Below are 139,250 nucleotides of genomic sequence, written 5' to 3' on the forward strand. Positions count from 1 at the left end.
ACAGTGTGTGCGCGCGCACCATGTTCATGGATCTATGAGAACGTGTATGTGCAAATAAAGACCAGAGGACACCCTCAGGAACTCACTACTTGGCTAGGCTGGCTGGCCGGCCATCAAGGTGGTTGAAGTTTTGAGTATGCGTCCTTGCTCTGATCAGACCTTATGAGGGAGGTGCTGGGGGAGGGTGAGCTTCAGAGAAATTAAAACTTGTCTGGGAGAGGCGCTGATGATGGCCTCTCAGAGGCAGGCACAGGCCATCGTAGCCCATCAAGTTGAGGAAAGCGAAGTGAAAAGGCTCATATGTTAGTCGTAATGAGATGGCTGTATTGAGTGTGTGTGTTGAAGTCAAATGTCCCTCCTTAGCCTGAACTGTGTCTCCTCCACAGTGTAGGACAGCCCTCCTTCAGCGGACATTGCTGTCACGGAACAGCCTGATGGTGGGCTTTGGGGTCAGGAGGTCTTTCAGCTCCAGTATTCATCGCTGTCCACCTGAAATGCTTTCCCAAGCCTGGTCTCATGCAGAACACCTGATGTGAGGACCTGAATGCTGTGATGCCGTGCTCCCAAACCTGGACAAGCCCAGCTGGTCTTCCAGGACGCGAGGGTCCAGGGAAGGCAGCTACAGACCTGGAATGCCTAACACACTTCTCAGAGCCTCTCGCCGGCCTGTTGACCATACCTAGCAAACTTTTGGTAGTGCTGGCTGTGTCCAGCAGGGGGCCCACTAGCCTCTCCCCGCCTCTGTTCCTGCCTCAGGCCGCTAGATGTCAGTAGGAATCCAGTTAAGTTGGTGATGGTGGGCGGGACCTACAAGGCCCGCTAGGCCTGTCGGTCTCCGCTCCGTTCTCACCTTTCCTATTAGGTCACCCGCAGGAGCAGGCTTATATGGCTGCTTTCGTGGAAATACCAAGGCTGCTTGCGGCTGGCTGGGGCCCAGCGGGCCGCTTGGTTGGGAGGTTTTTGCTGCTTGGTACAAATGTCTTGAGATCTGAGTGTGGGAAAGGAAGTGCCTATGGTTCACGACCTTGGTCTCTTGGAGGCGGGCCTGGGCAAGAGCGATCTTTACAGGACTTCCAGTGCTGCTGGTCAGTCGCCCGGGGGAGTTTGTTTTGGGCTGGACATCTGGTGCCTGCAACTACGTCCTCCTGGAGGTGTGGGCATTTGGTGTTTTGACACTTAGGTAGGTAGATAGGGGCCTCTGACCATGTGGGTCTAGTCACGGCTTCCTCGGGCTGCCATGGCAGGTAGAGGCGCTGGAAGACGAGAGAGAGAAGGCACTACTTGGCCCTAGCAGGGGAAGCCGTCCCAAAGGGCGTGGGGATGGCGGGGCTCTGGGTAGAGTGGGGGCGGGGCTCCGCCTGAAGGGCGTGGCTTCAGACGGCGGCCTGAGCCCGCCCACGCTTACGCATGCTGCTCTTATGGCTCAGGGTCTTGCATCGGCTTTTCCAGCATGGGTCCCTCCGCGTTCCCTGTCGACAGGCGTCCCTGGACGCAAAGGCTCGCAGAGCCGGGTAAGGCGGGTGGGACGGAGCTCAGGCGAGACAGGAAGCAGCATTTGTCACCGACTTGCTGAATCCTGCCCCCATGCGGGGTAGGTCACACCAGACACGTTGGGAAATTCGGCCAGCCATGTGGTTGGGCCTGAACCTCCAAGCTGCCGCGTTTGGTTTGGAGGAGGTCGCCCTGGAGTTTGGTTCCCAGATTCCCTGGAAGGTCTCAGGCCCACGGTTCCTACACTCTTTGTCACGTGGCCTTAGCTTTCAGTCCCTACCCCAGATCACCAGCATGCCCCGCTGGACTTCCTAGGGGTTGAGATGGCTGTCCAAGATGGTAATCTGTGAGATTCGGACCTTTCAAACTTGCCCTTCTGTACTGAGGTTCCCGAAACCACATAGCCTGGGCTCTCTCTGTTGAGGGATTATTTTTAACTTAAGTGTTTGGGAAGGGGGTGTCCTGGTGTGATCTCAGGAGTCGTGGGGGCGGCGAAGACAGCCCTGACAGGGTCAGCCTTTACAGCAGGCCTGCTGGGCTCCAGGGATTGCAGGGAAAGACAGGCTTGTCCTGCCTGTCCGATGGGGCTGAGTTGGGGCCTCTTGGAGAACTGGCTGGGTTCCAGTGCACGGTAGGACATCCATCCGGGTAACTTGCTTTTGATGGCCTTGCTTGGTACTTTGGCTCCAACTGGGACAAAGGAATGTCACTCGTGCCACAATGTTTATTGCCCCAAACTCAGTGTCCTTGTCAGTGAAATGTCCTTGTCAGTGAGAATCTGCCAGCTCTTTAACACTCAAGGTGTAGGTTCTAAGGTGCTTGTCCACATTTTATGACATGGAACCGGGGTGAATGCTGGAGGAAAGAGGTCTGAGTCCGTGTAATGCACTTCCACATCCTGCCATCTTCAGTTCTCAAGATGCTAGAGCAGGCCGACAGCAGACTAGAGCAGGCCCAGTTCCTCATCTGTACCCATGTGATAGGTGGAATGGGATTTGGCCCCTGGGAACTTTTGGCCACCAGTTTTCTCTCCCCCTCCTGCATTGTTCAAGGGATGCCCCTTGCCCCTCAGGCATCCAAATTTTGGCTCTTTTGCCGGAGCTCCTAGTGTTTATGAAGCCCGGTCCAGTTCCTTCCTTTCTCAGAGCATACCTGGAATTGCTTGTGGTTCAGGACCTGGTCCCTTGTGCCCTGACCTCTTTACCTACACTCACTTTCAGTCACTATAGCTCCACCCCACCTGATCCCTTTTTTTGCAGGAACAGCAAGAACACAGCCCTTTAAAAAAATATTTGTCAAGCCAGACATGGTAGTATGTATTTATAATCCCAGCACTTGGGAGGCTGAGGCAGGAGCATTACAAGTTTGAGGTTAGCTTAGGCTACATGATCTCAACAAACAAAAACAAAATGCCTTTCCTCATCCTTTCCAGCAGGCCTCTTGACCCTCATAGGATACACATTTGAGCCAACCAGGATGGCTGCCTGGACAATGGGCACCCCGCTTTCGGCCCAGGCATGTGCTTAGGGAAGACCCAGCCAAGGTTTTAGGAATGCTCCTCTCAGTCTGCCTTCTTCCGCCCCAGCCAGGATTGCTCCTCTGTCCATGCCGGTACCTGGGTCCTTCCTGGTAAGGAGCCTCCCAGGCCCTGTTCCGCCTTCTCCCTGCATCTCGGTATCCAGCTTCCCTTGATGTCTGTATCCGAGGATGTGGAACAGTGCTGGCCTGGGGCAGGTTCTGATGAACAGGAGAGTTCATGCAGTTAGGATGTGGCCCCGTGCTGGGCTCTGTCCTACTGGTTCCATAGTGGGGCTAGCTTGGGAGAGGATGCTCTGTATTGGGAGGATCGGGACACAGACTACAAGGACTTTGTAGAGAGTCAGCCAGGGCGTGCTGTGTTCCTACCATCGGAGTTATGGCACACACCCAACATCAGTACCTTCTTCAGAAGCTCCTGGCGTGCCCTGCCTCTGTCCCTGTCGTTGCGTCCCTCACCTCACTGCTCCCCTGTGTATTTCAGTCATAACCTCCATCTTCCTGCTCTGTCATCTCCCTGTTCCTCACACGCAGGGCTCCCCGTAGCGGCCACACTCTTCTAATTGCCACCTGTGATAACTACACCAAGGGGCTCTCTGTGGGACCTCGTGAAGAGGTTCCAGAGGGTCCTGGGGATCCCTTGAGCCTTAGAAAGGGGAATTGCCCCATTTTCAACTTAGCTGGGCCCCCTGAGTTTGCACCCTGGCAGGTGCACCCTGGAGTATGGCAGCCTGTCAGCTTTTGCCCTCTTTTCTTCGGGTATTGACTTACTCCTAGGTGAAGCGTAGGCCAACGGAGAAATCCACAAGGCAGAAGACTTGAAGGCCTGCGGCCCGGGTGGAGAAAACAGGGCTCCACTTACGTGCTCTCCTGTCTTTTTCAGGTGGGAAGAAAAGAGCAAGAGCAGTGTGAAGTGGAGGCAGCTGGAACACAAGGGCCCATACTTCAGCCCGGCCTATGAACCCCTTCCTGATGGAGTTCACTTCTTCTATGATGGTGAGGGCAAGGGTGTGTCTACTCCCAGGTTTGGGCTGCCTGAGTGCTTTGGGCTCACTTTCTCTGTGTACATGTATGCTGAGAAGATTCGCTGACCTTCCTCAAATCGGGTGCCAAGTCCTCTTCCCTGCCTGGGGTTCCGAAATTCCTGATGGATGGGCAGAAGGCAGAGATGGTAGGGGCCAAGGCTGGAGTCCCCTAGAAGAGTGTGTGTGTGTGTGTGTGTGTGTGTGCACAGATACAGATGACCATTGACAGGCTGCTCTGAAGAAGGAGAGACATAGTTTATGCTTCAGGGACACAAGTTGTGTCCAGACTTGCCCAAGGTTGGGGTGAGCTGCTTTGGTCTTCTAACCTCTCCTGAGTGTAGTCCTGATGTGAGGTGCTGTGTTTGTGTCATGTATGTTCTTGTATGCTGTGGAGCACTGGACTGGACCTGCTCTAGTTCATTTGTTTGGTTTGGTAGTTTGAGACAGGGTCTCACTGGGTAGCCCTGGCTGGCCTGAAACTCTATGTAGACCACACTGACCTTGAACAAATAGAGGTGTACCTTCCTATGCCTCCTGAGTGCTGGGATTAAAGGTGTGTGGCTACACCTTCTGTCTGTCTGTCTGTCTCTCCAGGGTCTGTCTACATAGCTCTAGCTGTTCTGGAACTCACTACGTAGACCAGGCTGGTCTCAGACTCACAGAGATTTACATGCAGGGCCCACACACACCTATGATGTGGTCTCTGCTGCATGTGCCATGGTACACTGTGGGGGTCAAGAATGACTCTGTGGAGCCAATTGTCTTCTTCCATCTTATTTTCACATGGGCTCCAGGGTCAAACCTAGGTTGTCAGGCTTGCTCGGCAAGCGTCTTCAGCCGCTCAAGTCTTTTTGGTTGAGAGACTTCCATGCTGTGTAGGCTCCTGTGTGCTCTTCTGTCACACTGCTTTACATGAAGTGCAGGAAGTCGCTGGGCGCGGAAGGGTTAACCTACAATGGCCCACAAGGTCGCACTGTGACACACTAACTTTTATTTTGTTCCTGTAATCTCCTCCGTGGACATTTGTGTTTTAGAATTGAACACATTAGGCTCAGGGGTATAGCTTTGGTGGAATGCTTTCCTGTTGTGCGTGAGGCCCTGGGTTCATCCCCAGAACTGCAGTCAGATAAAAATGTTTTTTTTTTTTTTTAATGTGGGGTTTTTGTTTGTTTGTTTTTTGGGGTGTTTTTTTTTTTTCCATCAAGATGGGCTTCCTGAGTAAAGGCATTTACCACCTAAGCCCGGTGAACTGAGCTTGATCCCTGGGACCCACATAAAGATGGAAGGAGAGAACCAATTCACAAATCTGACTTCCACAGGCACTTCATGGCATGCGTAGTGTCCCTGCTCCCTTTGTCTGGTGTGTGAATAATGAAATCCATGTGTTAGCCTTTTTACATAATACAGACTTAGCGGAAGGTGCGCCGTAATGGAGAAAGGAGTGGGTGGCTTTGCAGACCCCGCAGTGATTCTCTGGGATCCTGTGACCGTGACCTTACCCGGGTGCTGGTCACTTTTTACTCAGGGTGTGCACAGAGTACACTGTACTGAAGTGGGAGGTTGTGCCACCTGGACGGGGCCTGTGGCAGTCCCTCAGTCAGTCAGCACGTGTGCTCTCTGCAGGAAAGCCGGTGAGGCTGAGCTTGGCAGCGGAGGAGGTCGCTACTCTCTATGGGAAAATCCAGCATCTTGAGTGTACGACCAAGGAAGTCTTCCAGAGGAACTTCTTCAGTGACTGGCGGAAGGTACGTCTCAGAGGCCTCGGCAGCAGCCCTGGACCTGGTTGGTGGGGACACGAAGGGTGGGTGCCCCAGCCAGCTGCCATCTCTGAGGCCTTCCAGCTTTCACTGGCCCAAGTGTTTGCTCAGCATGGCTGCATCCAAGACGGTTTTGTGTTTAGCGCGTGTGTGTTTAGGTATAGTATCGGAGATAGCTTACAGCTTGTGGTTTAAGCTGAGTTGATGTTCTCCTACGTGGATCCCTGGCTGTCCAGCACCAGTGGTGGGGACAGTGTGGTCTGTCCCCATGCAGGGCTCTGTCCCCAGTCCTCTCTCCCCCTGTGACTCTCACCAACTTCTGGATGTGCAGCTTTGGAAAAACATCCAGGCATGAATGGAGCTAGCCACCCAGTGTGTGTTTCCAGTCCGTTTGTTCCTTCCCCGGTAATTCATACAGAGGGGGAAGGTGGGCAGTTCTGCCCTCTGTACCTCTAGGCAGGCAGGGGAAGGGCCCCCGATCCAGGTGGCCAGAGGGTGGCTGATAGACTGGCAGTGTGGTTTCTGTGGTGAGGAAGTGAGGTGTGGGAGAGGGGAGAAAACCAACTTCCCCTTTCCACGTCTGCATCCGTGTCTCTTCACACTTAGATTTTGCACAGTCGTAATCAGCATACCAATGATGTTTCTCCCACCTGGCATTTTAGTGTCTTATTTTCCCAAATTGCCTTGGAATCATCAAATTAGGTTCTGCTGTGATTTCCACATTCTCTCCAAAACTCTCCCCTGGGATGTACTGTCCACTGCATTAATATTTAGAAGTGGTACGGGGGAGAGGGGTTGGAGAGATGGCTTAGTGTATAGCTTTACTGAATTCAGTTCCTGGCACTCACATCAGGTAGCTTACAACTGCCTGTAACTCCAGCTCCGGAGGGTCTGAAGTTTCTGGATTCTGCAGGTACATGCATTTTCATGCACATAACTACAACCCCCCACAGTTAAAAATAAAAACAATCTTGCCAGGTGTGGTGGCGCACACTTTTAATCCCAGCAATTGGGAGGCAGGAGCAGGTGGATCTATGTAAGGTTGAAGCCAGCCTGCTCTGCAAAGTGAATTCCAGGACATCCAGGACACACACTGAGAAACCTGTCTCAAAACAAAAACAAAACTAGAAAAGTGTTAAGCTGATCACAGTGGTGCACACCTGTAATCCCAGCACTCAGGAAGGCAGAGGCAGGCAGATCTCTGTGAGGGTGAGGCCAGCTTGATCTACAAAGCAAGTCTAGGACAGCCAAAGCTATTATACAGAGAAACCCTGTCTTGAAAAACAAACAAAAACAACAACAAAAGATTGGAAAATTTTAAAAAATATTTTTAATAAAACACATGGGTCCTCCTGGAGGTACTCAGGCCCTGGGGGCTCTGCCTGTCAGGTGGGCTCCTGCCTTGTGAGGGGTGGGAGGGGGTTAACCAGGCCCTCCTATCTGTCTGCCTCTTCCTCCATGGAAGCAGAGATCGGGCCCTCTGCAAATATCAAATGAGATGCAGCCCCCAGCTTCAAGGACTGTGGAAAACGACTCAGCTTTAGGCATTTTGTTGGAGAAGCATGTATAGACTTTTAAATTAATTTTTAATATTCTACTGAGCGAGCTTGCTGTAGTGAAGAGGGAGCTTTATAGCTTTCTTCTTTAATTGTCCCTAAGGTGCAGTTGTCATCATACCAACATGGATGATTTACATGGGATGGGATCTCCAACTTGGAGCTAGTGGGTCAGGGATTTTACCACTTTCATTAACTGAAATGTTAAATTACATTTGGAAAGGGGTGTCTTTGGCTAGCCCATGCCACCACACCCTGAGTTCATATTGGTAGACTCCGTTACTCAGGCTTAGGGTTAGCGTCTGCTGGAGTTGTATTCAAGCTCCATTACTGTTGGCTGGAGTCGGGGTTGTGCGGTTCTGTCTTCGGGAGCATGTCTGGGGTGGGCTGCTCCGTCAGCAGAATCTTTGGCCCCTGATGGCGTGGGGCATGGGAGGCCTTGCCTTGGGGAAGGATGTGGATTGAGAGGCTTACTTGGGGATTTCATTCGGCTGTTTTCTGAAGGAGCAAGGCTCGGGATATGAGTCAGGGAAATAAGTCTGAAACTGAGACTACACGTGTTGTCCTCTAAGTGTCCCTGTTTGTCCTGGGTTTACCTTGTCACACATTCATGCTCTGTCATGAAGCCCTGAGGGAGCTGCTTCCAGCTGAGGCCACGTGACTTATTCCCAGGGCTCCATGCACACCTGGGCCTCTCGTACAGCAGCTGGTGGAGGCTGAGGGTCTAGTGGAATGGCCTTAGCACTCCGTCACGGTGACCCTGCGCTGTGGCCACAAGCATGGACTCCCTGTGCCACAGAGAGGCCTGTATTAGAGCACTGAGCACATGTTGCCGATTTTGGTACAGGAAATGACAGCCGAGGAGAGGAAGCTTATCACACACCTTGACAAATGTGACTTCACGGAGATCCATAGGCACTTCATGGAGAAAGCTGAGGCCCGCAAGACTCTGCCCAGGGAGCAGAAGCAGGTTGGCAGTGGGTTCTGGGAAGTAGCTGGGGGTGCAAGCCACAGGGAGCCCCTCACAGAGCCTTCCTCCCCAGAGGCCTTAGGAGGTGGACCAGGTTCTGGGTGCTATCATAGCAGATATCAAGTAATTTCAAGTAGCGCCCCCCTTTTTAAGTGTGGCTGGGCTATAATTCCATTCTCCTGGGGCACATTTGGAAGGGCACTACCATTTGAAATGTCAGGAGTGGCACAGGGCCAAGGGCAGGAATGTGGGGGTGAGCTTGGCTCCACTCTGCTTCTTTCTACATCTCCCTCTATTTAATGGGAGCCTGTCACGCAGTTCCTTTTCAGTTGTCTGCTTCTTGGCTAGCTGTTGCAGGGAATCTGGGGGTGATTCCAGAACCTGCCTCATTTCCTCCTACCTTGAAGGCTACCCTGCCCCGTCTGCCGAGCTGAAGCTCGAGGAGCCTTGTTCCTTGTGCTCCTCACACCTGCTGGAAAGCCTCGGGTTTCAGGCCTACAGCAGAGCAGCAGCAGCAGGAGGGACCTCGGTCAGCACAGGAAGTGGGTCCGTTTTAGCTGCTTCTCTCCTAATGCCCACGTATTGTTTCAACTTAGAAGCTAAAAGAAGAGGCAGAGAAGCTTCAACAGGAGTTCGGCTACTGTATTTTAGATGGCCACAGAGAAAAAATTGGCAATTTCAAGACGGAGCCACCTGGCTTGTTCCGTGGCCGAGGTGACCATCCCAAGATGGGAATGTTGAAGAGGAGGGTCGTGCCAGAGGATGTGGTCATCAACTGCAGCAGGTAGGTGGGACCCCTCAGTGGAGATGTAACAGGAGACACCAGGCACTGTTCCCGTGTCTCCTGGGTCTTGCCAAGGCCCTGGGTCAGCTGGGCTAGCGTAGCTCTGCACCCAGTAGAACCTCTTGTCTTGCTCAGCCGGGCTGAGATTCCTTTTCTGGGAGGTGTCCTGTACATTCTCAGCGTTTGGCCTTCCAAATGCCTCCCCGAGCGCTGGGTATGGGCTTGCTGCGTTCTGCTGGCGCTGTGCTCTTGTTACCTGTGTGGGTCCCGTATAACCTCTCATCTCCAGGGACCCTGGGTGACAGCTGGTGTGCGGCGTCCACCTGGCACGTGGTCTGGGGCTTCAGAGCTCTCTGCCCAGAGTGTGCCAAGTGACCACTCTGTTCTGGTCTGACACTGGTCTGTGTGCATGTGCGTGTGTGTATTGCCTGTGTACAAGCCACTGTGTATGCCTCAGCGTTGAGAGTATGCGTGCTGGCAGCTCTTTTTGGTCTAGGGAGCTCGGAGCATGCCTGCAGGACACGTATAGGGAAGTAACCCAGAGTCACCCCCGTTTCACTGCAGAGATTCCAAGGTCCCCGAGCCCCCAGCTGGTCACCAGTGGAAAGAGGTGCGCTCCGATGACACGGTCACGTGGCTGGCGTCATGGACGGAGAACATCCAGAACTCCTTCAAGTACATTGTACTGAACCCCAGCTCCAAGCTGAAGGTGAGAGCATGGCCTCTCAGGGAAGCTCTGTGTCCCAGAGCACATGTGTCAGGCCCTCCCCTCTGGGCTATTCCAGGGTGGCAGGCTTGGGAGACTCTTCACCCCTTTATTTCAACCTTTGGAGATTACCCAGGATCAGGCAGCCAATGGGCCTGGTGGCTGCAGCCTAACAGGAACCCACGTGGGGCTCGTAGTTACTTCACATTTTTCTGAGCCCAGGCTCTGCTGCCCTAGCCCTCACCTCACCTAGTCTCATCTCTCTGAGGATGCCTGAGGTAGGAAGGTGTCCCGTCACCTGCTCCACCACTTTGTAGGGCCGTGGAGTGACATTTGTGGTCTTCACTTAGGGGGAGATGGATTGGCGGAAGTATGAGGTAGCTCGACGCTTGAAGGGGGTTGTTGACAAGATCCGTGCTCAGTATCAGGCTGACTGGGAGTCACCAGAAGTGAAGAAAAGGCAGCTGGCTGTGGCCCTTTATTTTATTGATAAGGTATAGCATGGTGTGGGGACCTTGAGAGCTGGGCAGCAAGGACAATGGTGGCTTCTCTGTGGAGCTGGAGCCTCCAGCAAATAGGTATGTGTGTGCTTGTGTGATTGTAGGTATATGTTTGTGTGTGTGTGAGAGAGGTCATTCCTCTGTGTGCATGAGTGCTCTGCGTGTGCTCCTGCACCACAGACCACAGCCCTGACCAGTGTCTACCCCTGGTCTAGCTGGCGCTGCGGACAGGAAATGAGAAGGAAGAGGGCGAGACGGCCGACACCGTGGGCTGCTGCTCACTTCGTGTGGAGCATGTCCGACTGCACGCACAGGCTGATGGCCAAGAGCATGTTGTGGAGCTGGACTTCCTGGGGAAGGATTCCATCCGCTACCATAACCACGTGACGGTGGAGAAGTTGGTGAGCGCCCTCTGACCATGCTCACCGTGGGGCCGCTGTCAGAGCATGTCAGAGCCTCGGGGCTGTGCAGTGGCCTTGCTGTACCTCCCGAGCATCTCCTGTGGCTGTGTGATGAGGCATCACAGCCAGGGCTTACACCACACACACACACACACACACACACACACACCTCTATTATAAATGTTTTGGTCTAGGAGGCTCGAGTCCAGGGTTTGGGTGCTGGTTCCTTAGGAGGATGGGAAAAATCTGTTCCTTGCCTCTCTCTGCTGCCCTTGGTGCCATGCATCCTTTGGCTTTTTCTCGTCCTTCTGACACCTCTCTCCTGCTGGCCTGGCTTTTGCCCCATGAGACCCGATGCGGCTGCTGGCTGTGCTCCACCTCTGTTAAACACAGCTGCTTTCTCTCCGTAGTCTCCTCCCATATAGTGACATCCTCATGGGCCACTGTGCTCTACGTGACCTCATCGTGACAGCTACACCCGTGGTCGCCCTGTTTGCACAGAAGGCCACGTTACGAGGTTCCAAAGAGGATTTGGTGCCATCTCAGTACACTTGGCAGGATGGGAAAGCTAAATCCAAGGGGAGTCCAGTGCAGCATGGGCAGTCTTCTCTGGGCAAGTTGGGCTGGCCAGGAGGAACTTGATGCCAATTCCTGAAAGTGGGCAGAGGAGAGAGACTGGCCTCCTGAGGCTCTATGATGTTAGGTGTGTCTGATTTGGTCACGAGTACAGGGCCCTGGGTCACCTGTGTGGAAGTCAGTGTTGCCGGTTGAAGAGGGAACCAGGCAGGGTCAGCTGTCTGCTAAAGTCACTGAGTGGGTCTGTAGAGGCACAGAAGACCAGCCCCAGCTTTAACCACAGCTGTGGATGAGTCAGCAGTGAGTGACCGTGTGCAGGCTTGGGTTGGGAGGCACAAAGACGCAGGTTCCAGTGGGTAGGCCGGGACTGTGCTGCTATCACCTCTTTCCGGGACCTGGTGTATGCACCCCTCTGTTTGTGTGCATGATGTGATCTTTGCTGTCCTCATGAGACCTCCTTCCTGCTCAGCTGGCTTCTGCTCCAGAAGTCTCAGTGTGGCTAGGTTGTGCTCATCTCCGTTTCAGGTGTTCCAGAACCTTCAACACTTCATGCAGAACAAGGATCCTAGGGATAACCTTTTTGATGCACTGACTGTAAGTGTGTGTGGTTTTTGTTTGTTTGTTTGTTTTTGTTTTTGTTTGTTTTTTCAAGACAGTGTAAGCCCTGGTTGTCCTAGATTAATTTTGTAGACCAGGCTGGCCTCGAACTCACAGAGAGCCACCTGTCTCTGCCTCCTCCTAAGTGCTAGGATTACAGGTGTGTGCTACCACGCCCAACTATGGATGTATTTTCAAAGCAGGGATGATTTCTTAGTCATTGTTCTATTGCTGTGAAGAGACACCATGACCATGGCGCCTCTTGTAAAGGAAAACATTTCATTGGGGCTGGCTTATAGTTCAGAGGTTTAGTCTATTATCATCATGATGGAAAGCATGGCAACACGAAGCCAGACAGACATGTGCCTAGAGATGTAGCTGAGAGTTCTACATTTGGATCTGCAGGCAGCAGGAAGTTAACAGTGACACACTGGCCAGGCTGAGCTGCTGAGAGCTCAAAGTCCAGCCCTTGGTGATACACCTCCTCCAACAAAGCCACACCTACTCCAACAAGGCTATACCTCCTAATAGTGCCACACCCTAGGGGCCTGTGGGGTGGGGGCATTTTTATTCAAACCACCACTGATGGGCACAAGGAGTCCAGGAAAGGAGTGGGGGTTCAAATCTAGCTTGTCTTTGCCCCCAGTGTGTTCTGTGTTCTCACCCAGCAGCTAAAGCAGCCTTCCTTACCCTCTCCTGGAGGCTGAGAAAAGCCCTTGAAACTCTTGTCTCCTGACCCCTTTCTCTTCTCTGTACCCAGACTTCCAGCCTGAACAAGCACTTGCAGGACTTGATGGAGGGGCTGACAGCCAAGGTGTTCCGGACCTACAATGCCTCTATCACTCTGCAGGAGCAGCTGCGGGTGCTGACCTGTGGTGAGTTGGTCTTTGACCCTGAGGGCTACCCAGACTGTCCCCTATGGGAGCCACCTAAGGCGTGGCCTGCTCTAGGCATGTGCAGAGGTAGGGCTGGGCACAGCTGTCTATTGGAGGAAGAATGCATGAGGTCAATCCCAGAGTGGGGTGGCCTCGCCGGCCCCCAGCAGGGAGGTGTCAGGCTTCCTGCTCCGCCTCTTCTAGCTGTTGTTCATTGTCTGCAGTCATCCTCACCCTCTCTCCTCTAGGTAGGACCTTGCCTCTTTTCCTCACTTTGGAGGTTCCTCACAAGCCTCTGCACCCCACCATTCCTGACCTCTTCTGTATCCCCAAACCCCCCCAGCTTCGGGTCTCATTTCTCTGCTGTCATCCTGGGACCTTTGTCCCTCCACTGTCTTCAGACACTTAGCAGGGACAAAACCTGCCCAACATCTCCCTTCCTTCTCTTAGCACAGAAAGCCATGAAGGGCGATGCCCACCTCCCATGCACACACCACTCTCTAGTCAAGAGTTTTCTCAAGGAGACACTGAGCCCCTTAGGCTCAGGAACTCTCTGGTCATGGCAAGGTGAAAATACAGTACCATTAAATGTTGAATCCAGGCTATTCCCCCTCTAAACTCAGGTCGCCAGTATGGCTGACCTGGGGCCAGTGAGCTGTGTGGCTCTGAAGGCATTTCTCATACATCAGGGTGGGCATGTTGGTAGAGAGCCCTTTCTAGAGGAACTTGCTGTATAAAGCCAGAAGCCTGGGAGGTGGAGCATCCTTCAGGCCCAGCCTTGAAGAAAAAGTTCAGGGTCCTGTTTCCAGGTATGGTTTTGTAAATCTTGTAAGAGTGGCCAACCTGGTCTTAGAATTCTTCAGGTGGGAGGTGGTGTGAGAGCAAATGGCCATGCAGATGGGTGACTCTGAAGTGACATAATATCCTGAACCTCAGTTTCTTGATGATGTAGCTGCTGAGACCGTTTCTCAGTAAAGCTGGGGTGTACTGTGCCCAATACACCCAGTGTTGTTAACTATGGGTTCTTGTGGTGAGGACCCTGACCTACACAAGATCAGACAACACTGCCTCACCTATCCTCGGGCCTCAGGGCCTCCAGGTTACCTTTCTAGAAGGAAATGGCTGGGCCTGGGATGACTTTGGGGCTCCTGCCTCTGCCCCAATAAGACATAGCCCAGCCCCTACATGAAGAGGAGGACTCTCAGGGCCACCATTACTATGGCTAAACCCACTTGGCCATGGCTTGTAGGGCATCTTAGGTCATTGACTTCTTCCTTGGGACTGTGTCATAGAGGAGAGTTTTACAACAGAAAGAGAGCTTTTAGGGCCAAGGGCCAAGGATGAAGCTCACCATACAACACTTGCCTAGCATGCCAAGGCCCTGGCCTCCGCTGCCAGTACCGCCAAAGGACAGGAGGGAGGACAGGAGGCTCAGAGCAGCTTTCAGTTCAGTGACAGTTGTCATTGTCTTTGCTCAGCTGAAGACAGCCTAACCTGCAAAGTTTTAGCTTACAACCGGGCGAACCGGGCTGTGGCTGTCCTCTGTAACCATCAGAGAGCAATTCCCAAGACCTTCGAGAAATCGATGCAGATGCTCCAAAAAAAGGTGGGAAGGTGCCTGCCGTGTCGATGTTCCCACAGTGTCTGCTCCACCCACCTGTCTTTTCTGGGTCCGGGAGGCATTTCATGGAGGGCAGGAGGACAGGGTGGGGATACCTGCCCCAGGGGGCTGGGACCGGGGACTTGGAGGGCCATATCCTGGGCAGCCGTGGGAGGAGCCAGCTCGGAGGCCTCCCATTTCCCTGCTAGGACGGCCAGTGTTCTGGTGGAGGAAGGGTTAGGGCAGACTTCTGGTTTAGAGCAGCGGGGGTATTGAGGCAATTTGTGTTTGGTGCAGGTGGCATGGTTGGACCCTAGAAGCCTGGTGTCCCCACTCAGCACCTGGCTACAGAACAGGATAGTGTCAGCCCCATGGGGCTTCATGGGGTCTTTCCCTGGGCTGCTGTGTCATCTGAGGTGTTTCAGAATGTGAGGCCAGGGCAGGGGTGGCAGCTGGAGTAGCTCACTAGCATCTGTGAGGCTCTGGGTTCTATCTGCTGTAACCCCCAAAAGGATGTTGGGCCGTGGACAGAAGTCCCCAGGACAAGTCTGGGTGGGGACAGAAGCAGCGTGCAAGTGTCTATTTCTTCACAGATTGAGACAAAGAAGGCACAGGTGGCCGAGGCACAGGTAGAGCTGGAGAAGGTGGAAGCTGACCTGAGGATGAGAGGGGACAGCAAGTCCAAAAGGTATGTGTAGGGGGTGCTGTCTTGAAAGCCTTGACGCCAGGGCCCAGCCCAGCTCAGTCTGGGTGTGGTCAGCCTTAGCGTTAAGCTTTTCCTTAGTTGGTTTTGTGATTTTTGAAAGCTTTATTGCTCATAGACAGAAGTAATTGATTACAGGACCTTGTAAGGAGTAGCCGTGGCCTCTGATGCAGGCTGCAAGCGGAAGGCTCTTCGAGTGCAGGGCTCCCAAGCTGCTGATGGCTCCTTCTGGTTTTTGTTTTGAGCAATTGGTTCAGCTAATTTTCATGGCACATATTTTGCCCTTTCAAAGCGTACAGTTCTGCTTGGCATAGGGGCACACGTCCCTTAAGCATTCGAGGAGGCAGAGACAGGCAGAACTCTGAGTTCAAGTCTAGTCTAGTCCACAGAGTAGGTGCCAGGTCATCCAGGGCTATAGAAAGAGACCCTGTGTCGAGAAAGACCAAAACCAAACAAACCAAAACACAGCACACAGTTCTGACAGATGTGTGGCCAGTTTCAGAAAAAGGTCCTGTGTCCATCAGCAGCCCCTCTTGCCCTCCCAGCCTCAAGCCACCCCAACCTGCTCCATGTCCTTTCAGGCTTCTCTGAGGTTGAGCTGGGCTTGTAGGTGTGGCTGCCTTGCCCAATGCACACACTGGGTCTTGTTTTTCTTCTCTTGCACTGTTGGTGTTGGGCCTAACACTTGGGCTCCGTGATGCAGTTGGATTCCCAAGTTTTCTACTGTGCAGTTTATCGCCTTAGCTGTCACAATAGTCCTGGGCCTGTCTCAAATTTGCTTTGATCTGGGGCCTGAAGGTCCAGCCTCACTCCCGTGAACATGACTCCCTGGCATTATGTGCTTAGAAAATGTCTCTGACATTACCAAATGCCCCTAGCACCTGTGTTGAAAATGGTGGGGTTCATTTCTGGACTTTGGTTTTGTTCTGTTCGTCTATATCCTGTGTCAGCCCCAGTCCTGGTGGGTGAGTGTGAGGATCAGTAAGAATGAGACCTCCACCTTTTTTCTTTTCTTTTCTCAAGTTGTTTTTTGTTTGTTTGTTCTGTTTTCTTTTATTTAAAGCAAAGTCTCGTCGTGTAGCCCAGGCTGCTCTCGAATTCACAGTCCTGGCATACCCTCCCCAGAGCTGGGCTTATAGGCACCTAACTCTGTCTTTCTCCTTAAAGATTGCTTCGGCTACATGGGGACACTTGAAATCCCCCTGCCCCTTGGTTTGGGGCTTGGTGGTTGATTTGAGGGTGCCACCTCGTGTGGTGCTGAGCCTCAACACACTTGTAAACACCTGTAATCCCAGCGCTCTGGGTGGAGGACCAGGAGTGTCGGAAGTCAGGATTATTCTCAACTACACAGCAAGCTCAGGGCCGTCTGGCCTACATGGGAGCCTATGTTTAAAAAAAAAAAAATCAATCTCTCTCAGCAAACATTTCTGGTTTTTCAAGGGAAAGCTAAGTATTGTGTTTTTATGCAGTTGTAAATGGGCTTTTTAGCTCGTGTTTGGATTGTTCATGGCTAGTTTGGTTAGGGGTTTCCCAGGCTACCTCGGGTCCAGTGATAACAGGTCACACTGTGCTCGTGGCTGAGATTGGCTTCAGGGGAGCGTACAGAGCGTCTGGCTGAGCCCAGGCTTCTGTGTGAACTTTTCTCTGCAGCTGTGTTGTCACTTTGTGGCTTCAGAACCTCCGTGCTGCCCCTTCCTCACTTAAATTTCACAGCTGTTGTCCACCACAACACCCCCTCCATTGCACACACACCTTGATCCACGATCCACATTCCCATTCAGTAAGTAAGGCCCTGCAGGTACTTATTTTCCCATCCAGAGGCCACATCTGGACAAGAGTGTTCTCACAGATGTGACTCGAACGCAGGATGTGTCATGGGTGAAGCCAAGCGTGCTCCCAAATTTCCCAGGTGTAAGGGGGCCCATGTGCCCTGCCCAGGCATCGCTCCTGATCGCTTATGCAGTGAGCAGTCCCATTTGGAGCAAACTGTGTCTGGCAGCCACTCTGCCTCCCCAGGGAAAGGCGGGATGTCATCGGGCTCTTTGCCAGGGGCTGCAAACTGCTCATGCAGGGAGCTGACCTCAGCATCAAGTCCTCCCCGGCCGAGTCCCATCTGGTATGCCTTGTGCTACAACAGCACTTATCGGAACCATGTGCTAGGAGTGGTCACAGGCCGCCACTCCAGATTTCCCATGGTGGCCAGTGCTAGGTTCCCAGCCAGCAGGCAGCAGAGGTGCTTGGCTTAGGACCCCAGAGAAGTGCCCAAAGTTGGTAGAGCAGGCAGTGTCGGGTTTAGGTCAGGACCAGGACCAACAGGAAGATCTGTGAATTGAGGACCCCAGAGGGGTAGCCTGGAGCTAAGGCCAGTCCTGACCCTTTGCACCTCAACATGTTAGAGTCAGAACTGACCTGCTCAGAGAAGGCGTATCAGCCCGGAGTCCCCAGCCTTTGGCTGCTAGGTGGCCCAGGCCCAGAGCTCACTAGCAACCCACCTCTACTTCAGAGCTCAGGGTGGATCCTCCCCTGGTCTCTCTCCCCCAAAGCTTCCAGGAGGCAAAATAGTCAGGCCTCTTAGGGAGGCCTTTCAGACCTTAACACTCAGGGTTTCAGATCTAACCTTCCCACCGGCCACAGAAGCGGCTGTGGCCTTTAACACGCCCATTCCTGCACTGTTCATGCTGCCAACCGGTCTGTATTATGGCTGAAGCCTTTGCTTGTTCAGCAATACACCAGTCTCTGTGCATTTAGGTACAGAAGCCATTTACCCCTCTTCCATTTGTTTGTTTGGGTTCGAGACAAACTCTCACTACCTACTGGCTGGCCTGAAACTTCCTATGTTGTAGTCCAGGCCAGCTTTAAACTCAGAGAGATCTGACTGCCACTGTCTCCTGAGTGCTGGGATCAGAGGCATGGGCCACCACCCCTGGTCCCCCTCAGGTGATCTTGACATCTTAGCTCACCATTGTGTTTGTTTGTTTGTTTTTGAGACAGGGTTTCTCTGTGTAGCCTTGGCTGTCCTGGGGCTTTGTAGACCAGGCTGGCCTTGAACTCACAGAGATTCGTCTGCCTCAGCCTCCCTAAGTGCTGGGATCACAGTGTGTGCCACTGTGCCCAGCTGCCTACCATTGCTTTTTTTTTTAATTATATATTTTTATGTGTATGGAAGTTTTACTTGCATGTATGTCTGTGCACAGGATGCCCAAGGAGACCAGAAAGGGCATCAAATCCTCTGGTACTGGAGTTACAGATGGTTGTGAGCTGCCTTGTAGGTCTGGGCATCAAGTCTGCGTATCTAGAAGAACAGCCAGTGTTCGTAGTCTCTCTCTCCAGCCTCCCTACCCTTGCTTTAATGCATTGAGTCCAGGCCCTGGGTGCGCAGAAGTGTGTTGCCCACTGTGCTATGCCCTTTATCTTGCTGCATCACTTCCACCATGTCTCAGTGACTCTAGGGCCAAGTGAATCTACCTTTGATGCCCACTGTTGTCCTGGCCTCAGGGGCACATCTGGGTTGATGCCAGCAAATATGACAGGAGCTGAGCATGCAAAGGGAAAATTTCATGAGGGAAGGAAATATCAGAGGACCCAGGCTCCTTGCTTACTTATTCCCTTTATTCCTGGCACCTCAAAGGGATGACATGTGAGGGGCCGTATATTGAGACACCATTCATCTGAGGAGTTTCTGAGACTTGCCCCAGCCCTCTGCCACAAGCCGAGACCCAGACTTTAAGGAGGAAAGCCAGGCTCAGCACAAACTACACTGTCCGTCTGTGAAACAGGTTGAGCCTCGTGAGCTTACTGATGAGCGAGAATAGAACGAACCCTTGTGGAATATTGATTTCAGGCACCACCCAGAGGCCAGCCTGCCCTGTGGTCCATCCTGTGGGTGGCTAGCCAAGCTGTGGTGCCTTTTGTCCCGCCCTGACTTACAGAAGTGTAGCTGCTGGTGGTCTTTATACCTCCGTTCCCTGCTCTTGTAAATGGTTGCTTACATCTGAGTGTGGACAGGGTAGCCACCACCCATGCCTGAGGAGTTGCTCGAGCATTCCCTTCTGGCACGGAGGCCTTATGCTTCCTCCTCTTGACTTGGCTAGACCTTCCAGAACAGCGTTAATAGTCGGTGGAGGTCACTGTGTCTCGTGTCCAACCCGAGAGGCAAAGCTTTAAGCCGTCAGTATGATGTTCACCGTGTGCTTTCATGGATGCTTCTCACGGAATTTGCAGGGTTGTATGTGCGTGCGTGTGATCGTGATGGGGGCTGGTAACTGTCAGGTGTTCTTTCTGCTGAAATGATGATGGGGGTCTGTCCTTTTAGAACCATGCAGTACATGACACTGATTTGTCTTCAGAAATGAAGCTCTCCCAAATTCCCCTGGCTGTGATCTGAGCCCCATACGCATGCGGAATCTGGCTTCTAGTCCCTTGGAGCTTTTGTTCTGTATCTGGAGGGATGCCTTTGTCTAGCCTGATCACAGTAATGCTGGCTTCAGAAAATGAGTTGGGAAGCGTTTCCTTCCTCTGAGACCTGGTGGTGGCTCCTTAGGCATCTGGTGGGGTGCTCTGGCAGTGATGTGCTTATGGGGCCTTTGCTTTGGGAGAAGCTTTCAGTGATCAGTCTGGTCTCTGCTTGCCATCTATCTGTCCAGGTTTCTTATTCCCTCAGGAGCCAGTGGGTTCTGTTGTTCCGGGGTTATAGTTGGTGATGAGACTTTTTGTGTCCAGCTATTCATGGCATCCCCACTGTCCTTTGTGCTTCCGTGATGTCCTGAGCATTCCTGGCCGCGTGACTGTGGCTCTTAAGAGCTGAAGTCTCATCCTTGTGACAAGCTTCCTGAGGTCTTTTACACTGGCATGCTGCAGATGTCAGTTAGACCAGAGGGCATTCAGTGAGGCATGCAGCTGTCACAGAACAGCTGCTAAGAAATGTCCCACATGTCCCCAGAAGTGCTCTGCAGGGCATGAGGCTTCCCGCATACGGCGGCCCACAGGTCACACTTGGCCTCCTGGCCTTTCCACTTGTGCTCTTGACAGCGGTTTTATCACTGCTGGAATGTGGCTGTCAGGGAGCAGGTGGCTGCTACGCCAGGGCTCCAGCCGCAAGCGCAGAGTGTTCCAGCCTTTTGCAGCATTTCCACAAGTGCCCATTTTGCCACATTTGTGTCTGGAGCACCGATTCCTAGGGTTGGGATCAGAGTATCACATGGTGTCATGATTATTATTAGCAGGTTGCCATGGGCAGGTAAGAAGAGTAAAAGGGGGGAGGGATTGGGGATTTAGCTCAGTGGTAGAGTGCTTGCTAGAGGCCCTGGTTCTGTCCTCAGCTCTGGGGGGGGGAATGAAGGGTAAAAGGAGCATCTCTTTTTAAAAGTTCTTTTCTTTAATCAATCTTTTTATCTATCTATCTTATCTATCTATCTATCTATATCTATCTATCTATTGTTTTATGTCTATGAGTGTTTTACCTGCTTGTATGTCCATGCACCATGTGTGTGCCCGGTGCCAGTGGACTTCAAAGAGGGCATCAGATCCCCTGGGACTGGGGAGTTACAGGCAGTTCTGAATTTTCATGTGGGTGCTGGGAATTGAGCCTAGTTCTCCAGAAGAGCAGCCAGTGGTCTTAACTGCTGAGCCTGTTCTCCCGTCCCATTTATTTTTGGCAGGAAAGAGAGCCTTCTCTAGTCACAAAGGCATCTTTTGGTGTTGCCTGCTTTAGCCTTGCCTGCTCCGCTTTTTGGCCTGACATAGCTCCCTTTCTCAGTGGAGCCAGTAGCTTCCCTGGGTGTAGTGAGGGCTTGCCTTGGCCTTCCGACCACCTCTGGACTCCTCCCTTTGTGCTTGCAGAAGGCTAAGAAGGCCATTTGCAGGAGGAAAGTCAGGATGGGGCAGAGGAGGCAGCATGTGCTCAGCTCTCAGCAGCAGGCTCAGGCACCCCTCCTCTTCCAACAGTTACCTTCAAAAGCAGCGGCGGTTGCTGAAGCTGGAACAGCAGCTGGCCCAGTTGCGCACGAAGGCCGCAGACAAGGAGGAGAACAAGCAGGTGGCCCTGGGCACTGCCAAGCTCAACTACCTGGACCCCAGGATCAGCATCACCTGGTGTGTAGGCCTGAGGCTCCTGTGCCTGTGTGTGACCTAGGGTTCTAGGAGGCCCTGGCACTGTGCCCCATCCTGTACCTGGCACTGTGCCAGGCACAATGTCCTGTGACAGGGACTGCCTAACTGGATGTCCCTGACACTGAGTCTTCTTGTCTTTAAACCTTCTTCCTCTGAGCTTCGGGATGGCTGGGGCTGGCAGTGCCCTGTGGGCACTAAATCACGTGGGTGCTTGGCCTGCCCACTGGGAATGGAGGGCAGGTCAGGCCTAGGGGAGGGGATGCAGTTGGCTGTGGTGCCAGGACAGCAGGTCTGGATGGCACAGGATATCTTGGTCACCCTGATGTACAGAGGCCACCACCTCTTTCCACACCTTGACCTCCAGGGCGAGACCTTCTCTCTAGTCCTACCACAGCTCTCAGCCTCTGCTGGCTTTTTATAGCCTCTCCTGTTCCCAGAAGTCCAAGAGGCAACTGACACTGAAGGGCATAGGGCCATTTAAAGGGCCAGACACACAAAATAAACCATACTTCGGGACTCAGAACTGATGTCATTATCTACAGGTGTAGGAGATTCGGAGTGCCTGTGGAGAAGATCTACAACAAGACCCAGAGAGAGAGGTTCGCCTGGGCCTTCGACCAGGCAGGTGAAAACTTTGAATTCTAAGTATCCCCTTTGCCACTGAAACTTTCGTTCTATGAAGCAGTTTTGTAGTTTTCTGTAATAAAATGTTGGAGGAAGGTGTCTGTCGTTATAATGTAGAACAAAGGCCCCAACAACACAAACCTTGGAGCACATGAAGTATGTCCTGACTCCCCCACCAGCTGCTCCCACCCCCCAGGGTGAGGCTTCTGCTGGAGGAGAGAGCAGAAGAGAGAGGGGGTGCCTGGAGGCTGGGGCCCTTGGGAACAGTCACCATAAATCTTAGCTCTTCACAAGGCTGCAGATGTACCTTATTATAGATCCCAGTGCCCGTCTTCAGTTCCTGCCTCAGTGGGCTTGAGACGGACTCCAGGGCTCAAACATGGTTAGAGCATGTTACCACTGAGCATACCTCTATCCATCTAACACGCCCAATTCATGTCTTTGTACCTCAGTTTCCCAACCTGTATTCTTCCAGGTCTTGGCCTGCTCCCTGAGTTTCTGTGTCCTCTGGGGCCATTGTCCTTTTGGCGCTCCATTGCCTGGGTGTCCCTGCAGCTGTCTGCTCCTTTGCTCCGATGCTGTCGCTGGAGTTCTGTACCGTGAACTAAAGTGAAGTTCCAGCTTCCCAGGCAAGTCCTCTGGCAAGCCCAGAGGACTCCAGAAAAGTGTGGTGGTTGTCGGTGACCCTCCAGGCCCAGGATGCTCACAGTGGCTGGTAATGTGCCAGCAGCAGCCACAGTTTACAGTCCTCAGCCAGCAGGGTCCTGCTCTTCCACAGTTGCTCTATGCTCTGCCTGCGCCCCTCCCATGCCATCCCCATGCCAGGGCCTTCCTGTGCTTGGACAGTAAGAAAAGGTAAATCCTAGGACGAAGGCATCAGGTGAAGGGCTCAGGGCCCCAGGAGGGAGCCAAAGCAAAGTAGGCTTGGCTTCACAGAAGGCAGGCAGGATGACCGTCAGTGAGAAACAGACTAATGCAAGCTTGAGAACAAGCCTGGGAAGGCTCTGCTCTGGTGTGGTCCCTGCTCTTCAGGTCCAGTGGTTTACTTACCCTAGGTCAGGACAGTGAATGGGATGTGGCAAAGGTGGAGACTGCTTAGGACAGAGGGTGGGCCTCATCCGGGGTTCTCTGAGTGACTGAGGGAGACTGAGGCTGTGTGCTCATAGTGTGCGATGTACTGAGCACACTGCTAGAGTTTGTGCCTCTTCAGATGTAACACCATTTTGTCTTGTCTCTGGTCAGAAGTCTTTGAGTGGACTCAGGGTCCAGATAACATCAGGGCTGCCAAGTGTGGTGGTGTACACCTTTAGTCCTGGCACTCGGGACAGAGGCACATGGATTTCTGAGTTTGGGGTCAGCCTAGTCTTCATAGCAAGCTCCATGACAGCCAGGGTTCCACCTATCTCAAAAAGTAAATTAAATAAATAACTGAATCAGGGCCGTGGCCATAACACCCAGAAATGTTTTAGATGGTCCCTAATACCCTCTAACAGACAATGCTGTGCCCAGTATCCTAATACCATACAAAGCAGAGGAAGGGTTAACCCACAGAATTTTAAGAATTTTTTTTGTCTAACAGCATCGAGTGCAATCTACATAGGAAACACAAGAGTTTAAAGAAGTCTGAAGTTCAAGACAATTCAAGACGGAGTTCTTTGTGAGCAGTTTGAGAAGAGTTACAGAGATGGCCTGTTCTTTCAGTACCTACTCTCCATGTCTTGGTTGTTTGTGGTTTTATGGTGGTGGCAGCAAACCCAGGGCCTGGCACATGCTGAGCATGTGCCGCACTGAGCTGCACCGCCCCCTTCTGTCTGGTACCAGAATTTCCCGGCTTTGTCTTCAGTTTGGGCTATCCTTCCAAGCTCAAGACCTCTCAGTTGTTTAGGTGTCCTTTAATGGGTGTGGGACTCTGGAGGCTGAGGCAGAGAACCGCCTGAGTCTACAAGCAGAGAGGCCAGTGCCAACATAGTGAGACCTTGTCTTCAAAAAGAAAAAAAAATAGAGAGAGAGAGAGCTAGAATGGGCAAAGTAACGTGAATAAATGCTTTATTTAATGGCAAGGTTCCTTTCAGTCCCTCTGCACTCCCATTTTTTTTGAGAAGGGTCTCTCTGCCACTCAGGCTGGTTTCAAACTCCGAGGCTTAAGTGATCCTCTTGCCTCATCTTCCTGGGTAGCTGGAGTGCATGCTTGAACCATCCAAACTGGCTCCCTTTAGTTTAAGAATTCTACTTTTGTTTGCTTCAAGTTCATGAACATTTCTCTTGCTTTGATGGACTTGTAAGTTGTCTGTGAAAATGATCGTTAGACACCTAGTCACTGGCCTTGTTTTGCTCAAGTGAGTGAAGGGACTCATTGGCCAGAGCAGCCCTGGGGATTAGACACGGGTCTCCTCAGGTCTCCTTTTGTTGGAAAACTGGCAGTTTTTGTCTGGTGCTCTCTGGTCCTAATGAGGAAATAAAGAGATCCCTGTCAGATAGGGAGAGGGGCCGCAGATAAATGATAAAGATGGCAAACTTTTTCCTCACGCTCCTCACCCAAGCAAAAGGTTTCTTTCCTGCCAGCAGGACTCCTGGCTGACCAGTCCAGGCTGGTCCGACATTTTAAAGACTGGTTCAGAACACATTTACTTGAAGCTGTGGGCCTATCAATTCCCCTTTCTTTAAATTGACCAGTCCGAAATGAGGGGGAAGGGGACCCATTGTAGGCCTCCAAAAACATCTAAAACTCCTGCCCTCCAGGGGGAAGTGATTTTGGTTTCCAGATCCCCCAAGACACATACACCTTGTGGGGTGTCTTTCTGTGTGTCTAGTGTGTTGCTGCTTCTGCGTATCTTGAGATTTTTCCTGCCTTTTAACTCTTTAGCTTGCAGAGGAAACAGACTAAGACCCTAATAACAAAGTCACAGGCCCTTACTATGTTCCTGTCCAGTTTCTGCTCTCCTCCGACAGAGTCTGGGGCAGGGACAGACACACTAAGGATTTCAGAGGCAGACCCTTTTTTCCTCACTGTTAGCCCTTCTCCATATCACCTGAGACCACACAACTGTGATGTGGGAGTAGTCCTGGGTGTGCTGGGTGCTGCCTTACAACCTGCTCCCGTTGGGTCAAAGCAGTTGAGTCAGCAGTGTGCACTCACTGATGGTGGAGGGGATGAACGCTCAGGCAAAAGGCCCAGCCATACCGAGAGCAGCAGAACGGCGTCTTGCCTGTGTGCACTGCTGATGCCGAAAGAAACTGGACTGCTGTCACCACCCAAGCATAGCCCTGAGTAAGACTGTGATCCAAAGTCAGGGCTGTAGAAAGGCACCCTGCCTGTCATCTTGTTCTACCCTGTGGACCCTGTGTGCCTCTAAAATAGGTATTCTGTGGTGACACCGATGCGATCTCAAATCAAAGGAACGCTTTAGAAGGTATCTCCTCTTCAAGACTTTACAACTTTCGATGTTGCTTCCATGACTGCTGTGTCAGCAGCTTGTGTTTGTTGGTTAAATCTCACAGAAATGGCTCCTTTGCCTTCACATTCTAGTTGCCTCCTGGAAAATTGGCCAACAGCCCTCGGCACTGGGGCCTTCCAAGGTGTTTCTTTCCTTTGATTAGCAGCATGTGCACCATGTCCTGCTCCTTTAAAGTCTACCGAAAGCCATATGTCATACCCTGTGGTAGAGGCCAGGGTCCCACCTAAGCTCAGAGGAGAAAGCTCTGGGAAGTGCTTCCTCAGGCCACCTTGACTAGAATCGCAATGTTGGAATTATGTGTTCATGTTTTTATTTGCAGAATCAGTTTTTCATCTATTTACACATTAGCCTTCAACAAGGCTCTTACCGTAGGATCTAAGAATTCCGCACTTGTAGAAAGCTACAATAAATTAAGCCACTTGGCCTAATGCAGACTGCAGCTGCTTGGAGGAGGACTGCTTACTGCTGGTTCGTCCTGCTGATGCAGTTCCTGTTTGCTGATTTGCTGGTTACCTGCACTTCTGGATTTCTGGACAGTGATATTGGTATTGCCCCCAAAAGAACCCAACGACCCTAACCAGCAGGAAGCAGCTAAGAAAGAAAAAAACATGTCCCCTCTCTGACTAACCCTTTCTCTCTCCTACCTGTTGTTGGGGTGTTGGAAGGGACTGGGGTGGAGTAGGGAGAAAAAGATAAAAGAAACATACATAAAAGAGTTTTTTAAAAGTACGCCAACACTGGACGGTGCAGAAGGCTGGGCCAGATTGGCTGCACTTGGAAGGCCTCTCTCCGCTGTTGCTGGTGTGGCTGCCTCAGTGTGATACGTGCTGAGGAAGAAGCTGCAGCTGAAGGCACAGCCAAGGTCCTCACAGGTGTAGGGCTGCTCCCTGGGTGCACCTGCTGGTGCTGGATGAGACAGGAGTGCTGCCCGAAGGCCCAGCCACAGTCCTGACACTGGTTCAGGTTCTGGCTGTGGTGGCTGCACTGGTGGTGGACCATGGTAGAGCTGTGAATGACCAGCCTGCAGCTAGCCACGTGGGGCTTCTGGTGTTTATCGGCATCTGGCTGGTGGCTGAAGGCCTTACCGCACCCATGTGGCTTCTAGCCTGTGTGCATGTGCTGGTGTGGCTGCCCTTTCCAGAGGCTTTGCTGTTGGCCCAGAGACTGTCCAGAGGCTCTGCCAATTGGCCCAGGGACTGTCCAGAGGCTTTGCTGATTGGCCCAGGGACTGTCCAGAGGCTTTGCTGATTGGCCCAGGGACCGTTGACTTTAGAACCACATCCAACGTGGACCCATCCTTGTTGGCTACTCTGTCCTGCAGCCACCTCACAGATGATCAATCTCTAGGAGTCTTGTTAGGCCCTCTCTTGGGCTTCCTCAAGTTCACAGATGTCAAGAGGCTCAGATTTCAAACTGGCCCCTGTGGTGGTCTTAGTCAGCTGCTCCCTGGGACTGCCCTGCTTCAGAAGTCTGCTGTGTTCATGCGGAGCTCCAAGCCATTGCCCAGGAGCTCAGGCTGTACAGGGAGCAGTCTGGCTGCTTAGAGATTGCACTAAAAAGGCAGTGTTTGCAGCTGTAAGAGAATGGATACAGTCCACCTTTGACACAAGAAGTCATCCCAGGATGCCAGGCTGTGTGCAAATATGTATGTGACTGTGACCACCTGGCAGTGAAAATAACCAGGAACCTGCTTTCTGTCCCGATCCTGCTCAGCCTTCCTCCAAGCTCCCTCACGCTTGAGTCACCTAAGGGGACCATGAGCAGAGCTGGCATTCAGGTGCACACGTGTGGTTCCAACACTCAAGAGGCTGAGATGAGAGGACCTCAAGTTCAAAGTCAGCCTGGCTGACAAATGGGACTGTCACAAGACACCAAAGGGTGGAACTGGAGAGATAGCTCAGTACTCAGGAGCACTTGTTCTTGCAGAGGATCTGAGCTCAGTTCCCAGCACTCACAACCATCTATAAATCTAGTTTCTTGGGATCTGATGCCTTCTTATGTACCAGGCACAATATGGTACTCATAGAAACATGTAGGCAAAGCACTCATATACATAAAACAAAAATAACAAAATTTTTTAAACCTCCAAAGGGAAAGAAGGAGCCTGTTATCAAAAGGCATGTGGGAGCTGGGCATGGTAGCTTACGCCTTTCATCCTCAGGAGGCAGAGGCAGGCTGATCTCTGTGAGTTTGAGGCCAGCCTGGTCTAAAAAGGGAGTCCAGGACAGCCAGGGCGACACAGAGAAACCCTCTCTCAAAAAAAAAAAAAAAAAAAAAAAAAAAGAAAAAGAGGCATGTCTGTTGGTTTGAATGAGCATGGCCCCCACAGACTCATATATTTGAATGTTTGGTCCCCGGTTGGTGGAGCTATTTGGGAAGGATTAGGAGGTGTGGCCTTGTTTGGAAGAGGTGTGTTACTGGGGCTTTGAGGTTTCAGAGGCCCATACTATCCTGGTTGTGTGTGTGTCTCTCTGTCTCACGCTTGTGGAGCAGATAGATACAAGCTCTCAGCTACATCTTCAGACTGTTAGTCTCTAAACATCTAGAGAAATTTCCACGGGTTTATTTATTTTTTTTCTTGATAGTAAAACCATCTAAATATTAAAATATTTTTAAAAAGCATCAGAAAATAACAAAAACATGAAGTGGCCAAATACATGCATAATCCTAGGATCATGATAGTTAAAAACCAGTCTTGGCTACACAGTGAGTTCCAGGCCAGCCTAGGATACAGGAGACCCTGTGTTAGTGTGCAGGCGATTCTGCTGGCCTGCCCTCCGGGACTTAGCAATGTCTTATATCATCACCTGCCGCCACCAGGTATGCCAGGTGTCATCTCTGATAAAAGGACCCCGCCAACCCAGCTCTCTCCCTGTGCCCGCTGTTTCTCTCTCTGCTCTCTCTGTTTCTGGCACTCTCTCACCCCTTTCTGTCCTTCTCTGAATCCACCCTTCACTGCTCTCTTCCTATCTGTCTGCCTTCCCATCTCATCTGCCTCTACTTCTCCAGGCCATCACTCCTCTCCCTCCCCCTAATAAACCTCCTTATTCCAGATCTGTTGCATGGTGTAATTCCTCAGGGCATACCTTGGCATGGTCCTGCCAAGGTACCCCCTCTCTGCACCGTTATATTTCATAATATCCAGCCGCAACAACAAGACAAACTAGTAGTAATCAGGAAGGGGTAGAAGGTTGGGAATGCCTCTCACCAGGCACGAGGGTGTGGGTTGGTACCTACCCTAGTACCTGCATAAACACTGGGCATGGGGTAAGCTTGGGTAACTGTGGCAGTTGGGGCAGGGGCAGGACACAGGAATCTGGGAGCTGCCTAGAGTAGCCAGTGGGTGACTGAGTATCTCAAGGAGAGTGGAGAACCGCTGGGCATATTCTTTAATCCCAGCAAACAGGAGGCAGAGGCAGGCAGATCTCTGTGAGTTTAAGGACAGCAAGAGCTACGTACGGAGACAGATTAAAAAAAAAAAGGAAAGACAGACAGACAGTAGAGAGCAACACCTCTGGCCTCGATAAACACTCACCACACAAATACATAACTTGAGTGGCACCAGCTAGGACTTCAAACAGGCTGTCCCTAGACTACCATGAAAAGCCAAGTCCAAGGGTAGGCTAGGCAGAGAGGCCTAGCTCCTACCTGGCAGCTGAAGCACCCCACCCTGCATAACTCCCCAGGCAGCTCATTGCTTGCTGGAAGCACTGCAGCCCTGCCCTGCCCTCCCTGGCTGTTCCTCAGTGGCCATGCCTGCTGTCAACACATATGTATACTAGTAAGCCCACCATGGCACATAGGTGCTGCCAGGGCCCCTCTGCTCCAGCCAGAAGGTTTCATGATGAGCAGTGCTGGCCGGGGCCAGTCTAATCAACTAGGGAAAAAGACATACCTATGTGGAAATCATACGTGGATGCTTGACTGGTTAGAACTTTGAAGTTTGGTTGGAGTGTTGTAAATCCATATACATACTGCAATATAAATATTGCATATTGCAATATTTATTGCAAAATATACACATTGCAATATAAAACCTCTTCATTGGTGGTACTAGCGGATGGAAAAACAAACACATGAGGGCTGGGCAGGGGATAACATGCTAGGTTAGAAAGCACCAGAACCAGTTATGTGAGGGAGCACCACGGCAGGCTCCCACACCAGGACGGAGGACAGCCCACCTGGCCTTCAAGCATAGCTTGGAGAGGGTGGGCACCTCTGGACAAGTTGACCCTGTCCTCATTGGCTCCAGGCACTCACCCATCCCCAGGGTCTCCATTCCATGGTATTCTGGCCCCTCCCTAGTTTCAGGGCCCAGCCCCACCCCAAGGACTCTTAGGCAGGGAGCTTGTGTTTTCAAAGGCAAAACCCACAAGAAGACCTTGAATTTGTCTGCAAAAATAAGCCAGGAGCTGTGCTGCTCTGACAAGGTTAGGTAGTCATGACAACCTCAAAATAGTCCTTGAATGTCTGCATAAGCAGGTTACAGAAGCCAAAAAGGGAAAAAAGAAAAAGAAAAAGCAGCCATATTTTAACAAGTAGATGGTGGTCTTGGCTGTACATTTTTGGGTGGAGGTCATTGAGTCACGGTTATTGGGAATTTATCTTCCAGGGACTGGAGTTAGAGACAAATGGCTAGTAGGTACCAAGATAGATTTCTGGCATAAAATGGAGTTTCTTTAGCCATCACATTCCCAAATGGCTCTATTAGAATGAGTTCAGGAATTTAAATTGAGGGCCCTTGGTATCTATCGTGTTCTACAGCATATTTACAAATGAGAGTTAGGATGTGTAAAGCAACGGAGACAGAAACAGAAAATAAGCATCAGGATAAAATTTGGTAACCATGAAGTAAGCCATTCAATCACATTCCAGCCCCCATCTTGAGTAACCAACCCTTTTTTGTTGTTGATATTTTGGTTTGGGTTTAGTTTTCTGAGACAAGGTTTCTCTGTGTAGCGTTGGCTGTCCTGGACTCACTTTGAAGACTAGGCAGGCCTTGAACTCACAGAGATCTGCCTGCCTCTGCCTCCCCAAGTGCTGGAATTAAAGGGTAGGACTGGGATTAAAGACATGTGCCACCACTGCCCAGCTGAGTAACCCTTTTTGTAACTCTCTGATTTTAACAAGTATTTGTAAATCTGAAGGGTCCTGGAGGCCATGAGCTGTGGTATGCTAACAGGTATCATATGGCTATTATCCCTTCTGCCCCAGAGAAAGGCAGCCGCTCCTTTTGTAGAGGGAACTAGTTTCCTTTGGACCTAACGTTCCAGCATTTTGTTGATGATAAGGGACGATGGACTCTGTTCTATTACCACATCTCAGCTAACATTGAGACTTTGTTGTCAGGACCCAGGAAGGGTAGAAAGATGGTCAAACGCTGGGAGGGGGCAGGGCACATCTGGTTTGCTGCCCAGGTTTTACTGGACTGTGTGGAGCCAGTGAAGTGCAAGCAGGTCTGAAATGCTGGCCCAAAGAGGGGCTCAAACTGGTAGGAAATTTTGTTAGAAACATCAGGTTTACATCAGCTTTCAGCAGGTACGGTGACTGCAGTGATTTTGGAGCAGTCTGTAGCTGATAGGAAATCTGCTGGGACAGATACAGACTTTAGGTGGGGAACCGTAAGCTGTTGATTGACAGGAGTACTCCTCTGGAGTCTGTTTGACAGGTGGATCAAAGTTGAGACTCTCTGAGGCTCACGTGAGTATTTTAAGTCTACAAATAAAGAGAGGAAAGTTTTAGATACATCAGCGTTATCCATTGTCTGTACTTGAAATCCTCATTTCAGAAAAAGCAGTTAACCAGTGTCTGCAAACAACTGGAGTAAACTTACTGCCTTTGAGCCATTGCAAAAACTTGGGGACCCAAAAGGACAATCCTGGGTTAAAAGCATGAACACTCTTTTCTCTGTCCAGAGATCTGGATATATAGACTGGTCAGCGATGTTTTCAGCACAATGAGAAACACGAAATCTATACTCAGAAAACAACCAAAGGACATTTTAAAAATTGAGCTTATGACGATAATAGTAGTTAGTGGTTTTCCAGAGCTAGATTAATAGCTTATCAGAACTTCACTGATTAATATTAAAACTTCCAATTCTGACATTAAAGCTTCTTAGTATAACAATAGCATAATAAGAAGGAAAGATTTCTGATATTTTTTACAATTTTTATATACTTTAATTTTTATACCTTTATAACTTGCATTTACATACCTTAAATCATTTTCTCAGACCCTCACAACTTACTCAAGCTTTCCAATTCTCAGACCTTTTCAATTTGCATTTATATACCCTATATCATTTCCCTCCTCATAACTTTTTTGTTTTTGTTTTGTTTGCTTTGGTTTCTTGAGACATGGTTTCTCTGTGTAGTCCTGGCTATTCTGGAACCCGCTCTGTACACTAGGCTCTCCTCAAACTCAGAGGTCCGCCTGCCTCTGCCTCCAGAGTGTGGGATAAAAGGCATGTACCATGTGGGATAAATATGCTGTAGAACACAATAGATACCAAGGGCCCTCAATTTAAATTCCTGGCTAACCCTTACAACTTTTATAAACTCAAAATATCTTTTAATACAGTTATTTACCATGAAACATGCATAGCTTTGCTGGGTGGTATTGGCACACACCTACAGAGAAGCAGGCAGATCTCTGAGTTCTGAGTTCAGAGCCATCCTGGTCTACAGAGAGAGTTCCAGGACAGTCAGGGCTACACAGAGAAACCTAGTCTTGAAAAAAACAAAACAAACAAAAGAAAATTTTAAAAATAAAGGAATAGTAAGTTATGTTGAAGCCTGTTTTGTGAGTTTATTTCTTTTAATGTGAAGTTTGCCCTTTTTAGCAGGAGATTTAGTAGCTCTAGAAAAAAGCAAGGCCTGATTTTTACATATCAAATGGACTAACTAGGCAATTGTAGCTGTGTGTGGGGGCAGGGATGGGGGTCTGAGTGCTTGCTGTTGTCAATTGATAAAGCTACAGTTGGCCATTGATGTCATCAGAGATCTGATAAGGCTATGTTTGAGCAGGGAGTATAATCCAAATGGCCTCTCTGCCAGTTAAAATGACAGACTTACCCACAACCTAGATGGCTACCCTAGGCTCCTCCATGGTGATCTCCCTGGTTTCATTAGGGGCAAAGGTTAGGGTGGTGTCAGTCTTCAGCCATCACACAGGACAACATTATCTCTGGCTGCCACAAGGGGCAGCATTAGCTGCCAGGCCCAGAAGGTTGAGAGACATTCCTGTAGATGAGGAACTTGAGAGATTGGCCTGTCATTGGAAAGCAAAGAGGGGCATCAATTCTCCAGTGTCCTGCTTGTTCACAGTTCAGGCAGGGTCCTGGAGGTGGGCAAAGTTCGGAGCAATTCTTTGCCCGGTGGTTAGTGTCACCATAATCCTAGTGGAGTCTGTCTTCTGTGCCCCGTCATAGTTTTTGGAGGAGTCCTAGGAGCTGGCATTTTTATTATGGGAAGTTTTGGTTTTTAAAAAAACATTTAAAATGCCATACTTAGCAGATCTAAGGAGTTTGAGGTCCATTATCTAGTCTATTTTGTAAACCCGATTTTAAACAAACTGTACTTAATTTTTTTTAGCTACTTACTTTAGGCTTAACCTTGAAAACACATACAGAAGGTTAAATGAAACTTGTCCCTGTAAATGAATTACATTTGCACTTGGCATGACTACAAATATAGTTTTGAGCACATTAAAGAATTTAATCATTTATAAGGTGATTATTAACTTGCATGTCTTAATAGTATATAACAATTTAACAGCTTTTATAAAATTAGGATTTTATAGTTTTATCCATGTTAAGGTTTAGCCTTAAATTTTTGAATTGAAGATTTAATTGCAAATTATTTAGAAATCAAAATAAAACTTTAAACCAGGAGCCGTATTTTTTTTCTTTTTATATCACAGCTTTTATTTTTTATTTTTTATTTTTTTTATGATTCGGTTTATCCAAATGGCTAATGCTTAACAAGGTCAGCAAAGACGAGAAGGCTAGACATATATCTCTTAAGTTTTTGTTAACCTGAGTAGACATCTATAAAAATTTGAAAATCTTAATCATTAAGTCCTTTTTTGCTTGGAATTTTACATGTGTGTCATTACCTGGTACCCGGAAAAGGTCTTACACATCCCTAAAGAAAGTAAGTTTATATTTTATTAAGAGGTCTGAATATCCATGACCTTGCGTTTAGAAACATTTGTTTGCTAACAAAAAACAAAAAAAGGAGGAAGAAGGTCAGAGCTAGACATCTAATTACATTTAGCCACCCTAATTTTTATATAAATCTTTTTATTAAAACATTTAAATAACATGGGACATATAAATAACATAAGACAAATAAATATACCATTTTTTTGTAAGAATTTTTTCCTAAAGGGGTTTTAGACAATATCTGTAGCCTGTAACATCTACAGCTTTCCCATTGCTGCATAGATGGACTCCCTCTTTATTCTTAGTTTTTAGCCTGTATACCTTAGTTTTTCCCAGCAAGCCTTGAGGCCTCATGCAGTTTAGGGCCTCACTGCATACAGTTATCTAGGAGTGACTGGATACTCCGGTGAAGGTCCAATGACCTTGTCTATCTCTTCATTTTTGAAGGAATAGTAACTTTTAACAAGCCCAGCTCTGATTATTTTAAGCACCCATATCTGGATTTATTAGTGAGAGATTTCAAACAGAGGATCTTATTTACTTTATAACCAGTTTGTGTGTATCTGCAGATGGAGGCAGATGACCTGAAAAGCTTCGTAAGTATTTTCTTTCCTTATAAAGTCATCAAGTTGCAGAATCATACCAGTATCTGGAACCTAGAGGCCATTAAACAGAAAACTATAAAAACAAGACATCTGTGGGAACTCAGAAAATGCTAGCATCAGGTTGCTTTTGTTTCCTTTACAGATTTTTAACTGTATCCATAAGCTCACAAATCTTAAGGCACAGCAAGTTTCTATAACAGTCTTACAAGTCTTGAGATGAGTTCGTTTTTCAGCAAATGTTTAAGTAAAACCAAGAAAAGGAGTATGAGATGAACAGCAGTAATTCCTGTTGGAACAGTCTACTTTTTAGCTGTCTTGAAGCTCCTGGTGTCTTTTTTTTTTTTTTACTGTTTTATTTTTCATTTCCCTGCCACAGGCAGGAGACCTGACCCAAGACAGAGATTTCGGGGGAAACTTTTAAACAAGCATGCTTAGGTCTTGAGAGGAGGGTCATACTTCCAACTCCAGTGCCAGGTTATAACAAAGTAGAACAGCATAAAGCAATACTTCAATATTATCCAAATCCAAAGACACCGGGAATCCCCAGAAGACTGAATCCAGTGACCATAGGGAGGGGCCAGAGCAAGCAGAGAACAAAAAGGGCTTAAAGGTAAGACATTCTGGGTGTGGGCCACTGGCACAGAGAACAGCAGGTAGTGGACTAGGGGGCTTACAGTGCTTGGGCTGCCTGTGCATGGGGTTGGGGTGGGGTCGGGGAGGATGTGGCAGGGCCAGGAGATGCAGTAGGCAGAGCTCCATGGTCAAACGGGAGCCGGCTAAGAGATGAGACAAGCAGGGAAAGAGACCCTTCGGGAGCTGAGCTAGGGAAAAAGGACTGCACACGGGAGGGCATGGAGAACCGCCCGATGCACCTGTGGAGCTCAACAGCAGGCTCCAGCGAGCCAACCAGAGGGACAGAGGCAGGGTAGGCAGCTCCTAGGGCAAGAGGAGGAGAGACAAATGGTTAGCCACGGTAATAGGCAGAGTAAGCTTCAGGATGGAGCTGAGCAAGTGAGACAGAGCAAGCTCCTGAAGAGAGCTGGGAAGCTGTGGGGAGGAAAAGTGTCTGTGGTTTGGTTTCCCACGTCCATGACAAAACTCATGAGCACACCAGAAAACACAGATCCACTGGACAAAACATCTGCAAGGTTAGTGGAGACCGGACAAACACAGGCATGTGGTGGCCACCTTCGCTCAGATGCCAGAATCGGGGACAGGAGGGGCGTCACCTGCACTGTGTCTGGAACTGGGTCTGTGATCATGTCTGATCTCCCCTATGTCGACCCAGATGTCCAGACTTCCAGAAGAGAACAAACCCATCACTCTGGGTTTCAAATGTTTTTATTTTGTTTACAGATTTACAGTGGTCAGTCTGGGATCCCCTGGGCCTCCGAGTCCACAGGGTACTTGCCCACATCTAGGGCCTATACTCCTAGGGCCTCTGAATGGTAGTACTTGTCCCATCTACAGTCTGTCCCAGACTAGTGACTCTTTCATTTGTGGCAGCCTTGCCCCTCTTAGCTGAAACCCCACCCCTGAGCCTGGGGTCTCCCAGGGATCCTGGACAATCCCCCAAGTGTTTTGAAGTTCAAGACCCCAAGGAAAAGACCACAGACTCAATCGGGATTATGCTTAGTTAAATTTATTGAACCTGCCGGCAGGACAACCATGTCTGAGCCAAACCAGAGACTACCGTGTGAAGTGGGTGGCAAAAGGACTTTTAATGACAAAACCCACAAGGAGACCTTGAGCATCCGTAAAAATGAGCCAGGAGCTGTGCTGTTCTGCCAAGGTGGTCCAGGTGACCGCAAAATAGTCCTTGAATGTCTGCATAAGCAGGTTACAGAAGCCAAAAAGCAGTTACTCATATCATAGTAAGCAGATGGTCATAGCTGTACATCTCGGGGGTAGGGGAGGCCGGGGAGGTCACTGAGTCAGGGTTGCTGAGAACTTACCTTCCGGGGACTGGAGTTAGAGACAAATGGCTAGTGGGTACCAAGATGGATAGCTAGCATAAAATGGAGTTTCTTCAGCCATCGCACTTGGACCCTGGACACGTCCTGCCGTGTACCTGTAAAGCCTCCCCACGTCGCTCAAACGAGGAGCAAGCTTACCCACAGACTTTACTGGGGGGTGCGCTATTCGTGGTAGTGCACCCTCTGGTGCTGGATGAGCTGAGAGCTCTGGCCAAAAGCTTTGCCACACGTGCCGCAGGCGAAGGGCTTCTCGCCGGTGTGAGTCCGCAGGTGCCGGAAGAAGTGCGAGCGGCCGCGGAAGGCCTTGCCGCAGTCCTCGCACTCGTAGGGCTTCTCGCCCGTGTGGATGCGCTGGTGTTCGATGAGCACGGAGCTCCAGATGAAGGCCTTGCCGCACTCACTGCACACGTACGGCCGCTCCCCCGTGTGCAGCCGCTGGTGGCGCACCAGGTTGGAGCTCTGGCTGAAGGCGTGCCCGCATTCGCCACACTTGTAGGGCTTCTCGCCGTTGTGGATGCGCAGGTGCTGTGTGAAGTGGGAGCTGTGGCTGAAGGCCTGGCCGCACTGGCCGCACTGGTAGGGCTTCTCGCCCGTGTGGATGCGGTGGTGCTGCATGAAGCCCCACCAGCTCCCGAAGCGCTTGCCACACTCATGACAGGCGTAGGGCTTCTCCCCGGTGTGGATGCGCTGGTGCTTCAGCAGCAGAGAGTTGTACTTGAAGCATTTCCCGCAGGCCTCACAGCGGTGCGGCTTGGTGCCCCGAGGGCCCGTTGGCCGGCAGTCTCGGCCCAAGCTACTGCCCAGTTCCGCAGTCTTCTTGGTGCTGCCCTCGGTCCCTGGGGCCCCCTGTGGCAAGAGTACCATGTGCCAAGTGTCCTTTTTCTGAGAGCAGGGCGTGGTTCCTGGAGGCTGGCCTGCTGGCTGCTCCAAGCTACATTCCTGGCTGACGCCATCCTCACACACAGACATGCTGGGAAGAGTCTTCAAGGGGCTCTCCGGTGCCCTCCCATCTGAGGCCAGACCATCTCCAGGACTGCCGGCATTGGGAGAGGCTGGGGTCTTCTCGGGCTCCCGCTCAGGGTCTGAAAGGAGAAATGGCAGCAGATAGCTCCCAGCCTCACCCCTACTGTGGCTTTCCAGGAGCTGAGCCCTGGGAAAGTCTGAATGGGGACTATTCGGAGGAGGAGGGCGAGGCTGGGTGGGAGAGTGTGCATGTATGCTTAAGGTGGGGAGTGGGGGTATACTAGAGACTTATAAAGATGGCGTCAGGACCCTGTCTGTTGGCCCTGGGCCTGCATGGGCCCCTCTCTGGTGGTTAACTAGAACTGTGACACCTCACTTGGCTGGGAGAAGTACAGGTTACTATTAAGGGCTAGCAAGGACCTAGAACTCTGAGCGCTCTCTACAGTAGTCCTTCAGGCTGAGATGGCTAGGAAGATACTTATCTTAGCCCACAGCGTCAGGTAACAAGAGTGCCCAAGACCTGCTCTGCCAAAGGAATGGGATCTGGATGGTCCTAGGACTGATCCAGTTTCATAGAGGCTGGCTATAGCCCCGGTTACAGGCACAGGCACACCCCAGCCCAGCCACCCTCTATGGGTGGACAAAACTGGAAACTAGGCTCAAGGAGAGTCCCAGGCAGCATGGCCCTGACCCTTAGCAGATCCAGGTAAATGCTGAGTGTTGAATCCAGTTGGGTGTTCCCAACGCTGCCTAGAGCGGAACAGGAACAGGGCTGCTTGCTCACCAAGCCCCATGTCTCTGCTGGTCCACTTCTTGGAGGTCTGGGTCTGCTGTCTGGGAAGGCACCTCAGGGCTAGAACAAGGAGAGCCTGGAGGCAGGGAACTAAGGCTATCCAGAGGGCAGCATCTCTGCCCCTTCCCTCCTTCCTGAACTTAGAGGAGGACTCCAAGACACTGAAGCCAAGACCCTGACACACAGTATATCCCTCACCTACCCAGCATCTCCTTATGGCCCCGAAGAGAAGTTCAGCTGGATGTGGTGACTGTGCCCCCATCAAGGAAACCCTCCTGAGGCCCTGTGGCTCTGGGAATGCATTCTCCCTCAGTTCTGTAGGCAGGCACAAGCCCAGCTGCCCTGACATCTCCTGTCTGGGTGATGCTGGCTGATGTCCTGGCTGACTCTGGTCTGGCCTCCTTCCCACCCATCCCTGCTCACTACACTCAGCCCTGCAGCTGCCCCAAGATCCCATCTTCTCTGTTCTTATGGTCACAAGCCAGCCATGACTCCTGATCTGCATCTGCAAGGCCAGACAGGTCCTAGAAGGACTGCTTTATCCCCTACAGCCTAGCCAGGCCTCTTGCTCGGATATGGTTAGCCAGGGTGGACTAGGCTGTCGATTAAAGCCCTTCCTGTAGGACCTTGGTGGGGGCGGGGCTTGTGTATTCTTTGCTTATGCTTTTCCTTGCACTACTCCCAAAGGAAAGGACCCCGAAATGACTTGTGTGCAAAGGTCACACTGAAGATTGCTGGGACCTGGATGTCCTGGATGTCCTCTTTTGGAGCCCAAGGTTTCAACAAGTCCTGGTAGATATGCAGGCAGGCTTCAGAACACTGGGGTCTTCTCTGGCAAGGAATCTGTGGAATGAGCCCAAGTGCTGTGACACGTGGTAACCCCAGAGATTCAGGAGGCTGAGGCAGGGAGTTAAAGGTTAGCCTGGCCAACACTGTGAGACCCTAGCTCAACAAGAACAAAGGAACACAAACAAAAATGGAATCCACGGGCATTCAAAAGTAGCAGGAGAATGACTTGGGCTCTGAGAGGTAGCCCTGCCCTTGCTGGTAGTTAGGAGGCAGGCATAAAGACCACGTATCTCTTGTATATCTGTGCAATGGGTGATGGCCATTCTCTCACCTACCTCCAGATGCTCAGGGCCCTCCCAAGCTCCACTGTGACTTGGTAAACACTCTTCCACCAACAACCATACCTTGGTCCAGAACCCACTCTGCCCCATCGTGTACCCGTTCACGGGCTCACCAGGAATAGCATAATGCTGTAAGTCTGTCTAAGAATTGTTCTAGGGGCAGTCAGAAGGGTCTTGGAGCCAGGCAGCAAACAAGACAGGGCTTGGGGTTCCTGCCTGGTCCTGGGTTGACCCCTTAGTTCCCTGGGGAAGTCTAATCTCTCTGTCCTCATCTATGAGTGTCCCTCTGTAAGCTGTGGCTGGGCTCTCTCACCTAAGAGAGCCTGGCACAGAATGCAGCTGCACTGTATCAGCCACTAGAATTCTAGGACCCGGTGGAGATCTGGTCTCCGTGTGGGGTCTTTTCCTCACTGGCCTCTCATGACAGCAGTGAGGCTTCCTATGTGTCTCAGGAATGAAGCCTCTGGATTACATGGCCTCTGAGACCTGAGGTGTGCTCAGTGGTATGACAAGGTCAGAACCCCTAATACCAGCCGACTGATGAGGCTACCCCACCTGAGTGAAACAAGGCTGCCAGCTCTGTCCCTGCAAGTCAGGAGGCAAGCACACCCAAATTAGCCCGGCAAAAATGCTGCCTCTCTTTCTAGCTTAGGACATGGTGTAGGAGGGGGGCTTTCTCTTCTGAACCCAGGGCCCATTCTGAGGTCATTTGTCCTTTTATAGTGAGGAAGAAACATACCCCGGGGGTGGGGGTGGGGCTGTTCCCTGGAGATTCAGAGCATGGCCTCAACCATTGCTGCCTTCCATCATTCCCCTCAGGGCTTTTCCCAGGGGCCCCACAACTGAATGAGCTACCTAAGTGGCCCATCCCTTCCTCAGGAGGACAAGGCACAGATCAGACCAGTCTCATGGGGTAGAGGTGGGGCAGAGGGGTACAGCAGTCTGGGGTAAATACCGTGAGGATGCCCGTGGAGTGCCACATGGCGCTGGTCTCCAGGTGTCCCTGGTGGTGACAGACTGCTGGGTGACAGGACGGGAGTGGCCTCCTCAGTGTCCTCTAATGCTGCCATCTTTCTAAGACCTGCTCAAGGAGTGTGCACCTGGGACCTGAGGAAAATGAAAACCAAGGTAGGTGATGGGAATAGAGTACGTTGTTGAAGAACACCATGCCAGCTTCTGAGCAGTCCTAGGTGATACTGAGCTTCTCTACTTAGCAAGAGAAGGTTGCCAAAGAAAGGCAGGTGAACTCGTGGGGGGCTGCAGGGCCTGAATGCTTATTCAGTGTGGAACCCTCATCAGTTCTGGCAGCCCCGCCAGCAAGGCAGAGTGACCCCAAAGCTCTTCTCAGTGAGGTGTTCTACATGGTCTTCCCCACAGAGCCTGCAGAGAAAAGAATACTTACTCTTCCAGCGAATACTCCTGCACCACAGTTGGCGCTTTGGCTCATGGGAGTGTGAGGCGTGAGGATCCTAAATCTAATTTTTAAAGGGGTTACTTCATGAAAATCAGAAGGGATACATTTCCAGAGGGAAATTATTTTCCTCGGATCCTCAAGAGTCTGAGGCTGCAACCCCAACCCCAGATTTCTCACAGCACCACCCCACAGGCGTGCGTGTGCGTGAAAGGCACATTTCCAGGGCAGAGGTGAAATGAGGCTCAGTTGACTGAATGCTTGCTTAGCATGCCTCACGCCTTGGCCCAGTCCTCAGCACCACAAAAACTGGGTGCGGTGGAGCATGCCACTAATCCCAGCACTTCAGAGGTGAGGGCAGCAGAATAGTAAATTCAAGGGCATCCTTGGTTACATAGCAAGTTCGATGCCAGTCTGAACTACACAAGACTGGAGAAAAATTTAAAAAGGGAGGGAATTTGTCCTTAACTTGGCTTGCCATAAACTGATGGAGCCCAAAGAGAGAGACTGGTTTTCTTCCACAAAGTGACACGGGGAGAAAGGATGATAAGGAATACACATGGGGTGAGATGCAGAAGCACCAGCTGGGTGCAGTTGCGGGGTGGACACTGGCGTCGCCCTGCTGGGTTCCCTAGGTTGAAACTACTCAGACGCCCCGATGGGGCTAACCGAAGCCGCTGCAAGGAAAGCTACGGAAGAACCGAAGGGTCCGCTTTGGACCTACTGGGAGGGGCGACCACTCACCTTGCGAGAGGGAGGAGGCCGACCGCGCGCCGGCCGGAAGTGCTCCGCCTCTGGGAAGTCCCGCCCCTTCGATTCCGGGACGCTCTGGACCCCGGAGGACCACGCGTCGGTGGTCTCTTGGCCATTAAAGCCTTTCTTCTGTGTGGCTTCTCCGCAGAGGGTTTCTTCCCCACGGCTCAACGCAGTCCGAGAAGCCCGGCAGAAGCCCTCGAGGCAGAGACGTCAGAACCTGGGTGTTGGGCCGCGGAGGATATCGTAGCCGCGTCATTGGAATTGGCACCAGCCAGTACCAAACATGATGCCACAGGCTGCAACTGACCTTACCTCTTAATGTGGCTGTAAGAATTCTCGCTGCAAACAGATTTTCATAACCAGCGACAGCATCAAGACGCTGGAAGCTGCTGTCCGTTGTGACTAAGCCACTGCCAATTGTAGTGGAGTTCGAGATCCCTAGACTTGATTCAGAGTATAACTAAGCAAAAATTTAAGACTGCTAGCAGGGCCACAGTCTCTAACCCAAATCAGAGATGGACTGCCTAGAAGCCGGTGCAGGAAGAACAGCTTTTAAGGGTGAAAACCACTAGATCTGTTTTGTTTTGCCAAGATGAGATGATGAAGGTGACCTCAAAATAGTCCTTGAATGTCTGCATAAACAAGTTATAGAAGCAAGCCAACCGTTAGTCTTATTATAACGAGCAGATGGTCACAGCTGTGCATTTCATGGGGGAGGGGTTTGGCAAGGAGTCAAGGTTGGGAAGCTCTGACCTTCCAGGAACTTGAGTCAGAGACAAAGAACTATCAGCTTCCAAATCAGATTTCTATATGGAGTTTCTTTACCCATCATAGCAGGCACTTGTGATCCCTATATTAGAGTCTCTCTCTCTACCCAGCCTGATTGATAACAGCTGGCCCTCCAGGCTGTGTTTAGGAGTGCCGAGCGGGTTCCACCTCCCCCAGCCATCACATGAACCTCCTAAGCTTTTCTAGGTAGGAGGGCTAGTCAACCCCAGAATCACTTACATGAGGCTCTAAGAGCCCTTCCCACACACATGGCTGGTCAGTGTGTAACAGGCTCCCAGACCTTAGTAGACCCCAGACCTTAGAACAACTGATTTCATGGTGGAAGTACCAGTTAGGCCATAAAACTCAACACAGAGACACCTGCCAAAAACAAAAACAAAGACCTAATTCATCAAAGTCTATACTTCTGTGAAATCTCTAAATGTATCGTCCTTGCTTTTTGGCTTCTGTAGTTGTGCTTCTGGTTAATGGTTCCTATTAATTGAAATATGGCAAACCAGGATATGGTTTTTGTGCTTAAAAGCTCACCCGGGAAAAGGCTTGGTGGTACAGTGGGATCCTGAACACCCAGTGTAGTCCCTGGCTGGCTAATAAAGACTTTTTGTTGGCTTAAACCCATGTCCAAGCAGTCGTATGGACACCCCACATTATTTCTGGAGGCCCCACAGAGATCCCCAGAGGCTAGACCCTGAGACAGGAGGGAAGGGGCGTGTGGGGAGGGGGGGTTGTCTCAGATGTTCTCAGAGCAGTGAAATGCAACAGTCGGGGAGCTCCTGGGGGGTGCACAACCTGAGATGTTCTGGGTCCCCAGGACTTCCTTTGATCAGTCATTCCCTAATGCTTTGGAGGGGCCTGACACCTTCATCCCAAAAGGAAACAGAAAGTCTCCTGGTCTGTCACTTCCAGAGGTAAGCCTGGTTAAGGTGCCTTCTGTTTGGACGTATGGGAAAGGTCGGGACGTGGCTGTGTTGTGTCCAGGCTCTGTGCAATGTGTCACTAGAGTCCTTCTGTCCATTCAAGCGAATTGAATGCGTGGCAGCCACCCGACTGTCTTTATTGTAGGTCTTTGTGTATGTGTTTCTGTCAGCTGTTTCCCTGTATTAACCAATGGCTGTAAGACACTCCCCGCCCCCCATCTCAGCTAAGATCAATGCCTTTTGTTGGGGACCCAAATTCTTTTGGCTCTGCCAGGTTGCCCTGAGAAACCAAAAAAAAGCCTCCTCCCCCCCCTGCCTCCCCCATCCTTGACTCCTGGTCCCTGTGTGGAGGGGGGGAGGGGCCAGGGCTCTCATTCTGGACCCCTGGCCCTCTGAGCAGAATGCACACAGGGAGGGGGAAATAGTTCCCTGAGGTGCATTCCCTCTGTTCCCAGCCTGCTCTAAGCAGAACAAAGGAAGGAGAAAAGAAGAAGCCCTACTCCCTCCTCTTTCATGATTTATGGCTCCTTTTCAACCAAAGCTCACCATTCTCTGCGATGAAAAAAAAAAAAAAAGAATTGAAAAACGGCTCCCAGGCTTGAGGGTGGGGTGGGGGTGGGGGAAATCTCTGCTGGACAATGCAGCCTGGCTAGAATGGATTTTTTTTCCCTTCTGTCCAACACCGATCGAGACGTGGTGGTTTAAATAAAAATGGCCCCCATAGGCAGGCCCATGGGAAGCGGCACTATTAGTAAGTAAGGCCTTGTTGGGCTAAGTGTGTCACTAGAGAGTGGGCTTTGAGGACTCGCTGCTCAAGTAGATCACTTCCTGCTGCCTGTGGATCAAGATGTAGAGCCGTCAGGTCCTTCTCCAGCACCATGTCTGCCTGCATGCCGCCATGTTTCCCACCATGACGATAATGGACTAAACCTCTGAAACTGTAAGCCAGCCCCAATTAAATGTTTTCCTCTGTAAGAGTTGCTGTGGTCACCGTATCTCTTCACAGCAATAGGAACCCTAAGAGATTTTAAACAGTCTCTTTCGGGAGGAGTAAAGACAGCTGCTACAAAGATTTCCTTTGTATGCAGCTGGCCCCAGGTATTAGTTAATAAATTATTATATATTAGTATAAAAGTTAAACAATTTAAAGGTATGAATAGATCACACAGAGAACCAATTGAGGAAACAAGATGTGTTTTTTTGAAAACTGAAAGCCACTGTCACCGTCTCTGATCATGAGACACAGTTAGACTTACACATATCCTGGAAAATTTTGGTGTCCTGTCTTCTGCCGGAAGAAAATTTTCTAGCTGAAGGTCCTGCCCCTATTCAAAGATGCAGCTGGACTATCAGATTGACAACATAGATTCCCAGCATATGGGGGAAACTAACCTGCCAGGACTGGTCCAACACCAAGTTCAGCCACCCCCATCCAGATTAAGCAATACCCAATGACCCTAGAAACACAAAGGAAAATTGCAGGCCGTATCGCCTGGCTTAGAAACACAGGCATCCTGGTGCCTTGCCAGTCACCCTGGCACATGCCTCTCTTGCCTGGGAAGAAACCTGATTCTCATGAGTCTGATTCTTCCAGAGAAAGAGGTGTACACTGTTTTGGATCTGAAAGATGCAGTCATCAGCCTCCCATGGGCAGAGGTGAGCCAACCCATCTTTGCTTTTACATAGGCAGACCCAGAAAGAGGTTACAATGGGAAACTCACCTGGACCAGGTTGCCCCAAGGATTGAAAAATTCTCCAATTCTGTTTGATGCGACACTAAATGCTGACCTCCTGCTCGTCCAGCAGATGTTTCCTTGGGGCCATACCCTTCCAATATATACTCTTATATACCCCTACCATACCTCCTCCTGGCTTCTCAAATTAAAATAAAGCATAAAAAGGGCCACTGAGAGACCGCTGAGAGAGTTACAAACTTTGGGCTACAGAATGTCAGCTCAGAAAGGCCAGCTTTGTACATCAGAGGTTATCTGTCTTGACCGCCAGCTGAGAGGAGGCAGGAGAAGCCTGTTTCAGAGTAGGATTGCTGCCATCCTTCAGATCCCAACTCCAAGGATTGAGAGGCACGTCTGAGAGTTCCTCAGTGTGGCTAGGTACTGTTGCCGCTGGATACCAGAGTTTGTGGAAATGGCAAGGCCTGTGTATGTCAGCACAAGGGTCGGGAGGCACTGAGCCCCTAATCTCGGCTGAGACTAAACAAAAGCATTTGAGGCTTTAAAAGCAACTCTGGCTTCGGCTCCAGCCCTGGCACTTCCAGATGTCTGAAAACCTTTTCATCTGTGTCTGAGAGTTTTATTGCTGTGAAGAGACACCATGTCCAAGACAAGTCTTATAAAAGAAAGTATTTAATTGGCTCTGCACTGCTCACAGTTTCAGAGGTTCGGTGCATTATCATCATGGTGGGAAACATGGCAGCGTGCAGACAGACATGGTGCCGGAGGAGCTAAGAGTTCTATGTCTTGATCCACAGACAGCAGAAGACTGTGCGCCCCACTGAATGTAGCTTGAGCATATGTGACCTCAAAGCCCACTGCCCCAGTGACACACTTCCTCCAAAAAGGCCACACCTACTCTAACAAGGTCATACCTCCTAAGAGTGCCACTGCCTCTGGCCAAGCATTCAAACACACTAGTTAATGGGGGCCGAATCTGTTCAAATCACTACGATCTGTTTGTCCATGAAATAAAGACATTACAAAAGGATTTTTAAACCTAAAATTTGGGGTCAGGGAAGCTCCCTGTGACATACCTGCTCAAAGGACTGGATGGTGCAACCTTGCAGGATGTCTCACCTGTCTAACCTGTGGCAACTACTGCTAGTCTAATGAAACAACAAACAAACAAATTAACTCTAGGTCAGGGTCTTAAGACTCATAACACTCCACACCAGAGGCCCTTTGAAGAACACCAGAACACGGGCTGTCTAATGTCCATGTGACCCAGTACTAGGCCCTACTCTTGGACCATCAAGTCTGGTTTGAGAAGCCCACTGCCAGCAATGCTGCTACCCTCTTGCCTGATAATGACCCATAGGTGCTCATCAATGATTGTCACAGAAAGATGAAAGATTAAAACCAGGTATATGGGAGGTATATGGTAGTTAGGTACCTCAACCCATACAGCAGAACTGACCAATCAGACCCAGGCTCTCAGATGGGGAAAAGAAAAGTCTACTGCCTTGCCTACAGACAGTTGCTATGCTTTTACTACCACGCGTATCCATGGTATGATCTATAGAGAAAGAGGGCATCTCACCACTTGGGGAAATCACACTTAAATCAAAGAGGAAATCTTGGCCCACCTAGAGGGTATTTGGCTTCCCCTATAAACTGCTGTCCACCACTACTCAGGACATCAAAAAGTTGTCCCAACTGGCAGGATGCTGGTAACTAACCTTCTTCACCAGGCTACTCATCTGGGGTCTACAAAATTTTCTGAGCAAGACCAAGGTATGTTACGGCTAGACTGGACAGCCTGGCACAGGATGTCTCAGCCAGATGCCAAGGCTGTACTCAAGTAAATCCAAGACAGAGAGTCCGTATCTAGGAAGGAGTCCGTATCTAGGAAGGAGTCCAAAGGAGAGGCCAAATACCTCATCGAACTCTAAGGAACTGACTTCACTGAGATCAGGCCTGCCAGGGGAGGCTGATTACTCCCGATGCCTCTCTGCCTCAGCTTCTATGCTAGTGTTTATAGATAGCTTTTCCAGGCATGTAGATTCGTTCCCCATCCAGACCGCAACTGCTCAAATAGTGGCTTACAAGCAGATCCAGAAAATGATTCCCTGATTTTATCTCCACCTAGCAATGGCATCCTAGAATAATTCAGCTTTCATAGCCAAAACTTCTCAATTAATAGCTAAAGCTCTAGACATAGATTAAAAATTCCATTGTGTTGTACAGACTTCAGAGTCCTGGGCAAGTAAAAAAACAAACCAAACCCCGGCACGTTAAACAACAACAAAATTGTCAAGAGTGCAGCAAAGGGTGTATAAACTTTCTTCTTTGCTTCACTTTGGGCCTTCTGCACCCCATATTGGGAGGGAATTACCCCCCACCATGTGATGATATTTAGAAGACCCCCCCAATTGCTGTCTCAGCTCAGAGACCATCAGTTGGTACAACTCTCTAACCATTACTTGCTATGGATTTAACCTTGATGGCATAAACAGAAAGCTAAAACTTGTCACTCTGCAAATGGATGTACTTAGCCTGACTATAAGCATAGTTCTGAGCACATTAAAGAATCTGATCATTTATAAGGTGGCTGATCATTAACTTGTCTTAATTATCTTTAACAGTTTACAACAATTTAGCAGCTTTTACAAGATTAGAATTTTACAGTTTTATCTCATTTAAGTTTTAGCCTTAAAAATTTGAAATAAAGATTTAATTAAAAATCCTGTAGCAATAAAATAAAACTTTAAACCATAAATACAGTCCATTGAGGGACAAGGGATCTTGCTTTTTTTTTTTTTTTTTAAATCTTTTTATACCAAAGTTTTTTGTAAGACTCAATTTATCCAACTAGCAATGCTTAATAAAGTTAGCAAAAACAAAGAGGTTAGACCTATATATCTTTAAGTCAGTTTCTGCTAGCCTGAATAGGTGTAAGGATTTGATAAACCTTATTTATCTAATATCTCCTTCATTTTATGGAGTATTAACAAGTTCAGCTCTGATTATTTTAGGCAGACATCTCTGGAGTTATTGATTGTAACAGCGTGGTCCGGCAGCTGGGTAGAGCAGGCGTGAGAGGCGGAGCAAAAATCTGCAGGCTTTGAGAACAAAGGGATCACGGGAAGGAGATGGACAGGTCTGAGAGGGAAGAAGGAAGCAGCACTGCTTTGGGTTAGCATGGAGGGAAGCCCTTGGCCGGGAGGAATACTCTGGATCAGCATGGAGAGGAGCAACCCGATGGAAGGCACAAATGTCCATGAGGATGTTAGATGGGAAGGAGCCCACATAGAAGTGATTGAAGCAAATGCCGTGGGAAGTGGGGCTGAGAGGTAACAAGATAAAAAGGGGGTAATATCTGCCCAATCCCAGGTGAAATAAGGCTTATTTCAAATTCTATCAGGTGTCTGTTTCTTTTATTGATATGGTAGAGGGTTAGTAATAACCATTGTAATAAACATAAACAATTAATAGTGAACATTATTAGCCATTTATATTTTCTACAACAATTAGTGAGAGATTTTGTTTTTATTTCTTTTTATTTTTTTTACATAGGGTTTCTCTCTGTGTAGCCCTGGCTGTTCTGGAACTCACTCTGTAGACCAGACTGGCCTTGAACTCAGAGATCCATCTGATTCTCTTTCTGGAGTTCCAGAATTAACCGTGTCTTCCACCACCACCATCCAGATTTCAAACAAAGGGTTTTTTAACCACTTTGTGTGTGCCTGCAGTGGTTACTTTTTAACCACTTTGTGTGTGTCTGCAGATGAAGGCAGACAACCTGAAAAACTTCGTAAGTATTTTCTTTTCCTTATAGAGTCATTAAGTTGCAGAATCATATCAGTATCTGGAACCTAGAGGCCATTAAACAGAAAACTATAAAAACAAGACATCTGTGGGAACTCAGAAAATGTTGGCATCAGGTTGCTTTTGTTTCCTTTACAGATTTTTAACTGTATCCAATAAGCTCACAAATCTTTTTTTTTTTTTTAAGCTTACAAATCTTAAGGCACAGCAAGTTTCTATAACAGTCTTATAAGTCTTGAAATGAGTTTGTATTTCAGCAAAAGTTTAAGTAAAACCAAGAAAAGGAGTATGAGATGAACAGCAGTAATTCCTGTTGGAACAGTCTACTTTTTAGCTGTTTTTAAAGCTGCTGGTGTCTTTTTTTTTTTTTTTTTTTTTTTTTGAGCTGTTTTGTTTTTCCTTTCTCTACCAGAGGCAGAAGACCTGTCTGACCCAAGACAGAGGGAAACCTTTTAAACAGCATGCTTAGGTCATAAGAGGAGGGTCACACATGCAACTCCGGTGCCAGGTTATAATAAAGTAGAACAGCATAAAGTAATACTTCAACATTATCCAAATGCAAAAGACACCGGGAATCCCCACAAGACTGAATCCAGTGACCAGAGCAAGCAGAGAACAAAGAAAGCTCAGAGGTAACGGTCTGAGAAACCCACAGGATTTAAACAGCAGGCTCCTTGAGTCAATGAGAGGGACAGGGAGCGAGCTGGTGGTGGAGGTGGTGGTGGTGGTGCTGGTGGTCTGGGTCCCATGTCTGAAATAAAACTTATAAGCACATTAGAAAACACAAATTCCTCAGACAAAAAGCAAACAACTTAAAAAGACAGAATTCCACACAGTCAGCAGAGTCCAGACATGTGGTGGCCACCTTCATTCACCCCTACACCAGAGCCAGGGGGCCAGGAGGACCTTTCATGCTTTGTCTTTGAGATGGTCTATGATCATGTCGGATCTATCCTATGACTCCCCAATGTTGAGACTTCCAGAACAGAACAACTCACTAACTGGTCTGGGTTTCAAATGAGCATTGGCTGGCAATTTTGACTTGTTTGTTTCTCCTGCAAGATAGAGTTTTTCTGTGTAGCCCTGGAACTCGAACTCCCTCTATAGACCAGGCTGGCCTCAAATTCACAAATATCTGCCTGCCTCTGCCTCACGAGCGCTGGGAATTTACCAATGTAGTGGTCACAGTCTGTGGCTCCCCTGGGCCTCCAAGTCCACCTTAGACTTGTCCCCACTTAGGGACTATCCCCAAGATCCTTTACCCTGAGCCTGGAATCTCCTAGGGATCCTGGACAAGCCCCCAAATGCCATGGAACTCCAGACCCCTGGGAAGAGACCAGACTCAATCTGGAATACAATTAGTTGAATTTATTGAAACTGCTGGCAGGACAACAATCTCTGGCCCAAACTAGAGACTGCTGTGGGAAGAGGGTAGGGGAGGGTTCTAAAGGGTAAACCCGCACGCACAAGTGAGCCAAGAGCCATGCCGCTCTGCCAAGGTTAGGTAGTCAAGGCGACCTCAAAATAGTCCTTGAATGTCTGTATAAGCAGGTTATAGAAGCCAAAAAGCAGTTAGTCATATCACACCAATTAGATGGTCATAGCTAAACATTTCTGGGCGGGGGTCACTGAGTCAGGGTTATTGGGAACTTATTTTCCAGGGGTTAGTAGGTACCAAGATAGATACTTTGCATAAAATGGATTTTCTTTTTCTTTTTACTTTTTTTTTTTTTTTAATGTAGGTTCTCTAGCCATCATACTATCAACACTGTCTGGGCCCTTCTCATTCTGATTGTATTAATGATTGTATTAATGATTGTAGAGCCCTGTATCTTAAAAGTATATGACCAATTATGTAACAAGTCAGTAAAATTAATGGTCCTTAGCACTATCTACACCTCTTTAGAATGGGATGAGTCCATGATTTGACTCACTAAGACCAGTGCAGAATGTAACAGGGACCCAGATTTTAGTAGGCCTCCAGACCTTAGCAACACCGACTCCATGATGAAAATACCATTCAGGCCATAAAATTCAGCATGTAGACATCTCCACTTGACAAAACAAAACAAAGACCTAATTCAGCATAGCCCATAGTTCTGAGACAGCCTCTAAATGTACTTGCTTCTGTTGTTGTTAACTGAGGTGTGTCAACCTAGGGTATGGCTTCTGTGCTTAGAAGCTCACCCTCAGAAAGGTTCAGTGCTATACCGGGTTCCCAGAGACACTGTATAGTTGCCAGTGGGCTAATAGACTTTCTACTGGCTTAAACTCATGTAGTCTTCTCTGGTGGATACCCCACAAGTGGTGGCCTGGAGAGTAGAGACTTGATGTCCAAGAGAACCTAAGGAAATGCTATTAAAGGAGGGAGAGAAGGTGATAGGGAGAGGCAAGACCATTTAAAAGAAAGTGTGTGTGCAAAGCTCTTGAGGTGTGGGAAGTGTTGTCACCAGTGATTTGGACCTGAGAGTGAAGATAGGCTACACACAGTATGTGAAGCAAGCAGAGAATGGAGCAAGAAGAGCAAGGGCCTGACAAAAAACAGCCCTAAAGCCACTGTGCATTAGTTGGATTTTATTCAAAGTATCCTGAAAGGCACTGGAACAATCGAAGGGGAGGTGATATTTAAGTTTTTGTCATAATGTTTTGCCTGTTTATTATGTCTGGGTACCGCTCGCATGCCTGGGCCTGTACAGAGCAGGAAAGGGAGACAAGTCCCCTGGAACTGGAGTTACAGATGGTTGTGAGCTGCCATGTGGGTGCTGAGAATCAAACATGGGGCCACTGGAAGAGCAACCAGTGCTCTTAATCACTGAACCACCTCCCCAGCCTCCCTTCCTCGTTTTGAAAATGCTGGGGATGACCTGGAACCAGAGTCTCAAGTACCGTGTGCTTCATCATCAGGCTACACCTCCAGCTTTACCCTCCCACCTCATTTTTGAGATGGGGTCTATTCTTATCCCAGCTACTCTTGCAAGCTCATGGGACCTTTTTACTTCAAGGTTAGTCTTGGGGCTGTCAGAGGAGGGATCAGAAAATAGAAGAGTTTCTCTAGCATTTCTGCTGCCTGTGAGCCCAGTCCCTGGCATCCTGAGTACCATGGCACCAGCATTCCCTGTTGCTGTAGTGGGGATGATCTGTATACTATGAAGTACGGCTAAGCCCTTGCCTCCACCCATCAGGTCTTCCAAAAGAAATTGTCCCCAGGTACCGTTAAGTGTCTCATGCAGGATCACCCTTTGTTGAGAATGAACACTCCCCAGGATTCCCTCAGGACCCCCACGACAGGTGCTGAGCAACTAACCTTAACCTGGCATCCTAATATCTGGGGTCAGAAAGGCAGAGGGATGGTTTGCTGCTGTAGAACCTCTACTCTCATCCCCGTTGTACAGCAGTGACGACTTTTCCGAATTACAAATTTTACTCTCATGAGTTTGGTCACTGGAAGCATCTTACACAATCCCAAGAAGCAGTGACCAGCTGGGACCCTGGTCAAAGCTCACTGTACCCAGTGGAGAAGGCTGGTGGCTTCCTTGAGGGCATCTAGCCACACTCTAGGGAACTCGACAGAGCACAGTAAACAGGTTGGAAACACATTTACTTTTATGAGAAAATAGAATCCAGTAGCAGCAGCAGCAGCATCTGCTCACAAAAACCATGGCAGCAACAGGAAGGCAATGTGGAGGTCAGTGAAGCTGTCCATGGAGTAGAGGGATCACAGACGAAGGAAGCCACCAAGTACACAGCAAAACAAAATATCTAGTCCAATGTGCACAACACTGACACAGCACCAGGATATTACATGAAAGTAAGCACTAACAGCTTTGACACAGAAATACCAGACTGGGGACAGCATCTGCTACAGCACAGCAGGCCAGGCTGTGGCTGTTAAAGAGGAATTCACCACTGCAATTTAGCACAGGAAGGCAGGACACAACCTGCAGGGAATGAATAGAGCATTAAGACACTCAGGTGTCTGCACCAGCCAGATAGAAGAAAGATGAGTCCACCAGATCACTGATGTGTCTGAGGTAAGGTGTGGACAGCTGAGTGCTACCAGTTCACAGGTGCCAGGAACCCTCTGCAGGTCCAGAGCCAGGACTGTAGGCCCAGCCGCAGGGCAACACCCTCACCTAGATGTTGGCTGGGAGCTGCCACACGAAAGCATCAGTCTCTGGTGATTTAAGTCAGGAAAGGACAATTTACTTGTCTTCCTTGAGAAGGAACCAGGAGAAAGCAAGCACCCAAGTCCACAGGCACAAGGTTCTGGAAGGGATAGGCTGATGGTGGGCACCATCTCTTGGCCTAAGGGTAAATGTGGCACATAGGCCAGACTCCTTGTCTGCACTGTACCTGGGGTTCACACCAGAGGTGACCCAACCCCCTTGAGTCTTCCCGAGAAGCCACAGAACATCTGTCCCTTGAGTAAGGGCACACAGCCTTTCTTCCTCAGCACTGCCTTCTTCAGGGCATCTTGGGTGTCCCAACTCAATGACACAGGAAAAGATTGTGTCTTGATGTCAAACTGGGAGGGGACCAATGTCAGAAAGAATAAAGTCCAGGTGTGCCCTGGAGCTACAGGCTTCCAAGACTGGAAGGAGCCAGCTATCAAGTCTAACCCACTGGTCTCCCCAAACGGAAGAGTCTCTAGAGGTGGCTCCTGCCTTTTCTCTTGGCTGGGAAGAGGCTGCAGGGATGGATGTCAGTACGGCTCAGAGCTCTGGCTCCCTCTCTCTTGTTATCAGGCCCTGGCAGTGCTCTCTGCTCTAAGTGAGGCTCAGCAGCAGCTGTGCTGGTCAGAACTCTTCCTGTACAACAAGGCCCACCCGATGTGGCAGTGAACGTGCTGACAGCTGGAGCTGCCTTGCACGTTCCAGAAATTTCTCGATGCGGCTGAGTACGCTTCTGGAATCAGAATCCCAACACTTTGCTGTAGTGCTCGTAATTGTTCTAAGGACACATCTCAAGGCATTCAGGAGGTTCTGAACATTTAGTTTGTTGCCAGGTGGCTGTCAGAGTCTCTCGTTGAAGTAAAGAGCTGGTGCTGGGGATTCTTCAGTGGGCTGACAGCAAGCCAGAAGTAATGGTTGCTTGTGGGTGATGTGATGTGGCCCATCTCAACTTCAGGGTGGGAACAAGTGAGAGTGCCCTGTAGTCATCACATGGAGTCTAAAATACCACCCTGAGCTCACCCATCTACAGCTCTCCTGTTGCTAATGGATTCTGTGATGACAGCCTCCCTGGTGTATGACCCGCTTGGCCTCTGCTGGGTCCTGTGGTAGAGGTAGAGGCCGACTCTCTTGAGTCCTCTGAGCTTCTTGCTGGGGAGATCTGATCTAGCAGCCTGGAAAAAAACAAAAAACAAAAAAAAAAAAACAAACAAAGAACAGTCTGGGTAGATGAGAAGAGGGCAGATCCTCATTCACTAGGAGACAGCAAACAGAAGGAAATGGGTGGGTTATGCGCAAGTCAGTTCTGTGGGCTCCCCAATGAAAAGTGAACGGTGCAGAGGGATGTGGGGCTTCAGCTGTGCATGAGACCTCATGGTACAACACAAGCCTCAGTTCTGACATTCTCCCATTTCTGCTGGGGCTGGACCATGACCTCCTCCTACTTTCCCCATAGTCACGAATTGCATTTGGAAACAAAACAAGACAAAACATGTTCTTTCACCGTTTTCCATGCTGACTTTGTTGAATTCAACTGTGCCCCTAGGGAAGGAAGCATCTAGGGCCGCTAGCTTGCAGGCTTGCCTTCCATGTGTGTGAATGAGTCTTATTAAGCATGCCAACAAGGGGCATCACCAGGTAAGAGCCCTGTCTGTTCTTTCAGAGGACTTGGATTCGGTTCCCAGCACCTACAAGATGATTAACAACTGACTGTAACTGTAGTTCTAGAGGATCCAACACCCTCTTCTGGCCTCTGAGAGCACTGCATGCATGTGGTAAACAGACAAACACATAAAGAAAATCACAAAACAATGTAAAAGCATGCCAACACATCAGGAAGAGCTTGCAATGTATTAAGGCCACAGGCACAAGCCAGTGCCATACCTAGACTTCCTTCCTTTTCTTTTTTTTCTTTTTTTGAGAGGGGGTCTCATTATGTAGCTGTGGCTATCCCGGAACTGGTTAGGTAGACCAGACTGGCTTTGGACTCACAGATCTGTTTGTCTCTACATCCCGAGTGCTGAGATTAAAGGCGTTCACCGCCATACCTGGCCACACCTCAACTGGTGCACATCGTCACTGAATTCTAGTTGACTCTTCAGAGCCTAGCACTGCCTTTCACCTTGCAGGGGAAGAAACTGAGGCACAGGTTCAACAATACACCCAACATTGCAAGATGCACGCAAGGAGACTTCAGCTGAAGACCTCATGCTCTCACCGCCTCCTTTCTCCTCAAGACATTGGCTTTAAACATGGTTCTGTGGCTATGTGTGCTGATCTAAGCCTTTAATACCAGAGCCTAGGAGGCAGAGGCAGGTGGGTCTGTGAGTAGAGGCCAGTCAAGACTATGCAAAAACAAAACAAAAAAACCAACTCAATTCTTCTTTTCAAAGAACCCTGGGCTGGGGTATAGCTAAGTGGCAGAGCACTGGCCCAGCACCCACAAAATCCTGGGTTCCATCCCCAGGACCCCAAGGGCACAACAATGACTATGAACCCACCTGTTGGCCGAAGGGATGACTAGGAGGGATGACTCAACTCTGCCCCCAGGCACTGCTGCAGGTGTTTCTCAGGGCCAACATGGGGGCAGTATTATTTACTTGAATGGCACTCTGTATCTAGAGCCTTTTCTATGCATCCTAAAATGTGGAGAGGACACCAAGGAATGAATTATTTGTAATCTAATCCAGAAACAGTCCACGTGGCTAGGTTAGGGAGTGGCTGAGCTGGAGTCGGCTCTATTTCTCTAAGTCAACAGCTCCTTCCATTCAAAGTGATACTTCTCACTGCCAATGACCGGTTTTATCAGGGCACTGCACAAATCAAATTAGACAATGGAGGCACCCCTGGGTTGTGTTTCACTAATATGGGCTGCTATGCCCACATGGTCACTCTCCTGGAGCATCAAACTGCAGAAGGCTCCTTGCCATTCATAGCACCAGTCCAGTTCCTGCACCCAGGGATCCAGATGTCCTTAGCCAGCTTTGTCTGACCAACACGTGGCTCTAGCTCTGAAGGACTTCGCCTACACAGAGCTCGAAGCAATAAGCCTGCAAGCTCTCTGTGCTCAAACTCTCTCGTGTTCCTCATTAAGAATTGGGGTCAGAAACAGATGTGGTGGTGCATGCCTGTAAATCCCAGCACTTGGGAGGCTGAAGCAGGAGGATCATGGTGAGTTCAAGGCCAGTGGGCTATAGAGTTCTCAGCAGCCTGAGCTATATATCAAGATCCTGTTTTAAATAAACAAATGTAAAAAACAGACACTAAGGAAACACTTCTACATCTACTTTAACCACGTTTGATGGTTCACGCCTATGGCTCCAGCATTCCAGAGGCTTAGGCGGGACTGTGAGTGTCAGGCCAATTCAGGCCACACAGTGAGAGACAAGAAAACCTGGGCTGTTGAAACAAAACAAACCAAATAGGTTGGCAAATAAATTACGGCAGCACCTCTTTCTGTTAAGTTTGGTGAGCACATGGCCACACCCATTCATTCTGTGCCATCTCTAAGGGCTGTGGTATTACATGCACAGGTGAATGGCTCCAAAGGCAAGAACAAAATTCATGAGGAATGACACTGGGCCACCTGCCTAGTGGCCCTCTTGGTGTGTGTGAACATATATTACCTTTGGTTTCCTCTCAACCCTGAAGAAATTGTGTGACTCCATACGATGAAACCTTAGCACACATCCTTAAGGTCAGGGCTACAGGATGGGACCAGGATGTGGCCCTGCTACTTGGCAACACTCCAGGTTTCTAATGTTCCAGTAGTGTGTGGCCAACTCCTCTAACCCAGGACCATGCTGCCTGAGCATGTTAGGCACACATCTATACCAACTGATGCCCATTTTCCCACAATTTCACCTTGTTAGATTTTTGTCTTAGATGAAGCCTTCCTCTCCCATAGGGATCAAGTCTGGTAAAACACTCCTAGGGGCGCCTGCATAGGAGAGGCCAGTGTGGGAAGACTTCTGCCTAGAATGCCCTGCTGCAGTCTTGGCTTGCACATCAGCAAACCTGGCCAGACCACCGCCACAGGAGGCACCAGAGAAACACTCTGCTTGTTTCAGCTTTTAGAAGGAGGATGGCTAACCTGGCATATTGTTGTTTTTCTCAGTGTTGTGGCAACTGTCTGAAAAAGCAACTGAGGGTTTCCTGGTCTCCAGGTTTGAAGGGATAGAGACCACCATGGTGGAGAGTGTGACATGGTTGGTCACATTGCCCGTAACTGGGGAGCAGACAGATGAACGCTCAAGTTTTTCTTTTTAAATCTCTAGCGCTGCTGTTTGCATGTGGGAGTCAGAGGACAATTCTGAAGAGTTGCTTCTCTGGTGCTATTTTTTTTGCATGGGTTCCAGGGGTGAGCTCAACTTGCCAGGCTTCTGTGGCAAATGCCTTTGCCTGCTGAGCCATCTCACTGGCCCAGCTTTCTCCTTTTTAATTTAGTGTAGGCCCTTATGATGGTGCTACCAACGCTCAGGCTAGGTGTTCCCTCTTCGGGGAACTGAATCTCCCTGGCAACACCCTCACAGACACACCTGATGTATCTCCTAGGTGATTTTATATCCAGTCACGTTAACCATGGAGATGGACTACCACACCTGGTCAAACATTCTCACCAGGGAACATAACTGCCTGCAACATTTGGGGCAGTGCCCTCTCAAGGCCTAGAGATGGCCTTGTCAACAGGCCATCTGACTGGAGACCCTTTTTGCAGGGCAGGGTCCCCAGACTAAAGCCACTATTATTGAATGTCCAAAATCTCTGCCAACTTTCCCCCAACTTACCCTCCCGGTCAGTAGTCAATTTGTTGTCCTTAAGACACAGACTTCACAGAGCACTTGCGACAGAGCAGACATAGCCACATGGTCTTGCCCTGGTGACCGGCAGAAAGTGGATCTAACCTGACTAGCAGGGGACAGGCCACAGTTGTTTTTTTAAAGGTACAGTGGAGAGATGCTGCTGATGGCATCCTAGAGCTACAAGACCTAGTCTAAAAAAAAAAATCTGCCACTATGGCAGGGTACAAGGGTCTGCTAAGCCCATTTCGGGTGGGTCCAGGCTACTTGTCTAAGATGTGGCTGGGACAAGGAAACACAGTGCAGCCCAGTTCCAGGCCCAAGTGCTGAGCTCAGAGACTTGTTCCAGACAAAAGAGAGACTTCAGCCAAAAAAAGAAAAAAATTCAGGATCACTGAAGTCAGCTGCACAGAGATGAGCAGGACCTGGGACTGTCCAAGGGGATTGGGACCTCAGAGCTGGTCAGTGTTGCCTGCCATCCATGTCAGGGTTCCCCACCCCTAGCAGACTGCATGGGGCTGGGCATCCAGAGCCAGAAGCCTTCAGAAGAACTGCCAAAAGCACAGCGGATGGTGCAGGCAGAGGCATCAAAGGAAGGCAGTGGCCCTTGCCAACAGGGGCGCCTCTCACGCTGTTTAAGTTCTCGGCTACCCAAAGCTATTCCAAAGATGGCCCTGAGTAGCATGGAGTAGTCTGGAAAATGGCTGGAGCTGCAGGAAGCCCTGGGGAGCACCGTGTTAGCACTAGGTTAGACTCACAGGGCAGAAAGTCTCTTTGGGCTCTCATGTCTGATGGGTGAGTTTTCCTTTTTAGGACAGAAACAGGCAGCCAGATGGGCAGTCAACAGCGCACCGCACAGGAAACCTGGATCATCATCAGATATGTGACAAGGATCCATAGCTGCAGGCTGCCCTGCTCAGTGCTTCTTCCTTGGATGACGCTTCCGATGGCGGATGAGGCAGGAGCTGTAGGCGAAGGATTTTCCACACTCCTCACAGCCGTAGGGCTTCTCTCCAGTGTGCGTTTTCTGGTGTTTCAGAAGGTTGGAGCCACAGTTGAAGGCCTTTCCACACTCGCTACATTTGAAGGGCTTCTCACCGGTGTGGATTCTTTGATGCTTGGTGACATCTGAGCTGTGCCTGAAGGTCTTCCCGCACTGGTTACACTTAAAGGGCTTCTCTCCAGTGTGAACTCTCTGGTGGCGAATGTGATCTGTCTTGTGTTTAAAGATTCGCCCACATTCACTGCACTCATAGGGCTTCTTCCTTTGGAAAGGAACAAAGACAGGGACACCCTCAAAGTCATCTTTAAATGAGGCATCGAAGGCATCGAAGAGAGTCGCCTCATCTTCGGGACTGAGGACACGCTCTTTGCGGGGCTTTCGGGCTTTCCTTTTGGTTGGCTTTTTCCCTCTTGATGTTTTCTCTGCTTTGAGAGTGGCCTTTTGCACCCCTGCTTCCTCCTTTGGGGCCTGGGTCTTCTTTTTCCTGGTTGCAGGCTTTTCCATTGCTGCTCGTAGGAAGTAGGAAAAACCCTGGAAGCCAGGGAAGACTGAGGGTTCCCAGCCAATGGCTGCCTGGCTCCTTCTCTGTGACTTCACTGTCAGAGACAGCTCACCAAATCCTCCTTATGAAGCTGCATTTTGGCACCAAGCAGACAGAACCGCTGTCTTCTTGCTTCTGGGGGCAAAAGCATTAACAACAAGTCAAAGGCAGCTCTTAGGGCTGCAGTCCCTCATTCTACTGCCTTCCCAGCTGCTCATTTGATGAGCTTCTCAGACTACCGTGGACTCCCCAGAGCTGTCCACTTCAGCAGTCCGTAGCATGCTTATTTCTTTTACAGGCAACTCACTCACTCAGCTACTGACCAGGAGACACTTCTTGGCCTGAGCACAAGGTTTTCATTCAATCCAGAGAACTCCATGTTCATCATGGACCAAAGGCCACTCCCCACCTTCCCAACTGGAACCTTCCCTGTTCCTTCTTATCCTCTCTACCTGCCCACACTAGGACTGTGTGTATACCCTGAAACAGAAAGAAACATCATCACACACAACCTGGTTCTAAGACTAGGAAACTCAGGGCTGTCCTCATAATCCACAGCAGCCAGCAAACCCCATCACACTCCCAAAGGCTTCCCCTCACACTGATGAGCCTCTCTATGTATGTGACCCCTCTTTATCTCCAAACCCGAACCATCCCTTTCACCCCTGGAGGCCGGAAGGGGTAGGCTATGCTTGCAGTCCCATCTAGAGCTCCCACGCCTTTCCAAAACCACAACTGTCACATCGGGAGCACACTGTGTTTTGTTCTAAGCACTAAACAGATGCCTACATATCTAACCCAGCAGATAAAGTTCTTATCTGGATTCAGAGTCCAAGTTCCAGGTCAGCATCTGAAAGTGTTTGTCTCTTGTGGGACTACTCATCAGGAAGAGACACCTGAGAGTCCCTGTCTGACAGCATCTTAAGCTCAGTACCAATTGGAACACCACCACTCCGGTGAGAGATATTACAAACGGGACCCAGATGTCTGAGTTTGCTCACCGAAGCTGAATGAGTTTGCTCATCATCACTGAAAACTGAAATAGCCATTAAAACAAAACCAGGGCAGAGCACCGCGATTGTTTTACTCGCCCCCTCCCTTCAGAGAAGGTGCGAGTGATTCAGGTAACTTAGTTCAATTCAGCTGGCCTAAGGACTCAGGTCCACCAAGGTGCTGCTGGACCCGGCGGGATATGCTCAAGGCACCCAGCAACAAGGGGCTTCACTAGGAAGCCCGCCCCACCTCCCCCGCCTCCAGAACCTCCGCAGCACCGCCGAGGGGCTGGCGGCCCACGGAGAAACGACCCAGAAACCGGCCTTCGGCCGGTCGGTGACACAGAGCGTACACGCAGAAGGTACCTGGTAGGTGCCGAGCGCAGACGCCGGCGGAACTTGGCGGTGGGCAGGCAGGCGGGCGGTCGAGGGACCGTTACAATACCCTCTTGAGCCCGCCACTCCCGCCTCTCTCGCACCCGAAGGCGCCCGCCCCTCTGGCTGGTGCCGCTCTACCTTCCCCCGCCTCTCGGTGGTGCTGCCGCGCGCCCCATAGCCCCGCCCACCGCCTTAAGCCGTCTCTAGCGCCGCTCTAGGGTCCTGGCCCGGCTCTCGGTGGTACTGCCGTACGCTCTGTAGCCCCGCCCGCTCATACGTCATTCTAGCGCCGCTCTAGGAGCGGTCGCCAGGCCTCTCTGTGGTAGTGCAGTGTCCTCCGTAGAGCTCCGTAGAGCCCCTTTGGGTCCGCTCTAGGAGATACGGCCCCACCTCTCTGTGGTGCTGCGGATGCGGCCTTGCGCCTCTTTTGCGGACATGCCAAGGAGCTTTGTGCGCCTCTGCAGGCGTTTGGACTGCGGGCGGCGCTTTTCTCCCGGCGTTCACAGGCGCGGGGGCGCCTCTTTTTCTCAAGGCTTCTAGCCACCTGCAGTCTTAGTGTCATCGAGCATGTCACCTGTGCTGCCCATCAGCTCCGGAACGGTGGACCCAGTCGTGCCTGGCCTGTGGCCACCCTGAACCCGCCTCACTCCCATTCCCAAACCCCTTCAAAACTTGGGTCAGGCCTCCTCCGCTCTGTCCTCCACCCCGGGCTCCCAGCCTTTATCTCTATAGAGACTTAAATCTAGTCACTTTTTGTGTTATTCCGCCTTTCTGGATATAATCTCCATCGCTATATTTTGTCCAGGCTGTTTTAGAACCAGCAATCTCCCGCCTCAGCCTCTTTCGAGTCCTGGGATTACAAGTGTGCCCCACGGCGCTTGGAGATCGTTGCAATTCTAATGCAGTTACGAGAATCCGATCGAGCTGCTGTGTGCTTGGCTGAGTCTCTCTGGGGACGCCATTTTGCGTGGCTAGTACACACCGTTAGGGCCTTTAGTGCTGGGGAAGCCGGTATCTCGGACTTCTAGCAAACCACTGATCTGTGGTCTCCCTCTCATCCTTTTAGACTCCATGCCAATATGCTAGACAAAGGTAATTGTCCAGCGTGCAACTTTCAGAGCTTGCTATTAATCACTGGGGGAGGGGGGTTCCTGTCTAGATTCACAAGGGTGGCTTTGTACTGAAAGGTGGTTCATTCGGCTTCCTGACGGAGCTTTCTCCGCGGTTTGTGCACCGCAGCTTCGCATCCTTTGTGGTTTGTGCGCCACAGCTTTGGATCCTTTGTCTACTGAGGGATGTGTCACAAGGTTGCTGTGAAGCCTCCTCCCCCTCCCCCCCCGCCCCGCCCCGCTCCGCTGCTGTTTCATTTCCCTGGGACCTTGCTCAGGAATGCAGTTGCTAGGTCCCAAACTGCTTGTTCCCTTTCCAAAGACTCAGGCAAGCTGCTTTCCAGAGAGACGGTGCCATTTCTCATTCATTCCTATCAGCAGCCTGGAGCTTTCTGCCTCACCAGCATTTGGCATGGGGAGGTTGGCTTCTCTTTGCGTTTCCCAGATGGCTGGTGGTCTGTGTGCTTCTTGCCATCTGCATATAGTCCCCAGTAACATTCTCTTACCTATTCTCTAATAAAGTGGGTGGACTATAGATACCATCCTTATCTGCCTGGCTCTCAGGCATGCTTTCACTCAGGCTTGTCCTGACGCCCTACCCACATTTCATTTGTGGAACAGGTTCTGTTTTGGAGTGGCTGCCCTCTGGAGAATTCTACTCTTGTTGGTGGGACCCAACTGCTAGGACCATGGTCTGGGTTTGCTTACGTGGTCCAAGATTTTCCCTAAGAAGATAATGAGGTGCCTGCTGCTGAGAAGTCCCGGTGTCTGGACACTGCCTTTGAGCCATCTGGACACAGATCCTCTTTGTCTGGTGGGCTGGAGTATTTGGTGTGCATAATCTATGATCAGCCTGAGGAAGTACTGTCTTCAGTGATAGAGAACTGAGATGTGTCTGTATACCGGAGAATTCCTGATAGTGGACATTTACATGGGAACCTGGATACAGAGAACTGGGTAGCGTAGGACCTCCCCAGTGGCAATGGATTGTCCCTGCGTCACTGGCTGCTACAAACCACGGGGTCCTTGGAAGGGCAGTGGTGATGAGTGTCCTCCCTCAGGATTTCCTGCCTTAGGGATGGCACCTACGCCCCCCCACCCCCTCCCAGGGTTTTACAGCCCAGTGAAGAACAGTAAGAGCGCCTTCAACGGACGCCTTCTGTCTCGGGAGGCAAGGAGGCTCTGGAGAGCCTGGAGGAATCAAGTCCCTGGGCTCTGTCCCTGTCTGTAAAGCTGCAACTCTTGTCCAACATGAGGCAAGAATGGGAGCAAGTGACCCTGCAGTGGGTGTTTGTTGTGAGTACACGATGTCAGAGACAGAGATGAACACATTTGTGTCTTTTCACAATGTCAGAATTTATGGAATAATAAATTCAAAAGCTGCACTGGTTTCTTTGTTATTTGTCAAGTGGTCATGATTTGCCCTGATATCGACTGGGGCAGGCACAGCTTCTTTTATTCCTGTTGCAACCATGAACGTTAACGTGTCCTGTGCACATGTGCAGGCCAGAGGAAGACAATATCAGGCATACGGTTTTGTTATTTTCTGTCTTATTCCCTTGAGACGGGGTCTCTCATTGACCCTGGAGCTAGGCTGGAAGGAAAGCCTAATAATCCTCTGGTCTTCATCCCTCCACAGGTCTGGGCTTATGTGCAACCATGCCCACCTTTTAATTTGTGTTCTGGGGATTTGAGATCAGATCTTCATGTTTGCATAGCAAACATTTTAACGCCTGGACCATCTCCCTAGTCCTAAAAGTGGCTACTTTTATAGAATTATTTACATGTTTTAATTTAACCCTTTCTATGCCTGTGTTGTTAACATGATATTGGCCAAAAGAATAGATGATGTGAATCATTTCTTCCGCCTTGGGTGATGATGTGACATTCTGTACTGCTCCAAAGATCGTAACATTACTATCTAGCAGGGGCCTTGTGGTAAAAGCCATCATCACCTCCCTTCAGTTAACCCAAATGGCTCTGTCACTCACCTGGGCAGGAAAACATTCTCAGGAAAGCCAACTATTCCAAAAATATTAAGAAAATTATCTAGGACCAACAAGATGGCTCAGCAGGTAAAGGTGATCTGAGCATGGTTCCTAGAATCCACATGCTGATGGCTGATTCTGAAAAAGCACAGGTTTCATTGGAGACAGATCCACAGAAGGTAGATCTCTAGTGCAGAAAGCAGAGAGCCCAGCATCTGCTTCCAGGCTGGCATGACTAAAGGGCAGAAAAGGGAAAAGGGGAAGAGGAGTGAAATGTTCTTTTTTAGGCCCACTGTTGGCTGTTGCTAGGGGTAGCTAAGGAAATAAGGCACATGGTGAGCAAAGAACACCAGGAGATTAATAAGCATCCCTCATGGCCACTGTTACCTGAATGGAGAGGCTGGGGAGCATTAAGAATCAAGAAAAGTCACTGGGAACAAAACTACTTTAGTTCCAACAACTGTCATTGTTTAACCAGAATGAAGGAGCTTTACAAAGTGACATGGCCGTGGCTGGCAGGTCCCACCATACTGTCTGCTACGGAAAGAGATCTCTGGGGTGGGAACCACCCTAGGGCTCTGAGGAGATGACCGAGAGTTCCTAGAAGTGAGGCCATGCAGGGCGACTGGAGGCTTTCTACTGAACCCTGGGCCATTGTGTTCCTAATATGTAAAACATTTGAGCTTTGATGGATGCTAGACCGGAATGTGCTTGGAGTCATGGGAACACTGAGAGCCCAATGGCAGTAGTGGTTAGATAGGGATGAAAGACAGTGCACATGAAAAACACTAAGCTTGTCCCAGGGTTAGGCAGTTAGCCTTTCGAGAGCACATTTTTAATATTTCTCCTTAGCAAGAAAGTATGCTAGGAATGGGCATGTTGCCGAAGTCCATTCCATTCTGCAAACCCCTATTTTCTGTGTGTAGCTATTTCTTCTGAATTGGAACATTCCTTTTCCCCACCCCCAAAAGGGGGAAGCTCTTAAGACTCCGGTAGTAAACAAAATGTGTAAGATTTACAAGACTCCTGCTCAAGGTTGCAAAAGCGGTGAATAATTGCTTGTAAGAGGAGACTTTCCGCTAGGCCAAGCTACTTGCAAGTCATGCAGAGAGCTCCAGGGATGCAGTATTTCTGAGTTGTTTCCTATGTTGGAGGTGGGATTTTTGGTGACTGCAGCTACCTTTGAATTACCCATGCCTCTACAAGTAACCCCCCGAAAGAATTCACTGGTTCACTAAATTAGATGCGGATTCTTTTCTTTTTTTCTTAAAAAAAAAAAAAAGAATTACATTTATTTATTATATATACAGTATTCTGCCTGCATGTATGCCTACACACCAGAAGAGGGCACCAGATCATTGTAAATGGTTGTGAGCCACTGTGTGGGTGCTGGGAATTGAACTTAGGACCTTTGTTAGGGCACCAGTGCTCTTAACCTCGGAGCCATGTCTCCAGCCAGAGGGCTTCTTTCTTTGGTCTGTCACTGGTGTCCTGTCTGGAGCGAATAGACGTGAGTTCACACATATCGCTCCCAAGGAGGAATCACACAACATGATGGGGTACTTTCTCCTGATAGCATGAACGGTAAAGGCAAAGCGGGAGCCTGAGTCACAGCTACCATCCAGGGATTAGGAAAGGTGACTATTTGCTTAGTCCAAGGTCCTTTCAATACTGACAAAGCCAGACATGGTGCTGTAGAGATGCCTCCATGGTTAAGAGCCTTGGCTGCTCTCTCAGAGGACTTGTGTTCCATTTCCAGCACTCACACATAACAGCTAACAACCAGCTATAACTCTGGGTTCAGGGGATCTGACATCCTCTTCTGGCCTGTGGAGGCACCAAGCATGTATGTGGTGTACACACAGGCAGATAATTCATACAAGTAAAATAAAGCTGAGTAAGTAAGTAAGTGAAAAGAAGTCTGAGAGCTGATGGAGAAGACTGTGGATTACAGAGATCCCAGTAACACAGCGACTCCCACATCCATACCATTGTAAACAACAGCCATACCATTGTAAACAACAGCCATACCATTGTAAACAACATTGCTGTTGGGCAGAACTGATACGAATGACAGGATCTTTCTTTGTTGCATTGGACCTTGCTAACACCTTTAAAACCATCTCTATAGGGTCTGGAGATGGCTCAAAAACAGAGTATTGCTCTTGTAGAGGATCTCAGCTTAATTCCTAGGACCCACGTTGGGTGGCTCACAAACTCCTGTAATTTCAGCTGTAGGGGCTCTGATGTCCTCTTCTGGCATCTGTGGGCACCAGATACATAATTGGTGCACACACATACACACAGACGAAATGTCCATGCATGTAAAATTAAGAATAGACATTTAAAAAAAAATCTTTAAAAGGAAGGGTTCACTACGTGGATGACAGGATGCCAATTTGAATGCCTCCCAGAGTTAGAAAAGCACCTGGAAGTCATACGTAAGATTCACTTTTAGGACCAAGGATGGGAAGCTCCAGGTGCCAGAGCCAGGCACAGCTGTGAGCTTTGGGGATCTTATGGTAGGGTAAGGTATTGATGATACTTAACATAGGCATTCAGAAGATCCTAGAACAGCCTGCACCTGCAGGAGTAAAACAGCTGCAGGTGTTCCTGGGGCTTCCCGAAACACTGGAATGCTTTCATGTTTCACCTTGCCTGAGTTGCTCAGCCTTTGCTTAACTTGACAGAAAGGTGCCACATGGGATTGGGACAACAAGGCTTCAAGATTTTTGTAGGGCAAACTAAACAGTTGTATGCCCCAGTCCTCCGATCTTCCTTTGTGTTAGAAGTCAACAGAAGCTCAGAAGGCTACAGTTGGGGGTCTACATAAGAAATGGCGGGGCTGGAGAGAGGGTTCAGAGGTTAAGAGCACTGGCTGTGCTTCCAAAAGTCTGAGTTCAATTCCCAGCAGTGACATCGTGGCTCACAACTGTCTATAATGAGATCTGGTGTCCTCTTCTGTCACGCAGGCAAGAGCAATGTATAAATAAGAAATAAATCTTAGGAAAAAAAAGAAGAAGAAGAAGAAGAAGAAGAAGAAGAAGAAGAAGAAGAAGAAGAAGAAGAAAGAAATGACTTGAACAAAATAGTCCTAATGGGGCTTTGGTCTCAGTCATGGAAAAAGATAGGAGCTTGGTATATAGTGCCAGAATGGTGACTGCTAGCTGTGTACAAAGAATTGTGACAGATGGTCTCTATTGCTGGTTCTGTCTCAGTGACAGTGAAAGCAGCTTATCTGATAAAAGCCTGGGATGAAGGAAGGCCTTCTGAGGGGTCAGACCTCTTTCGGGGGTGGCACAGAATGTGACTCCGCAAAGGTAGCACACATTTACAGTGCTTGCAAGCCCTCTCACCATCTAAGTGGCACTTGGTTCAGCGTCTTTTCAGGCCGCTGAGCCCCGCACAGGGGTTGAACCAAAAGTCCCACCAGGCAAATTGCTGACAACAGTTCTCATTCTTGTAGATGCTTGCCTCGTTGCTGGTAGGAACAAGGCCACCAGACAGGAATGGCTGTTTGCAGCCATATGAAGAAATGTTTTCACCATGTGGCTGGAGGTGGGGGGCAGGGGGAGTGTGGGTATGAGCAACTTGAATGGTGCCAACTCTGAGACTTGACCTGTGACATTATCTGCTGACAGTTGGGCTGTATTCAATGGTCAGTGGGGAAGAGAGAACTGGCAGGCTCTGGGTTGGCCACTGTCAGGACAACAGATGTGAAAGGGATATATAACAGAGCTCAGCAGAAACTGGAGTCTCTAGTGGCAGCACACATTGAGCCCAATGAGCCTTCCTGGAAACTAGGGATCAGATGTCTTTACCAAAAATACAAAATGAAGACCATCTGCCTCAGGTACCATAAGAAGCTGTCTGATGGGTTCATATAAAGTCTGATCACCAGAGAGCCAACATCCCCATAGAACACTTGTATATTCTGCATGCTGTTTCAACACCCAAGGGCGGCTTCCGACTAGGACCGTGGAAGATATGCGATACGATGGGACAAGTACACAATCTACCTGTCCCGTATGGAAACGGCAAGTAGACGTCATAGGGTTATGACTGTTGGGGGGAGGGCAAGGAAATGTCATCTCATCTGCACGCTGTCGTGCCGTCTCTGACAAGCATCACTAAGTAACAGACAGTGGTGATGTCACCATCGAGGGTCTCACCCAACTCAGTGTCACATATGGGCACCCCAGAAAGCCAGCAGTCACCAATGCTGATGTGCACAACCAGGCTGAGAAAGTCCAATGGTACGTCTGCCTGCCCCGTAATACTATAGAGGCTGGGTATTTGATAGAACGGATTGCAATAACTGCAATTAAAAGACATAAATGCAGAATGTACCCCAGAGGTCTGGGGAGAAGTATCCTTATAATCAAGAAGGTTATTGAATACAAATCCCAGTGGCAGCGTTGATTACCTCATTGTGAGCTGTTGGCCTGGGAGGCTCTTGGGGTCTCCCATGCCATATGGGATATTTTTACTATGGCTGGTTGTACACTAGAGCTAGACAGTAAATCGCTGTTGCTGGAGGCACCACATGCTCTGATTGCAGGACCTGGGGAAGTTAACCTGTGATTGAGCCGGAAGCTTCCTGGCTTGCTTTCCTAGCATCAGAAAGTGCTATGCAGGCTGCAAGAGAACTGTCCCCAACTTTGCTGCATGGTTGTGGGCCCAACCTGCTGCAATATCAGCATGCCAGGCAAATGTGCAAAGGGTCAGGACTGTTAGAGGTGCAAACAACTGAATTCAGATTGAATTTAAGGCCCACCCACAGTATGCCTGGTGCTGCAAGCCAGTACAAAAACCTGTGGGTGGAGAAGCCATAGGCCCTAGCATGAAGGCTCTTGCTATTGCTGGTTAGAAGGATGCGATGCACTTGTCAAGTTAACCTTCTAAACATATGTGCTTACATCCACAGACTACTGCTGCTGATGTCCAGCAGAAGTCCTTTTTATAGCTGTGGAGGTTACTGCAGAGATTCGTAAGTGGTCAGACTGCTGGATTTGTGGACAACTGACTGTCTCAGGTAAAGCATGCATACCCCGGACTGACACTTCCTCTGTCCCCATGAATTAGACTGACTTTTTAGGACCCCTTGGCATGCAGTTGTATCTTCCAGTAAGTAACATGGGCACTGAAAAAAGTATTTGCTGGTGGGCTCAGTTCAAAGGACTCTCTGGCTATTGTTGTCCACTAAGGCAGGATGAAAAGGACACAGGCCATTCGGTTGTCTGTGACTTAAAAAACAACAACAACTGGGTTTTAAACCTAGGATCTTACAGATACTAGGTAAGTACTCTGCCACTGAGCTGTATCCCCAGCTCTTTCTACGTGTGTGTGTGTGTGCGTGCGTGCGTGTGCTTATGAGTGTGAAGTCTAGAGGTTAATGTCAGGTGCCTTCCTCTACCACTTGCTTCTACCTCTAACTTATCTGTTTCTAGAAAGATTTATTGATTTTTATGTGTGTGTACTGTGTGTGTGCATGATGCCCTCAGGTAAGAAGAGAACGTTGGATCTCCTAGAACTGGAGTTACAGAGGGTTGTGAGTTGCTATGTGGGTCCTGGGAACCAAACAAAGGTCTTCTGCAAGACTAGCAAGTGCTCTTAACTGCTGAGCCATCTCAGAAGCCCCCTCCACCTTACTTTTGTTTTGTTTTGTTTGAGACAGGCTTTCTCTCTGTAGCCCTAGTTACCATGGAACTCACTCTGTAGCCCAGGCTGGCCTGGAACTCACAGGTCTGCCTGCCTCTGCCTCCTGAGTGCTAGGGTTAACGTCGTGTGCTACCATGCCCAGTTCCACGTTATTTCTTGAGATATGGTCTCCCACGGAGCTCACCAATACAGCAAGACTAGCCACCAAACAAGCCTCAGAGAGCCTCCTGTGTCAGCTTTCCCAGAGCTGGGATTACAGGCATGCTGCCATGGCCAGCTTTCCACGTGGTACTAGGGATGGGAACTCGGCTTCATGACTACGTGGAGAGCACTTTATCAGCTGAGCCATATCCTCAGTCTTCGGATTTTTAATTTTGAGACAGGGTCTCATTAGTCCAAGGCTGGCCTTAAGCTTATCGTCCTGCTTCAGCTTTCAGATTTAGTTGGGTTTATAGACCTGTGACACTGTGATGGTTGGAGTCAGTTATCAACTTGACGGGCTCTAGAACTGTGGTTCTCCTCTTGCCTGGGGGTTCTCTCCCATCAGCCCATGAGGTCAGGAGGGGCACGAGACAGAGCGTGCCTGGAATGGCCTGCAAGCACTCTACAGAGATCACACACTCTGGGAACCACTGCAGGGAGCTAGTTCATCTTTAATTCCAGAGAACAAAGGCTAGCTACCCCTTGGAGAGTGGGTGGGGAACCCTCCAGGGATAGGGGTACATAATTGGTTGGAACTAGGCATTTTTGAGGATGCTTGTTTTGCATTAAACAGCATAACCCTATCATATGAACAGGAACACGGTACCTAATTATCCCATAGGCACAGGGAGGGGAGAGCTAGCAGGGAGCTGTGTCAAAGGCCATATATCAGATGTGGTTAGGGGCATCTGTGTCTAAAGACCCTCTCCAGATGAAGTCAGGCAGAAAGCAGGAGGTCCTGATGGGGAGAGGGAGTCCTGCACCTTAACATCAAACTCAGAATGGCTATCTGGGCTGGGCAGACTGTAACCTCAAACAGAAGGGTCCTTCTAACATAGAATCACCTGGGTGGCAATCCTCTGGCCTTGCCCATAGGGAGATTACTTTGATTATGTTGCTTGGTTACATCTTGACTGTGGGTGGCGCTGTTCCCTGGGCAAAACTTCCTGTACAGAGTGGAGAAAGTGAGCTGAGCACCAGCATTCATTGGTTCATTGCTCTCTCTCTCTCTCTCTCTCTCTCTCTCTCTCTCTCTCCCTGCCACCTGACTGTGGAAGTTACTGTGACCAGATGCTTCAAGTTCCTCCTGTCTTTGACTTCCCTGTCCTGGTGGTCTGTATATGGCCTTTCTCCCTTAAACTGCTTTTTGTCAGAGTATTTCATCACAGCGACAGAAACAGAAACTGAGATAGCACCGTGCCTAGCTTGTCTGTGAGACTTTGCCCCCTGGCTTGGGCTCCTCCATCATCATTCTAGGAATGAGGGTCCATTGCTGTTATCTACAGTAGTGCTGTGACGCACAGTGCCCCTCCCTGAGGAGCAGAGAATATACAACACCTCTCCTAAGGTTCAGAGAGAAACACTGTGAGAGTTAGGGGAAGGAGAGAGCATAGCAGTTTCTTTTGAGCTTGCTGTGACCTTTACCATCACAAAAGCAGAACAGCTGTGACCAACAGGGGATCTTGGGCCAAAGTCTTACATGCTGGTTAGTTTTTGTCAACCTCACACAAAATGGAGTCAACAAGAGAGAAGCTTAATTGAGAAGAAGCCTCCATCAGATTGGCCTGTAGGGGAGTCTAAGGGGGGAGAGGCGCATTTTCATGATTAGTGATTGATGTGGTAGGACCCAGCTTACTGTGAGCAGCGCCAGCCTTGGGTAGATGATTCTGAGGTGTATTAAAAAGCAGGCTGAGGAAATTATGGAGAGCAAGCATTCTGCATATCCTCAATTCTTGGCTCCTGTCTTTAAGTTTATGCCATGACTTCCTTTCATGATGGACTGTGATGAGGTCATATAAACCAAATAAACCCTTTCCTCACCAGGCTGGTTTTGGTTGTGGTTTTTAATCATGGCAACAGAAAGCAAACTAGGACACAGAAGTAAGCTGATCTGTACAGCAGGCAGCCAGGTCTACAACACTTGGCTGTTAAGGGAGGGTCGCAAGATACCTATCCAGAGATTCCAACTGCCATCCCTCCTGTCCAAGCTGTGTGTCCTTTTAGAAATGTTAAATAATGCCAGAAGTTTAAAAAAAATAGTGGTTGGGATTTTTTTTTAGTGATGCAGCTGCCTATGAATCACTCGTGTCCCCCTGTGTAACCCCAACAGACTCATTTGTAAATTCTTCCAAGCTAAGCTTGGCCAGATCTTACTTTAGTCTATTGGATCCCTCACTATTTGAAGCAAACAGTTTTTTTCTTTTATGTGGAGGGTCACAAGACAGGGAACAAACACACAGAACACGATCTAGGAGGGGCACCCCCAGGGTCTATACAGAGGCAAGACCCTCTGAATATGCCAGTGAACCACAAGGGCGTTTTGTAATACTGGGAAGATCTAGGCCTGGATCTAGGCTAAGGACCTCCTCCACCTTGCTCTAGCTGGCAGCTCACCAGGGGTCCACACAAGTAAAGAACTAAGGGTCTTGGGCCCCTCTATGCTCCCAGGATCAACCAGAGGCTGTTCTGCAGCCTTGGGCTTGCTTCAGCTGGGTACCACTGGCCAGGGAACTAATGTCTTCTTCTCTGTTACAGTCTCTCCAGCAGACTGAGTTCTGCCAGAGCCAGGCCACATGCCAGGCGTCTCTCTGCCTAGATACCCAGGGATGAGACTGGGAGTGTCATGTAAGAATAGAGCCAGCTCAAGGTAGCTCACAGCAACAACACCTAGCCCCGTAGGCCAGCAGTGTTCCAGGCTGGACTTGTATATCTGGACCAGCCCATTAAAGTACAAGACTCCCCCCAGACCACCAACCATCTTTATGGTCACCTAGCCGGACATGTGTATGTGTGTATGATGGCTGAGTGCGATTTGTGGCCTCAGTACCTAAGAGTTCCCAGAAGCCAGTCCTCTACCTGAAAAATCCTCTGTCTCCTTGGTCTCCCTGTTCCTGACAGACCAGCAGTTCTGTCATGTTCTGGATGGTAGTCTAAAAGTCACACTTAATTCCTACCTGGCCCCATCCCATCCCATGGAAGTGGCTGTGTTTAGAGAAAGAGTCTTTACAAAGGCAGTTGGGGTAAGACTTGGTCATTAGAGTTGGCCCTGATGCAATACGACTGAACAAGAAGAGACTGAGATACAGGCATACCCAGAGTGATAACCCTACTTGGAGGTAGCTGACACCCACACTTGTTTGGAAGCATGACAAAGCTTCCATTTTGTTTATTTATTTATTGTTTGTTTGTTTGTTTGAGATGAAGTCTCACTCTGTTGCCCATCTCAGCCTCCCAAGTTGGGAGTATAAACAAAGGTACTGCAACCATGCAACCAACAGACAAGAGCATCCATTAAAAAAAAAAAAATTGCAGTCGGTTACATTTTCTGCCTGGCATCTGAAAGCAAATCGATGTTCTGGGCTGAAGCTAAGTGACTCAGTAGCTCAGAGCATCTTTGCTGAGTGCTCCAAGCCTTCCCAGGAGCCCAACACCCAGGAAGGGCCCACAGTGGTCTCAGAGTATGATGGGGTCTGGCAGATACTCTGCTTCTCAGGCAGATCCGGAGCCAGCTGTCATTTCTCCTCACCTTCGGTAGAGTTCTCATCACCCTGAAGCTATGGCTGTCAGCCAGGCTGGGGAACTTGGAAGCTGGGAGAGGAAAGAGCCCTGAGGGAGGGTTGCAGGGGAGCCTTCACCGAAGGGGCTCCTGGCTTCAAAGAGCTGAGCATGGTGCCTCAGGGGCTGAGGCTGCGCAGATACTGCTCTTGGGGAGCTGCCTAGCTCATTTCATGGTCCTCTGGAGATGCGCCTGGGACCTGGCCTCCGGGCTCAGGGAGCCATAGAACAGAGGCAAAGATAGTTTGACAACTCTATGGCTGCCTGCTAATTTGCTCACACGGGCAAATACGTCACTGGGAAATCTGAAACTTGCTAGAAATGAGTCTGGAGTCCCACGAAAATGACCACACAATCTTGTCAGCAAGGCAAAAAGTTTTACTTCTGGAGTGTGGAAAGATGGCTCAGCCATTAAGAGCACTGGCTGCTCTTCCAGAGGGCCTAGATTTGATTCCCATCACCACCCAGTGGCTCTCAACCTCCTGTAACTCCAGGCCTGTAGCTTCTGGCCTCCTAGGGTACCAGGCACTCACATGATACACAGACATATAGGCAGACAAGACTCTCCTACGCATATAATAATACAATTAAAGTATTTTACTTTTGCAGAAGGATGTGTATCTGTGTCAAATCAAGCAGGCAAACACACCCAGCAGAGGTCCCTCTGGAACTCTTTGTCAAATGCAAGATGGTCCCGTCCCTCTGAGGGGTCAGAGATTGGCCTCGCGCTCGCGCTCTTATGCTGTTGTCTGATTTAGAACAGGGCAGCTGATAAGCAAAGTGCATTTTTTCTTTTCCTCTTTTTTAAAGAGAGCACATTAAAGAAGTAATGAACCTGGGGGAATTTGAATTTCTGCCAAGTGGGTGGCTTCTTTATAATTTTTGAAAATGAAGCTTTGTCTTATTTAACCCTTTGATAGAAAAAAATGGTATATTTTCTTTACATTTCCCACAGAATTAAGAGACAAAAAACCTGGGCACATCCAGGCACAGTGGCGTGTGCCTTTAATTTAATTCCAGCACTCAGGAGGCAGAGACAAACTGATCTCTGTGAGTCTGAGGCCATCTTGGTCTATGTAGTGAGTTCTAGGACAACCAGAGCTATATAAAAAGAATCTGTCTCAGACAAAAAAAAGTCTGGGCACACTGAGGAAGAAACCTTTTAACTCCAGGATGCCTGTTTGTTTCCCTGAGCAACCTTGGCCCCACCCCTCAGAGTGGGTATGGAGCCATCTCTAAGTGGGGAGGAGGCTGAGTCTTGCTTATGGTTGGTATCGTTGGTACCTCCTTCAATCTGCCTGCACTCAGGTAGATTTACAATCCAGTCTTGGGGTCTTTACCTCCTGTCCCTATGGCTGTGGGCACAGGCTGAGACTATGTATGGGTATTAGATGCCCATTGCCCTATTGTATTCTGTGAGTGTGTGTGTGTGTGTGTGTGTGTGTGTGTGTGTGATGGGTGGTGGGCCAGGGCGCTGCAGTGGGATGGTGTTAAAAAGCAGAACACCATAGACTCATATGTTTAGATGCTTGGTCCCCAGTTGGTGGAACTGTCTGGGGAGGATTAGGAGGTGTGGCCTTGTTGGAAGGGGTGTGCCACTGGGGGCTGGCTTTGAGGTTTCAAAGTTCACACCATGACCAGTATCCCAGACATTCCTTCTGTGCCACGCTTGTGGATCAGACGTAAGCTCTCAGCTACTGCTTCGGTGCCAGGCTTACCTGCCTGTTGCCATGCTCCCTGCCATGAATTTATCCTTGAGCAGCACGCCCCAATAAACTCTTCTGTAAGTTGCTCAGGTCGTGGTGTTTCCTCACAGTTATTGAAAAGTAACTAAGAGGGACACACACACACACACACACACACACACTCCCCTTAAAAGTTCCACCTCTTCCCACACTGCCACATCCTCATGCTCTCATGCTCAAGGCTTCAACACCGACGTCTGGAGGACATTTAAGATCTAAGCCACATTTTTTGAGACCAGCACGCAGGAACACTGCAGGTTGAAGCTAGTCTGGGCCACACCCTCCTCCAGTTCTGCAGCTTAAGCTTGGACTTCTGGGGAAGTGAGCACGTGACCTACTGCAGCAGCCTTGGGAAACTGACCCAGATGGGAACCTCATCAGGACCCAGCACCACCTCCCCCTGCCTGGCTGGGGGATTGGGCACGGCCCCTCCCTCGCATCCTGTTGTTCTTTCTTGGGATCACATCCTGCACGGGGCTCTGAGGCAGGCACCTCTGACCTGCTTAGGAATTGTGGGAAGCCCGGTGTCAGGCTTAGGCACCTCACCGAATCCATGCTGCAGTCCCACGTCACAGAGGCGATGGAGTTGGTAGGGTGGATTGAAGATTTAAATGTAGATAGTCTGACTCCCCAGCTGTGAACCATTCAGGGCTGTGTCTGTGTGTGTAACAAAGCAGGCGTGCAAACCCATGTGCGTGACCACGTGTGGAAATATGAGCAACAGAAAATCAAGACAGTTAGCTTCAATGAGGGAGTTTACTTCCCTCCTAAGAAAGGGGATCTTGAGGTAGACAGTGCAGGGCCGGTGTAACGCTTTCCATTTATTGACATTCCAGAACCTTCTTCCATGTTGCCCTGCTATTATCATGGTGCTTTCTCGTGGTAGAAAGAGCTGCTGAGTTCCAGTCAGCAGGAAGGAGGAAGAGGAAAGAGGAAGAGCTGCCTCCGCCAACCCAGGGTTCTGTCCTCACACAACCCAGCTAGTTACTGACACTACATCAATAAGGAAAAGGAGTGACGGGGGATAGAAGGGGTTTCTTACTGCATGCCAATGAACAAATTTGGCGTGAAAGAGAGGACTCTGGACTTCTAGTTCTTGCAACACTGAGCTACTGGGGACCCAGGAGTTCCTTGAGCCTTGCTCCTTTGCTGCACTAGTGGGAAAACTGAGGCCCAGCCAAGTCAGCGGTGGAGCAGTGGTCCAGGCTTAGCCTTTTTTTCTCCCATCCCAGAGATTTGCCCTGGCACCAACTGCTGGTAGAAGTCAAGGGAGCCGAGAACTCTGCTGATAGGGAACACACCCCGTCAAGGACATGCCCATCTGCCAGGTTCCCTGCCTCCTCAAGGAGATGCTTACCTGCTCAACAGCTAGGGGCCTCTCCACACCAGTGAAGGTACCCCATCCCCCAAGGCAGGGATGGGTGTGCCATGTATTTCTCTGCTTCAGGAGCCCATGGGGCCTTTTTTTTTTTTTTTTTTTTTGACTGTTCCTAGACTTGCTGCTGCCTACCTTGGGCTCCTAGGGGGCCTAGGCTAGGAGAGAGGTTCTGGAATCCAAAAGAGGATGGATTTCTGGGCCAGGTTTTGGGCCTTTCTCACCCTTTCTGACCCCCCTACACACACACACACACACACACACACACACACACACACACACGAGGTCACTGCAGGCTTACCCTGTGCTTCACACCTACGAAAGGACTGTTTTTATCTTGATGGTGGCTCTGAGGAAGAATTGCTGTCACATTCAGGATGAGAAGGGACCTTACAGGCTCATCATCACCTCTGCACAGCTAGGCAGATGGGATCCCCCGTAGGCCGAACAGCCCCCACAGCACAGGCAACAGACACCTGGATCTGAGGTGGCCACGTTACCTATGTTGCTGCCCATGGAGAGAAGAGAGCAAGAAGACCTGAGGGTGAAACTGAGGGCAGAGAATTGCCAGAGGAGCGGCAACTGGCTAGATTGAAAAAAAAAAAAACAACATTCAAGTTTATTCTCTGAAGCTGGTTGTGGGGAAGGGGAGGCCAGGGGCTCCTGGTAGGAGGGGGACAGATCTTCAGGCCCCTGATACCCATAGACTGGTGAGGAAGCTGAGCAGGAGGGCTGTATTACCAAATTTGGTCCAGCCTGGAAGGCACCCTGCCCCACTGCCCTGGGGCCCATTAGCCTTGCCACCCTTGGGTAAGCTAGCCCCATCATTCCGAGGGTGGGCAGCCTTGACGACCTGGGGGTGGCCAATCTTGCCGCCTTGAGGATGTCTGGCCCCGTCATCCAGAGGGCTGCTTGAACTGCTGCCTTGAGGATGTCTGGCCTCCCCATCCAGAGGGCTGCTTGAACTGCCGCCTTGAGGGTGTCTGCTCCCCCCATCCAGGGGACCATCTGCCCGGCCACCCGGAGGACTGTAGACTTGGGGCTGTTCCCAGGGTAGGGTATTGCAGAAGGAGGACTGGCAACATGTCTGGGTGATGTGGGTGTCTTGCAAAGTCCTGGCGAGGGGTTGGCAGGTATCAGTACACCACACGGAGTAGGTAATCAGGAGACCTTTGTCTAGGGGGTTGTGGAGAACAGAGGGTGAGGGTGGAGCATGGGTGTTCGTGTGGGCTCTTTCTCCAGCCTCCTCCCTGGGTATGCCTCCCCAGATGCTCACCAGTGTTGGTATGGGAGATGAGCGTGGTGCAGAAAGGCTGGCTGTGGGAGCACTTCTGGGTCTGGTTGCAGCTTTCCCCAAAGCCTAGCACCTGGCAGAAGTAGCACTGGAGGGGCACTGTGGGCAGCAGAGCAGCTCGGGTTGAGAGTGGGCCTCCAGGGCCCAAGTCCCCCGCCACCACCACCAACCACTCTTGAGCCCTCCTGAAGGAGCCTGTGCCTGCAGCTATTAAGAGGGAGGACAGAGCATGGGGATTGGGTAAGGTAAGGCCCAGGGCTAAGGTACATGGAGCTGAGATGGGGCAGACCTGGGTGTTAGCTCAGAGTGGAGAAAGCTGCCTGAGGGGAGAGCCACTCTGGTTTGGATGCTCGCAGCTTGCTTTGCTTTGCCCTCAGGAACGGAAGGTAAGGGTTAGAGGAATGCTCTATGTAGAGCAGGAAGCTGGGCCCTCGGCTGGGGTGGGGTACCTCTGTCCCTGCTTCCAGGGATCATGTTGGTCTCCTCTTCTTCCTCCTCTTCATCATCATCATCATCATCATCATCATCATCATCATCATCATTATCATCGTCATCATCGTCATCGAAATCGTCTCTCTTTGGCCCCAAGTTCACGTCACCGTCTTCTTCTTGTGCCCACTTGCTCCCTGGTGGTGCAGGGACATCAGTAAGCCTTGGCTGCTCAGATGCAGAAGACACCCTCGGGGCTGAGCACTAAGTCCTGACGCCTCTTTTCCCTACCCTTTCCATTGTACACAAGGAGACAGCACTCTCCCCACCCCTATCCCTGCAGGGCTGAAGCAGCCAAGCCTGCAACTGGCAGAGAGAAGAGCCCAGCCTTCCATCTTCTTCCCTGAGCCTATTCCTTGTCCCTGGGATAAGGGGGTTCCTGGAGGTACTCATGGGTGAGGACTTGGTCACCCCTTCCTGAGGTGACCCCGCACCTGGCTGTCCACTTAGTAGCAAGATCAGGAGGATAGCCCTGAGTGCCTTCATCCTGGTACCGGGCTGTTCTGTCCACTGGTGCAGTCCTCACTCGGGGTTCTGAGTCTTCACTAAGTGGGACACAGGGCATTGCTAGGGGCTTCCCGTGGCCCCCACCAGCTCTAACTTCAAACAATGGGCCTTGCATTGGTCTCTAGCTGCAGGCACCAGGCCAGAAACATCACTTCCTGCCAGAGCCTGCCGGCAGAGTCGAACGGCTCTTGAGTCGGGAGTAAGGATTGAAATTAATAAGCCAACACACAACACATGGGACCTTTCCGAGAGGCTCTAGTGGAAACTAGACGCCTTGCTTTATTTCAGACTCCTTTTAAGCCAGAGCAAAAGTGCCTCAGGACAAATAAGTAAATTCACAAGGAAGTCAAACAAAAGGTGTGTCCTAAACAAGGATACCCCACTTGCTGTCTCAAACAGAAGGTGAAATAGACTTGGAAATTCTTCACTGACTCCAAATGAAGGCCAGTCTTTCCGCAGCTCCCAACAACTTTCCTCCAGAACCTCTGGAGATAGAGAGGAAGGAGAATTTATTATATTGGCCTTCGGTGTGTTGTTCACCTGAGCTGTTTCCTTTGCCTGGTGGGGACTACAAAAGGTGGTCTCAGGAGCCACCTGATCCTGTCCAGGCTCCTTGCCCTCCAGGCTTCAACATTGTCATGTTGATGTGAGCCCAGACCTAAGGTGCATTAGCATCTATTCCAAACCTCTAGGGACCCTGGCTGCACAGCCATAAGGGCTCAGGACTCTTATCTGAGCACCTTCCATCTGAGTGGAGTCATGCAGGAGTTTTCAGATAAGAGCATGGCCTGTCCAGCTGCAGCTCCAAGAACTGCTTGCTCTTCCTCTCACCTCCTGTCTGTCATCTTGCTGGCCCAGGTCCTGCTGCCCTGGCCTCCTCTTCCTTAGACAGGCTGTTCCCTTAGTAACCTCCTTTCCCTTCAACTCTCTTCATGAGTTACCATCCCTAAAGGCCTCCGTACTGCTCACACTTTCTCGATGTCTGGCCCCCTGATAGTGCAGCCTCTAACCTCTCAGGGATACCCCTGCCACTGATAAGGCTGCAGAAGGTAGGTTCCCTTGTCCCTGGGCCTCTGCACCTAGGTAGGTGTTGACTTGGAGGTGGAGAGCCTTCTGGGACTGGCTACAGTCTGCCTGGCCTGGCTTCTGCCTGGCAAAGTTCTAGCCATTGTCTCCTGCAGTATGCTCTAAATGAGCCCCTGGACTCCTCAGATCTCTCCCAGGGTCTGGGGGAGTTTGCAGATGGATAAGCTAGGTACTAGGTAGTCAAGTTCCCTCACCTTAAGTATGGAGGGAGGCGCTGGGCTCTGGACAGGAGTCTGAGTCAGGGTCAAGTCTTGGGAAGTCTGCCCGTCTTGTGGCTTGAGCCAGCTCCTTAACTCGCCTAAGCCTCAGTTTCCTGAATCATCAATGGGGAGTGGGAGAAATTGCCAATCTCCAGGGATTACTTGGAGCAAATATTTGAGTCCCAGTTCCCTATCTTACCTCATCTTTCTCCTAGGGTGACGTGACCGTCAAGGACTAGGACTCACAAATGTAAAGGACAGTGCATGGCATGGGTGGTCTCTTTTGGGCTGACTTGAAGACATCTTTCTGATGCCTCAGTCAAGAGCACGCTGGGCCTCTTTGCCTCCTCTTGAACTCTCTCCTTTCCCAGCATTTGGGAACTTGCCCAGCCTCCTGTTGACCTGAAGTTCCTAAGTCCTCACGGCCATGGCTTCTTCCCAAGTCAGGTCATCTGCTTTGGACTTTCTTCTGGCCCCATGCTCTGCAGGCCATGTGCTTACTTCTAGGTGCCAGCTGCTTCCTCTGGAGGGGGAGGTCCCTCTTACCTGGTGAGGGCCTGGACCTTCCAGGACCCTGTAGGGGGACGTATAGACTTGCTACTACACTTTCCTTCCATTGGTCTAGGCTCTGCCAAGCAGTCTCCCTGTGAGCCTAACTCCTCTACTGCCAGAGCCACATACACCCAGGCCTGAGCTTGCGAGAATTTCAGAAGAGTGAGAGCAACAGTTAGGAAATGTAGGGGGCAGTGGTGTGGCCACCCTGGCTTCAGTAGGAGGTGCACTTTGTCCCCAGAGCTGCACAAACCCCTCCCAGTCCCAGCACATACTGTTCCCAGCCCTACAGGAAAGGCTGCTGGAGTCTGGTCCAGCTAAGCCAAGGTTGATGGCCCTTAGATGGAGATGAGATTGCCTACCTGACACCTCGATGGCAGATACCTGCTCCCCTCAATTCTGATCCAACTGTGGGTGGGAATCACTTTGTTCAGTAAGCATGGATCCCCATCTCCACACCTTCCCTCCCACTCCCCGCCAACATGGCTGCTTGAGCAGACCCAAGGGAGCCTATACCTCCTCCAGAGTAAGGCCATGTCCCCTGAGAGCGCAAGAACCCTGGCTTCCGGCCTGCAGACCTATCTGCCTGTGGGCTCTCGCCCGGCCTTTAATACATGATTCCTTGGTCTCTGAGGATGCTTCTGGACTCCGGGCCCCTCCCCACTTTGTTATTTTTTTTTTTTTTTTTTTTTTTTTTTTTTTTTTGCCAGCAGCAGTCTTGGCCTCAGACCTTGGTGCTGACGGTGGATAGGGAATTCCTGGCTACTTACACTCCCTCTAGTGAGGCGGCTGATGAGGTGACTGGAAAGGCTGGGCAGGCAGCTTGGGTGGGGGGATATATGGTCCTGTTGTGGCCTCTGGGGAGACTATGGTGTCAGACTGAGAGCCGTGCCACCTGCAAGAACACTACTGAGAGAATCAGGGGGACATTTGGGAGATGGGGCACATTGGAGCTGCAGCAATTGATAGAGGCAGCACTTGAGGTTAACATCTGGTGTCTGGCTTGAGATTAGGCCTTTGAGGCAGACATAGGCTATAGTTATTGCAGCCTTCACGCTATGTCCTGGGTTCCCTCCATTCCCTGAAGCTGACTCTCTTCCTGTTATGGTTGGGGCTCCTTTCTTGAAGCACAGCCAAGATCCTCTTCCCCTAACTCCCTCAGAGGTGATGTGTAGGTTCTCCTGGGCGAGACAGGCACCATTTTCTTCTTGAGAACCTCTGCTCAGAGGCAGCCATGATGGATGGGTCAGAGCCCATCTCTTCTTTCCTATGAGCTCGTGAGGGAGACACACCACAGCCTCAGAAACCCCTTAGACAATGGCTTCCTCCCAGCTGCCCCAAACCCAGGGACCATGTTACATCCTTTCTTTGATCCCTAGAACCTACTCAGCCACCCATATCTGCCTGGAGAGTTCCCTTTCCTTGGGCCCTGTAGGGGACAACAGAGGCTGCTGAGGCCTCACCATGCGACCCTTGGTCTTCTGACCTTCATGTGGCTCCCTGAGGCTCCATGCTTTGCTGCTGTTTTCCCAGCAGAGAGTTCAACCCCTGCTTCTCTGAGGAGGCCAGTCAAGGTCCAGCTCTAATGTCCTCCACCACTGTGTGGGCTACTGGCACCCTCCCCACCTTGGGAAATATACAAGCAAAGGAAACTCTGTGTCACTTATGACATCTGGTCAGGCATCTATCTCCCACCCCCAGTGTGGTCAGATTCTAAAAATTGTGCCAGGTTCTTTACAATGGAGAGGAAGGACAAAGATGCTCTTCCCATCTGGAACTGGAGAAGTAGGAAGTGGATAATGAAGCTGTTTCCTGCTTAAAAGGAAGGCCTGAGTTCTGGTGTGTGACTTCATAAGGGGCACCAGATTCCTGGCTGTCCGTTGTCTTCCCTTACTGTCCCAGGTCTGCACGCGGCTCTCCCCTCCCAGACTTGTACCTGTCCCCCAAGGCAGGGACCGTGGAATCCTGCAAAGGAGTGGCCTGGCCCACAGGCCCAGGAAGGCAAGATTGTTTGTGGAGGAGAACAGGACATTGAGCTGGGACAGGGATCTCTGGTGAGGGTACCCAGGAGGCTGTGGGCGGTGGAGACTGGGACAACCGCTGTTGGAGAAGCTGAAGCAGCCAGCTCCAGGCACACAGGGCCTCTTGGTAGAGTCAGCATCTTAAAGTAGGCAGGTGTCAGGGCTTTGGCAGCTTACATGGACCCTGCCAGATGTGATTATGAACTCTCAGGTGAGGTGCTTCAGGCCACAGTCCCACTAGAAGGAGTTAAGGGGTCCTATTGGAATCCAGCACATCCTATCCACGCCCACTATGATCACCTTGGGCATGGCAGGCCCTGCTGAGCCAGGGAGAGAGTCACCTTGGTGGCTTATCCTTGTCCCTCCTTTGAGATCCTCTGTGAGAAGTGGGAGAGAAGGCCTGCTCAGGCCTCAAGGTGAGACTAGGACAAAGCTGGATAACTCCTGAGATCAGGAAGGCCATCTCACAAAGAGCTCAGAGTGGAACAGCAGTCGAGATTTGCCTATACCTCAATGAAGGTGACACTCACCTTGCAACCTTGGGCTTCCAAGGGTGTTGGCATTTAGGCAGCCTGCTTCTGGGTTGCCTAGTAAACTATGATGTCATCATGTGTCACCCTCCAGATAGACGCACCTGGCAGGCAGGGTTCAGCTGTGCAGGAGCTATAAATGGACCCCTGCCTCTTACACCTCTCTCTTGCTCTCTTGCTCTTACCCCTCTCTCCTACTCTCTCCTTTTTCTCTGCTGGGGCACCCCCTTCCCTCTCCCTATCATGTTTCTCCTCTTCTCTCTCTCCATCTCCATCCAATAAACCTCTATCACATAATATTTGTTGTGCGCATCATTTTTAACATTGGAGTTTTGGCGGGGAATCAAACCCAGGCCTCCAGCGTGGAAGGCAAGAATTTTACCCCTAAAAGACCAATGCAAGGGGCCTCAGTGGGCTGTGAAGAAAGCATGCACCACCCCAGACTAGGGCCCAGAATGAGGCTGAGATGTACAGATTGACCCCTGATGTTCCCAGCTGGGGCAGATACTGTTGTGCTCCTGCACACACCACTACCCCCGCCAGCTGCCTGAGCTTCAGCTGGGGCTCTAAGGACCAGGAGATCTCTCTTTCAGACCTTTTCAGGCTTCTGTCTGCTGGGGCTCAAAATCCTTAAAGTACATTTTAGGAGGAGAAACAAGGAGGCAGGCTGTCTAAAGATGGCCTTGAGATATGGGCTTGAGATATGAGAAGCAGGCCCCAGTTCCTGCCCTCCACAACCCACCCCTCTCCCTCGAGGCAGTACCAGTGGGTACTGGTTGCTTCCTGTCCTTCCCCATGTCCTGGGAGTCCAACTAGACCAGGCTGGATTCTTCTCTGCACAACAGCCTGTTATCTTGGCAAGGGCCCATGCCCGCCTGGAAGCAGCCTCGGCTCCCAGCCTGGTGGATTCTGCATGCTGCTGCAAGCCATATTCTTTTAAGTGAATTTTTGTGTGTGAGAATGACTATGCCTCGCAACAGGATGTGCCCACCTCTAAAAGGAAAACCCTTGGGTAAGGTAAATTTAGCAGCTGTAGGCACAAATAATGATTCAAAACCAGTTGGTCCTCACCATGGGAGTGGGTCCTGGACTTGACTGGTGAGGCCTGCCCGGGGCACTGTCCTTGATGTGATATGCTACCTGTTTGCAAAAACCTGCTCTTGAGTTAGGCTTCAGCTGGGCTCTGAGTCAGTGCAACCCAGGGCTTGCGTGTTGGGGACATCTTAAAGCCACATTCAGTTTGGTTCATGGTTCAATCTCATGGCTGGGGAACAGGTTCAATGAGATGCACTGTCCAGGTGTTCTTCAGTAGTAACTTACACAGTGGGGCCTGGGCCTCCAGCAAGGGCTGTGTTTCCTGACCTCACTCTCTTGCCTACAGAATAAGCCCAAGAGGTGGTCTCTGAGGGCACTTCAGGCAAGATTACGTTATGGAAGGGTTGGGCCCTGTCTTAGGGTTTCTATTGCTGAGGTGAAACCATGAGCATAAAGCAAACTGGGGAGAAAAAAAAGTTTATTTGACTTACACTTCCACAGCACTGTTCATCACTGAAGGAAGTCAGGACAGGCACTCAAACAGGGTAGGATACTGGAGGCAGGAGCTGAGGCAGAAGCCATGGAGGCGTGCTGCTTACTGGCTTGCTTCCCCTGCCTTGCTCAGCCTGCCTTATAGTTTTTAACCCAGGACCATCCAAGGAACGGAAATACCCACAATGGGCTGTGCCCCCTCCCCCCCCCCGTTAATCACTAAGAAAATGGCGTCCAGGGTTGTCTACCACCTGATCTTATAGAGGCATTTCCCCAACTGAGGTTCCTTTCTTTCAGATAACTCCAGTTTGTGTGTCAAGTTGGCACAAAACTCGCCAGCACAGGCTCATAGCAATCACGTACAATAAGAAGGAAGAGGACCGGACAATGGAAAAATTAAAAGTGGGAACACTGGGTGTCCCCCCTGAGGTGGTGGCTTCTAGATTCTTGTGGGGTTGCTTGTACTAGCCTTTTCAGAACCTTCAAGTGGGTCCATTGAGCAGGGCTATGGGAAACTGTCAAGGACCTTCAGCCTAAAGAGCCGGCAGGAAAACACTAGCATAAGAGATGCGAAGGCTGACGTGATGGCTACTTCCTGCTATAGAGAATTCTGTTTCGAGATGCCTAGCTGCATGTCCTGGGAGCAACACTGCAGCCAGAGGAGGGAGCTTGAGTTGAAATCACCATGACCAGTTGACAGTCACCCTGTGCCTGCCTTCCTTCCTTCCTTCTTTCCTTTCCTTTTTTTTTTTTTTTTTGGTTGTTGTTGTTGTTTTGATACAGGATCTTTCTACATAAGCCTGACTTTCTTAGACTATGTAGACAAGGATAACCTTGAACTCACAGGAATCCACCTGCCTCTGTCTCTGCCTTCTGAGTGCTGGGATTAAATTAAAGGTATGCGCCACCACACTCTACTCACTTTGAGTTTCTCAATTGCCAGGTAGTGTGGGGAGTTAGAGGGAGGGAAGTAGCCCAGAGAGCTTGTGCCTCTGGCCATAGTTCTGACTGCTGAGACCTTGAGGGGGCAAGCTGGTTGGGGTTATATCCTACCTACCCTTACCTTGAGGACCTGAGTACTTGTGAGGGGTCCTGAAAATTGTGGCTGTGTTTATTCACCCCAAGAATAGGGCACATGGCTAAAGGAGCTAGAGAGCAGAATTAGGACATTACTCTGTCACCGCTCCCTCATCCATTTCACCCACACACGGATGCTGTGGACAATCGGAAAGCACAAAGCTGAGCAGTGATATCCCCAGTCTGTCTCAGACTACCCAAGGGATGAAGGTACCTTCTTGTCCACTTTGCTCGGTTTCTCTGACAGATGGCAATAGGCTCCAAGCAAGGCTTCTAACAGCAAGCACATCCAGGTTTGTGATTTTCTTTTTTCCTAGAACGATATGAAGAAATGTCATTCATCTCAGTTAGGGCACCGATAACAGACCATAGAAACCATTCTACCCAAATCTAGGGGACTGAACCAGTGAGTTTATTGGGGTTACCTGCAGGAGCATGCGTGAACCACTCATGAGTTTGAGCTCCCACCCTGACTGGCTCAGCTGGTGCTGCTCTCCCCAAGAACTGTTTCTGTTTTGTAAACTCGGGGAGGGCAATCAGAGAGCACAAAGCAGTCCAGTGATAGCCTGGAGCTAGTCCCTGGTGATTTTCAAGAGGATCTGAGACTTGTAAGTTTTGTTTATTTCCTTCGTCATTCCTGCTAAGTCCATGAGCTGATCTGCTGCAGGTGGTGGATAGGGGTGGGGCGGCTGGGCCCTGTCCCTAACTGCAGGCCTTGGTCAGGTGTTCCCTATTTCAGGGGTTCCTTATCAGTTGAACATTTTGGGGCTCTCAGCTGCTTGTGGCCACTGTCAGTTTTAGGTTCCCATCAATGTCAGTGGGGCAGATCTTTACTGTCCGGCCAGCTGCTGGAGCTGTCCTTTTGAACATAGAACCTCCACCGAGAGACTCCAAAACAGCAAGCACATTCGGTTCAAACTCAAACGGTGTCCTCCCTATCTCCGAACGTATTCACCAGAGTTCCGCAAATGTAAAAATCACATCTTGTGAATCTTTCCTGCATAGCTTCACTTCCAGTTTGAATAGGCTGGGATCTGGCTGGAGCCCATAGGTAATTGGAGGCATCTGGTGTAGGGAAGTTAGGGCTACTCCTGGATGCTTCCGGCTGTTACTGTCTGGGAGGAGAGTCTTCTGGTGCGGATCCTGGGCAGGAAACTCAGAAAACTGCCCTGCCACCTGCTGGCCTGCTGGGACCTGGCCTGTGTGCTAACGCTCCCTGAGGGTGGAATTGCTTGCTGCAGACCCACACCCCTCCAGGTGGACTGGGCCAGGACTGTGGTGCCTGGGTATAGCTGTTCTTTCTCTGGTTTTGTTTGTTTGTTTGTTTGTTCGTTTGTTTGTTTCTAAGTGCCTTGCTCTAACCACCAAGACTGTGCCTTCCAGGGCACTTCATTTCAAGTGACTCAAGAGACCTTCTGGACTATTCTTTTTAGTACCATGTGAAATGTGGGCTGTCACAGGCTCTCCCATCTCTGCTTGGCTGTGTTTTGCCTGCTGTCGGCTCAGCCCAGTCCAAATCACCAGCCTGGCATCCCTCCACTCCCCATCATGGTGTCTTGTCTATCTGCCAGGGCTCCTAGCTACCCACAGCAGGCATGATCCCCAGCTTACCGGAGTAGAAAAGGAATTTACTGGAAGGCTACTGAGCATCTGTGGCTTCTCCAGGGAAGGCAGGATGAGGGACAGCCATGAGTGATCCTCACAGATTCAGGCACCAGAGTCCGGATGCTCCGCCTGCTGCCGCTCTGCTCTCTCCCAGGGTCCCTGCCTTCAATCCTGCAGGACAGGTGCACTGAGCCTCCTAGCAAGGGAGGGTGCGGCTGTGGGGACAGGGAGCCCCTCTGCCCTGGCACCTGTGATGAGTCTGTGGTGGGCGCCCATGCACAACATATTCCTCTTCTGGACTGTTGTGATGTGTGCCATGGACCAGGCAGCTTAAGGAACTGGTGCTTTATTCTGCATTTGGAGTCCAAGATAAAGGTGTTAGCCGGGTTGCTTGCTTGCTTTCTCTTTGTGTGTAGATGCCATCTTTTTCCTGTGTCTGTCTGGGTGTCTGTCCATCCATTCTGATCTCTTCTTATTAAACCACCTCTTTGGTCTGTTTCCAAGCACGGCTGCACTCTGAGGCTCCAGGATATGACTTTGAGAACGCAACTCTGTGATTGCCTCAGTCAGTCCTGCCAGCGTCCATGCAATAGACATAGTAAAAGCAGAGATTAGGACTGAATGGAATGTTAGGGTTAAAACAGCGATGCTGGGGAGAGAGAAGCTTTTAGCTGAGTGTGAGACAGAGAACTAAGCTGACCAGACAGTAGGAACCACAGGGCTCTGGTCAGTGTTGCTGGCTCTGTGGAAGCTCCCTCCCTCAAGGAGTGTTGGAGAGGCAGCCCTCAATTTCTAACCCAGCTGATTGTAACAAACTAAATTAATTGTGAGTGAGGTCACCTCCTAAAATGTTGCCGCCTATTTCAGAAAAAAGACCACCCCTGAGCAGCCTGTAGACAAAGGGGCTAGGTGTGGGGTAATCAAGAACTACTGGAGCTGTATTTTGTAGCTGTGCTGGGGTTAGCTCCATGGAAAAGCTACACGCTGAACAAAGCTTAGTTTAATAACATGTGCAGGCCCTGCTGAGGACTAGCCAGCGAGACCCGCAGGTTGGACGCGTTAGCAACGGCAGCCCAGGCTAGCGGCATCAGAGAGAAAAGGCCACTAGTTAACAAGGCGAGTTAAAGATGAATAGGGATCTTCACAATGTGACTACTCTCCTGAGCACCGTCTACCTGGTTGAGCCAGGAGGACCGGCATGGAACATTCTTTCTGTTGTTCAGAGAATTATCCAGTCTTAATAGAAATTCCCTCAGCCTTTGTCAGGTGTCTGCCATAGACCTTTACAAAGCCCCCGACAAGCCGCTCTGTGGGTTTCCTCCTCTCTTGGGCCCCTTTGGAGCTTTCTTGCTTTTCAGAGCATATTAGAAAAGAAAGCTGAAATTCATCAGCTGTGCATTTGGCTTGGGAAATTAGAGAAATAATGATGTCACCTAAAGCAAGAGAAAAGATGGGCGTGAAGACAGCTGCAGAACTTAACAAAGTGGGGGGGGGGGGCGCAGCTGTGTGTGTGGAGAGCTGGAGAGCCAGAGGATGGTTCCTTGAATGAGGCAGGGCCCTGGTTGGAGGCCTCGGAGCTCAGGGCTCGGGAGAGCAGAGCCCAGGATCCTGGCATCTTCCCATTTCTCTGCTCTCTACTGGGTCATGTTAGTTCCATCTGGAATAGAATTTTTGCAGGCTTCCAAGGATAGATATGCTTCTTTGTGTGTGTTTTGGGGGTAGGGACACATACTTTCCAAAGACTTCAGAGAGTCCTATATGAGGGCTCCTCATACTTTAGTGGGTCAATAGAATCAGGAACCTGAGAGGTACATAGTGATGATTCCAGACAGAGCCCTCCCTCTGCCGGTGTTGGGGCTCCACAGGTAAGGTCACCAAGAAGGTCACGTAAGTTTGCTGCTCACTAGATCACGTTATTGCGCAATAATTAAGCCTAGATTTCAATTGGCTCTCTTTGTGCTTGGGTGGCAAACTTCACCTCACGAAATTCCCAGGGTTCTTGTTCATCTCTGGGAGGCTCAGGCGGCATGAAGCTTCAGGAGTCTCTTCAACCTCTGAGGAGGCACTGACACATTAGCCCAAGTTCCAGAGAGGTCAAGTGGCTCTGCCTACAGGTCACGTCTCCTGTGACTCCAGCCACCAGACTTCTCCATGGGAAAAGGCTGCAGATGGGCTGGATGTCATGACGGTGGAGCCGCTGCAGTTGCCTGAACAGAGAGAAGGAACCTGCAGCAGCTGGAGAATGGATAGAGTTAGCACTTCCGGCACAGCTGAGAGGAACTCCTTCATGTGTCACTCCCCAGCAAAGCTCTAGGACCCAGCATCCCCTGCTTTCCCAGAGCTTTGGGACCGGAGCCTTACCCTGAATTTGTGGCTCCAACAGAGGGCCAGGAACCCTTAGCCTTGGTGTCCACATTCTCAGGCTGTGCTGGAGAGCTGAGGCCTGGGCAGGGTCTCTCTTCTCTGGTGCAGGACGCTGGGTTTACTCTGGCAGGGTAATAACTGCTCTCCTGCAGACACAAAGAAGTAAGGTAGGCAAGGTTCAGGCTGGGGCTGAGGGCAAAAGGGTGTTCTCTTTCAGAATGTGATCCGGTCCCATTGTTTGGGGAACTGTTGGGTGCTCCCTGAGGCCTGAAGGTGGCTTAAGCTCTGCTCTTTGAATTCAGACCCTCTAGTGACGGAGCAAATGTGCTATTCAGAATTACCTTAGGCCTGTGTGTCAGCTCAGTAGGAAATGCCTTCTGTTCCCTGGGGAGTCCCTGACACCCTTCTCTACTGGCCAGCTTGTGCCAAGCCCCAGCATGAGGAGACACTGAGTCTCAGAGTATATGGCCAGCAAGAGATAGAGCACTGCCAGCCTCTGGTGTAGCGACATGAAAGCTTCCATAGAAACACTGGACCCTTCAACACCTGCTAGGTTCTCCTAGAGCATCCCTGTCTGTCACGGTCCTGTTCTCTTGTTGGAGGCATCTTGATGCCCTGGATGGCATCTCAGCTGATGGTATTATGTCTAGGACACTGAGTGTGGAGTCCAGGCTGAGCCTTGTCCTGAGATACTCCATATTGTATAAACAGTGGTTTCTATTAAGGCTGTGCCTTTCCCTGAGAGATCAACTCTGACCCTTGCTTGACTTTGGGGCCTCCAGCATGGTTTGGTATCTAATTTCTTCAGAGCTTCCCTTTGTATCTACTCTCTACCCGCTTTCTGCTCATTTCAGCTAGCCTCCTGTTGGGCTTTTTTAGAGCCCAGCTGCACCCTCATTAATCCTTTATGGCCATTCTGTAACTGACATTAATACATGTATGGAGATATATTTACTGTGTGATGTGTAATGTGTGGTCTGAGAGTTATTATTAGTGATTAAGACTGGACCAAAAGAACTCGAGTTAGTCTCAGCCAGCTACCGAGGGAAATCAAGATACTTGGTAAATCAAAGCCAACAAACCATAACTCAGCAGAGGACCGGAGTTTGGTACCCACATCAGGCAGCTCACAATTGCATGTAACTCCAGATCCAAGTGATCCAATGCCCACTCTGGCCTGTGAAGGCTCTCATGCCCACATAGTGCACATAAACTCATGCAGACACATGCTTGGGAATACGTATAGCATGTGCGTGTGTGTGCGTGCACACACTCTCTCGCACACATTAAATAAATAATTGAAAAACTGACATAGCTTGTGAATTTGTTGTTGTTCAATGTATTCTGACCATGTATGACACAAACATTGTCAGAAAAGGTTCATAGAAAGGAAGGGAAGATGAAATCACACTTCAGAGGGGTTTAATAAGGAGCATCACAGCCTGAAGGAGGAGAATGAGTCCACAGGTCTAAGATAGTGCTCCCCAAGGAAAGACAGCAGGGGCATGACAGCTGTCTCAAAGGGAGAGAGCCTCAGCTCCCTTCAGTCCCCGGCATACAAGGAGAGTTAGTATCAAACATCAGGCAGCATGGCAGGCCCTGAAGGGACAGACAAACCCTCTAGTTCTCTCAGCTCCCTTCAGACCCAGGAAACAAAGGGGGGGGGGTGTCTATTTTTTTATAGCTTTCCACGGGAAGGGTGCTCTATAGACTACCACATGACCCAGCCTAGTACTGACAGTGATAGAAGTCCCAGCGAGACCTCAAGGCTGTCTTGGGTCTGAGGAGTGGGGAGGAAGAGTACTCTGTGAGCCGCAAGGTCACTTACACACTGGCAGTGCGGTGAGACTGCGGTGGGCTGGCAGCTAAAGGGTGTGCGATCTAATACGTGTACCTGTGACTCTGACAGTGTTTTCCTGACCCCGAGCCCCCCGGATCTTTCTAGGCAGCACCAAGTACTCAGAAGCTTGGAACTGGCTGGATAGGCTGGAGGGGCCCAAAAATGCAAATACAAAGCCCTCCCCCCCCCCCGAGGGTGAAACAGCAGATATGGGATGGAGAGCCAGGCATCCTGGAAAGAAACTGTAGGTTCAGCCCTAGGCCAAGGTCACCCAGGCTTCCAGCTCTCAGGCTCTCAAGGAGCTGGGGAGAAGCGGGCCGGAGGAGGCACAGGGACTTGTGAGCCCCAGGGAAGCTTCTGGCTGGGGAGTCAGCAGACCACGTGAGTCTGAGCCTGTCAGCAAGAGCAGTAAGAAGCCACCAAGGAGGTGGGGAGCCTTTCTGACAGCATCTCCCACCCCTTGCAGAAAGCCTGGCCTTGCAGAAAAAGAGGCCCTTTGCCCTGGGGTGTGGGAAGGCAAATGGAGGTTATTACCAAGAACAATAAGGGGATGGCAGCAAGGGAGAAAGAGGTGAGAAGGGGGAGACAGAGAAAGAGTGATAAAGGACAAAATAATGTGTGACTTATATGGCCAATTGAGGCTATTATTAAGGTTAATTAAGGTTATTAAGGAAAATCTCCCTGAACACTAAGAAGCTCCTGAATATCGAGTTGGGGAAGATATAAAAAATAATAATAAATCACGAATGAACAGTTTCACGCACTCGTGAGTATGTGAAGCAAGCGTCTCCTAACTCCATGAAACTCAGTAATACTGCTCACTGGCACCATGAGGATAGCTCCACCTGGCAGTGCGGGGTGATCACCGGGTGCACCTTTCAGACACCCACAGCCTGTGGGGAGAGACTTCCTGTCGGTGGCACAGAGACCTGCAGATGGAACCCATTTCCGTCCACTCCAGGAACCCATTCTAACGGCCACACAAGCGTGCCTCGTGGCACGCACTGAGTTCCCACCACGGCGACCTCTGTACCAGCTAAGGTAGGGAACTTCCCAGGAGCCACTGCTACATGGCTGTCTGGATGCGCTGGTGCATGACTCCAGCCCTCCCCCAGAGTCACACAGCCCAAGATGTGCTGACACGTAGAAAATGCCAGTGTGCGGCTGGTGGCCACACTTGGTATAAGGGGAGGAATGCTAACACAAGCAACTTTTCTCCTGTGGGCAACAAAGAACTGAGACACATGTGCCAGGTGAAGGGGGGAACTCTGGAAGAGGAGACAAGGATGGAGCAATAGGGTTAGGGCCTCAGGAGTGCTCTTCTGCCGAAGAGCCTTGCCCTAGACTTCCAGCTTTGTAATAATATGGACATTTTTACACACGCACTAAAAATGGTAGGTTAAAAAAAAAATACAAGTCCCTTGAGCTGGGTAGAGCGGTGCACAGCGCACACTCAGTTCTCAGGAAGCAATGACAAGGGAATCAAGACATTCGAGTTAGCCTGAACTACATGATACCTTGTCTCAGCACACACACGCGTACCCCCCATCTTTCAAAACAGCAGCAGCAACAGCAAAACCCTTAGAAATAGGAAACAAACAAACAAACCAGCTGTGTGTCAAGTTCACAGAAAGGATAACTAGAAAAAGGCAGCAGCCTCAGAATGTTGTTCTCTGAAGGTCTAGCTTGTGACACCATCAGGACGAGATGACCTGCAAAGAGATGCTAGAGTTAAGTCTCAGCCTTCCTGTCTGGAATAACAGCAGTGCAATTTTGAAGCATCACAAAGCAAGCAAACACGTGAATGTTAAGAATGATGCCTCCCCTTCTCAACCCCCAGCACTTTAAGGAAAGACACACAGGTTAAAAGGATGACGAACAAAAGCTTTGAAACCTTGAATTTGAAGTGAAAAGCGAGTGAGCGTTTCTGGGGATGTTTTGTTCATGTTCTCTGATTGCTTCTCATTTTAGGAGAGGGCGCCTGTTTCATGATGTTCCCTGAGCTACAGTTCTGGTATGGTTTGTCCTCCAGAAGTTCACACGCTCAGAGTGTTTGGTAGGTTGAGGGGTGGGACCTTTAAGAGGTGGGGGTCTCATGAAAGGTCATGGGGCTCACTCTCCATGGGAGTGGATTGGTGATATTGGGGGAATGGGAGGATGTTCATGGGCTGGGATCAGTTCACGGCAGTTTGGTGTCTGACTGCTTTGCTTCCTCTTACCGTGCAACCTCCGTGTGGGCATAGTTCACTGAACACAGTTTTTACCTCGGTAGTGTGTGTGTGTGTGTGGGTGGGTGGGTGTTTAGGCACACGGGCCACAGCATGTATTTGGAGGTCAAGAGCGTGTGCTTGCCTTGCCCCTTGTTTGAAACAGTTTCTCTTATTCGCCATCCCAGTGCTTCCAGGGACTTTCCCATTTCCACCTCCCAGTTCCTGTAAGAACAATGGGATCACAGCTCTGCTGTGTCCAGCTGTATGTGGATTCTGGGGATCTAAACAGTCCTCACTCTTGTGTGACAAACACTTTTCCCACTGAGCCATCTCCCCAGCCCTGTCTTTTCTTCGTATGCGACTCCGTGTCAGGACACGTGGCACTGAGCACCCCCAGTGCGGGCTTCAGATGCTCTTGTAAGAGGTAAGAACCTCAGCAAGACATAAGACTCCAGGGCAGGAAGCAGAGGGAACCACGGGGGAGTTCCCAGAGCTGATCCACATCACAGAAAGTGCCTGTCAGTACTGCGCGCGCGCACACACACACACACACACACACACACACACACACACACACTGAAATCCCAGCACTTGCTTAGAACGTCACCTGACCTTCAGCTCTAACAGGCCACACCCAGATATTGACTGGAGAGCATGGGAAGGTCATGTCCACTTTATGTCCAGCGTCTAACAGCCAAGCCTACTCTTGGATAGTCACCTGAGTGAGCGTTCCTCCCCAAGGCAAAGGACAAATTGCTAGCCTGTAGTGACACAAGATGAGAAATGATACAAAAGACCATGCCAAGTGTGTGGGTTAGCTTTTTTCCTTTTGTTTTCCTTGTTCATTTATTTATTTTTGTCAAATAAATAGACACAAGCTAGGGACATCTGGGAAGAAGGGATCTCAATTTCGACAATACCTCCATCAAATTTGCCCATCGGCATGTCTGTTGGGACATTTTCTTGATTAGTAGTTGGTGCGGGAAGGTCCAGCCCACTGGAGATGGTGCCACCCTTGGGGCAGATTGTCTTGGTCTATGTAAGAAAGCAGGCTGAGCAAGTCATGGGAGCAAGCCCGTAAGCATCCTGCCTCCATGGCCTCTGCTTCCCGTTCCTGCCTCCTGATTCCTGCCCTGGCTTCCCTCCACATTGGACTGTGACCTACAAGTTGCAAGCTGAAACAAACCCTTTCCTCCCCAAATTGTTTTTGGCCAGTGGTGTGTGTGTGTGTGTGTGTGTGGTGTTGTAGGCACAAGTGCATGTTGTGTGTGCATGTATGTGTGTGTGTGTGTGTGTGTGTGTGTGTGTGTGTGTGTGTAATGGCGATGTCTGATTTGGAGGGGACTTTGGGTTTGCAGTTAATAGAACTTGCTCTGGAATGCTTCACCTGGGGCTCGCCCAGTTCACTAAGATTTTGACCTCTGAGATCACAGGACACTGTTGGATAGCCGATGGCATGCATGCTGAGGTCTTAGAGGGACTGTGCACGTGTCTACAGCTTCTTTTGAAGCCTGTCAAGAAGGCAAGATGGGAGGGAGGATCGGAGGGACAGGGAGACACGTGGCAGGCTAACAGACCGTGTGGGGCTGGGGATGTGGGTGCTGGTTGTTCAATCCTTTCAACTTTTTTCTGGCCATAAAGTTTTCCATAATGAAACTCTTATGTTGGAGGATGGATAATTCAACCTGAAGAGGCTCCACAGGCCATGGACACACTTGAAGAACAGGGAGGTGGAGACAGGAAGACCCCTGAGGCCCACTGCCTACCAGGCCAGCCTATTTGGTGAGCTGGAGAGGTGGCATGGCAGCTTGAAGTGGCTGTTGTGAAAGATCACCACAGGCTTTACACATCAGAGGTGCCTTTTTTTTCTCCCATGCATTCAGAGACTAGAGGGTAGGTTTTGTTGTCCTGGATTGAAGCTAGGATCCTGTGAATAATAAGCAAGAGTGATACTACCGAGGATAGAAGGTTTCTGGGTTTCCTTTGTTTGTTTGTTTTTTGAGACGGGGTTTCCCTGTGTAGTCTTGGCTGTCCAGGAACTCACTCTGTAGACCAGGCTGGCCTTGAACTCATAGAGATCCACCTACCTCTGCTTCCCCAGTGCTGGGATTAAAGTGCATTACCACTGCCTGGCTCATTTCTGGGTTGTTTTGTCTTTGAGATAAAGTCTTACTCTGTCACCTAGCCTGCCCTGGAACTCACTATGTCCCTGGATGGCCTTAACCTTATGGCCATCAGCCTTCCAAGTAATCAAAGGTATCAGCAGGGCCACACTCTCTTTGAGGGTCTAGGGAGACTCTTCCTCACCCTTTCAGGCTTGGCTCATGGTCACATGACATCATCTGGAGCTTTTCACCAGGAATTTTTTGGAAATAACGATTTCTTCATGCCCTGGGTGTGAGCCACTTGCAATAGGGCCATAGTCTTCGAGTCCTCCAAGCTCACTCAACTGTTTGGAGGAATCCTGGTAGCCCTGGCCAAAGCAGCAAGCTCTGCAGCATGCCTCAGCGAGCCCCTTAACCCCTCATCCCTGCCATCTGCCCTCTTCTTTCTAGATCTGGGACTCCTGGGCCCTAGGCAGCTAAAGGCGTACAAACCGACACAGGCGCTGTCCCTGGTTCTGACGCTAGTGCTGAGAGGCCACTAAGTTCACCAGTCCTTTGCGTGAAAAAGAGATAGGGGGAACTGGAGAGCTGGTTCAACAACTGAGAGCACTTGTTGATTTTGCAGGGAACTGGGGCTCGACTCTTAGCACCCACAAGGTGACTCAGTAATCTGTAACTCTGGTCTCCGGGAATCTGGTGTCCTCTTCTAACCTCCCGCCACACTTGTGCCAGCACGGTGTGTGTGTGTGTGTGTGTGTGTGTGTGTGTGTGTGTAGACAGGAGGATCCCTGAGGCCCACTGGATACCAGGCCAGCCTATTTGGTGAACTCCAGAGAATGAGGCTTTGTCTCAAACATCAGTGTAGTCTCTCTCTCTCCCTCCTCTCCTCCCTCCCTCTCTCTGTCTCCCTCTCCCTATTCTTGGCTGGCTTGGAACTCAATATGCGGATGGAGCTGGCCTGGAGCTCACCGAGATCTGCCTGTCTCTGCCTCCTGGATGCTGGGATTAAAAATGTGTCCTTCCATGTCCAGCCCAAGATGAGCAGTTTCTGATGAACCACACTCAGCTTGGCTGCTGGCCCCCACAAAGAGGTACACACACGTGCACCCCCAACATGAGCATACACACACCACTGCAAACACACACCAAAATAACTAAGTAAATAAACAAACACTGAGCCACAAACACAAGCATGGTACTTAGTACAGTGTCCCAGGCAGGGTCAAGACCCACTGTCCTTGCAAACTCATGCCCAGTATGAGCCAGTTTGGAAGAGGGTAGTCAAAGCCTACTGCAGGGAGGAGGTGGGGGGGGGGCTGCCCAGGCTAGAGGGGCCAGGTGACACCTTGGCAATTCATATTCATTTAAAAAGGCCCTTTCTTCTGCTAATCATGGCTACCATTGTTCTTGCCTGCAAAAAACCTGATAGGGAAAACCAATAGACTGAAAGCAGGAGGAAGTCAGAGTAGCTTGGAAACCTGGTTGGGAATCTCGTCTCCCTGGCAACCAAGTCCAGCCTGGGGAGAGCAGGTCTCAGGCTCTCCATTTTCCGTGCTCCGGAGGGACCAGCCTTCCCCTCCTCACATATTATTATTTCTCCATCCTAGCCTCCCCTTGTACCCTGCCCCCACCCCAGCTCATGCATAAGTTAGGCCATACCCACCTGTGTTTTCTGGTGCGGCAGGCAGATTGCCTTCAAATATCGGAGCTTAAAACAGCAAATCCATTTCCTTTTAGTGCTTATGGCAGGAATCCAGGTGTTTTTCTGGGGGCTCTAGACCGTGATCTCATGCCAGGCTTGGGCTTCTGGCCCATCTGAAAGCTTAGCTGGGTGGGGTCCACTCCCAAACTCACTCATCAGCTGGCTGTGGTCAGGAAAGACCCTCACATGCCACACCATGAATCCCCCACAGCCACACCACGTCTGTATGGAACTCCAGAGTCAACTGATAAAGGAGGCAGAAGCCAGCCTTTTGCTAGGACATCCAGAAATACAGTCCTGTCTCCTGCCTCATGAGGGATAACGTGAAATAAGAAACGGATGAACCAAACATGGTTAAGGGTGGCCATTTCTGGCCATTTCTGCCCTGCCTCAACCCATCCTTCTGTTGCTTTCTGCAGTGTATATCCTGAGCCAAGCCCTCTCCTCCCCATCTCTGTTGTTTCCCCTCAGGGAGATCCTGTCCACACTCTCACCTACACCCCGGGTGTTCATTCACCTTGCTGTTGGCCTGGATTGCCTCAGTCTACTTCCCCAGCACAGGAGCCCCCACAGACATGACATCGGTCTTCTATTGCTGTCACATGGAAGCACTGAGCTGGCATAGAGGTCCTGAGTAAGGACCAGCTCACAGAAGGTAGCGAGGGCAAGACTACACCTTCTGGGTGCTTCCATACCTTACAACAATCCTTAGCAATCCCATCCCTGCCAGTCACTGTTCGTGACCAGAATGGACCACAAGGGTGGTTCTGATCACTGTCCATCATTACTGTCCTACACTACCCAGGGTTCTCCAGAGACCAAATGGATGTGTAAACATGCAGGGTCATATGACGGGGGAGACTGATAGGTCTAACCCTTGCAGGTGGACTAACAGGTAAGAGCCCACAGGCAACCATGCCTAAAGCTGGGACTAGCAGGATTCCCTTCTGTTTAGACCGTCAGTTTATTAGATGTGGCCCACCCACACTATGGAGGACAGTTTACTTAGCCAAGACTTAACCATTCAAATGTTAATCTGTGGGCTAGTGAGATGGGCCAGTGAGTGAAGAAAGGCTCTTGTTGCTAAGCCTTAAGTTCATTCTCTAGGACCCACATGACGGAAGGGGAGAACTGACTCCTGTAAGTTATCTTTGACCTCTGCCCTCTGCCCTGTTGTGTACCAATTTTTTCCTAGATGAACCTCCATCATGGAGGAAAGATGGTTAAGACATAGGATTCAGGATGTTGTAAAGGCAGGCAAAACAGTCTGTCCTGTAGGGAAGCTCTCTAAGTTTAGGAAATAACCAACATAAAGGCTTCAGGAAGTCCCTGAAACCTACCAGACTCACTAGACCCCCTTCCCTAGCAAGTGTATATAAACAGTGAGGACTACTGAGACCCGCACTCAGAGCAAGGAAGCCACCTGAAAGAGACAAAGGCCAGCTACCTGGAAGAGACACTTTGTAACCTATGGATCTGCCTGCGGGCTGTGCAGTATTCTTGGTTTCCAGTGGTTCTGAGCTTATTGCCTATGTTAGGATGAGCTTTTGGTGATACAGCTGTCTCTGAGCTATTTCTGTTCTGTATGGGGTACCCATATTTCTCTAAGTAGCTCTGAAATGAATGAAACCATTTGTTCAGGAAGTTGAACTTTAGTGGTAACCTTACTTTGCTCTGTTGTGGGTTCTCTATCTGGGATGAGAAGATACTTGTTCATATCTCCCCTCTACTGTCACACAACACACCTGCAGCCACGGCACACCTCCCCAACAAACAAACAAACAAACAAACAAATGAATAAATGAAATGTAATAAATGCTAATCTGGCTAGGTCAGGTGGCACTCATCTGGGTTACATGGTGACTTGAGACTAAGCTAGGCTACATAAACTTGAGGCTAGCCTGGGCTATATAGTGAGACCCTAGGAATACAGAAGAGAGAAGAGAAATGAGTACTCTTTCTGCTCTCTGCTGGCTAATGTTAATCTCATCCAAAAACTTCTTCACAATTATATCCAGAATAACGTTTGACCTACCATCTGAGTTCCACGGGCCAGTCAATTGTCTTATGAAATTAGTTACATACTCTTAAAGAGAAAATTTCTCACTTACAGCCAAGCTGGCATACGCTAGTTCTCAGGACACAGTCCATGCCCTATACTGTGGACCCCAAACCGTGAAGGTTCTGGTATTTGGTCTCTGCCAGTCTCGTCTCTCTATAGATTCCAAGGCTCTCTGTCTACGCTGTCCACCCCACCTCACTTCACAGGGCCTTCCTTCTAGCCCTGCATCCTTGGTGTCTTTTCACTTCCAGTCTTTGCACGTGTTTCCTGCCCTACATGTGGTCCCTTCAGTGAGAGCTGCTAGAGGTTGCCCTGGAAACCTTCCTCTGCATCCTGAGCATCTAAAAGAGTCTAAAGTTCATTGCTCACTTAACTGCTTCTTAACAATGTAGAGTCTTGGATCCCCCATCCCAGAGTGCCCTCCTGACTGGCACGTGCTGCTGCCAAGGGCTCCAGATGTCTAGAAGCCCTAGGGCAGACACCTTTGTTGGTATGAGATTACTTGGGTTTCCCTACTTGTAAGCCAGTTCTCTGCTCACTCTTGTATCTGGGCCTCCCTTCATCCTCCTCCTCCTTCTTGAAGTATCTTCTTTATTTGTTTATGTAGTGAAGTGTGGACAGTGGTAAAACCCTCTGAATTTTATCTGAAAATATATGTGTATTTTAACTATAGCATTCCAGTTGTGATGTCACCTGTTTATAATCCCTGCACTTGGAAGGCAGAGGTAGGGGGATCAGGAATTCAAGGTTCGTCTGGGCTATATAGCAAGTTCAAGGACAGACTGAATTACACGAGAGCTTATCTTTAAAAAAAATTAACATCCCCAAATTCCCACAAACAAACAAATGCAAGATAATCAACCAAAACCTTCAAGTCAGTTTACTAGCTTTCTTGTTGCTCTGACAGAAATATCTACATAAGCAACTTCGAGGAGGGAAGATAAAACTATGGCTCACTTGTCTCAGAGGTGTCTGTCCATGTTGCTTGGCACCAGACTTTGGGAAGGACATCATGGAAGGAACATTTGGTAGAGGTTGTTCTAATTTCTTGGCAGGATCAGGAAGTACCAGGGTAACTCCACAGGACCCACCACCAATCCAAATTTCTCCATCCCCACCTCCTACAGTTTCCAGAAAGCGCTCCCCAAAGGTGTCATCACCTGGGGACTGGCATTTGGGGGTTAACCTTTATGGCCAAGCATAGCCTGTGCAGTGGTATACACTTGGAATTTCAGCACTCCAGAGAGGCTGAGGCAGAAGGTTAGAGGTCAGCTTGGGGCTATCCAGCATGACCCCATCACAACACATGAAAACAAAACAAAGCAAAAAAGTATTTCAGTTGATTAATTATAGTTGTGTGTGTTTTAGGGGCACCAGGGAGCCTTTAGATACACAATACATTGTAGAATAACTAGATGAAACCAATCAACTTTTCACCCTGTGAGGTTTTTCAATGAAGATGTTTAAAAGACTTTATCTTACTAATTAAAAAAAAAAGAAAAAAGAAAAACCACATTGTATCTTATCATTATGTTATACAGCCCTGAGCTGTGTAACAGGTCTTAATGACTTAACTTCCTGTCTGTGTCTCTTGATGCCCGACTCCTGGTCTTCATCATTCTATCTCTGCTCCTCAAACGAGATCATGCACACATTCCCTTCCTCAACATCCTGGCCAGCACTGTGGCACACCAGCTTTCTTGTAATCATCATCCTAATTGATATCAGGTTACATTTCATTATGGTCTGAATTAATGTTTTCCTAGTAACCAACGATACTCAGTATTTTTCTGTAAACCTGTCTGCCTTCTTTTGAGAAAAGACAGACTTTTTGTCGATTTTAAGCCAGACTACTTGTCTTCTTGCTACTAAACAAATGGTTGTCTAAAAATTTGTTTCACACTTAATTTTAGAAAATGATGTGAATAAAATTCCAAGTTAGGCATGATTTTTCTGAGTATGGTAATGGCACTATTTCACCTTCTTTGGTTTTGGTTGCTCTGCCACCAGATTATTTAGAATTATCTCCTCCATTTTCCAGATTTTCCTGTATTTGGTGGTTTGCAATTTTGCTGAGCTTAGGTACATTTTCATTTGTTGTTTTACTTATTATACATTAAAATCTCTACCATCACTTACCTTTCACCAGTTCTGACTTCTTCTAAGCAGAATGTCTCCAAATACTGTCTTTAGGATTTCAATTAGATTTTCTTAGCTCCCTGCATACAGTCTTTTGTAGTTCTTTATGCTTCTAAATTTATCTCTTGTGTTCCATTCCTGATCATTTCTGGGCAGGAGTTCTACCACTGAGCTATACCCACAGCCTTTCTTGATGATTTCTTCAGATTTGCCTTCCAGTTCATAAATTCCCTCTTCATCTGTGTCTAATTTGCACAGAATAATCAACTGAAAACTTTAAGTCAGTATATTAGCTTTCTTGTTGCTCTGACAGAAAAATATCTACATAAGCAACTTCAGGGAGGGAAGAAAAAGGAAGGCTCACTTGTCTCAGAGGTGTCTGTCCATTTTGCTTAGTCTTTTTTAAATAACAACTTTATTAAGATAGAACACATCGCATAACATAAAACTCACTATACATTTCAGCCACTTTTAGTATATTAACAAAGTTGTTTCTCCATTCCCATGATCTCGTTTTAGGGCTTTTGTTACTACAAAATGAATTTTTTTTTCCACTTCACTACTTTATTAGTAGTGCCCAAATCAGTCATCCTCCTTCCGTCCTCCCCCACACTTGGCTAATCTTTCTGTCTTTGTTGGCTTTTAAAATTTTGGTTATTTCATGTAAATAAAACGCATATATAGGGTGTTTTGTTGTTGTTTTTCTTTCTTGGTGACTAGCTTCTTTTGCTGAGAATTCTTTCAAGGTTCCCACTGATCTTTTTTTTTTTTTTTTTTTTTCATTTAAGTGAAGTCTCTTATTTCAAGTTTTTCTTTCAGATAAAACCTTCAGTTCAGCTTGTGGTTATGAGTTCTCTTAGCATGTCTTAATAAGTATATTAAGTTTGTATTCTAGGATTAAAGTTTGTTGTTGGTGCTTATCTCTGTGTGACTCTTTGGTTTGCTAGCATTGGAGGTCAATCTAGGTAGGCTGCCGGTTTTTTTCAAGTGGAGGTTATGATGAACAGGGTCCATAGACCATTCCCTCCCTTGCTGGCAGCCTGCTCCTTGCCGTTTCCACAGAAAACACTTAGCTAGAAGCCTCATCAAGCCTCTGCTCTGCAAGAATCTGCACTCTTCAAGCTCTGCCCACACTGGTCTCTGCCCAGCAGGGTGGCTCTGCGCTCCACTGTGGTATTAACTTATTTTGAAGAGAATTGTGTATGAACTGATGCTTAGCCTCTGCTTTCTCTTCAACTAGATCCCGTCCTCAAAGTGTCTAGTTTCTCTCTTCCAGTTCCTTTTGTGAACTACTCAAGGGCTCAAGCTGTTTGATCCCAATACTGGCTGTGTCAGCTGGTGACTGGTGTGGCACTGGGCAGGAGGCCCTACTGCTGTGTGTTCTCCTTACTTGTAACTCAATCCCGAGATAGCAAGACGGTGTGCACCTATAGCGCGCTGTTTAGATCAAGGAGAACAGATTCTCTGTGCTCAAACTGAAAGCATGGTGTTGTCACATCTAGCAAGGACCTGGTATGAGTGACAGTCATTTGTCTGGTGTTGAGGTTCTGGGGTGGAGGTGAAGCCGGGGAGAGAGAGAGAGAGGAAAAAAAAAAAAAGCTTTGCACACTTTTTCCAGGGACTAGGGCTTTGAACACGGAACACATTTCCTCCTGTATGAAAAGGAGCGACAGTAGCTGTGGCTTGCCCAGAGCGCAGGAGATGAAAGGGCAGGCGGGAGCAGGAGCGCAAGGTGTGAACCTGCCCAACCCTTCCTACACCCGGGCCGGGATTGTCACCTTCTGGGTGTGGGTGTGGTTGGTGTCAAAAGTCCCTGGGGCTGAGTGGCCCGTGGGCGTCGTCATGGGTCCTCTTAGAAGTAGAACTGGCTGGAACAATCGGAAGGGAGATGGAGGTTGGGGAGGGAGGAGCCCCAAGGCTGGGCATTTGAACTTCTCGGCTGCTAGCCTACTACTTCCCTCCTTCGCTGCGTCTTTGTGCGTTTTTGCTTCCTTTAGCAGCCAAACCTCTTCTGAGAATCTGCCAAGGGGACCTCGGCCAAGCAGAGGAGGAGGTTCCTCCCACGCCGGGTAGGGAGGTGGGCAACGGTGGGGGTCTGTTGCGGGAGCAGGAGGCCTAGAGGGGGCGTTGCGCGCGGTGGAAGGGCGCGGAAGCCGGGTAGGGAGACCTGCTGCGTGGCCTCCAGCCCCGGGCGCCCCCCGCCCCGCGCGTCTCCCCTACGCGAGCGGCCCCCGCCCCGGCTCCGCCCCGCCCCTCGCGCGGGGTCCGCGTCTGCGGCTGCGTTCCCCGAAAGACGAAGCTGCGCCCCGGCTCCGGTCCGTAGGGAGACCGAAGGGCATCACTCCCGCCGCCGCGCCCGCCGCTGATCCCGGAGTACGGACACCCCAGGGATGTGAGTGCGCCCCCGACCCCGAGGCCCGCACTCCACACCCGATTCTCGGTGAGCGCCGAGGCGCGCGCGCGGGGACCAGGGGAGGGGACTCGGTGCGGGGTTCCCGGACCCCCAGCCCAGGGGTGGGATATAGGAACGGGGACTCGGCGCGCACCCCTCCCCCGCCGGCAGGTAAGGTGCGCTCCCTCCTCCCGCCTTTCCTGTCCGGAGTCACCTACAGCTCTTTGGGGAAAGAAGATATCCTCCCCAGGCAGGTGCAGGGCTAAGGTTGCAGGGACCTCGGGCGGCCACCTCTCTGGAGAGGGCAGACCTTCCTCCCTGGAGGGGAGGTAGTGATGGTGGATACTCTTGGTAATGGGTTGGGGGTGGGGCATCGCGAGCTCCTGGAAGGACCCCCCCACACACACACACACTGCGCTTTTGATTCTTGGGGGATGGTCGCGTCCTCAGGCCAGAAAAGGAAAAGGTCCTTGAGGTTAGGTCCTCTGACCGAGGCTATTTCCCTCCAGACCTGCACCCCAGAGGACCCCTCCTGCAGACCCCAGTTCCACTCACAGGCCCTCTGGGAGCATGCTGCCTGCAGCCATGAAGAGCCTTGGCCTGGCGCTGCTGGCCTTGCTGCTTTGCCCCTCGCCGGGTGAGTCGGGGAGGGGGCCCGGGGAGGGGTCATGTCGCGGGGAGCACCGCTCAGCTCCAGCCACCAAGGGCTTTCCCCACACTGGAGGACATTCTGGTACACCGGGCTTCTGATACTGCTGAGAGGTCCCTTATTCTCAGAGGTCCACTGGGCTTCCTATTAAGTCTTGGAACCCACCTGTCTTTTGGGGTGCTGTGTGCAGGAGTAAGAGAATGGGGGAGGCAGGATGTGCAGGTTCAGGGACAGAGTCAGCCTAGAGGCCCACTTGTGTCCTGTGGGCATGGTTATGCCATGATAGCCCTAGCAGGTTGGGGAACAGGGGGTGCAGGGTCTGGCTGTTCAGGCCTAGGTCCCCCTGGTTACTTCCCTCCCTATGCCCTGCCTAGCCCATGGCCTGTGGTGCCAGGACTGCACCCTGGCCAATTCCAGCCATTGCGCTCCGAAGCAGTGCCAGCCGACCGACACCGTTTGTGCCAGCGTGCGGATCACCGACCCCAGCAGCAGTAAGTCTGGACCTGGAGAGGGAGCGGGGCTACTGAAATCTAGACTCGGGAAGGGGTCAGAGGTGCCCTCTGAGTTCCTCTTGCCTGGGACAAGAGCATGAGTTTGAGGCAAGACAACACTGGCTTGTTTCTCCCTGGCTCCAAGTCCCAAACTGATCTGGAGGGTCCTGAGTACTAGGGGAAGGGACAGAGCTGAGGTTGAGGTGGACCTTAGCCCCGTGCCTCCTTCTTTCCCCCAGGCAAGAAGGATCATTCTGTGAACAAGATGTGTGCTTCCTCCTGCGACTTCGTTAAGCGCCACTTTTTCTCAGACTATCTGATGGGGTTCATTAACTCTGGGATCTTAAAAGTGGACGTGGACTGCTGCGAGAAAGATCTGTGCAACCGGGCATCAGCAGCGGGGCGCAGCCCCTGGGCCCTGGCTGGGGGGCTCCTGCTCAGCCTGGGGCCTGCTCTCCTCTGGGCTAGGCCCTAAGGCCCCTCCCTCCCTCCCTCCTGCTGGGCTTTGGAGCTTGTCCCCCTAAGCCTGTCACTGCCCCTCCCCAGCCTGGCCTGGCCTGGCTAGGGCTGGGACAGCACAGGCTTGGCATCAAGGTCTGAAGCTCCCCACCTCCCTAGATGTGAACCTTCTCCGTTTCTCCACCAGCTCTATATCCCAGGCAGCTGGACATCTCCAGGAGACCAGACATCCTGGCAGGAAGCTGGGGTTGGGGGGAGGGGGGAGGGCAGGGGGGGACTGGGACCCTCCAGGTCCTAAGGGGAGGGAGGCCAAGCCAGGGACAGCCCAACAGCCTGGCCTGAGGGGGCATTAACTACAGAGAAATAAAGTCACTTATGCGTCTTGTGCCCGGGTGTGAGCCTGGGTGTTGGAGGTGGGGCAGGGTCTTGGTAGGGAGCAAGGGCCAGGCTAAGCCCTGAGACACCTGACATGGGGCTGTGGTCAGGGGTTCAAGGTGGTGGATGTGTACGCTAGCACACCTGGGAGGTGCCCTGACTAGGGCTGCCTGGGGCTGGGAACTTGGCAGGGGACACTTAACGAAGGCAGGGTGAGAGCTGAGATGGGCAAGAGCACAATGTGTGGCTTCGGGGGAGGTGTGAGAACTTTTCGCTCACCATGGGTATAAGTTGTGCTGGCAAATGCATTCCACGATGCACATGGCCAGCCTGCATATGTGCCTCCCTGCCAGTGCCCACAGAACACGGTGTGTGCGATTCTGCTTACGGTCACATGTTCATATTCACCGGCGCCTGCACACACAGGCACCGAAACATCCTCACATCATCCCCATCACCCCACATGATGTGTTCAGACACATATTCACACCCTGACCGGGATGTACGGTTGCAGACACTGGTGTGCCTGCTCGGCTCTCTTTTAGTTCTACCTGATCTGAATCCCCAGGTGCTAGGATTTGGGTGCCTGAGAGGCCTGGGGTGGTTAAAAGGCTCTGGGGTTGCTTGAGGTGGAAATGGAATTCTCGCTTCCTGGTGACGTCTGCACCCTCTGCCCCATTATGAGCTGGGGTCCGGCGTGGATGGAGTCCTAAGGCCTGAAGATGCTGATTCGCATGCAAGGTGGGAAAGAGGGGGAAGATGAGCTGCAGATGTAGGACAGGTAGATGAGCTGTCCTGGTCTTTCTACCCCACCTACTGTCTTGAGTTTCATCCCTGAGTCCAGCACTGCCTGCTGCTGCCTGCAGATGCTCCACGGGTGGTTTGTGTGGCCAGGCTCACCCTGTGATGCTCCGTAGACATCCCAGGCACCCCTTGGGGCCTGCATTTTGGCCAGTGTTTCTTCCATGCCACCTGTGGCCAACCTAAACCCATGGTCACTGCTGGGTCCTGGGCCCCCAGAAAGAACTAGTTCCTGAAGGATCTACCCTTGACATCACTCCTGGGTACTGCCAGTGGGGGGCAGGAATAAAGGTTCAAGTGGGCGACTGGGAGGGGGGAGTTCCTGTCATCACTGGTTGCCGATGTCCACAATCTGCTGTGGACACAGCCAAGGACTTGTCCCTAGAAAGTTGGTTTCTTTTGCATTTGAACTTTTCAGCAATGGACCCTTCTGCCCTGACTCCTGAAGTACATCCCCTGCTTATGCCTGGTGTCTGGGAAGTCTGGGCACAGCTAGTGCAGGGAAGGATGTATATATATGTATATGGTACAAAGGCTAAAAGTGTGGGTGCCTGGGACAAGTCCTTGGAGCTTCTGGAAGGTCAAGCTGAGAGCTGGAGAGAAGCTTGGAGCCCACATTTGTTCAGGCAAAGCTTTAGGTGCCAAATGTGCTGTCTGAATGGTCTTTACAGACAAACAGGAACAAGATTTTTTTGGCCTCATTGAAGAATTGCATGAAGTTAGAAGGGAAACCCTTTTGCTATATCCCTGGGGGAGGGGCAGCAGGTATAGAGCGTTGGCCCCCGTCAGTGACCTTATCTGAGCTGCCAATGTCTTCATCTCAAGGAGCGTTCCAGTAGCCAGCTTTGGCGTGGTATTGGGTGCCTTCCACAGCGGTGACAGGTACAGGCACTCTGGTGAGAGATGAGTGTTCCTGGTGTCCCTGGCCTTTACCTCTTCATCATCATCATCATCATTATTATATTTACTTTTTATTTGTTATAATGTGTGCCATGGTGCACACATGAAGGACAGAGGAGTTGATCTTTTCTCTCTCCATCATATGGGTTCTGGGGATGAAATTCAGCATCAGGCTTGGTTCCAGGTGCCTTTATGGACTGAGACCTTTCATCCCCACTCTTGGCCCTTTTTACTAGGAGGCTTCTTAGCAGCCTCCTTCCAGGGAGTTATGGTTGGTGACCTGTGGTTTTCAAGCTCTGACTTGTCCTGGAAATGGATGGTTCTGATTTATTTAGCCAGCCCTTAGTAGGGATTCTTTTCAGATTTCTATCACTGGCTTTGGAGGGTCTGTCCTTATCCTCCTGCTAGGGGGTGAGGGGGTCAGGTATGAAGGGTTGATTTTGAGAAAGGGGAAGGCAGGCAGAGAGGAAATCTTAGGAGAAAATAGGTCTTCTAACAAGGTGAGTGTCTGCCAAGCTGTTATGTCCTTTCTGGCTGTGTCCTGTCAGGGGTTTCTGTCCATCCAATGGATAAAGGGTAGAAACCCGCTGACAATCCATCTGACAACCTGTCAGCAACAGCCGAATGTCCTTGAGGCCCATAGCCACAGTGTCCCTTGAGGAGTTCCTGGCGCCTTCCTGCTGACCTCCCAAGAGAGAGCTTTGGCCTCTTCCTGGCATACACGATCCAACGTAGGCCTGGCAGTCTGGTGGCTACCTCCTTCTGTCTTGCTCTGTGGTCTTGTGTGTGGTCCGAGGCTGGAAACGTTGGAGTCTATCTAATTCTTGTACAGTCCAGGGCCTCCTGCCTCAGAACCTCCTCTTGTCTTCCTGTGAATCTGCACTATGTGTTCTTGAATGTCTGGCCAGGTTTGCCAGCTCCTCAGGCATCCGTCCACCCGAGCTCCGTCACGGCAGGAGGGCGGGAGTTGTTCCAACTGGCTGCTGGCTCTCCGTGTCACTGGTGAAGCAGCCCAGCCTCCACACTGACTTGAAACATGACCTTTGCAACGTGATGCCCTCCCACCCCGACAGGATGCTCCAGCTCTGCCGCCCCTGGGGTGGGGGAGGGGGAGTCCTGTCACTGGTCGTTGCCCTGCCTTTTTGATGTGGGGAAGCACTTCAGTGGCTGCTGAGGCACGTGGCTCTCACGACTCCTCTGGAGACATTGGCACATCCTGCCCTCCACACATAGAGGTGAAGCCTCTGTTAGAATGTGTTTAGGGTTTGCTCTCTGGGGTCTGAAGCTGGGGCGCGGTTATCGTTCCTCTCACTCAGACCCTTCAGGGCTTCTAGCATAGCATCTGGGCTTCTGGGATGGCATCATTCTGAAGGGCCATGTGGCTTTCTTCCAACCTCCCTAGGTGTGTGTGTGTATTGCTGGGCTATCCATAGTTCCTGTGATAGCATAACGGTAGGCCCTCTTCTTTTAAATCCAACTAGTCATGTTTGTATGTTTTTGGCTTTCTGTGTGGTATTTATTTTCCTAAGTGGTTTGCTCCATAAGAGTGAGAAAATGAAGGCTACTGGGTAGGTCAGTGGTGAGGCCTTGAGCCCCCTCGCCTTTGTGTCTCCAGAAGCCTAAAGCCGCTTTGCTTCTCTGAGAGTGGAACAGACACTCTTAGACTTGTTCAGACATTTCATGTGATCAAGTGGAGGTTGGTCTATTCAGCTAGGAAATCTTTATCATGGGATGCATTCCCAAGGTCCCAGATTTGAGGACGAGGATGGTGTGAAGATGGGCCACAGGCAGCCCCAGAAGGGACAGGCTGGAGGAGTTGGCACTTATAAGGATGAAGATCCTCTTGGCTGATGACCACTGGGCTGACACAAGCTCCCGCAGACACCTACGTGCCGGATGCGATGATCTGATCTCTCCGCCCTCTATTAGGCGCCACCCCAGGACAATCTGAATGGCTGCATTGAGTAAGACAAGCGCAGCCTGCCTTGGTGAAGAGCTACGTCTAGAAATGAAACAGCAGGCTACTGCTGCCAGGCTCCTCACCTAGCTGAGTGCTGTTCCCTGCACACACACGCAGCTCTAGCGCAGACCCCGGAGTCTTCCTGATGGCTCAGGCAGAGGGTTTCGCAGGACTTTGCTGGTGAGTCCGGCAGAGACACGTGCTGTACCAGCCAAAGGGCCCAAAGGCTGGGGCGGCAGCTCTGAGTGACCTTTCCCAAAGTCAAACCTGCTCACAGCCTCAGCCGTCCATGGTGCTGCGGGGCTGGGGGAGGTAGCTTCTATGGGGAGGCGGGTCCATAGCACAGAGGCTGGCCAGACACACAGAAGGGTTTGCACCGTTGGTACAGATACAGACCACACTACAACCAGGGGAAACAGAAGGAAACTCCCTGCTTCTAAATGGCCTTGCCAAGACATAAAAGCACATGGTACACAAATGAAGGCATCTGGCCTCCATACCAGATACCAGTTTTCCTGTTTTCTGTTTAGTGTCTGTGTTCACAGAGTCTTTGCAAAGTGTGGCTGAATGGTGACAGCAGCCTGGGCCTCTTCCCAGAAGGCCTTTCTTTCCGATATCCCAGGAACTATGCTCACCTCTACTCACCTTAGACTATTTACTCATATTTCAATTCAATTTTAAAAATCAAGAAAGGGTGAGAGATTAAAAAAAAAAAAAAAAAGCTCTTTCCCATCTGTTGACACAACCACATGTGTCCCCAGCTTAATGAGCAGACAATTCAGTGAGTTGCGTTGCCAGATTTCCTGATGGCCCTGACGACACAGTTTCAAACATTACCATGTTTAAATAGGCAGTGTTTGGTCAGGACGTTCCTGTCACATATTTGCTTGCGGTTGGCTTCACATCTTCATCGGAGGCCGGTTTAGCACCGTGGCTGCTGTGCAAGGCCACAAGTGTCCCCTGCCTCTCCATGCTCTGCTTGGAAGCCAGTGGAGTCCTTCAACCCCTCTGGGTGGTTGTCTGTCGGCACCAGTAGGCATCCTGTGCCACCCCTGCCCTTTCTTTCTCTGTGAGTTCAGGGACTCCTCCCTTCTCCCATGGCATGGAGCACACAGCCATCTTCTCTTGCACCTGAGGAGTCCACTTTGTCTTATTGCTCCCACTTCAGACATGAGAAGTAGGTTTGAGAGAGATAGCATGTCAAGGACAAGATGGAGGTTAATGGTAGAACACTTGTCAAGCATGTATAGTCCTTGGGTTCGATACTCAGCCTCCCTTAGAAAGAGAAGTGTGGGGAGGGTGGGATTGGGAGGGAATGAGGAGCGGGCTACAGCTGGGATACAAAATTAATAAACTGTAACTAATATTTAAAAAATAAATAAAAAATAAAAAAATTAAAACAGAGAGAAGTGTGAGGCTAGGCAGATGGCTCAGCTGTTAAGAGCTTCTGTTGCAGAGAACCTGGGTTTAATTTCCAACATCCACATAGCGGTTCACAACCATCCAGAGCTTCAGTTCCAGGGGATCCAACTCCCTCTTCTGACCTCTGTGGGCACCAGGCACATGTGTGATGCACATACATACAAGCAGGAAAAATATGAACACACATAAAAGACATTTTAAGGAAGCAGAAAGAAAACAGGAAAGAAAGGTGGGTGTTGAGACAGGAGTCTCCATCGATTTGCAGGGAGTACGGGGCTTCCTCCACTCAGATTTCTCCTCACCACTCTCTGCTCTCTGATCCCGTCTGTGTGTTGCTCCCTCACAGCCTGGTCCTGAGGTGTGAGGTGGAAAATCCTGGTGAAGGGCTGACGTGCCTGTGGAGCTGGGGTTGGGCTAGCCTCTGGCTTGGCTCCTTCTGTTCCAGGCTGGCAGGACACTGGTCCTTCTCCCACTCAATTCCTTCCATCTATACCCCATAATAAGTAGGGTGGGGCATCAGGAGGGATGGAAAGAGCAGGCCAAATATACCGTTTATTAATCTGCTTTATTACTTGTTGGGTGCCGAGTGCTAGGCTCTAGGGTCTGGGATGGAGCAGTAGACAAGAGAGAAGGGGGAGGTACTCCCATAAGCTGTTGTGTGCGTGAATGTGTGCATTCAGGGTATATGGGTAGCCAGGGCGTATGGGTATTCATTTTCAGCAGAGGTTCCCAAGTGGGAGGCACACCTGTCTCAGATTCTACAAGGCTCAAAGACTGAACTTAGCGATTTTTGGAGAGTTAAAAATGTCACCGACCAGAGCCAAATTATCTTGATCTATTTTTGGTCTCTTTGACAGTCATTCCTTGCTCATCCCTATGTCTAACCTAACAGCTTTGTGACTATGCTGAAAAACAAAACCACCCAATCTTTAAAACGTATTCTTAGCAAGCTACTAGCTTTTCCTGGTAATCCAAAAACTAAGACTGTAACCAAAGAGCATCTGGAATTCAGTAGAGACCTTCCTACTTTGCTTTGCTACAGCATGCCTACCCATTGTTCCCAAATGTAATTCTTTTCCCTCTTCATGTATCAATGGGGTGTGTGTGTGTGTGTGTGTGTGTGTGTGTGTGTGTGTGTGCGTGTGCATGTTCACAAGCATGTGGGCACACGTGTGTGTATGCATGTGCATATATGTGGTGGTCCAAGGTCAAAGTATTTCTTGATCACCCTCCACCTAATTCACTGAGGTAACGTCTCTCTCTCTCTCTTTTTTAACGTCTCTTGCTGAACCCCAATGCTCACCTATACATGGAGTCTATCTAGGCAGCTTGCTCGGGGGGGTCCCTCTCTGCCTTCACAGCCACAGCACTGGAATTACAGGTAGGCGATGTAAACACACCCACTATGTGTTTACACGAGTGGGAAGCATTTTAACCACTGACCCACCATCCCCACCCCATAGATTTATAAGTATTTTGATTTATAGCTTTCTTTGTTCTGTTACTATAAAGATTTCATGAGGCTGTTACCGCCTCGGAACATGGAGCTTGAGGAAACCTGAATCCGTGTTCCTTGGATACTTCTCGGGATTTGTTTTCAGAGCATCTGTTTTAAGGTGTCCATTTTGTATGCTTCAGCGGCATTTTGGATCCCGACTATTTGCTTTTGTTGGCGGTGGTTTCAGACCTCTGAGGGCATTTTGGTTTGTTAATTTGTTAGCAACCAGCCTGGTCTCTGGCTATTCCTTCAATATCTAATTTAAAGGAGAAAGAACCTGTGGAGAAGAAAGAACACATTATTTGGTACTCCAGCTGGGTTGTATGCTTGATAACTGCTAATTCAAATTGCACGGGTTTTAAAAGAAAAAGAGGGGCTCTCGCTAAAGATAACTTGACTTTGTGCTTCCCTCTACGGGGAGCATTTAATGCCTTTAAATTGTTGTGTGTGTTAAATGAGATGTCCTAGGTAATAGGATTACAGATCACAAACGGGCAGCCTGCTTTAGCTGGATTTTAAACACTTCTAAAGAAAAAAAATGAGGAAAGTGGTAATTCACAAATTAATAATAAGAGTTCTAAGTTAAAGGGAGATGTTGAAAAGAATAGGAAATTAACAAGAAAAACTTAGAGATTACGTCAGAACTAAAGGTGAATTCTTAAAACCGTGCTCTCAGCCTGGGGCTAATCCACCCTACCCGACTTTACCTCTCCTTTATCTCTAAGCAGGTCATTTAGTATCAAAAGAAATCTCTTTTGTGGAGTTTTCTAGATTAAAACCTAGAAGGAAAGGTGATCCCGCACCAAATGAAAATTTCCCGTTTGTGAAGATGACCATCTCTGCTGATTAGTCGGTAAACAGGGAACGATGGTATCTTAGTGTTTCCCCTACTGAGAGGAAACACCATGGGCACGACAACTGTTAAAAATATTTAACTGGGGCTGGCTTACAGTTTTAGAGGTTCAGTCCATTAGCATCTCGGTGGGAAGCATGGCAGCGTCCAGGCAGACAAGGTGCTGGAGTAGCCGAGAGTTCTACATCTTAATCCAAACGTGGAGCTTTGGGCATATATAAGTGAGACCTCAAAGCCCACCCCCACAGTGACACACTTCCTCCGGCAAGGCCACACCTGCTTCAACAAGGCCACGCCTCCTAATAGTTTTACTCCCTCTGGGCCAAGCATTCAAACACAGGTGTCTGTGGGTGCCCGAACCTATTCAAACCACCACAGATGGTCATTTGATTCTATGTGACATGCTTCACCTTTGACCTTTTCCCTCTTGCCAGGCCTTCCTTAAGCTTAGGGACATGAAGATGTAAGCTTTCTGCTTAGTCTCATTAGGAAGAACGCTTTATATTGTATGTGTTCATGGCAACTGTTTATGGTTTTGCTTTTAATTTTTAAGTTTGGTCATTAATTAAATTAAAGTAATCAATTAAAAAAATTTAAACAATGATCTACTATATAGCCAGCTGTCCTGGAACTTGCTATGTAGACCAGGCTGGTCTCAAAATTGCAGAGATCCATCTGCTTCTGCCTCCCAGGGCTGGCATTAAAGCTGTATGTTGCAACTTTGGTATTTTTTTTTTGCAATAGGTTTTTTTTTTTTTTTTTTTTTTTTTTTTTTTTTTTTTTGGAGAGGCCCAGAGTAGCAGCCTTTTATACAAACGGTAGCTGGTGGCTGGGTTAATTTTAACCCGCAGTATTGATCCAGCTATACTAATGGATGTGTCAAAGAGGGTGAGAATTTGAACTTTATATTGAAGTCAGTGGTGTCGACGATGGCTGTTTTGTGGGTGGGTAAGTGGAGTTGGTAGCAGTCCAATCCAGAAGATTTAACTAGAAACAGCATGCATCCTTTGATCAGGGATGTGGGGACTCGGAAGCAACAATCTGTGAAGCTAGACTTTTTTCATGTGTTTGATACTTGGATGGTGTTTGAGTGGTTTTATAGTAGGGGTGGAGCAGGTTAGGGAAACAAAGGAGAGCAAATTCCAGGAGACTGTGTGAAAGAAAAGGGTCAGGCCAGAGGGTGGACACAGCTAATGTCTGAGCAGAGAAAATGATTCCACCAGCAGCAGTGTGCATCAGTTTTATGGAGCAGAGCAAGAAAAGCCCAAACCGAGGATGTTTGAGAATACCGGAGTCGATAATAGAAAGTAGCTTTTATTCTCATCGAAAGATGAATCTAAATACGGGTGAGTTCCCAGAGGCGTAATCTTGGAACTCTCCCTGTGTGAGGCAAGAACGAGAGCAGGGTTTGTTTGCTTGCTTGCTTATTTGTTTGTTTGGACGTGTCTACTCTAACCCCCAGGTTTGAACAATGGAGGAGGGAGGCTCTTGCCTTTGTAGAGGCTTATATTCTATGTGTGACAAATTCTGCAGTCTGGTGTGGCTTTTCCTTTCTTGTCTAGCAGGAAGGACAATTCTCCCTGGTAAGGAAAGCCAGGGTCCCCCTGTGTCATCTCCATCTTCGATTATGTCTTCTTGTTTCCTCACACCACGCTTGGGAATGACTGAGAGAATAACCAGGGCCTCTGGGGCGGAGGGTAAAGAAAGGCTGAGCCTTTCTTATCTGTCTCATTGTTTCCCAGTGCCACTCACTAATGCCTGCTCCTTCGATGGCTCTTTCAGTAGGTAACTACAATTTGGGTCAAGAGTTTGGTGGTTGTGATTTGAGTGTGGAGTGTCCCTCATAGGGCCTGTGTCTGAACACTTGGTCCTCAACTGGTGGCACTTGTCTTGGAAGGTTGTGGGACCTTCAGGAGGTGGAGCCTTGCTGGAGGAAAAGAGTCACTGGAGGCCTGTCCACTCTTCTTCTAGACCTCACACTCTGGCTGCCATGCATTCCCTGCCATGATGGATTATATCCCCTCAAACTACAAGATGAACAAAATGAATACTGGTCTCTGAAGCCACATCTTGTCAGGTATTTGGTCAGAACAATAGGAATAACGAATATAGCAGGTTCTGTCAGCTGTAGATGAAGAGAAGTGTGTTTTGTGGGTGAGCTCGGGAGTGGTGAAAGTCCTCTAGGCTTTCAGCTTGCACCCCATGAGTGCAGAATAGATTGGGTGATGAAGGCAACTCTTGGAAGAGTACTTTGGCTTGTAGTTCCGCTGGGAAAGTTCATAATACAGGAGAGGCATGGCAGCAGGCAACCAGAGCAGGGAGCGGAGAGACCACATCTTTAACCACAAACACGAAGCAGAGAGAGCCAACTGGATACCAGGACACAGCTGTGAACTCTGGCCTCCCATGGCCTGCCCCACAGTGGTGCACTTTCTCCAGCAAGGCCTCACCACATCCCGTGCCATTATCAGTGCTATCAACTGAGGATCAAAACCTAATTCCTGAGCGTATAGAGGATACTTCTCACTCCAGTTACCACGGTGGGAAAGGCATAGCCGGAGTCTGCGTAGGTGTTAAGTCTTTGATGCCTTCCCAGGATGAGAGAGATTTGGTAAAAGGAGTAGGTTCTGCAGATGTGTTCTGTGGTCAGGATGAGCTCTTCGTGAGTTGTCACTGTTCCAAGTACAGGAGTGGGTAGTCTGTTATAGCTACATGAACTTCCCAACTGTACCCTAAAACTTACAGGCACCAATGTATCCTGGGTCCTGCTGTAGAAAGGAGGGTTGTGACGTTTAAGAGATTTTATCTGTGGGTAGGGATGTGTAGACTTCTTAATAAGAGCTGAGACTGGGTGAGGCAGTAGCTGGCAAGGTACTGTTAAGAGTTATTTTGGGTATCTGTCCTTTGTTCGTATGCAAACTTGTTAGAGTCTGGGTTAGTGGCAGGCAGCCACTGCCCAGGGCACAGAGGACAGCCTTTATCAGTGATGTCAAGCTGTGAAGAAAGGAAAATCAGCATTCTTAAGTGCCACCATGCTTTTGCCCCGGAAGTCCTTTATATGCTTTCTATAAAAGACAGTTCTTTTGAAGGTTGGGAAAGGCTGTAACTGGGGCCATTTGAGTCTGGTAGGCAGTGATGAAGGAAACAGCCATTTAGTGGTTTACATTCTGGTCCCATAAGGCCTTGTATAGAGGTTTGACAATAGGTCCATGATTAGGTCTATAATCCCTAAGTAGCACGTGAGGCCAAGAAAGAAGCAGAGTTCTAGTAATCTTTGGGGTTGTGAGGATGTGGTAAAGTGTTTCCTCTGGGTTATAATAACCTTTTGTCCTGAACTGGGGGGAGAATCCTTGGGAGGCAACAGATTATTATTTGAAGTGGGCATTTCCTGGGCAGACACCATGTCCCCTTCAGTCTAGGAAACTTAGTGGGGTGATGGTATCGGAGAGTGACCTTTGAAGGGGAGGGCCTCAAAGGTGTAGGCAGATGAAGGTAGAGAACAGTGCGTGCACACAGAAAAGAGAGCAAAGTTCCGAAACAAGGGATTATGCCTCAGAATGCACCGGGGAAGGACTGTCCAAGCGCGCTTTTGACTGAGGCAAAGCTTGGTCCTGGCCAGGCTTCACCAGCACCATGCGGCCTTGTGAAACACCCTGGAGGAAGGGAGTGTGCCAGGGAGGGCCTGTGGGTGTCATCTCCGCCATTCCTCCCCTGGATGAAGTTCCCGAATTCCCAGGCTGCCCTGAAACCACAGTCTTCTGCCACCAGAGTCCCACATTCCTTAACCTCCTGCGGCTCCTTCTCTTGGCACTGCCGGACACTGGCTGAGAGAACGCAGACAAGGGGTGCCGAGAAACCTTTTGAAGCGTCTGTTACACACTGACTGCGGCTGTCGGGCAGCTTTTAGAGACAGCACTGAGGTGTCAGGCAGAGAAGGGACAAGGGCTTGGTCCTCAGGCTTTCTTTTCCTACTTTCATTAGGCACTGGGCGGTCTGGCTGTGGGAGGGACTGGGGCTTGCCCTACCCTCCTCCTCAGTTTACTGAGCGGTTCCCTCCCATCACACATGGGTGGGCGTGGGCAGGTGGGTCTGTCAGGATAGCCTCTTAGAAGACCATTGGTGTTGGAATTTTGTTGATTGAATACAAGGAAAGGATTCGAGTGGGGTAAATGGCGGTCAATTAACTGTAAGCCAGGAATCAAGTGCCCAGTGACACGCAGGCAGGGCTGGGCTGTGTATGAGAGGGTTATACTATGAGCAGCAGTGAAGGGCAGACGGCCTGGAGGAAGGAGCTTTGCTTAGCTAAAAGCTCCAGGGTCAACCCTTTCCTTTTGGCCTTGTCTCTAAACATGAAGAAGTCTGAGGGTTTCTGTTTAAGCCCTCCTCAGACCGGTTCCTTCTAGATTTGCAGGGCCTGAACCACACATGACCACAGCTGAGTAGTATGAGCTCATGGGCCTGATTGTGGTCCTGATTCAGAGAATCTAGAGGACGCAGTCTGTCTGTGGAACACGTCTGAGACAGATGTTCCAGCCGGTAATCACCATGGTTACCATGGCCTTCCTACAGAGCCTTCTTGGGAAGCGGTGCTGTATGAACTTTCCTTTCTTACCCATGCAGGCTGCATGTGGCTCCTGCCAGCTCTGTTCCTTGTTGGAGGACAGACAAGGTCTGTCTTTTGAGGCCTTCAGGGAGTCAAGGCTCAAACTTAGTATATATCCTAACAGGTCAAGACCCCAGTGAGGGAATTACCACTTTAGGGACCAAGAACGCCAGCTGCATGCTTGGGGTCATTACTCTCTGTTTCCCAACCCAGGCTTGGAAGGCCACCATTGTCCTCATTTACAGTGGAGGAACTGATAGCAGTGTGGGCCTCCAGGAATAGACAGGGCACGTGCTGTGGGGCATCAAGATTCCTCAGGGAGCCACAGCGGCAGTGAGCAGAGGACATGGCTATAGGTGGAAAAAACTGTCCAAGACCAGGTACCCAGAGACAGAGCTAGCAGTACACAGAGCCCAAGTGACGGGAAAGGGAAAATGAGGGTCCTTTTAAGAGTGAGCTGGAGAGGGGACCTGGATATTGGATCCCTAACCTCACACCACCCATCAAAATGAACTCCAGGATCAAGGGGAGAAGTGTTAGGAGAGAAACATGAAGAGCTTTGATAGACAACAGAAGGGCTTTCCTGTGACCTGGGAACAGGGAGAATTTCCAAAAGCAGATACAAATAGAGCAAATTATAACAAAAGACTAATAAATAACAATCACAAGCCAAAAGCTCTCCCTTGTCACAGTCCTAAAGAGAGCAAGAGGAAGGTTTACAGTCTGAGAAAAGAAACAGAGTAACGTTTGAAGACAACCTCGATAAATAAGACCCAGCCTGGGGAGATGAGGACCAGAGATCTGGGGGAAAAGGCAAAGGCTCCCACACATGGGCAAGTCACAGAACAGGTCCTCAGTATGGAGGTCTCCAGTTTCACCAGTTGCCAGGGAAACAATTGCAGACATGAGCTGTCCCCGCTGGATTAACAAACCCCAGAGAGCTGACAATGCCACGTGTTGAAGATGACAAGTCCTGGACTTATCAGGTCAGAGACAAATTGTGCAGCCACCTGGGAACACACAGTTACCTTCTGGAAAGCTGAGTGATCGTGTCCCCCAGGACCAAGCAATCCCTGGCCAACATTTCACCCAAGAAAAATGTCCCAAGTGTGTGCACACCCAGAGACGTGTATTTGATGCTTATAACCTCGCTGTTAAGAAGAGAAAAAAAAAAATGCAGGAAGAGCCTGTCAAGAGGAGAAAAGTGTTAATGAACTGTGATCTGGTTACACAATGGAATAATACACAACGGGCATAAAGGACAATGCGCACAGCTATTGGACAACTATCATCGAAACAAAAACTCAAGCGCATGGCTCAGAAGAGTCACAAACCTGCCGCTCAGACAGCAGTTATCCCACAGTGCTTTATAGACCTGCGGTAGGGAAAAGAATGGAATAAATAAATAATAAATAAATACAAGGAAGTGGCGAGACAGGGATTTTTCTTTTGTTTCCTACTCATGGTAGTTTTTGAGGCAATGTATCATCTATCGGAGGCTGTACTCTAAGTTGCTATATGGCTGAAGGTTGACTTTGAACTCCTGCTCCTTCTGCTTCAGCTCCCAGGCGCTGGAATCACAAGGCTGCACTACCACATCCAGTTGTGTTAAACCCTTGCTTCGTGCATGATAAGCGAGTAAGTTCTTTACACGCTCAGTCGCATACCCACTCTCAGAATTATTCTTGAGATGGGATCTTGTTCTGTTGTTCAGACTCCAGCTCTGGAGCAGCTGACACTAAACGCTTAGCTTCCTGTACCTAGCTAGACCTAATAAAATTTCTTCCATCTAGCATCTGTCCAGTATCAATCAATTGATATCTCCATCTGTCAATTAATCTCTACTATCTACCTTTCTGTCAATTATCATTATCTATTAGTGTATTATCTATCATCTTTCAGTTATCTGTTGTCTATAATCTGTCTGTCTGTCTGTCTGTCTATCTACCACCTATCTATATCTATCTGTCTGTCAGCCAGTCGTCTACCTATCGTATCTAATCTAATCTGTCTATCACCTACCTACCTACCTATTGATCATCTCTCCTCTGTATCCATTATCTGTCTGGGGCGGATTGAATAAGAACTGTCCCTCTCAGGCTCAGGTAATGGAACATTGAGATGGCAATGGGGAGGTGCAGCCTGGCTGGTCTTCGAGACCCTGTATAGTCTTGCCTTACTTCCAGTTTGCTCTGTGCTTTCTGCATGTGGTTGGAGATGTGATGTTTCCTGCTTCTGTCACAGTGCCTGCTGCTTGCTGCCATGTCTTTGGGAGTCTTCTTCCTCCCTAAGTTTCTTTGGGCTATGATGTTTTATCACAGCATCAGAAAACCCTTTCTCCTCTAAAGTTACCTTGTCAGGTTAAAAAAAAAATCACAGCAACAACAACAACAAAAAACAAGATGAGGAACTGAGGTGATGAGGTCATTTAGACCCTTGTGTTCAAGGCCAGTAAGCCTCTGGAGTGGAGAGGGACATGAGGACAACAGAGGGTTCTTGGAGGCAGAGCTTCCTGGGAGGGTGGGCTCTGCGTAAGCCTGAAAGGAACCCTGGATATGGGCTAGACACGCCTGGCCAATATCTTGGCACGGGGACCGCAGTTAGCACTGGCATGGCTGAATGATAGTGCTGGTTAAAGCCCCAAGAAGGTAAGGCTTTACATTTGGGTTTTTCTTCCTGTCCTTTTCTAGACTTTTTTTTTTTCCACGTTTGCTTCAGGTGCTGCTTGGCACCACGTTCCACACTGGTTTCCCTAGAGACGCTCAGAGAGAGGCTGCTGTCTTCTGGCAGGGTCGGCTTCCCCTGGGCTCCCTCTTCCAGTAACCAGTGTGCTGAGGGGCTTTTGTTCAGCAGCAGATGACTTTCAGGTGGCATTGTGTAGACACCTCCCTTCTGTTGTGAAGGAGCCCTGAACACTTACATCTGCCATCCCCTGGGGTAGCAAGCTCAGCACAGCCAGCTAAATGAGAGAGAGCGAAGCCAAGTTTCCCTTTTTTTAATTTTAAGACTTGCGCCATTAGAAAGCAGGTAGCCTGGCGTGGTGGTGCATACCTTTAATCCCAGCACTCTGGGAGGCAGAGGCAGGTGAATCTTTGAGTTCGAAGTAAGCCTGGTCTATAAAGTGAGTCCAGGACAGCCAAAGCTACACAGAGAAACCCTGTCTCAAAAAGCAAAACAAAAACAACAAAAAAGAAAAGAAAAAGAAAAAAGAAAGCAGGTGGAGGTCACCTTGACCAGCGATGTCCTCCTGAGACACACACTTATTGCAAAACCATAAATAATTTCTTAATCCCAGCCTTGCCACTGGCCTTTAAGAGCTCTAGAATGTCCAATAATCCTGGGAGACCGGAGGACACCAGTCCTCTCCTGGAGGTGTTGAAGGTGACCTATTTCCACTGGTGGTGATGGTAGGGGGCCCCTAAGTGTGCTGAGCCATCTCCTGGACGAGCACACCCTCTGGTGTCCGTTCGAGGGATGGCACGTGGCCTTCTCCAGCCACTCCATGGCTGCGAGCCGCGTCTTCTCCCTGAGGAAAGACAAGATCAATGTCCCAGGAGGCAGGACCCAACTGTATGAACTCCACCCATGACCCCAGCAACTCCACCCATGACCCCAGCCCCCACGTGTGTCTGGAGGCTGCTGTGGCTGGGCTACATGTACCCCAGGTGGCTCATCAAGGCCACCAGGCCACCAAGTTGTGTGTCCACTCATGTGAGGCTGCTCTTGCATTCCTTCCACGCACGTTACCTACGCTGCTCTTGACACATTTAGTGGCTCATACCTGATCCAAGTTGTCCAGCACATGAGGACAGTAGCCGAGGCAGATTCTTGAGCCAGATGTAGACCCAGGCACTCCCCTCATGGGCACGTTTCCTGGGAAACTATGAGGTGATAAAGACAGCCGTGCAACATCCCCTGAGCAGGGGTTCCAGGTGGCCAGTGAGGAGGGTTGCTGGATCCCTTTTGCTCACACCCTGAAATTATCCAGGTAGAGTCCCTCTTGATTGGGAAGACAGGTCTGCAGCCTGGGATCAGGGAAGAAGGGCTGGAGAGTTAGACTCTGGCCCTGGGGCTCTCAGGGGGGAAAGCCCAGGGTCCTATAACATCCTTTCTGTTGGCATCGTACCCCTCAGGCCCTGTCTGGCTCAGGTCTCTAAAAGGGTTCACAGCATCCATGCCAACTCTTCCATTTACTCCACCCCATCACATGGGTAAACAGACTCGAGTGGTCCAGCTGCCCCATGACAGTCCACCTTTAATAATGAGCATGTGGCCCTGGTACTACCGTCTGGCCATAAAAGCCATGTTGGCTGGTGGGACAAATGTAAAGGCATATATCCCCTCCTTCATGAAGCCCTCCAACAGATCTTGCTGTCTTCCTCTGTAATGTCAGGACTCCATTTAAACAACTTGGTCAGCTCTGCATGGTGGTGGGCATCTATACTCTCTGAGCTTGGAAGGCCGAGGTGGGAAGATTGGGAGTTTGAGACCAGCCTGGCTACATGGCGAGACCGTGTATCAAAAACAAAATGAAACAAAAGAAAATACCCCCCCACACACACCTAGGGCTCAGGTTAGAGAGATCACTCAGTGGTTAAGATCCATGGCTGCTCTTCCAGAGGACTTGTGTTCTAGTTCCAGCAACCACATAGCAGCTCATCACCATCGTTAACTTCAGTCCCAGGAGATCTAATGCCTTTTCCTGACCTCCAACATACATGTCTATGAGGTACATAGACAGGTGCAGGTAAAACACCCACATACATTACAAAAATAAATACAAGTTAAAAATAAATCTCTAATCTCACACAGACACACAGACACACACACACATACATTAAAATAACTTTTATTTGCCTGAGATAATTGTCATCTTGGAGGCTTACTGTCTCTGTCTGCTAACCTAGGCCTAGTTCTGGAAGCTTCTAGCTTCTATACAATCTAATTTAGGCCTAGAATGTTTTCAGCCTCTGAGACTTATCACATCACTGAATAAGATTACCCTATCTATCTATTTCTGAACTCTAGATGGCTGGTTCAGCTCAGCTGTTCTGGCTCAAACTCCTCTCCAAGCTGACTGATTCAGGCTGGCTTCTCTCTCCGCCTCTGGATTGCTCTGCCTAGCCTCAAACTAGCTCTAGCAATCTGTTCTAGTCTTCTGGCTCCCTCTCATTCTCTGGTTCGTTCTGTCTTCACCTGTGTCTAGCTTGTTCTCTCTTCAACCTGTCTCTGTAAAAATCTCCTGGTAAAAACTTCCTCTGAATTCCACAAAGTAAACTGCCAAAAACTCAACTCTATTGCACTACCTCTCAACGCACTGACTCCACTGAACTGCCTGACCCGCACTGACTAGAACTCAGAGATCTGAGTGTCTCTGTCTCCTAAATGCTGGGATTAAAGGTGTGTACCACCACACCTGCACCTAAGCTTTTCTTTACTTGAAATTTGCTCTATACCAGGCTGGCCTTGAACTCTGATCTGCTTGCCTCTGTCTTCTGGGATTAAAGGCATGTTTGTATTCCAGCTGGATCACACAGTCTTTGGATGTGATCTCTTGCCATTTTTTCCGTCTTGGAGATTTTGCAGATTAATTGTGGTGGTGGCCTGTGTCAGCAGGATATGCTGAGGAGGTGGAGACAGTAGGATCATGAGTTTAAGGCCAGTTTAAGGCTACATGATTGGGAGTGCGATTGGAGAGGTTAAGACCTCTCACGCTGTTGCAGAGGACCTGGGTTCAATTTCCAGCACCCACAGCAGGCAGCTCATAGCCACCTGTATCCCCATGTGTGCCATGGTATGCATGCACACACTCACACATGCATGCACACACACACACACACACACACACACACTCACATACAAAAGAAATAAAGATAACCTTAAAAATAAGAAAAATGTTATCATCTACATTAAGAACAAACAAGAAAATTAACATTAGTTTATACAAAAACTTTTTACAAATGAAGACTGGTATAATTAACACTTTTCTATGATCTAGGATCTCCTCTGACACACCAGGAGCCCTGCAAAGATAAACAATTCCATTTCATTCAGCAATGAAGTAAGACGGTCTTATAAAACAAGAACACAAAAGCAGGGCTGGCTAGATGGCTCAGCAGGACAAACGTGCTCGCTGCCAAGCTTGATGACCCGAGTTTGATCCCTGAGACCCACGTGGTGGAGGGAGAGAACTGACCCCCGAAAGTTGTGTCTGACCTCCACACATAGCTGCAGCATCTGTGTAAACACACACAAACACGTATTTAAAAATTTAAGGAGACTGTAAGAGCAGAGACATGGAAGCTGGAAAGGGAGAGATACAAATGCCACTACCATTTGTGGGGTGCAGAAGGGGTTGGTAAAACGCACCTCTGGCAGCATCTGGCCACACCTCCTGCTTTCAGTGAAGGGCAGACTGCTCTGGCCTCTTCAAGTTTGCTAATTCCTGGGTGACAAGCTCCTTTCCACCAAAAAAGACAGGAAGCTGCAATAGCTCACTGATCAGCAGCAGCGCTTTCTGCAGCTGTCTCTGGGAAACTGCTGCCTGAGATTGTTAGTCGGAAAGTTCCAGAAGTGAGTCATTCATTCTTTCAGAATGTGAGCTGTCCTGAGGAGTGTGATGAAATCTGTGACACTAGGTCACAAGCTATTACCTTCATTACCTTCATGTCTAGCTCATGAGGCTTCCATGGTTCTTAGTTTGACCTTTGCAGCTCTACAAAGCCTGGCTCCAAGACCCTGTTCATTTTATAATGGCTCAAAGCAAGGGAGCTGCAGGACAGGCCATTTGAAACAAAGAAGAGTTAGAAATGCATATGTTAATGAAAGAGGGAGGTTCCTCATTTAGAAAGAAAAGATCTTGTGTTGACTTTAGTAAACTCTACTAGACCATACGTTATTTTGAAAGAAGGAAAGAGGCCAGGTGTGGTAGCAGATGACTTTGATCCTAGCATGTGGGAAGCACAGGCAGGCAGATCTGAGTTAGGGCCAGCCTGGTCTACAAATAGAGTTCCAAGAGAGCCAGGGCTCCATAAAGAGATCATGTATAAAAATAAACAGAAGATGACTATCTACCACGTTATATGATGGACTTAAATCCAAAAAATAAAATGTTAAATAGTATAGGAGTATACATAGTTATTGCTTTGCTCTAGAGGGACAGGCATTAAATAAAACTTGAAGAGGGGCTGGGCATGTAGATGGTATGCAGTGCTCGCCTGGCATGTATAAAGCCTTGGGCACCATCTCCAAAACCCACACAAGCTGGGTATATTCTTATAATCCCAGCAATTGGGAACTGAAGGCAGACGGATCAGAAATTCAAGGCCATTCTCAGTTACATAGTTCGAGGCATTCTGGACTGTAAAAACAAATGACTCAGTGAATTGATTTTAAAAGGTTGATGAAATCTGATAAACTCATCAATATAAAAAAAACATGGCTAATTAAAAGCATCTTAAGGAGACAACATTCCTGCTGTCTCTAGACCTTTTGCCCTGGGGGCAGCAGGAATTAGGTAATATCTCCCAGCCACCTTCAAAGTTTCCCTGAAGAGCCAATGACTTTATTGGACTTACTTACAGACCATGAGTGAGGAATGTAAAAGCGCTGTGGGGGCTGCACCCGTGGACGATGGCTTCCCTAAACCTTCCATGAGGGAACATGCCCAGTCAGGGCATCTGCAAGAAAGCACAGATGAATGCCTGAAGACAGTGGTCGTTTGGCTCAGCCAATAGTCCTGTACAACATTAGCATTTTTCTTTCTCTGCTTGCTGGCCCACCGTGAAGGGATGGGAGAAAATATTTATAGATCATGTATCTGATAAGAGGTTGGTACTGAGAATGTGTAAAGGGCAGCTGTCCGTCAACAAGAAGGAAAGAAATAAAAATAAGGGAGCATTCAAATAGGCTTTTCTGCAGGGGACATGCCGGAGTGGCCAAAATAGGCCAAATAAGCAATGAGAAGACACCCAGCATTGGTGTGGCTAATGCGATGGTTCCTCTCCATTGTCTGTTTGGATGGATCTAGAATTGCTTAGAATCTACATCTTTAGAAGCGTCCGAGTGAGGTGCCCTGAATGTGGGGGGCACCATCTCATGAGATAAAAGAGAAAAAGAGGAAAGCGAGCAGATTGAATCCCATTTCTCTTCTTCCTGACTCACCACAAAGGGAACTACAGGACACCTCCCCCACCACGCTGGCTGAGCTCTTAAAACCGTGAATAAAACAGGTCTTTTCTCTTTTCAGCTGCTTCTGTTGGGAGTTTTGGCTCCCAGTGACGCAAAAGGTAATACAACTGGGAAATGTGAATCGCAAATAACACCCATTAGAATAACCACTGTGAAAACTGAAGGTGTAGGTGAGGAGGTGAAGAAATCAGAAGCTTTGTGCCTTGTTGGTGGAAGAGGAAAACGGGGCAGCTGCCGTGGGGACGAAAATAAAAACAATTATTGTATCTTTCAAATCTGCTTCTATGCCCCAAAAGAACTGAAAAGCAGGTGGTAGGTTTTGATGTGTGTGTCTTACTAAAACTAAGAAAAGACACCTGGAGAGACATGGAACCGAGTTACAGACTGGGAAGAGGCGCAGGGCCGAGGAGCATCATCAAGGATGGTAGCGTTTCAGCCACTTTTTGTCTGCCTGGTCAGTGATCCAGATCCCCATCAGCCCCTCCTGAATGCTGCACGCTGACGGGCCTCACAGTGCAGTGTAAAGGTGAGCAGCAACATGGGGCATGCGCGTTGCTTTGGGGGCGGGGCTCTCCAATTGCAGTGAAAGCGGGGGAGGGGTACGGGCGGCTCTGGTGCTGTGGACTCAGGTCAGGCATCTGGATGGAGCAGCCGGGAGGTTGGGGCTCCAGAGCCCTGTGGCGGACGTGAGGCAACTTCTGGGCTTTCTCAGTAGGACTCCAAGTGGGCACAGCTGAACCCAATGGAGAAACCTCCCCTCCCTTCCTCCCGTTCCCGGGAGCTTGCTCTGCCTCACCAGGTCACCCTTGCTACCCTGAAGAAATGATTTTCTGTTGGTACCCACCTCCACACATGCTTTGTGGGTACAGAGTTCCCTTCTTATATGGCCTGGGGGGGGGGAGGTGCTGAGCCATCTATTCACACAGTAAGTAGACAGTAGGACTGACAAGGGTCTTCAGGGTGTGTGAGGGGCCATGGGTGCCCCCCGTACTCCCTTCAGGTGGCTGTGGGTGGCCATCAGTCCTTTCCTGCTCCGCAAAGGAGCCCACTGTCTTAAGGGGAGAAATGTTACGCCACCCCAGGCCATTTAAATTAGCCTGATCTGGGCAGGCTCTGAAGAAGCCAGGCCCCTGCCTCCAATCCCCGTCCCTTTCCTGGGCTCCCAGGCACTATGGTTCCCCTACAGGATATTATGTCAGTTTCCGGGACAGAGGGCCCCTCATTGGTTGATAACAGCCCCCAGCCCCAGGCTCCTCACAAAACTTACTGATGTAGGTTTCTGACGGCCATCTCAACTGTACATGTGGTGTAAGTGTGGGTGCGTGCATGTGCATTGTATGTGCGTGTGCATGTGTGTATATGTGTATGTGTGTGTGTGTAACCTGGTCCATGGACAGGCACAGAAACCCCCCCTGGCTGGTAGGATGATAGTTTTGCCAAATGAGGCCCCTCCACAGGGAGTATCTTAGTGTGTGTGTGTGGGGGGGGTCTATTGTGATAGGCTTCCAGATTACAGCCTATCAGCTGGGGAAGCCAAGGCAGGAACTGAAGCAGAGACCATGAAGGAACGCTGCTAACTGGCTTGCTCCTCAAGGCTCGCTCAGCCTACTTTCTTATACAACCCAAGGCCCCCTGACTAGATGTGCCACCACCCAAGTAGGCTGGGCCCTCCCACAGCACTCATTAATCAAGAAAATGCCTCACAGACTTGCCTCTGGGCAAATCTAAAGGAGGCATTTTTCTCAATGGAAGATGAGCCGCTTTCCCAGATGACTCTGGCTTGCGTCAAATTAACAGAAAAGAAAATCTAACCAGGGCAAGAGCTTATGGAAAATACACCCCGAGGCTCCACTTTCAGGACTATGGAACTTGGGCTGAAATGACAGGGGCTGGACCTCCTCTCACAGGGATCCTTCCCACAGAGGACAGATCCCATCACCCAGGTCAGTCAGAGAGGGGAAGGGGCATGTACCCCACTCAGGGTTCTGGCTGCTGTGCTGCTGGGGACCCAGTGGTGCACGTTCTTGGAGGAGCACAGGACCGGACCTTGGTGCTGGTGACCTTGAAGGGGGAGTCTCTGGCACAGTTATGGATTCAATTTAGTTGATGTTTGTCATTCTTTCCAGACCTGGACACGCGGGGGAGAAGGTCTTCACAGCCTGGAATCCCGGACTCTGGGATGGCACAAATCTTTCTGTAAGGTGATGAGGAGAAGGAGGACACTTAGGCCACAGGCCTGAGGTTGCAGGGTGGGGGATGGTGGCCAGCCTGCAGAACTCTGTCCTGGGAGTGAGTCTTCCACCTTTGGTCCATCCCAGCAGAAACCTCTGTCTGAGTCTGTTTACAGGGTCTTCCTGACAAATCAGGAAGAATGACAGGCAGAAAAAATGGTAAGGAATATGGGCCTGTGGGCGGCAGAACTATGGTCCTATAGACATACCTGACCCAAACCGGCTCTGAGCTATGGGTGTGACAGACCCCTGGAGGACTGCAGGATGCTTTGGGTCCTTCACACATTTGCCCCTATTTCACAAACTTGGGAATGGGTTCTGGGGCTTAGTAAAGACCCCTAAGATTAACTTTTGCTTTATCATTGCAGCCAGACAGCCTCAGGCCTGAGGAGGGCAAGCCAGAGAGGGGACAGGAAGGGGTCCAGATGCTGGCTCCAGGGGCTGCTCAGATTCTGGCCATAGAACTATTGTCTATGGGCATCTAGTGCAGGCTGCTCCAGTCAGGGGGTGGTGTGGTCTATCTCCTCGCCACACGGGGGCCAGTTTATCTCTTAACTGGTGTGTGTTTATTTTCATTCTCCACGATATCAATGTCAAAGAACAGCTCTCACCTCCAAGGAGAAAAAACAGTTTATTCTGGAACCAGATATGAGAGAGTATGGCCCAGGAACACAGATCCCAGTTACCCCAAATAACAGTCAACATGGTAATGGAAGGGTTTTTTTTTTTTTTTTTTTTTTTAATAACCAAGCAAGAAGATCATAAATCAAGACTCTTCAAAGCCAGGTGGTGGTGGTGGTGCACGCCTTTAATCCTAACACTCAGGAGGCAGAGGCAGGCAGATCTCAGAATTCGAGGCTGGCTTGGTCTATAGAGTGAGTTCCAGGACAGCCGGGGCTACACAGAGAAACCTTGTCTCAAACTCTCCCCCTCTGCCCCTCCCCCACCAAAAGACTCTTCAGATCCATTGGTAGACACATTAAGCAGGTAAGTCAAAGCAAAGCTGGGGGAAATCTTGGGGTTTGGCCTTAGAGAACTCCTGATGACAGGCTTAGCCTCTTAGTTGATCTGTTCTCACATTCCAAATGGTTTTCCTCATAGTCATAAAGAAGCTAGGCCACATACAGAGGTCAATCATAAATGGCCATTAAGGGACCCCAAAGCCCCCCAAAATTTGTAGTTAGGGCTTGGACCAGCAACATTCCAACCTTTCTACAGTCACTGAAGTTCTTATTGGCGTGGGGTCAAGCAGATGTGCTGTATTTCCAGGAACTTTTGTGCGCAGTGCGACAAAGGACTCATTGGCTGGTGGCAGAAGGAAAGGTCGGGGCTGAGGAAGTATCCCAACAGCATCGCAAGCTCCAAAAAGGGGCCTGGTGTTCTGCAGGAACCCCGGCAACTGTGGGGAGACAGAGACTAGAGCAGCCAAATCCCCAGAGCTGAGCAGTGTGGCAGAGCCCACCCGAGGGTTTTGCTGTCGAAGGTCCTGGGCACAGCAGGGTGGACCAGAGAGATCAGGCTCTCACTAGGTTTCCAACCCAGTAATCCCAGTGCCATGGAGAGCAGCCTCCTTGTTGGAGAAAGGAGAATTCTGGCACCCAGAGAGTGGCCGGGCCAAGCAAGGCGGCAGGAGCACGACAGAAGATGCAAACCATGTGGCCCCCGTCCTCCATCCTCCTTCAAAAGTGCAGGAGAACAGGGCTGCTGGCAGCAGCAGGACAGATGGACCTTAGTCAAGGGGGCTGCCGCTGTCATTGTCCACAGTGCCGTCAGCACCCTCAGGTGCAGAAAGCTCGGAGCATAGCTCATGTTGGGGTGTCCACATGTGCATTGGCACACCATTGGACTAGATCGTCACATTTCAAAATGGTCTCTTAGCTAGACTCCCCAGCAGGTGTGCAAAATGCCCCAGGCTATGGAGGAGTCAGTAGGACCATCCTACTGGCCCTGGTTTAATGAATTAGAGGCACAGCCTGGAGCCTATGGTAAGAAGAAGCCAGCTCTACTTCCGCTGATTTTTTTTTTTTGGGGGGGGTGCACCACAGGTTCAAGACAGGGTTTCTTTGTGTAGCCTTGTCTGTCCTGGACTTGCTTTGTAGACCAGGCTGGCCTCGAACTCACATTGATCTGCCTGCCTCTACCTCCCTGAGTGCTGGGATTAAAGCCATGCACCACCATGCCTGCTGCTTCTGCTGGTCTTGAAAGTACTACAAAGCAAGAGAAGAGCATGTACTCTCTAGACCTGAGAGTCAACCCTGAACAGCAGCCTCAGGACCAACAGCTGGGGAGGTTCCTGCCATTTGGACTCCTCCCATAACCAAGACCACTAATACAAATTCTTCTTCCTCCTTCCTTTCCCCTCCTCTTCTTCCTCCTCTCCTTCTTCTAATTTTTCTTTTCAATCTGAGCCCACTCGGCCTCTGTGGGCTTCCTGGCAAGACCCTCTCCTCTAACCTGACCCCTGAGAAGCCTGTCATTGCTGTCCTAACTTATCTGTCCCATGTGTGGTTCTTATATGCAGCAGTCTAAATAACTGGGCTTTGCTGATTGGGCATGGTGGTACAGGACTGTAATCCTAGCACTTAGGAGGCTGAGGATGGAGGATCCCAATTTCAAGGCCAACCTGGGCTACAGAGTGAGACCTTGTTGGGGAGGGAGGGGAGCAAGAAAAGAAAAGAAAAACAATCAGGCTTCAAATAGAGGAAGCAGAAAGGCCATTGTAGGTCCACGGTTGGGTCTATGAAGAAGGAAGGCTAAGCAAGCTGGTGACCTTGTAGCCAAGAAGAGCCAGGATAACAGGGGAGTTCCTAGCTCAAAATGCAGCCTACCCTTTCCAGAGTTGCCTAGGCCAGGCACTGGCAGTTCACTAATGTTGATGACGTCTCTTGGGTGTTCCGTGCTCTGAAGATGGGTCTGCAAGCCTGAGTGTAGCACCATTGTCTGGGGAGGCAGGCTGGAGTCTGAGGACACCCCATGGACACCCGACCCCGAGCCCTGAGCATCTTGGACCTGAAGCTGACATCCATACCTGTGGGCTAAGACTATGTATTCACCTCCCCTCTGAGGCAATGCGACCAAATGTACCTGAGCACTGACTATCTTCCTGCAAGGTCCTTAAAGGGGTGCTTCCTCCATGGAATGGCTTTCCCTCACATTCTAAAGATACCAACTATTAGACCTGAGGAAAAAAAACCACCTCCACAACTGTCTGAGTTTAGACTGGCCAGACGGCTGCCTCTCCTTAAGCTGGGATTTCAGAGAGCAGCCTCTCATGGGCTTTTGAGGTCCCTTGTATGAGGGAGGGTTAGAGTTGGTAGAAAACAGCTGTTGAGATAATTGGCTGTTAGCACCTGGGCAGAGAGAGGTAGATAAGTACAAGAGTCCATCTCGAAGAAGGGGAATCATCATAGGCATTGAGGAGTTTAGCAAGGGGGGGGGCATACAACATGGGGTTATGAGTTCAGCATAGGTTGAAAAACAAGGTTTTCAGGATACATTAGGTTTAGGAAACAGAAACTTAGGCTTGTAAGGGACAGAGACTTAATAGCAGTGTGTAACAATGTGGCTCCTTAGCTACAAGGTGGATCCTCTTTTGGCTTCACACAACCCTCTACCTGCATCAGGCCTTCGCCTTGCTCTGCCCACTAAGGCTGACCCCAGCGTGTGGTCAGGCCATATCTCCAGCTTCCTGCTCCTCGGATGTTCCTTGGACGCTGCTCCACGGGACGCCCCACCCATGAACATCCGCCACCTGCACCCCACCACCCCATCCCTGGTCTAGTGCGATTTGCACGTGTTCTGTTGGTCCTTGTTCTTCCCCTGGGTTAGTGTAGCTTAAGACAACCACAACCCTTTCCCCAACCTGGCTGGGCCCTGGCAGAGGAAAGAAAGTACCAGGATGCTTCCTGAGTTCTTAAGCTGTATCCCTGGGGGTCCTGGCAGGAGGGAAAGCTGGGTCACACGGCACCCCGAAACCAGCACCAGGTCCCTCCTCCACTCCACTACAGCTCCGTCCTGAGCTGTGGTTCCTAACCTGAGGATGTGAGTGGCTGGGATGGGGTCAAGGGTTGAGGATCCTGAGGACAGTTTGTTTTCTCGAGTTGATGTTCCACAGAGCATACTGGTCAGGTGGGCCCCTCAGGCCCTGACTGTGCAGGTAACTGAACGCCCCTGGCACTCAGCTAGGTGTGTGAGGAGGGAGTTCACTGCTTTCATTCAAAGTGTCCAGATCTTATCGATTCTCACCAGTACCCCCCCTTCACCCATGACACTCCTACCGCCTCCCAACCTCAAGTTGGAAATTAATAATGAAAAAGGCAGCTTTCCAGACTCAACACATTTCCCACGAGAACCTCTGTAAAGTAGTTTGAAGGAATGAGTGAGAAAAATCTGGCTTCTGACTAGAAGGCTGGAAACTGGGGGCCAAGCTTATCGGGAAGAATAAAGGTTAATATTTGGTTGAAGGGTTCATTTTTTTATTTTGAAATAATTTTAGATTTATTAAAAAATAAGTTGCAAAAAAAAAAAAAAGATAGGTGCAGAGTCCCACCCCGATAACCCCAGCATTTGGGTGGAGGCAGAGGATCAGAAGTTCATGACCAGCCTTGGCTACATGAGACCTTATCTCTAAAAACAAAGCAAAAGCTGAAAAAAAAAAGTGTAAGAATTATTCTGTACTTTTTATGCTCACTTTTCAAACACTGACATTTAACTTAACTGTGGTGCAATTATCAAAATCACCAAATATGGCACAATCCTAATTCTTACTGGAAGAACCTGCTCGGCTTCTCCCACGTCCTCCGGCACCTCCTCCTCACACCTGCCCCAGGTCTCATCCCCTCTGCTTGCCCAGCCTGCGTCTCCTGAATCTAGAGCAACATCTCAGACTCAGCTTTATTCATGACCTCCACCCTTCACAAACACAAAGGCTCGTCTCCGGGGTGGCTCTCTTGATGCCACCCCCTGCTCTCACCACTGTTCTGCCCAGGGCCACCGTGGCCACGTTACACCTTCTCTTCTCACCGGGAAAACCGTAGCTTGTGATGATGGTATGTGGTATGTAATACACGTGTTTCTTTGGATTTCATCGCTTGCAGGTTCACTGACTCTGGGACACACGGGCTTTCGCTTTATGCCTTTCTCTGAGATGAGCACATTTCCTTCTTTCCTGCCTGCCTTCTCCCAGAGTCTTACATACTGGGCGAGGCACTCTACCGCTGAGCTGACCCTGCCACCAGCTGTCATTTCCTCAAATGTTTCTTTCTATTGCATTGCTTCTCCACAGCCTGTGGGATAGTTGCCATATGCACATCAGGCTTTCTGGTGGCCCTGCTCATGACTTGCCTGTTTCTTCTGTATGTGTTCCAGTCAGCTGTCACCTCTGACCTGATGTTGGGCTCCCAGCCCCCCTTTTCTTTACTTTGGCAGTGATGTCTTTGCATTGTATGCTTCCATCCAGCTGCTCTTTGATGTTGTACTTCCTTGCTGAGCTTTAGGCTTTCACATTCACACCCAAAGAGCTTGCCCTTACTATATATAGAATACACACACACACACACATATTTACATGAAAGATGCTGTGTTGTCTCAGTATCCCATCTTCCATGTTATCTCAGCATTGGCACCTGTTTTCAGTTACTTTTTGTTGCTGCAATAAAACATCATGAGCCAAAAAGCGACTTAGGGAAGGAAGAGTTTATTTGGGCTTATTATTTCAGAGGCAGGGTCTAGAATGGCAAGGGAGGCATGGCATCAGGCAGCCTGAGCCAGAAGCTGAGTTCAACACATTCGACAGCAAATACAAAGCAGGGGAGGTAGGAGGGGGAGGAGGAGACAGCAAGAGATTTGGAAGTGGGACTAGGCAAATGAACTCTCGAAAGCCTGTCCCTAATGACGAACGTCAAACCACCTCAGCGTCCTTGAGCTCAGTCATCTATTGAGCACCCTTGTCCTTGCTATTGAGGTTTCCACGACCTTTAGTCTAAGAAGTGATTCTGCTGCTGGGAAGCTGACTCTCTTTGACAGAGTAGGCACACCAGTGAGCGCCTTTGCTTCGGCAGCTGCTGGGGTCTATGGTGCAGGTGCAGACTCACCTGCTATGACTGCGTTGGGCAGCTCAGTTTCCCAAGCCTTGGCAGTGTTCGGACCCACTGCTAGCCTGAAGCCTGGTGACGGGATCGCCCCCCCGAAGACCCATCCCTTGAATGCTTCTGGCCTTCCTCTGTTATCTGAAATCTCTCCTTTAGGCTGGCGACCGACCGGGAGCTGCAGACAGCACGCAAGGACACTTCCCACCCAGGAAGTCACATCAGGCTCACAGACGAGGGGACAAAGCTTAGGGTTGACCCACAGCCTGGGTGGGCGGTCCTCAACCCATCCCCGTGGAGGCGCGAGCCCCCTTCCCTCAGAGCTTAGGCATTCGCTGTTTGGTTCGGCTGCCTGCTGCCTGGAGCTGCAGGGTTCACAGAGAACTGCCAGCCTCCTCCTCCCGGGTGCTGGGATTAAAGGCTTGCTTTGAATTTTGAGTTAAAGCTCCCTCCTGTGCCCAGGCTATCACGATGCTTTATCTCCCCTCTGCCATTTGCACCAAGACTGGAGTGGCCATAGGACTCTGGTGCGTTAAGACAAGGTTGAAATGGAACAAACTCATGTATAGATGGCAAGGGTAGAGACACAGGCAACTGGAACAAGACAGAGAAAATCGGTTGGCGGCCACCCTTCACCGAAGCCAAAGAACCGGATAGACTTAAAGCTGTGAAGCTAGAAGAAAACAGGAGCAAATCCCATCTGCCTTGGCTTGTGGTGCATTTTAGCTGGGTAGGTTTTCCCTACTTTTCTAATCCATTACCTAGGAGGCCCAGCCACCTGCGCTCCAGACCTCCGCATGTCCAGAGAGGAAAGGAGCTGGCCTGAATGCCTGCACGGTCCCGCCCAGCATGTTGGATGCTCATAGCCTGGCTGGACTGCTGCCTCTAAAAGCCACATGGCTCTGGTCCAGGCAATGGGAAAGTGCCAGGGATCCAGGAGAGACTCAGACAATGATGATGTTTAGATAGGTCAGAAGCTCTAGGGAAAGCAGTTGCGGGAGAGACAGTGGCCTCTCACTACAGGGCAGGCTCCATGCCCTTCAGAGGCCTTTGACCGTTCCTTCTGTGGTCTCTTCCGAGCAAGTGGCTGGCCTGATTCTCAGTTAGCACGCGTTTACCACCAAGAGTTCCTGCCTTAATCTCAGGATTATTTCACGTATTGCTCAACTTTTTTTTTTCTCCACTAATTTCTACTTGTGTGTGTGTGTGCATGAGAGTGTGTACATGTGGAAGCCAGAAAACCTCAGATGTCATCCTTAGGAACACCATCCACTTCCTTTGACATGGTTTCTCATTTGCCTGGAGCTCCCTAACCGGGCAAGACTGGTTGGCTATCGAGTCCCAGGAATCCACCTGTCTCTGTGCCAGGATTCTACACACACGCCACCATGTCCAGCATTGTTTAATGGGTCTGAGAATCAGAGCAAGTACTTTAGAAACTGAGCCATCTACCCCCACAGTTCACTAACTTAAAAATTCACTTATTCTGTAGTTTCTGATTTGCAGCTGAAAGGTTACCCCCAAAAGACTGAAGCCCAGAGTCCTCTCTTCAAAAGAAGAACTTGGGTCCCAACTCCAAAGGGTATAGAGTAACTATGTGATACAGAGGTTGGGTGGAAGAGCTCCCCTAGCTCAGGTCCACACTCACCTGAGGATACAGGAGTTAGCTGTCTATAGGCAGTAAAGGAAAAAAGGCCTATGGTAAAACTGCAATCTGATCTTGTAAACATGGGAACACAGAGAAAATAGTTTTATTAATGACCAGCAAACAAAAGCCAAAGTCAGGGTCCAGCATTACCTGCTGGCAGTGCCTGTCAAGATCTGTGTGGCTTAGCACATGAGTCAAAGTGAGCAGCTAAGGAAGCAAGTAATAAATGGACACAGGAGGATTCGCTGTGTGGTCATCCTCAGTTGGGCAAGCAGTATGGGATTATCTCCTGGCTGGGTGGGGGATCTTAATACTTAAGCACCTGCTTCTGGGTTGCCTAGCAACCTATGATGTCATCACACCTGGCCGGTGTGGTTACAATGCTCCTTAAAAGGACCAACCCACCACATTGTACTCCTCTTGGCCTCTCTTGCCTCTTGCCCTCTTGGCTCCCTTCCCTTCTCTCCTTTCTCTGTCGGGCACCCACCCTCTCTTCCTCCCCATCATATTCTGCTCTCTCTCCTCTCTTCATATCCATCTAATAAGCCTCTTTCATATAAAATCTGCTGTGCACCTCATCATTCATTACTTGATCCTAATAGGGGAGGCATGCACAGAGCCTGTGAACCCTGCCATTGGGTTGGCCTTTGCTATGTATGTCTGGAGGATTAATGCATCTCAATAAAATTACCTTAATCTTTTCCTAGTTCTAACTCTAATCCTTATTTAAAAAAACAAACAAACAAACAAACAAACAAAAAACCTCCCCCCCCCAAAGCTCCTGAACAAGGAGCTTCACAGTGTCTTCCTTGCCTCGTCCCCCATGATGGGAGTTCTACTCTTGCCTGCTCTTTTCTTGGTAAGGTTTGCTTTCTCGTCTCTCACCTGTGTCTCTGCCTCCTCAATCGTCGATGTAAGACAAAGGATGGAAAAGCATCTGTCTCAGTTTGACTTTTGGTGACTGTTGATTGTTTGCCACCCTTAGGACCTGGGTCAAGCACATCTGGGCCAAGAAAGGCCTTGTCTCTCTCAGATGCGTGCATCACCAGCACAGGACCCAGTTGGCACTTACACACACTTTTTTTTTTAACAGGAGAATTTGGCTCCTAGGAGCCACCTAGTCCACTCTACCACAGCATGATGGTCCTCTTAGTACCTGCTCCCTTAGAAGAGGCCTAGCAGGATACCCCAGGCCTGGAGACCCAGAGACTCCCAAAGCCCTAACACCTCAGGACTCCTGCCCTGGGCCACTAAGCAGTTGGGTCAGTGTGGGGAGTGAGTGGGGCCGAAACTCAGTGTGAAAAGCCATAACTTGCAGGGAAGGATTGGTTTTAGTCAGGGACCCTGGGAAGATAGACACCAGACCCAGGGTTATCCAGAGCCACTGAAGGGCTGTGGGCCGTATCAGTCACTGGGCCAAGGTGTAGGATAGGAAGAAACTGCAGGATCCTGGGAGGACATTACAGTGTGGCCCGCCCTCCCGGGGTTATATAGTGCCACCTGGGCTGAGAGAGTGGTGCAGGAGCGCGAAGAGCAGGCTCAAGGAGGCAGGAGTGTGTGTGTGTGTGTGGACCAGCACAGGCAGGTGTAAGGATCAGGAAACAGGATACCACGCATGCCCCACCCCCACCCCTACCCCCAGGCTCACTTGTTAGGGCCTGGATCTGAAACGCCCTCTTCAGGGTCAGATTTCAAACCTTATTCCCCAGCTGGTGGCACTGTTTGGGGGGAGGCTGTGGAACCTTCCTGTGAGTCTAGTGGAAGTAGGAGGTGGCAGTGGTTGGACCCTCTGAAGGTCCCACCTGGGCCCTGGTTCCAGCTTCACTCTCAGCGTCCTGGTCTGTCAACGGCCTCACCGTACAATTCCAGTGCAGGGAGCTGGGCTCCGCCATGCCTGCCCACCATGGTGGACGGAAACTCTGAGCCAAGTAAATCCTCCTTGTGTTGTTGCACTGTGGTCATAGGCTAGAGTGACATATTTGCCCCATACCAAGAGTTTGCTCACTCATAGCAAAATTCTTGGTTTTGTTTTTGTTTGTTTGTTTTTGTTTTTTGTGGGTTGTTTTTTGTTTTTTTTTTTGTGGGGACAATCCCTTCATGCCCAGTAGAACCCACTCAGCCTGGCTGGCTGTAAGCTGCCAATCAGTCTCCTAGTCCCTCTCTGTGTGACTTACCTGTGCCCTTACCCAGGGACCCAAGTACCCAGTCATAGTCACCAGGCCTCACTTCCTGCAGTGACGCTTCAACCAAACGTGGTTTTAGACCACCCTGGCATTCTCTCCTGTCCTTGTGGCACTCCTGTCTCTGCTCCCACCCCCTCCTCAGACCGTGGCCAGTGAGCCCTCCTAGGACTCCAGATCTGAGCTTGGCTTATATGCTTACCCTATGCTGGGCTCCAGGCTTTGGGGACAGGTCTAGGTGTCACCTGGCTGGATGCTTCCATGCAGGTCTATACTGGGAGCTGCAAGAGGGGTGGCTCGCCGGGGCAACGGGACAGTGAAGGAGCAGGAGCCAGGCTGTGGCGCAGCAAGGGTTCACTGTCTCTAAACAGTGAGATGCAGCAGCCCTGGGTGCACGAACAGGGGACCCCATACTGTTTCTCAGCCCGGACCCCATCTGTAAAGTCAACTGCTATGAGGAAGATGGAGCAGTGTCAGAGTGTGGCCGCACCTCTGGCTTCACCAGGTCCTCCTGCCACTCACAGATCTTGACAGTGTACCAAGGGCCTGCAATGGAAATACTCCTTTGTCTGTCTCCATGAGGAGCAGTAGGGTTTTATTCCCAACTTCCTGAGCCAAGATGTCAGGTAGGAGCAGGCTGCTAGGTCCTGACTGAGCAAAGGGTATGGTGTCCTCTTTTCTACCTCAGCGACTGAGCATCACCTTGCAAGTCCTGGAATGGATGAAGGTGGGATAGCCATTTGAAGTGGAAACCAGGAGGTGCTAGAAGGGTGTGTGTGTTGGGGGGGGGGGTGTCACAGGACAGGTGTGGACAGCAGGGTGCAGAGGAGGCTCAGAGCCATTGGCGGCAGGAGCTTCTCTGGTAGGTCCCGGTTGTCGGGTGCTCTGTTGCAGAGAGTTACTGAACAGCATTGCCTGGTGATCTTGGCGTGAAATATATTGTTCACTGGCCACTCATAGAGACTGTTGGAGTTGGAACACCCGATGGCACAGCGCTTGCTGATCTGAACTCTGCTCCTTGTGTCTGCACGGGAAAAGAGAACAGCATGTGGTCCTAGAACCCTGAGGCCAGAGGGGAGGTGTTGGGGGGAAGCTTCCAGCGTGGAGGACTGGCCCTGGCCCTGCTGTCCTTTCACAGCCAAGACCCACAGAGTGATGAGAGCTCTGCTACCCAGACTCACCACCAACCTGGGATACAGCAAAGAGGTGGGCTCTCTCTCCAGCAGCCCTCGCTGACCCAAAGTAGAAAAGGACTGGGTGCCAAAGAGTACATTGCTTGGTGGGACAGAACGTGGGGTGACCAAGGACATTCTGGCAGAGATTACGGAGACTGTGGCCTCCTTGGAAACCATGAACAGTCCTCCCCCAGTGATTGTGTCAGATCTCCCCCAGAACAGGTAGCCCCCAAAGGGAA

General features: G+C 49.9%; 6 protein-coding genes across 21 annotated transcripts in view; 2 read left to right on the forward strand and 4 right to left on the reverse strand.

The window, feature by feature from the left end:
• Positions 1-832: 832 nt before the first annotated feature.
• Top1mt (DNA topoisomerase I mitochondrial) lies at positions 833-28,318 on the forward strand. Of its 9 annotated transcripts, none has more exons than XM_060389266.1 (16): positions 833-1,151; positions 3,911-4,023; positions 5,676-5,797; positions 8,213-8,335; positions 8,932-9,119; positions 9,684-9,828; positions 10,176-10,319; positions 10,541-10,726; positions 11,828-11,896; positions 12,660-12,774; positions 14,253-14,380; positions 14,968-15,062; positions 21,021-21,167; positions 21,728-21,810; positions 22,285-22,438; positions 23,389-28,318. In XM_060389266.1, exons 1-15 carry the CDS (start codon positions 886-888, stop codon positions 22,410-22,412), a joined length of 2,052 nt encoding a protein of 683 aa, XP_060245249.1. In that variant the 5' UTR covers positions 833-885; the 3' UTR covers positions 22,413-22,438; positions 23,389-28,318. The 9 variants fall into 9 exon arrangements, with proteins under 9 accessions (XP_060245249.1, XP_060245248.1, XP_060245253.1 ...); XM_060389265.1 differs by having other exon boundaries at positions 21,728-21,806; XM_060389267.1 differs by having other exon boundaries at positions 834-1,085; positions 21,728-21,806.
• A 7,344-nt stretch (positions 28,319-35,662) lies between these two features.
• On the reverse strand, positions 35,663-41,733 carry Gli4 (GLI family zinc finger 4). 2 transcript variants are annotated; one of them, XM_021660099.2, is made up of 3 exons: positions 41,054-41,733; positions 39,854-40,005; positions 35,663-37,094 (listed from the first exon to the last, which is right to left on the reverse strand). In XM_021660099.2, the coding sequence occupies exons 2-3, from the start codon at positions 39,966-39,968 to the stop codon at positions 36,175-36,177; spliced, it is 1,035 nt and encodes a 344-aa protein (XP_021515774.1). In that variant the 5' UTR covers positions 39,969-40,005; positions 41,054-41,733; the 3' UTR covers positions 35,663-36,174. The 2 variants fall into 2 exon arrangements, with proteins under 2 accessions (XP_021515774.1, XP_060245255.1); XM_060389272.1 differs by lacking the exons at positions 39,854-40,005; positions 41,054-41,733 and adding an exon at positions 37,760-38,503.
• A 10,120-nt stretch (positions 41,734-51,853) lies between these two features.
• On the reverse strand, positions 51,854-60,309 carry Zfp41 (ZFP41 zinc finger protein). Of its 3 annotated transcripts, XM_060389274.1 has the most exons (4): positions 60,143-60,309; positions 57,229-58,919; positions 54,943-55,080; positions 51,854-53,616 (listed from the first exon to the last, which is right to left on the reverse strand). In XM_060389274.1, exon 2 carries the CDS (start codon positions 58,745-58,747, stop codon positions 58,157-58,159), a length of 591 nt encoding a protein of 196 aa, XP_060245257.1. In that variant the 5' UTR covers positions 58,748-58,919; positions 60,143-60,309; the 3' UTR covers positions 51,854-53,616; positions 54,943-55,080; positions 57,229-58,156. The 3 variants fall into 3 exon arrangements, with proteins under 3 accessions (XP_060245257.1, XP_060245256.1, XP_060245258.1); XM_060389273.1 differs by lacking the exon at positions 54,943-55,080; XM_060389275.1 differs by lacking the exon at positions 54,943-55,080 and having other exon boundaries at positions 51,854-53,697.
• Positions 60,310-76,126: 15,817 nt separating this feature from the next.
• Gpihbp1 (glycosylphosphatidylinositol anchored high density lipoprotein binding protein 1) lies at positions 76,127-78,166 on the reverse strand. 2 transcript variants are annotated; one of them, XM_060390556.1, is made up of 4 exons: positions 78,006-78,166; positions 77,532-77,708; positions 77,065-77,181; positions 76,127-76,507 (listed from the first exon to the last, which is right to left on the reverse strand). In XM_060390556.1, the coding sequence occupies exons 1-4, from the start codon at positions 78,055-78,057 to the stop codon at positions 76,179-76,181; spliced, it is 675 nt and encodes a 224-aa protein (XP_060246539.1). In that variant the 5' UTR covers positions 78,058-78,166; the 3' UTR covers positions 76,127-76,178. The 2 variants fall into 2 exon arrangements, with proteins under 2 accessions (XP_060246539.1, XP_060246538.1); XM_060390555.1 differs by having other exon boundaries at positions 76,154-76,964.
• A 24,869-nt stretch (positions 78,167-103,035) lies between these two features.
• Ly6h (lymphocyte antigen 6 family member H) lies at positions 103,036-105,476 on the forward strand. Of its 4 annotated transcripts, none has more exons than XM_021659614.2 (4): positions 103,036-103,490; positions 104,000-104,127; positions 104,514-104,630; positions 104,870-105,476. In XM_021659614.2, exons 2-4 carry the CDS (start codon positions 104,061-104,063, stop codon positions 105,103-105,105), a joined length of 420 nt encoding a protein of 139 aa, XP_021515289.1. In that variant the 5' UTR covers positions 103,036-103,490; positions 104,000-104,060; the 3' UTR covers positions 105,106-105,476. The 4 variants fall into 4 exon arrangements, with proteins under 4 accessions (XP_021515289.1, XP_021515275.1, XP_021515281.1 ...); XM_021659600.2 differs by having other exon boundaries at positions 103,038-103,538; XM_021659606.2 differs by lacking the exon at positions 103,036-103,490 and adding an exon at positions 103,538-103,661.
• Positions 105,477-138,504: 33,028 nt separating this feature from the next.
• The window catches only part of Ly6l (lymphocyte antigen 6 family member L), a 2,122-nt gene continuing 1,376 nt past the window's right edge, over positions 138,505-139,250 (reverse strand). The window contains exon 3 of the mRNA XM_021659711.2: positions 138,505-138,860. Within this exon, the coding sequence (XP_021515386.1) occupies positions 138,631-138,860 (230 nt within the window). The 3' untranslated portion in view covers positions 138,505-138,630. The remainder of the gene's footprint in view (positions 138,861-139,250) is intronic.

This window comes from Meriones unguiculatus, chromosome 8 (genome assembly GCF_030254825.1).
Source record: "Meriones unguiculatus strain TT.TT164.6M chromosome 8, Bangor_MerUng_6.1, whole genome shotgun sequence".
NCBI classification, from domain to species: Eukaryota; Metazoa; Chordata; class Mammalia; order Rodentia; family Muridae; genus Meriones; species Meriones unguiculatus.

Bases quoted from the DNA above. Each gene is read 5' to 3' on its own strand.
- Top1mt (XM_060389265.1), top strand. From the start codon at position 886: ATGGCTGCTTTCGTGGAAATACCAAGGCTGCTTGCGGCTGGCTGGGGC. The intron at 8,336-8,931 runs GTTGGCAGTGGG...GTTTCAACTTAG, and splicing joins TGCCCAGGGAGCAGAAGCAG to AAGCTAAAAGAAGAGGCAGA. The intron at 10,727-11,827 runs GTGAGCGCCCTC...TCTCCGTTTCAG, and splicing joins ACGTGACGGTGGAGAAGTTG to GTGTTCCAGAACCTTCAACA.
- Gli4 (XM_060389272.1), bottom strand. From the start codon at position 38,273: ATGCAGATCAGGAGTCATGGCTGGCTTGTGACCATAAGAACAGAGAAG. The intron at 37,095-37,759 runs GTGAGCAAGCAG...TTCTCCTTTCAG, and splicing joins CAGCAGAGACATGGGGCTTG to ACCCTGAGCGGGAGCCCGAG.
- Zfp41 (XM_060389273.1), bottom strand. From the start codon at position 58,747: ATGGAAAAGCCTGCAACCAGGAAAAAGAAGACCCAGGCCCCAAAGGAG.
- Gpihbp1 (XM_060390555.1), bottom strand. From the start codon at position 78,057: ATGAAGGCACTCAGGGCTATCCTCCTGATCTTGCTACTAAGTGGACAG. The intron at 77,182-77,531 runs GTACCCCACCCC...TGCTGCCCACAG, and splicing joins CCCTGGAAGCAGGGACAGAG to TGCCCCTCCAGTGCTACTTC. The intron at 76,965-77,064 runs GTGAGCATCTGG...ACAACCCCCTAG, and splicing joins CATCTCCCATACCAACACTG to ACAAAGGTCTCCTGATTACC.
- Ly6h (XM_021659614.2), top strand. From the start codon at position 104,061: ATGCTGCCTGCAGCCATGAAGAGCCTTGGCCTGGCGCTGCTGGCCTTG. The intron at 104,128-104,513 runs GTGAGTCGGGGA...TGCCCTGCCTAG, and splicing joins GCTGCTTTGCCCCTCGCCGG to CCCATGGCCTGTGGTGCCAG. The intron at 104,631-104,869 runs GTAAGTCTGGAC...TCTTTCCCCCAG, and splicing joins GATCACCGACCCCAGCAGCA to GCAAGAAGGATCATTCTGTG.